Source organism: Impatiens glandulifera, chromosome 1 (assembly GCF_907164915.1).
Source record: "Impatiens glandulifera chromosome 1, dImpGla2.1, whole genome shotgun sequence".
Taxonomy (NCBI): Eukaryota; Viridiplantae; Streptophyta; class Magnoliopsida; order Ericales; family Balsaminaceae; genus Impatiens; species Impatiens glandulifera.
In genome coordinates this window covers 39,544,608-39,688,786 of record NC_061862.1, presented here as the reverse complement: position 1 = coordinate 39,688,786, position 144,179 = coordinate 39,544,608, and the positions used below count along the sequence as shown (strand labels likewise).

The 144,179-nt window shown below is 30.3% G+C and overlaps 11 protein-coding genes across 12 annotated transcripts; 6 read left to right on the top strand and 5 right to left on the bottom strand.

Annotated features, from left to right (window-relative positions):
- Positions 1-33,824: 33,824 nt before the first annotated feature.
- On the bottom strand, positions 33,825-35,717 carry LOC124922347 (probable glucan endo-1,3-beta-glucosidase A6). 2 transcript variants are annotated; one of them, XM_047463082.1, is made up of 3 exons: positions 35,525-35,717; positions 34,130-35,440; positions 33,825-34,055 (listed from the first exon to the last, which is right to left on the bottom strand). In XM_047463082.1, the coding sequence occupies exons 1-3, from the start codon at positions 35,580-35,582 to the stop codon at positions 34,018-34,020; spliced, it is 1,407 nt and encodes a 468-aa protein (XP_047319038.1). In that variant the 5' UTR covers positions 35,583-35,717; the 3' UTR covers positions 33,825-34,017. The 2 variants fall into 2 exon arrangements, with proteins under 2 accessions (XP_047319038.1, XP_047319037.1); XM_047463081.1 differs by having other exon boundaries at positions 34,130-35,443; positions 35,525-35,716.
- Positions 35,718-41,507: 5,790 nt separating this feature from the next.
- On the top strand, positions 41,508-44,751 carry LOC124922345 (aspartic proteinase A1-like). Its single transcript, XM_047463079.1, has 13 exons — positions 41,508-41,795; positions 41,976-42,345; positions 42,444-42,504; positions 42,596-42,690; positions 42,783-42,895; positions 42,991-43,159; positions 43,256-43,295; positions 43,394-43,458; positions 43,546-43,659; positions 43,751-43,972; positions 44,072-44,191; positions 44,272-44,360; positions 44,448-44,751. The coding sequence occupies exons 2-13, from the start codon at positions 41,989-41,991 to the stop codon at positions 44,530-44,532; spliced, it is 1,530 nt and encodes a 509-aa protein (XP_047319035.1). The 5' UTR covers positions 41,508-41,795; positions 41,976-41,988; the 3' UTR covers positions 44,533-44,751.
- A 708-nt stretch (positions 44,752-45,459) lies between these two features.
- Positions 45,460-46,616, top strand: LOC124921964. Its single transcript, XM_047462674.1, has 2 exons — positions 45,460-46,027; positions 46,111-46,616. The coding sequence occupies exons 1-2, from the start codon at positions 45,883-45,885 to the stop codon at positions 46,338-46,340; spliced, it is 375 nt and encodes a 124-aa protein (XP_047318630.1). The 5' UTR covers positions 45,460-45,882; the 3' UTR covers positions 46,341-46,616.
- A 967-nt stretch (positions 46,617-47,583) lies between these two features.
- Positions 47,584-48,678, bottom strand: LOC124920381 (50S ribosomal protein L18, chloroplastic-like). The gene is made up of 3 exons (XM_047460861.1): positions 48,431-48,678; positions 47,968-48,129; positions 47,584-47,873 (listed from the first exon to the last, which is right to left on the bottom strand). Exons 1-3 carry the CDS (start codon positions 48,605-48,607, stop codon positions 47,724-47,726), a joined length of 489 nt encoding a protein of 162 aa, XP_047316817.1. The 5' UTR covers positions 48,608-48,678; the 3' UTR covers positions 47,584-47,723.
- Positions 48,679-51,112: 2,434 nt separating this feature from the next.
- On the bottom strand, positions 51,113-52,551 carry LOC124920590 (rhomboid-like protein 14, mitochondrial). The gene is made up of 2 exons (XM_047461103.1): positions 52,111-52,551; positions 51,113-52,025 (listed from the first exon to the last, which is right to left on the bottom strand). The coding sequence occupies exons 1-2, from the start codon at positions 52,324-52,326 to the stop codon at positions 51,270-51,272; spliced, it is 972 nt and encodes a 323-aa protein (XP_047317059.1). The 5' UTR covers positions 52,327-52,551; the 3' UTR covers positions 51,113-51,269.
- Positions 52,552-74,384: 21,833 nt separating this feature from the next.
- LOC124922343 (leucine-rich repeat receptor-like serine/threonine-protein kinase BAM3) lies at positions 74,385-77,529 on the top strand. The gene has a single exon (XM_047463077.1). It carries the CDS (start codon positions 74,465-74,467, stop codon positions 77,399-77,401), a length of 2,937 nt encoding a protein of 978 aa, XP_047319033.1. The 5' UTR covers positions 74,385-74,464; the 3' UTR covers positions 77,402-77,529.
- Positions 77,530-77,697: 168 nt separating this feature from the next.
- Positions 77,698-82,111, bottom strand: LOC124922342 (DNA replication licensing factor MCM6). Its single transcript, XM_047463076.1, has 18 exons — positions 82,026-82,111; positions 81,804-81,953; positions 81,540-81,665; positions 81,308-81,470; positions 81,025-81,218; positions 80,761-80,953; positions 80,585-80,662; positions 80,261-80,490; positions 80,037-80,151; positions 79,825-79,899; positions 79,590-79,730; positions 79,247-79,450; positions 78,992-79,153; positions 78,854-78,909; positions 78,626-78,756; positions 78,405-78,530; positions 78,156-78,286; positions 77,698-78,066 (listed from the first exon to the last, which is right to left on the bottom strand). The coding sequence occupies exons 1-18, from the start codon at positions 82,100-82,102 to the stop codon at positions 77,920-77,922; spliced, it is 2,499 nt and encodes an 832-aa protein (XP_047319032.1). The 5' UTR covers positions 82,103-82,111; the 3' UTR covers positions 77,698-77,919.
- A 2,079-nt stretch (positions 82,112-84,190) lies between these two features.
- On the top strand, positions 84,191-85,589 carry LOC124922341 (ycf3-interacting protein 1, chloroplastic). Its single transcript, XM_047463075.1, has 5 exons — positions 84,191-84,616; positions 84,693-84,851; positions 84,938-85,018; positions 85,105-85,269; positions 85,351-85,589. Exons 1-5 carry the CDS (start codon positions 84,305-84,307, stop codon positions 85,438-85,440), a joined length of 807 nt encoding a protein of 268 aa, XP_047319031.1. The 5' UTR covers positions 84,191-84,304; the 3' UTR covers positions 85,441-85,589.
- A 225-nt stretch (positions 85,590-85,814) lies between these two features.
- Positions 85,815-86,843, top strand: LOC124925344. Its single transcript, XM_047465326.1, has one exon. The coding sequence runs from the start codon at positions 85,815-85,817 to the stop codon at positions 86,841-86,843; it is 1,029 nt and encodes a 342-aa protein (XP_047321282.1).
- A 301-nt stretch (positions 86,844-87,144) lies between these two features.
- Positions 87,145-90,798, bottom strand: LOC124922340 (probable splicing factor 3A subunit 1). The gene is made up of 4 exons (XM_047463073.1): positions 90,437-90,798; positions 87,862-89,994; positions 87,520-87,772; positions 87,145-87,475 (listed from the first exon to the last, which is right to left on the bottom strand). The coding sequence occupies exons 2-4, from the start codon at positions 89,962-89,964 to the stop codon at positions 87,459-87,461; spliced, it is 2,373 nt and encodes a 790-aa protein (XP_047319029.1). The 5' UTR covers positions 89,965-89,994; positions 90,437-90,798; the 3' UTR covers positions 87,145-87,458.
- A 31,089-nt stretch (positions 90,799-121,887) lies between these two features.
- Positions 121,888-123,550, top strand: LOC124925338 (probable polygalacturonase). The gene is made up of 4 exons (XM_047465313.1): positions 121,888-122,223; positions 122,298-122,418; positions 122,499-122,744; positions 122,847-123,550. The coding sequence occupies exons 1-4, from the start codon at positions 121,888-121,890 to the stop codon at positions 123,548-123,550; spliced, it is 1,407 nt and encodes a 468-aa protein (XP_047321269.1).
- Positions 123,551-144,179: the final 20,629 nt, after the last annotated feature.

The following is a 144,179-nucleotide window of genomic DNA, read 5'->3' as shown; positions in this document are numbered from 1 at the left end:
TAATAGATGATGAGATATATACATGCATACTCAAAATATTTTTCTTCCATGACCACTATTGTAATTGTGATTTAGTGGAGACGGTTGACCGATCGTTGTCGAGGCAACTTAAATTGTTGCAGACATTATAAAAAAATCATTTTAACCTATTCTGATATGTAGAATTGATATGTTTGTAATGTATATCTACTCGTCAAATCTTTGATCTTTCGACAACCATGGCTATTGTAATTGTATAGTGTCTTTACAGAGATTGATGATCAATCTTTGGCGAGGCATCTCAAAGCTGCAACCATTATTGAAAAAATCATCTTCTCTTATTCGGATATGTGGGATTTAAGTGTGTGTATGTCTATCTCTTCCTCTAAGATTCTTACTATTGGATTTGTGTGGTGTGGCAAAAGTTTGAGGTATATCAACTTTCAAAAAATCTTTGATCTTCCGACGATCCTAAATGTTATAGTGATTTGGTGGAGATTGTTGGTCGATCATTGGCTAGGCAACTTAAGTTATTGTAGCCATGATCGAAAAAATTAATCTTTCTTGTTCAGATATGTGAGGTTTAAGTGTGTATACATGTATATATCTTTTCCTTTAAGATTTTTATTGTTAGATTTATGTGTTGTTAATAGATGATGAGATATATGCATACATACTCAAAATATTTTATCTTTCATGACCACTATTGTAATTGTGATTTAGCGGAGACTGTTGGCCGATCGTTGTCGAGGCAAGTTAAATTGTTTCAAACATTATCAAAAAAATTAATTTTAACCTATTCAGATCTGTAGAATTGATGTGTTTGTAATGTATATCTAGTGGTTAAATCTTTGATCTTTCGATAACCATGGCTGTTGTAATTGTATAGTACTTTTGTGGATATTGATGATCAATCATTGGCGAGGCATCTCAAAGTTACAGTCATTATTAAAAAAAAAATCATATTCTCTTATTCGGAGGGATTTAAGTGTGTGTATGTCTATCTCTTACGCTAAGATTCTTATTGTTGGATTTGTATGGTGTGGGAAAAGGTTGAGATATATACCACTTATACAAAATCTTTAATCTTTGGATGGCCCTGACTGTAATTGTAATTTGGCCAATCCTTGGCTAGGCAGCTCAAATTTTTGTAGTCATGCTCGAAAATTTTAATATTTCTTGTTCAGTTATGTGGGATTTAAGTTTGTGTATTTATGTCTTCCTTTAATTTTTATTATTGAATTTTTGTGTTGTTAGTAGAAGATGAGATATATGCATACGTACACAAAATCCTTGATATTCCGATGTAACTGTGTGATTTGAGGAAGACTGTTTCCCGATCCTTGGTGAGGTAACTCAAATTGTTGCAGCCATGATCGAAAAAATCCATCTTATCTTGTTTAGATACGTGGAATTTAAGTGTTTGTAATATGTATATCTCTTCCTCTGAGATTCTGACTGTTGGATTTTTGTGTTGTTGAAATAGGTTGAGATATACATACATACACAAGGTTGAGATTCTAATTGTGATTTATCGGAGACTGTTGGTTGATCCTTGGCTAGGCAACTAAAGTTGTTTCAGCCATGATCGAAAAAATTAATCTTTCTTGTTTAGATCTGTGGAATTTAAGTGATATATATATATATATATATATTAAGTTTTTTATTGTTGGATTTTTGTGTTGTTAATATAGGATGAGATATATTCATACATACCCAAAATATTTTATCTTTTGAGGTCAATACTGTAATTGTGATTTAGCGGAGACGGTTGGTCGATCATTGACAAGGAAACTTAATCTGGTAATTGTTAATGAGACTGTGGAGACTAATGGATTAAAGGATTCAGCTAGTGATAATAATGTTGGTGATATTGACCATGTGGGTAACAGTAATCAGTAATCTGATGTAGCTACGGATACTGAAGCTTCTAGTCTAAAAAATGATGCAGGCTGCTGATAATGTGACTGGTTCGAAAGATTGTCTAAATGGAGTGCTAAGGATGAATTAGAATCCGGTTAATAATAATGGTGGGGGCACAGCTGGTGATGCAGAATGTTACGAACATCAGTAAGGTCAAAGCTACTTAAGTTAATGATGTTATTCTGTTGAAGGTGTTAGAAAAGAAGCAGGATGTTATTGTTGGTGTCATGGCTGCTGGAAAGGTGATGCATTGCAAGAGTAGTGATGTTGTGAGAAAGATGGAGATGTGTGATAACAGTGACCCTGATGCAAAAGATCCAATTACGGAGGACAATTATCCATCATCTAATGGGGAGGTTAAAGCGAGCAAAAGCAGTAATGAATAAATATCTATCACATTTACTCCTGGTGATTCCGAAGTCGAACCCTCATAAAGCAGGCTTCATCTAATGAAACCATTCAATTACATGTGACAAAGTCTAAATGGAAAAAGCTAGTTATAGTGGTCAGTGATGATAAAAATATGAATGACTTTGGGTTTTCAAATGGTCCCAAGACTATCAGGACAAGAAAGAATGACATGAAGAAAAAAAGAAAATGCAGAATTGAGGAAGATACTCGAGAGTGATCCCTTTAAATGCAAGGAAATCAAGAAGATCATTGAGTGTCATAAAGTCACAATTTTGGGAATTCCGGAAACAAAAGTCAAACTTAATAATGTGGATATGAGTGGTTTTCTTTGTTTTGAAAGCAGATGGAAGTTTATACACAATTCAAATAAGAGGACGGATAGAATCTGAGTGGGGTGGAACGAAATCTACACTAGTGATCAAGTCATTATGGTGAAGGTGAATAGTAAAAGAACTCTCGATTGATTTTTATCGTAGTGGTGTATGGCAGCAATTCTCAGTGCACTAGAAAACAGTTATGGGATAATCTTAGGAATCGTGTTGATGATGATAGACCTTGGATAATAATGGGTAATTTTAATACTACGAGATTGCATACGGGGACATTTGGTGAATTGAGACGAGAAACTCTAGGAATCAATTTACCTGGTCTACTACAAAGGGTGCTGAGCAGATAAAAAGAAGTCGGGATTGATAGATGTCTAATTAATGAACCTTAGGGTTTGAAATTTCCAAGAATTCATGCTCATGTTATTTGTCTAGGAATTTTGGATCACTCCGATAAAAGGAGGCACTAACAATTTTTTCTAGTATTTTAGGTCTTTACATCAATGAGGATAAGAGTTTGACTTTCTATGATGGTACGGATGACAGAACAAAGATGATCATTTTTAATATCATGGACATTAAGAAGGGATTTCTTCTAGTTAGGTATCTTGGTGTTTCTCTTTCTTCGAAAGAGTTGCAGGTATCACATTGCAGGTCACTTATTGCGAATGTTAAGAATATTATACATGGCTGGGCTACAAACAACTATCTTATGCGAGTTGTATTGAGTATTGAGCTGGTGAAGAAAGTGATTATGGGAAGCATTGAATCATTGGATTTTAGGCTCAACAAATTATGTTATCAAAAAAGATAATGAGGGACCTTAATCAACTTATGAGGGATTTTATATAGGGCAGTCAAGAAGAGGCGGGAAAAAAGTTAAGTGGAATGATGTATGAAAGCCAAAGGATGAAGGAGGGCTAAGTATCAAGTGTTGTATGGAATGAAATAGAGCTCTAACATATCGTCATTTATGGGCATTTGAACAAAAGCAAGATTCATTATTGGTCTGTTAGGTTCATTCGCATTTCATGAAATCAGAATCCAGCATATGGACATCCAAGATAAAGGAGGATATGTCATGGTCACTAAAGAAGATCTTCAAACTAAAGCAAAGCGCGAAACAATGTATTCTGTTAAGTTTGGTAGTGGTGAAGGTACATCTTTTTGGCAAACTCCTTGATTTGAGAATATGTCCATCATTGATAAACATGAGTTTGCAAGAACCCGGGTTAGAAGAGAATACCTTTCGGCTAGTGTGAAGGATATCAAGGATGATAAATGTAATGAAATTTTGAGGCGAATCTCGTTCATGGTTCGAGAGGACTCACACGTTTGGATGATTGAAGTTAACAACAAGTTCAACTCAAATCTGGCGTGGCAATGCATTCGATCAAGAGGCAATTTGTAGATTAGGCTTAATTCGTATGGTCATTTAAGAGTATCGCCCGACATCAAATTCACCTTGGCTTGTTTATCGTGAAAGGGCATGACGAAAGACAGAATTAGTAAGTATATGACGATCACAAGTACATGTTGTATTCTTTGCTCTAACTTGAGGAATCGAATGCTCATATCTTTGTTGAGTGCCCTTATACTATAGTGATTTGGAAAAAAATTGCTAACAATTTCAAATTCACTCGCTTTCCTAATGGTTGGTGTCCATATCAAAGATCTAACGCTTACAAAGGATAAGAGTAGCACGTTTCATGCTAATATTTTCAAGTGTACTTTGAAACAATTATTTACCAAGTTTAGATGGAAATGAATGTTAGAGTGTGTTAGAGTTTGTGGCCCGAATATTGTTGGGCCAACGAGCAAAATGGACCTGTAGACTTAATGGGTCTGACCCTTTATTGTATTTTAGGGTTAGACAATATATAGAGAATACGGTCGTCTTTTCTCTTATCCAGTTTTACGTTATCTACCAAAATTTGTACAATCTTTGATATAGTAAAACCTTCTCTTCTGTCCGTGATTTTTCACCCGTAAAGGGTTTTCCACGTAATCTTGGTGTTCGTTCTTCTTTTCTCTTTTATCCTCGTTTATTGTGGTTTGATTCTGACAAATTGGTATCAAAGCCAAGTTTGTTTGTTTTATTTTTGGTCATGATCACTATGAAGTACGATATTCCGTTGTTGGATCGTAACACAAGATTTTCGTTATGGCAAGTGAAGATGCGAGCTATTTTGGCACAGATAGATCTGGACGATGCGCTATTTGGCGCTGACAAGATGCCGTCTTCGTGGACTGATGAAAAAAAGCAACGAGTGGATCGTAAGGCTCTATCGCAAATTCATCTGCGTCTATCGAATCAGATCCTTCAAGATTGTTTGAAGGAAAAATCAGTTGTTGCGCTCTGGTTGAGATTGGAGCAATTGTGTATGACGAAAACTTTGACTAACAAACTACACTTGAAGCAACGCCTGTATTCCCAACGTTTGTCTGACGGTACGTCTATAGAAAATCACTTAACTGTTTTTAAAAAAGTATTCTTTGATTTGGAATCTATGGAGGTTAAGTATGATGAAGAAGATTTAGGTCTGATATTATTGTGTTTACTACCTCCTTCATATGCAAATTTTAGAGATATTATTCTCTATAGTCGTGATACTGACTCTAGATGAGGTTTATTATGCATTGTTCTCGAAAGAGAAGATGCATAAACTCGTTGTTGGTTTAGATAACATGGTTGAAGGCCTCGTTGCACGAGGTAGACAACATGAGAGGTATTCTGGTAGTAATAATCGTGGCAGGTCGAAATCCAAGAACAGGGATAAGACGTGTAGGTACTACAAGAAGAAGGGCCATATTGTTGTTGAGTGTTATAAGTTATAGAATAAGAATAAGAGGTTTGGTGAGGATCATAAGAGCAATCAGTCAGAGAAATATGGCGAAGCTGATGTTGCTGAAAAGTACAATGATGGAGAACTCCTCGTTGCGTCAGATATTGATTCGAAACAAAGCGACGAATGGATTCTTGATTCTGGATGCACGTTTCATATGTGTCCTAATCGGGACTGGTTCTCTACATATGAAGTGGTCTCTAGAGGTACCGTTGTGATGGGTAATAATGCATCTTGCAGAATTGATAGTCTTGGTACAATTAGAGTTAAGATGTTTGATGGCACTATTTAAACACTTGGTGATGTAAGGTACGTTCCTTACATGAAGAGAAATCTGATATCATTAAGTACTCTTGATTCTAAAGGGTACAGGTACATCGGTGAAGGTGGAGTTGTGAAGGTCAGCAAGGGGTCTCTTGTTGTGATAAAGGGACTCAGGAAAACTGCAAGTTTATATGTTTTGCAAGGCTCTACGATTACAGGTGATGCTGATGTCGCTAGATCGTCTATGTCTGATTCCGATGCTACAAGATTATGGCACATGCGTCTGGGTCACATGAGAGAGAATGGCATGGTCGAATTGAACAAGAGAGGGCTTCTTGATGTGTAGGGTATTACGAAGATGAAGTTTTGTGAACACTGCGTTTTTGGTAAGTAGAAAAGATTTAGGTTCTCGGCTGGTATTTATAATACGAAGGGGATGCTAGACTACATTCATTCTGATTTGTGGGGGCCTTCTAGAGTATCATCTAAAGGTGGTGCATTTTATATGTTGACTATTATAGATGATTTCTCTAGGAAGGTTTGGACATTCTTTTTGAAACAAAAGAGTGACGTGTTTTCTACCTTTAAAGAGTGGAAGTTCATGATTGAGAAGCAGACAGGGAGGCAAGTGAAACATCTCCGAACTGATAACGGTTTGGAGTTTTGTTCTAATGAGTTTAATACTTTATGTAGAACTGAAGGTATTGTGAGGCATCATACAGTTCGACATAATCCTCAATAGAATGGAGTTGTAGAGATATGAATAGGACTTTGATGGAGAAGGTGTGTTGTATGCGCCTTAATGTTGGGCTACCGATGTCGTTTTGGGATGAGACCGCTGCGTATGCATGTCATCTCGTTAATCGCTCTCCTTCGACAACTATTGATAAGAAAACTCCACAGGAGGTATGGAATGGTTCTCGTGCTAGTTATTCTGATTTAAAAATTTTTGGATGTCCTACATATGCTCATGTGGATAAAGGGAAGTTAGAGCCTCGTTCGGTGAAGTGTGTGTTCATAGGGTTCAAGCAAGGTCTGAAGGGTTATAAGTTGTGGTGTCATGAGACTAGTAAAGTCATCATCAGTAGAGATGTTGTTTTTGATGAGACTAGCATGCTTTAGAGGTCTCCGTCTTCAACTCCCTGAAGGAAATCAACAGAAGTCAAGTATTCAGGTGGAGCATGAGATTGGGTTGAAACCTACACCATAGTAAACTCTAAGGCCTATTCTAGTTTCTATGGATGGTGCTAGTTCCTCAGAAACACCTCCACAACATTTAACTTCTAAAAATAGGCCTCGTAGAGAAATTAGACGCCCTCAAAGATATGTAGAGGTTCATTTAGTTGCGTATACATTAAATGTGGCTGAAGAGATTGATTCATAAGAAGAACCTGCGACGTATTCAGAGGCAGTTACCTGAAAAAACTCTAGTATGTGGATGATCGCTATGCAGGAAGAAATGGAATCGCTTCACAAGAATGCTACATGGGATCTAGTGAAGCTACCAAAGAGCAAGAAGATTGTTCGCTACAAGTGGGTGTATAAGAGAAAGGAAGGTACGCTGGGAGTTGAAGAAGCTAGGTATAAAGCCAGGCTTGTTGCAAAAGGATATAGTCAAACTCCAGGTGTTGATTTTACTGATGTATTTTCTCCAGTTGTGAAGCACAATTCTATTCGGGCTTTACTAGGTATTGTGGCATTCCACGATCTTAAGCTTGAGCAGTTAGATGTAAAAACTGCATTCTTACACAGAGAACTTGAGGAAGACATCTACATGCAGCAACTAGAGGGATTCGTAGCCTTAGGAAAGGAGGACTACGTATGTCAGCTGAAAAAGTCTCTTTATGGTTTGAACTAGTCACTAAGACAGTGGTATAAGAGATTTGATACATTTATGACCACTCGTGATTTCAGGAGAAGCAGTTTCGATAGTTGTGTCTACTTTAAAGTATGTGATGATGGGTCGTTCGTTTACATGTTGTTGTATGTTGACGATATGTTAATTTCTGCCAAAGATCATAGAGAGGTCAAAAAGGTGAAAACACAGTTGAGTAGCGAGTTTGAGATGAAAGATTTAGGTGCAGCAAAGAAGATGCTTGGAATGGAGATTCTTAGAGATCGATCAGCTGGTAAATTGTACATAAGTCAAAAGAGGTACATCGAGAAAGTTCTTAGTAGGTTTAACATGCAAAGTGCCAAGCCGGTAAGTACTCCACTAGCTACTCATTTTAGACTTTCGTCTTCTTTGTCACAACAGTAAGATAGTGATGATGATTATATGTCGCAAGTGCCATACTCTAGTGTCGTTGGCTCCCTTATGTATGCTATGGTTTGTTCACGGCCTAACTTAGCCTATACATTTAGTGTTGTTAGTAGATATATGGCAAACCCTGGTAAGGAACATTGGAAAATAGTTCAGTGGATTCTCAGATACTTATGTGGTTCTACTAATGTTTGTTTATAGTTTGGGAAAAGTAGAGATGGAGTTGTCGGTTACGTCGATTCAGATTACGCTGAAGATCTTGATAAGAGAAGATCGTTGTCTGGTTACATTTTTGTGTTGGTGGTTGTGCTATTAGTTGGAAGGCTATGTTGCATACTACAGTTGCTTTGTCTACTACAGAGGCAGAGTACATGGCGATTACAGAAGTTTGCAAAAAAGCAATTTGGATGAAAGGTTTGTTTGACGAACTTAGTGAAGTTTTGCAGATTTCTACAATCTTTTGTGATAGCCAAAGTACTATTTTCTGACAAAGGATCAGATGTTTCACGAGAGGACTAAGCACATTGATATACGGTATCATTTTGTGCATGATGTGATTGCTCGTGGTAATATTGTTGTGAGCAAGGTGAGAACACACAATAACCCTGCAGATATGATGACCAAGTCACTTCCTATTTCCAAGTTTGAGCATTGCTTGAACTTGGTTGGTCTTCATTGCTGAGTTATGCCCTTAGGGGCTTTGGTGGAAGAGGTTTGATTTTGTGGTTATGCTATCAAAGATTGGAATTCGTTTCAAGGTGGAGATTGTTAGAGTTTGTGGCCCGAATTCTTGTTAGGCCAGCGAGCAAAATAGACCTGTAGACTTAATGGTCTGACCCTTTATTAATTTACATTGTATTTTAGGGTTAGACAATATATAAAGAATACGGTCGTCTTTTCTCTTATCCAGTTTTACGTTGTTCACCAAAATTCGTACAATCTTTGATATAGTGAAATCTTCTCTTCTGCTCGTGGTTTTTCACCCGTAAAGGGTTTTCCACGTAATCTTGGTGTTCGTTCTTCTTTTCGCTTTTATCCTCGTTTATTGTTGTTTGATTCTAACAGAGTGTTTCAAAAACAATGAGGAATGAAGATCAAACATGGAAGGAGATTGTTCTTGATGGTCATGCTCTTATTCACACATGGAGGCGAGTTCCCATAAACTCGGATAATTGGGTGTTAAGTCAAAGATGGGATAAGTCACAAAGTTGTCCATGTTTAAGGCTGGATAATCAATTGTTTGCTTGTTGTTATTACTCATTTGTTGTTGTTTGTTTCTTAAAATTAGAGAGAAAGTGTTATTTGCCCTAATTCATGAACTCTTATATCATTTTCCCTTTCTGGGTTTTAATTAAATGGGTATAAGTTGATATACCTTAATCTTGAATTAGGTATATATATATTGAAATGACATAAATAATAGAAATAGAATGAAGAACGAAGAGAATATAAGATAACACTTGAATTGATAGAAGAGAGATAGAACCCTAATAGGGTGAATACAATGGAGGGAGAATGAAGAAGATAGAGAGAAGTTAATCTTGAGAGAATTCTCGAATAATGTCAAATGTGTTTTCTATAGACCCCCGATCTCTTCTTTATATAGCATCCACCTACCATAATCAATCATCAGCCGAATATTCTGTAGATTATATCCCTTCCTTATATACTCTCTAGCTACCATAATCAATTTCCCATCAATCTCACATTTGTAGCTACTACCTTATTAATAATTATTTATTTTCATATAAATAATTATTTATTCTCAATTAATCAATTATTTCATATTTTGGCTAACTGCCTTATTAATAACTGTTACGTCTACCAGTTAGCTTACTTTAGGGTTAAGAAACCTAACCATAGTAATCCCTCGTAACATTAGCCTCCCCTTCAACATTTGTTCGACCACGAACAACACAATTAAAAAAGAAGCCGACTTATTTCCAACAAAACCAAATTTTGGAAATTCAGGTTCCAACCAAGATTCATTCTCCCATGTAGACAATAAACGAAGGTTTAGCTGACACTCCAAAGTATCTGGTGGCTCTTCAAACCACATAAATTGCCAAAATTGTTTCCATAGAATATCTGGTGGTTCTTCAAACCACACAAATTGTCTCAAAATATTTCTCAAATGTAAGTCATAAGAACAATTACAAAACTCTGCATCCGGTGGTTCTTCAAACCATAATAAGTATTTGCATCTCATCCATGTTTTATGCCATAAAATTTTCTGAAAGAAAGATCCAACATCTTGAGATTTCTCGAACCACAAAATCTTGACGCAATTTGGACTTGGTGCTAAGTATGCTTGAGAAATGGGATCAAACGACAACATCCTATCTTCAAGGCCCAAAACATCTTCAAATATTTCTTTAAATTTTACTTCTCCCAAGTCAACCCGATAATGATAATCTTTTTCAACGTAGGTTGTCTTCGCATTCTCTTTGTCATCGTACACTTGGGAGACTTGCAAATAAATAATCGAAGAACTTGAATTATTGTAGATTTCTTCATCGAGACCGAGATTGTCGTGTTTTATATGACTATGTGAAGTCTCCATTTCCTTTCCATAAAAAATTCGTCAACAGGAGGTGCGTCTTCCACTTTAGAACAATCACCATCAAAAGAGGTTTCGTCTTTGTTTGGAGCTGAATATGTCAATGGGGAAGGAGTCAATTGTGAATGTGTCAATGTTGAATGTGTCGATTGTCCCACGTCTTCTACAGGTTGCTTGTCATCTTTCAGTAATTCATCGGATTCGACTTTCAATTCTTGACGATCGTTTTTCCACTTTTTCCTTGTTATTTCTACATCGGCCTTTTGTTTCTGTCTTTTAATTTCATCAGCGATCCTCCATGATTTTAACAAGTCGGTTATTTGTTGACATTGTTCTGCGATTACCTTCCACGGTTCTAGCTGCACTTTCTTCTGTATATGTCGTGAATCGTCCCTTGCACATGACCCAATATCACATCGCAATAGTTGTTTTAGATCTCTCCACGTCAATCCTCTACTGAGAGTTTTCATGACCACGTGTTCCCTAAACCATCGCAATGCTTTTTCCCTCATGTGACTTGTCGCAAGATGAACCTCGTCTTCTTCAAGTGTGTCATTAACCCGAAAAAATCTTTCTGCCTCATAAATCCAGTCTTCGACATCTTCGACATTTTCTCCAAAGAATTTTGGAAAATTCATTTTGATACTCAGAACACTTTATTCATTCATGCTCTGTATACGTGTTTTCACCATTTTGCCAAGAACGTTGCTCTGATACCAATGATATACCTTAATCTTGAATTAGGTATATATATATATATTGAAATGACATAAATAATAGAAATAGAATGAAGAACGAAGAGAATATAAGATAACACTTGAATTGATAGAAGAGAGATAGAACCCTAATAGGGTGAATACAATGGAGGGAGAATGAAGAAGATAGAGAGAAGTTAATCTTGAGAGAATTCTCGAATAATGTCTAATGTGTTTTCTATAGACCCCCGATCTCTTCTTTATATAGCATCCACCTACCATAATCAATCCTTAGCCGAATATTCTGTAGATTATATTTCTTCCTTATATACTCTCCAGCTGCCATAATCAATTTCCCGTCAATCTCACATTTTTAGCTACTACCTTATTAATAATTATTTATTTCCATATAAATAATTATTTGTTCTCAATTAATCAATTATTTCATATTTTGGTTAACTGCCTTATTAATAACTGTTACGTCTACCCGTCAGCTTACTTTAGGGTTAAGAAACCTAACCATAGTAATCCCTCGTAACAAAGTTATTTCCAAAAAAAACTTAAATTATTGCAAACATGTTCACAAAATTCATCTAAAAATGTTTAGATCTGTAGAATTTAAGTGTTTGTAATATATATTTATTTCTCTAAGATTCTAACTTATGGATTAGTGTGTTGTTGAAAGAGGTTGAGATATACATAAAAAGAAGTACTATGTTAGAAACCTACCGCTCTCATTTTATTTTTTTAATTCCAAATGTAAAATCCAACTCAGTCATCTCTGTACATCACACAGTCCAAATCTGAAATATAACCTCACATGTTATCACCAAGCAAAACAAACACTCTATCCAACATAATCAACTTAAGTGAATCGTGAATCGTGAATCATGAATCATAGCCAAAATCCTCAAATAATACATGTTTTCACCAGGCAAAACAATAACTCTTAAAATCTTCAAATGAAATCTTATATGTTTTCCCCAAGCAAAAATAATCGCTCTATCCATGATAAACTTAAATAATCATGAGTCAAAACTGAAATCCTCAAATCAACTTCCTTTTGTCAGAGACGTGATGCTGCTAATCATTTTAAATACTCCAAATCATGAAACTATTTCAATCCTATTCAAAAATCCATTAAAGCACACACATTCAAATCATGTCCAAAGCTAGAGACATTCAACAAAATTACAACTTTATCAAATCACCTCACAACCACCAATTAGTTTGGCATTTCTCAAAACCAACATCATAGTTCATTCTGCCTATTTCAACATGATTCTTCTTAGATCTAATTCAAAGTAAATGCATTAAACCAAATTCCTTGTAAGCATGAATTCAAATGGAAATAAGACACTTCAAATACCCCAAATCATGAAACTATTTCAATCCTACTAAAAAAAATCATCATTCCTAAGTCATTAAAGCACACATTCAAATCATATTCAAAGCGAGACATTCAACAAAACCACAACTTGATCAAATCACCTCACAAACACCAATTAGTTTGGCATTTTCCAAAACCAACATCATAGATCATTTCATTGCATCGAAGTCTCATTTCATTGCATTATCAACTTCAACTTGTTACAGATCAAACAACTACTGCAAGAATATAAACATTACAATCCTAGACACATGATATCATTAAACATAAGCCATTTTCGAGTTCATAACGCTCAGAACATGAATTGAGGATTGAAGAACCAAGTTACTGGAGGAGAATAGTCATCTGAATGCTCTTTTTTCTCCCCCTTCTCCCTTTGGATCCCCATTTACCACACTAACCTTAAAGTCACTCATATAGAGCTTACATTGTAGTCTTGGATCAGAGTTTGGTTTAGGGTTTTCGTACCATTTGTCTTCTTTCGCTGCAATGTACGGTTGAACTAGGGCTGCAAATGAGCCGAGTCGAGCTCGAACCAGCTTGAGCTCGAACTCGACTCGATTTAGTTTTTATTAGCTCGACTCGAGCTCAAACGAGTTTATAAATTTGAGCTCGAACTCGACTCGACTCGACTATTTATCTATAAGCTCGACTCGACTCGAAAAGTTTGAACTAAAATTAAATTTTCAAACTCGAGCTCAAATTCGAGCTCGAATTCGAGCTCGAGCTCAAACTCAAACGAAAAACTATTTTTAAAATGAAAATATCAATATTTCATACATATTCAACATTTAAAACATGATGTTTCAAAATAAAATATTAAACAATCATAACTATTCAAAATTTTAAAAATGATAGTCCGAAAATATCAAACCGTCATTATTAATCAAAATTCTAAAACATAAAATTCCAAAATCAAAGTACAAAACTACATAATTTTTTTGAACATTCAATATATTAATCTTTTTAAGTCATGTTCTTCAACCATAGCACACACACGTACACCTACCTGCATTCAATAATATAAAATATTTAAGTTTAAAAATAATTAATATAAAAATACATGTTAAAACAAATAACTAAAATTTAACTTATTTATAGCAAGAATTCACTAAATTTTTTATGTATTATAATATATTATTAATCTTGTAAATTCATTTTTTCTCTCAACATATTATATATAATATATATATATTAACATTTTTTTATCTTTTATTATATATAATATATTAATCTTTTTTTATCTATTTCAATATTATATATTATATATTTTTATTATAGATAATATATTAACAATTTTTTATCTCTTTTAATATTATATATAATATACTAATTATTATATCCCTAATATTGTCTAAGCCTTTTTTCTATTATCAATCCAACCCTAATATAAATTAAAAATCATTATATATAATAGTGTTTTTATATATTTATCTTGACGCCTTTAACGCCTTAAACTTATTTTGTTCTTGACGGATGAATATATATAATAGTTTTTTTCTATATTTGTAAATGAGCTATCTATATAAGCATAAGTTTCTCATAATACAAAAAAAAAATAAAGTTATCTAAAAGAAGTAGCAATAGTTATAGTAGAAGTGAAAATAGTAGATTTTAATTTACCTGTAAGCCTCTTGTGAATGAATGAAATAAATAGTCACTAGTAGAAAATAGGGTATTATGGAGGGCAGAATCTCTCGAAGAAAGTCTGAAAGCCTTCGGTGAAGTAGCTCATTAAGAGCGATAAACATCATTTGTAGCTCACGAGCTTTGACCGAGCGGCTCGCGAGTAGCTCACGAGTGGCTTGACTCATTTGCAGCCTTAGCACTAGTAGAAAATAAATCTTCTGTAACGACTACTAGTAACGGTGCTCGAACGCCCTTACTAATATTTTTTATCAGTAACGGTTATATTAAACCGTTACTGTTATGAGTATATCAGTAACGGCCATAGTTGTCAATAGCGCCCGTAGCGCTAGCTATAGCGAATAGCGTAGCGTAGCGCCCCCTTGTAGCTATAAGGCGCTATAGGCTACACACTTTCAAATAGCGCCGCCTTTCTAGCTATAGCGCCAATAGCTATAGCCCCTTATAGCGCGCTTTTTTAAAAAGAAATATATATATATTATTTATTTGACTTTTTCAAATTTCCCAAATTATGTTATTTTATTTCCTTATTTTATTATTTTTTTCCTTATTTTTTTTTATAACTCTTTGTCTTCTCACGGTTATTTTATTTTATTTTATTCTCTTATTTTTTCTTAAGACTTTTCAAATTCATCTCTTTCTCTTCTTTTCTTTCCCAATTCTTCTCTTTCTATTATCTTCTTTCCTATTCTCTAGCCGTTTTATCTTCTACAGCCAAATCTTTCTTATGCAATTTCAAATGAAAAAGATGATCTTGATGAAGAAAAAATGATGACAATGAATTTTAGATTATGTTTTGAACTTTTTGTAGTTTAAGAATTAATGGTTTTTATGTTTTAAACTTTTAATTTTGTGATGTTTTTTATTTTTGATATTTACATGTTTTAGCGCTTTATTTTGAAATAGCCCTCGCTACGCTATTCGCTTTACGCTATAGCCATGAGAAGCTTTGGCGCTATTTAGCGCTATACGCTATTGACAACTATGGTAACGGCTATATAAACCGTTACAGATATGGCTTCATTTACAGTTCTTTTGTTTGATATCAGTAACGGTTTTAGTAGAAAACCGTTACTACTATGACATCTGTAACGGCTTATGAATAACTGTTACAGATATGGCTTTATTTACCGTTCTTTGTGATTGATATCAGTAACGGTTTTCCACTAAAACTGTTACTACTAGGGCATCTGTAACGGTTCTTCATAAGCCGTTACAGATAGTAAGCCGTCTTTTTAACTTCTCTGCTAGTATCTGTAACGGTTTTATGAATAACCGTTACAGATATGACTTTATTTACAATTCTTTGTGATTGATATTAGTAACGGTTTTAGTGAAAAACCGTTACTACTAGGGCATCTGTAACGGTTCTTCATAAACCGTTATAGATAGTAAGTCGTCTTTTTAACTTCTCTGCTAGTATCTGTAACGGTTTATGAAGAACCGTTACAGATAGCCATTAATAACCCGCGCTTCTTTCCTTCTTTCTTTTTTCCTTCTTCCTTTATTTCTTTTCCTTTCTTCCGCGCGCGACCGTTTTCTCCTTCTTCTTCGGCCGATCATCCACCGATCTTCTTCTACCGCCGATCTTCCGCCGATCAGATAAGGTAAGTTCTTCTTCTATTCTCTTCTTCTTCCACTCTTCTCTGTTCCTGCCCTGTCCGCCGCCAACAACGTACTGTCCGATCAATCAGGCCTAGGTAAGTTCTTCATTCTTCATATCATCTTCAATTCTTCAATCAACAAATTTAACTATTTCAATCTATGTGTATAATAGGTCATTTGTTCATATATCATCTTCAATTCTCGGGGGTTTATTCAAGGCAAAACCTGAATAACTGATTCCTTTATTCTTCCAGCTCTCAGTAAGTTCATCTCTTAACCTCTCCATTTCCATTTCTTTCTCGCTAAATGATTTATTATTGTTCCTATCTATGCTCAGCGACATATCTAAGTGATCGAGTTGATTGTTAATGTTTACTAGTGTTTTCTAAAGCCGTGGCTTCTAGGGTTTTTTTGTGAGTATTAAGCTGAAAACAGATATCTTTGCACCTTTCTTCGTGGGTATTTCAGAATTAGGGTTTAGTGATCATTTTGATATCCTCTAATCAATTATCATAGATTTGGATTAAGTTCTCTGAGTGAATTCATGAATTTGAAGATTATTCTTAAGCATGGATAAGTGATCAAATATGTACTTAGCAGTAAAGGATTGATTATAAACAAAGTCTGCTTGAATTCAGCCTATTCCTAGCGCTCCTGTAGTCTGGTCTGTGAGTTGTTTAGGTTACTAGTGTAGGAAATTGACATTTGCACCTTATAAGACATTAAAATGTTGAGTTAAATTCCTGTTTATCATAAGTTCTCATTGTTTGTCGTAAAACATGGCATATATTTAGTAAATAAACATTGTTTTGAAACATTTGTATATGGTTAATCGTATACGCAATAGTAGAGTGTTGATTAATGATTATCGTGGGTTTTTCTTGGAACAAGCTTATTCCGTGTTGAGCACGTCCTTGTTTGGTGTAAGCTGGTGACGTGAACTTCTCTTGATTTATTGTGTGCACGTTTCTTCTTGATAAACTGAAATACTGCTGCTAGTTGAGATTTTTTACAACTCTTTTATTAGAAAAAGAGGACTGTTTATTCTATTTATAGTTTGGCTGAATAGTTAATTTGAAATAGGACTGTGTGCATTATTTCTCAATACTCTTTTTCATTCTATTTTGCAGAAAATTCAATTTTCACTGTTTGCCCTTGTATTTCCTATCGCTGCTTGAAGTTTTCCCTTTCAGATTCAGGTTAGTTCTTATTTACAATCAATGTTATTTGTATGTTAGATTAGTAATATTGAATGGTAAAGTTAGATTGTTATTTGTATGTTAGATTAGTAATATTGAATGCTAAGTAGATTATTGATGTTAGGTTAGTGGATACTTTGTGATAAGATAAAAGATAAAGACTCTTCCAAAATTTTTCTCAAAATTTTTCGGAAAAAAAAAAAAAAAATTCTCCTAAGTCAGTTTCAAAAATCCGGACAAATAAAACAACCGGTCTACGGTTGCAAACTTACATGATTTTGATAATTTTAAATAAAATAATCAAAAAGGGAGAAATTGTTAGATAAAATTAGACCGGTTCAAATAAACCTAACTTAAATAAACTTTCCATGCAGGAACAAGGAACCAGACCGGATAAACAAAAGAACCGGCTAAGAAAACTAGCCGGTCAAGCTACTAAACCGACCAAGAATACTCGGAACATGACCGCACAAAGAAAGGATCGGCCAAAGCTTAAAACCGGAATCATCAAACAGCCGATCAGCCACAAGACAAAGGAATAACCGGAAGAAGTCCGGTTATATCACCCATACCGGAAGCGATCAGGTTAAGTCAAGCGGCCGACCAGTACAAGAAGACAATTCGGGTATCTGTTGAGAATGATACCAAAGAAACAGACTGAACACTTCCATATCCATACAAGTCTGAGGAAAGACTGTAGGCTGCAGAAGACAGTACTACCGGATCTTTCCACTTCGGGATAAGTCAGAAAGAAGATCTTCCAAGTACAGACAACTGTCCAACAGACAGTGCCTACATTAAGTAAAAGACAAACCCGGCAGGTCTGTTTTATACACCGGAAGAACAGACTGATAGGTCTGAGGTTGACCATCAGGTCTGAGGAAACGACCGCAGGTCTGAATCTCTGAAACACTGAATCACTGCACCTATGCTCAGCCAATCAGATTCAAGGCAGTGAAATATGACCGTTGGCGTATTTCACCTATAAAAGGGGCAGTTGAAGAAGAGTAAACGCGGGACAAGTGACACAGTGGGACAAGTGAGAAACGCTAAGAGCATTTATTCTACAAGTGATAAGATTGTGTTATTCTAAGAAAGCTTAAGTGCTAAAGTTAAAGTGTGTTTTACAATTTCGGTGTAAATTGTAAGAGTGTTATCGAGCAGGAAATAAGTCTCGATCGGATTGTACTTGTATTCCTTAGTGAATATCCTTCTCGCGGTTTCGAAAGGAAGGGGTGACGTAGGAGTTTTATCTCCGAACATCCATAAAATATGTCTTGTTATTTACTGTCTGCCGGTTTCATTATCTAACCTATCTGTACCACTATAACCGACTTAACTCTATCCAAGCCGAATTTCCAGATTACCGAAGCCGACCCATCAAATCTCAAACCTCCATTATACAATACCGATCTTGCCTATCATACAAGTGTGCCGCTTCAACCTGAAAGCAAACCTCTTCCGCGCTTGAACCTAGTTCAAGGGTTTGTGACAGGTTGTGTAGTATTGAAACTCCGGTGTTAATCTCTAACCGGATTAACCACCACCCTTCGAGTGAGAACCGCTAACCGGTTCAACCCCCGGTCCTCCAGCGGCAACCTAGATCCTAACACTTTGTATGTTAGGTTAGATAATATTGAATGCTAAGTTAGATTATTTGATGTTAGTATTGCATATTTGGATTATTAGATTAAGTTAGATTATTTGTATGTTATATTATTGCATGTTTGGATTATTAGATTAATTGTATGTTAGATTATTGGATTGATAGATTAAGTTAGATTATTTGTATGTTAGATTATTGCATGTTTGGATTATTAGATTAACAAATGATTTGTAGGTTTGATTATTGATGTAAGGTTGTTGAATTATTAATATGTATGTTAGGTTAGATGGAAATCCCAGACAAAACATGGATGACTATACTTCGTACCGATCCTAAATATAGTGAGGGGGTTGACAAATTCATAGAATTTGCTGAAAGGTCTACGGGTAGATCATCAATTGCATGTCCTTGTGTAAGGTGTGCAAGTCGAGTATATGAGAATAAGAGTGTGGTTAGATCCCATCTTATTGTATACGGAATAAGACAAAATTATGGTTTTTGGTATTTTCACGGTGAAAATAGATCAATTGGACGTCAACTTGTAAATGATGTTACCGAAAATGTGGAGAAAGATGAATCAGATGATGAAATTTAAGATGAACCGATCAATGAACCACCAACTAACGAGACTAATATCATGGAAGACGAACATGTTGAAGTTTGTGAGGATCATCTAATGGAAGATATTATTGTTGAGGATCATCTAATGGAAGATATTATTGCTGATTTGTACCCTAATGTCAACAATGATAATGAACATCCGGGTGAAAATGAGCCTTTCGTTGATGATGCTACGTTTTACAAATTGTTGGACGATTCGAAACTACCTTTGTATGAAGGTTCTCGCATTTCCAAAGTCTCGACTCTTCTTAAACTTCTTCACATAAAGAATGTAGGTCAGTGGACAAACACGTCATTTGATTTATTGTTGAGTTTATTGAAGGAGGAAATACTGCCAATTCATAATCAACTACCGAATTCGTATTATGAGTGCAAGAAATTCATTAAAGACATGGGTCTATCGTACGAAACAATTGACGCATGTAAGAATGATTGCATGCTTTTTCGTAAAGAGGATAAGGATTTACAGCAATGTAAAGTTTGTGGGCTTTCTAGGTGGAATGTCAATAAATCTAATGGTGCAATTCGAACGAAGGTGAATGGTAAGTATATACCCAATAAGTCGCTACGCTATTTTCCATTAAAACCGAGGTTGCAAAAATTATACATGTGTTCCAAAACTGCTCCACGCATGACTTGGCATAAAGAAAACAATCCCGAAGATGATGTGCTGAGGCATCCTGCTAATTCAATGACATGGAAGACCTTTGATAACTTGTACCCAAATTTCTCAACAGAACCTCGAAATGTGCGACTTGGTTTGGCTAGTGATGGTTTTCAACCTTTTGCTAACGGAAAAACATCGTACAGCATTTGGTCAGTTATTCTCATCCCTTACAACGTCTCTCCTACCACATGTGTAGATACAAACAATTTTCTTCTTTCAATGCTCATTCCAGGACCAAAAAGTCCCGGTGATTGTATTGACGTATTTCTTTCAATTGTCTTACTAGAAATCTTTGATGTTGAGACATAATTTGGATGTAATGCATATTGAGAAGAATATATGTGATAGTTTGTTGGGAACTTTAATGAATTTCAAAGAAAAGACCAGGGATGGAATTAAAGCAAGGAAAGATTTGGTCATAATGAACATAAAACATTCCTTACATCCGGTTGAAGTTGATGGTGTTCTTCGGTGTCCGCCGGCCCCCTATGCATTGTCCTCAGAACACAAGAAACGTTTATGCTAGTTTTTGAAAGATATTAAAATGCCAGACGGTTTTTGTTCAAATATTGGGGCGTGTGTAAACATGGAGGAGAAAAAAAATTTCAGGATTGAAGAGTCACGATTGTCACATTCTATTACAATATATCCTTCCACTAGCTACACGTGGCCTACTTCCCGATGATGTATACGATGCTGTGGTGAATTTAGCAAGGTTCTTTCGGTTGCTTTGCCAAAAAAGTTTACAACGCGGACAAATGGAAACATTACATGACGACATTGTCTTGACACTTTGCAAATTGGAGAAGATCTTTCCACCTTCTTTTTTTGATATAATGGTGCACTTGCCAGTTCATTTAGCTTTTAAAGCTTGTCTTGGAGGGCCGGTTCAGTATCGATGGATGTATCCAGTTGAACAATATATGAGCACACTCAAGAAATACCTTAAGAACAGAAACTTTCCAGAAGGTTCAATCAGCAAGAGTTACCTTTTGAATGAGAGTATGAGCATGTGTGCCCGATATTTGGACGATCAAGAGTCAGAAGATGAATCGATAAATACAAGTACAACATTCTCCATATTCATCGCTATGGAAGACTTATCAAATGGCACAGTCTACACATATCAACCGGGTGATCGTGAGCGTGCTCATTGGTACATCTTAAAAAGTTGTCGCGAAGCTGAAGAATATTATAAGTAAGTCCACTAATTACATCTTATATAGGTATGATTTAAGTAATAATTTAATCTATCATTTGCGCAGCGATTTCGTTCAATCATGCCCTCCTAATATTTCCAATGAGGCTCGGGATAAAAAATATGTTAGATATTTCCAAGAAAGAGTAAGTAATCCGTCTCAACAATTTCCTTTTTTAGTATATGACAATTAGTTTAACAATAATTTCTAATTGATAGGTGGAGCAATTAACCGATCAATCCGATAGGACAACGAATCTTAAGATTTTAGGACGTGGGCCTACATTGTATGCAAAGAAATATAACTCGTGCAAAATAAATGGGTACAAGTTTAACACTGAAAAACATGACGAGAGCTTGACCACCCAAAATAGCGGGGTTTTGGTTGTTGGTAATAATGGGGCCGAGACTATTAACTATTATGGAGTGATCAATGAAATCATAGAAGTGATATTCTTTTGTGGAAGACGAGTGATTCTCTTCAAATGCAAATGGTTTGATGTTAATCACAAAGATCGGGGCATTAAAGTTGATAAGTATGGTTATGTTAGTATAAATATCAACAGGATTCTACAGACTCAATTAAATGAACCATTCATAATGGCAAGCCAAACACAACAAGTCTTTTACTCTACAGATATGGCATCAAGGCTTGAATGGAAAATTGTGACACCAATAAATCCCCGTTATTCTAATTAAGGTTGAATTATTTTCTATGAAGGGTTACTTATAAATTTGTCTTATAAACATTACATTCAATATTTGCAGCTATCATGGCACCTAAAAGAATGCAAGGTAAGAGTTTAAGCAGCGCGCTAAACGACCTTGTACAAAGGACCGAGGAGCATTCAAAAGATCCTGTGCAATTGTGTAACTCTATCGGGGAAATTGATTTGGACCTTGATGATGTCATGAATGTTGATAGTGTACCAAACACTAACCCCGATGATGATGATGATGATGATGAGACACAGCCCCCGTCTAAGGAGCAAGATGGAGGTACTTGTGTTTTTGCTTAAGTTAGTTGTTATGATGATCCTATATAATTTTTTGTTTAATTTTAGGATCTATTTCGAGGAGGAGACGGGGCAAGAACAAGAATAAAGCAGTTGGTAGATTGCAAGCGGGGCAAAAGATGACTCTTCAATTTAACCCGGTTGATGGTAAACCAATGTGCGAGAATAGGACAGCTTGGTCGAGGCATATTGGGAGTGTCATTTGAGACTCCAATGCACGACCTCATAGGACTTTGCATTGGTCGGACCTGAGCTCTACACAGCTAGATCACATATGGATGGCTATCACGGTAACTTTTTATATTATTAAGTCCATTATGTATTCAACACAATCTATAATCGTATTTTAATGTTGACTATTTAGGATCATTTCGTGGCTGTGGGGGATGACATCAATAATTATCGAAGACAAAGTTTATTTCAAGCCAACAAATTATGGGATAGATGGAGATGTCATTGGAACACCATGTACATTAAAGCCCGTGAAGGTAACGAGCAAGCGATTAGGGCAAATCCCCCTCCCGAGATCGAAATAAGTGATTGGCATTATCTACTTGATCGTCGCTTTCTCACTCCGGAATTCAAGGTAAATTAAAGTGTTTATAAAGATATCTTACATTAATCATTCATTAAACACAAATGTTTTCTTATTTGCAGAAAACAAGTACTGTGAATGCGCAAAATAGGTCACGTGTTGTGTACAAAAATCATGCGGGCAGCATCTCATTTTCGCAAGTGGAGAAGCAAATGGTTCGTTTTATCATTGAATAACAAAGTTTATAATGTTATTACGTTTTTATTAATTATTAAATTTGTACAGGAGAAGACTACCGGTACGTCGCCTAATTTTGCGGAGTTATTTCTGCACACTCATACAAAGAAACCGACTCTGCAAGATCCAAATCCGGAGGTTCCCCCTATTATTCAAGAAAAAGTGGTAAGTCGTGTTTATTAGTTATATTTCTTTTATTTCTTTTATGTATGTATGTAATCAAATGTAATTTGTGTTTGTAGACTGCCTTGCGAACTGCTATAGAAGAAGACCCGAATAGAAATGAATTGCAGTTGGCTGAGTGCGCATTCGGGTCTCAGGGACATGGGCGAGTTGTGGGTTTGGGCTCCGCTGTCACACCTAGATCTTTTAGACCTGATGCTCGTGGTGGTACTAGCACACCGCGTAGTGACACGCAAAATTTCCGTGAACAAAACCAACTTTTACTTGAGGAGATGCAGAGGATGCGAGATGAGCGTGAAGCTGAGAAGCTTCAGTCACGGAGAGAGCGCGAAGAAGCCTTACTCGAGTGTCAAATGGAGCGTGAGGAAGCACAAAGGCAACGTGAAATGGAGCGCGAAGAATTATTGATGCAGCGTCAAGATGAACGTGAAGAAGCTCGAAGGGAGCGTGATAGAATGCGGGATGAGATGCTTGAGATGAGATCGACGATGAACTTCTTATTATCCAGGATTCCCCGTGATCAACTTCCACCTGCCCCTCCCACTCGAGATGATGCCCCTCCTACTTAGAGATGATGCCCCTTCCACTTGATCGTCGCTTTCCCACTTGAATTCTGGTTAGTTGAAATGTAATTTGAAGTACGTTAATTAATGGTTTTTGTGAATTTGTGATATGATTGTAGTTTTTGGATGGATTATAGTTTGTGGATGGATTGTAGTAGTTTGTGGATGGATTGTAGTTTGTGGATGATTATTGTTTTGAATTAATGATTGTAGTTTTGGGTTTTTGGTTATTGATGATTGTGTGCTTTTTGATTTTGGTTATTGATGATTGTGTGGTTTTTGGTTATTGATGATTGTGGTTTTAAATAGGTAAAAATTTGTAAAAAAAACGATTAGGGTTTAGTAACGGTTAAATAATTTCAAAAACCATTACTATAAACCTAATTGTAACGGTTTAACAAATAAAAAACCGTCACAGAAACAACACAAGCATCTGTAACGGTTTTCGAAAACCGTTACAGATACTACCGCCTTTCAGTAACGGTTTTTAGCCGGCTAAAACTGTTACTGTTGTTCCATTACTATCTGTAACGGTTTTCGAAAACCGTTACAGATGCTTGTGTTGTTTCTGTGACGGTTTTAAGATGGCTAGAACTGTTCTTGTTGTTCCTTAACTATCAGTAACGGTTTTCGAACGCCGTTACTGATACCTGTGAAGTTTCTGTAACGTATTTTTTAGTAACGATTGGTAACGGTTTAATTTGTCGTTACAATTATGTTTCAGTAACGGCGTTCGATACTTTCAGTAACGATTTTCGCCCTTACTAATACCCCTTTTCCACTAGTGTGGGTTGAAGGTCGTGGTCACTAGGAGCCCCTAAATTTATATAATATATTTAAAAAATAGTTTGAAGGATAAAAAAAAGTAAATGTGACTTTCCAATTACTTAATTACTTTTAATCTTCAAATTATTTTATAAAAATAAATAATAAATATTATATAAAAAATTTAATAAATATATAAATATAAAAATTAATAATAAAAGATATATTCAATAATTATATATATATATATATATATATATATATATATGATAATTATTCAACATAATATATAAAAAATAATATTTTAAACTTAAACCGTTATGTTTAACCGAGAAGTTGACGGAATGATCATTAGTGACCTTTTTAAAAGTTGAATAGGAGATTTATTTTAAAAAATAATTTGAGGGCTAAAATTGAGTGATTGAGTAATTAAATAGTTTGCCCTAAAAAAAACTATATAAGAAAAAAGAAAAGATATTTTTAAGGGTTGTATAATCTATATAAATAAATGATTTATTTGGTTTGTTTCAACTCATTCCTTATTAGGATTAATTTAATTGTTATTATCTATTCTTCATATGAAATCAACACTATATATTATATGCAGTCATGTCCATTCCAATTTAAAACCCTTTTTTTATTGGGAATCATGTCTGGCAAATCTTTTTTAAATAAAATTTGTTGATTTAACTTTAGAAAACTTATTCACAAAATTAACACACATTTTGTGTTATTCATGTACGAACAAAATAAACAATTATCATCATCATGGTTTCTTTATCTGCTTAGTTATGAAATGAATCATAATATTAAGGCAACTTAAAATTAGGTGAGACTATTTAATAAATAAAATAATGGCTCTATAAATGTAAGAATATTTGTTATAATGATTTTAGACCTGTTTTATGTAAAAATAAAATTATATATAAAAATATTTTGTTATAAATTATTTAGAAAAATAATATGGGAGAAAATGATTTAATATCATCACATTGAAAAATAATATGAGGATAGAGAGATAATTATTTTTAAGTTTTTTAATCAATATGACTGTGTCACAGTCTAGATTAGTTTAGTTTATTTATTTTTTATTTATATATATATATATATATATATATATATATATATATATATATATATATAAATGTTACTTATTTTTTAAAGTGTCTAGATTGTCTGGTCGAAAATTGTGGTTAATTTGAATATATATGTGAGAGTAAATGGATATTTGTGTCGGATTGTGGGTTGACCCGTTTATAAATTAAAACTGTTAAAAATAAAATTGAAAATGTTATATGTATATGAGTAATGATAGGGGGAGCAAAACTTTTGCAGCAAATGTACAGCGAAATGATGTGGAAGGATGACTAAGGCTATGACTAAGCATAATTCAAATGTTTTATTTATCTCTCATATTTATTAATAATTTATCTCTCCTCATTTCATTAATAATTTATTTTTTAATTAATTATTTTTCCTTTTTTCTAATTTTTTTCCATATTTTATTTTATCTAAAAAAATTCATATTTTATTTTCTTATAAGATATATTATAAATTCAATTAATTAACTCAAAATTTATATATTATATTTTTTTATATTATCGTATTGGATCTCTTAAAAGTGTTTTTTATTTATGTTAATTAAATATTAATAGTTAATAGATTGAGTTATATTTATTTTGAATATAAATAAATATTTAAAATAATAAATATATTATATTTGATAAATATATATTTAAGAGAATAATAAAATAAATATAAAAATACTTAATTTTTTAATTAATTATTTCTCTCATATATATATATATATAATTTATTTATTCATTTATTTTTAAAATGAGTTATATTAGGGAAAATAAGAATTTGTAAAAATTGATCTAACTAAATTATGTATATTAATATTAAAAAATAAATTATTAATGAAATGAAGAGAGAGAAATTATGAATGAAGTGAGGAGAGATAAATTATTAATGAATATGAGAGATAATAAAACATTTGAATTATGCTTAGTCATCAGGTCAGGCCACCTTTCCATATATCACCCTTCCACATAGCTGCATATTTGCTGCAAAAGTTTCGCTCCCCCTATCATTACTCTATATTAAAATAAAAAATAGAACACTATCCTTTCACATTTTATTCACTTCAGTGAAACAATTCATTTTCTCTCCTATCTCATCACATATATTTTTCCAATGAACTTCTCATTTTGTGACCTTACACTTTAACTTTGGTTTATCAAATATCTGATTCATATTTTTTAATATTTAGTATCGTGACCTAACACTTTGGTTAATTAAATATTTGATTTATATTTTTTAACCAATTTCAATTGTTATCGATCTAGTATTCATCGGCAAACCACATCCCAATTACACTTGGTCAAATGGTTGTACTTGTTTTGTTATGTTGCAAGTTCGAAACATACATAACTATTTTAAATTTATGGGCGGTTCAACCCACAATCCGACTCATGTATTCATTACTCTCACATGTATATCCAAATTAACCATATCTCTTGACCCGACAATCCGGACACTTTGAAAATCAAGCATCATTAATTATATATATATATATATATATTAGTTAGTTAAAAAGTTGAACTTATATTATTAAAAATGTCTTGCGTTCATCAAATTTGATGTTGAATTTAAAATATAAAGTCATATTAGCCTAATTGGTTAAAAAGTTGTATTTGTTTTGGTATGTTACAAATTCGAAATATACATAGAGTAATGAGAATATGCAGCGAACTGATGTGGAAGGGTGACTAAGTGGTCTGACCTCATGACTAAGCATAATTCAAATGTTTTATTTATCTCTCTCATATTTATTAATAATCTATCTCTCTCATATTTATTAATAATTTATCTCTCCTCACTTCATTAATAATTTCTCTCTCTTCATTTCATTAATAATTTTTTTTTTAATATTAATATGAATAATTTTAGTTAGATCAATTTTTATAAATTCTTATTTTCCCTATTATAACTCATTTTAAAAATAAATGAATAAATAAATTATATATATATATAGGAGAGAAATAATTAATTAAAAAATTAAGTATTTTTATATTTATTTTATTATTCTCTTAAATATATATTTATCAAATATAATATATTTATTATTTTAAATATTTATTTATATTCAAAATAAATATAACTCAATCTATTAACTATTAATATTTAATTAACATAAATAAAAAAACACTTTTAAGAGATCCAATACGATAATATAAAAAAATATAATATATAAATTTTGAGTTAATTAATTGAATTTAAAATATATCTTATAAGAAAATAAAATATGAATTTTTTTAGATAAAATAAAATATGAAAAAAAATTAGAGAGAAGGAAAAATAATTAGTTAAAAAATAAATTATTAATGAAACGAAAACAACATAGAAATTATTAATGAAATGATGAGAGATAAATTATTAATAAATATGAGAGAGGTAAATAAAACATTTGAATTATACTTAGTCATAGCCTAGTGATCTTTTCATATCATTTCGCTTAACATTTACTGCAAACGTTCTCCTTATTATTACTCTTTAATATATTATTCGTGATTTATTAAATACATATTATTATAATTTTTTTAAAATTTATTTTGTTTATATTTTTATCTGTGTGTATCACACGAGAATTTTCCTAATAAATTAATAGTGTCACTTAAATTAGTTTAGCAAAACATATGTTGCTAATTCTACATTACCATTTTTTAAAATTTTAATTTTGGTAATTATATTTTATTAAGAGTTAATCTAACATGATATAAATTCACGATGGGAAGTGTTTTTCTCACCCCTATGACATCCCCACACCGACTCCACTATTCACTCATCCCTCAAAATTACTTATTTATTCATACTATTTTTATATATTTATTTATTTTATTTATTTTATTTTATTATTAAGTTTTTCTTATCATTAAATATAATTAATTAATTAATTTTTAATATATTTTTTTCTACTTTATTTATTTAATTAAAAATATAAAATATTATTATTGTTTAAAATATATAAAATATTAAAGTGGGTTATAATTTAATAAAATATAAATATTTAATATTTTATTATATTAATTAGATATATATATATATTAAAATATTTATAAAAAAATAGTTGAATGATTTAATTTTTTTATTTATAAATAAAATTATCAAACAAATAAGATAAAGTGTTTAAAATATTATATATTAATAATTAATCAAATTAAATATAATGTTTTATTTAATAATATATAGGGTAATACATTGCATAACAATATTTAACATAAAACATACGAATGAATTCATATTTCTTTAAATAAAAAAATTTTAATCAAAATAATAAAATAAAAATAAATATTTGAAAACCGATATAAAGAATATTAAATAAAAAATAAAAAAATATTAAAAAATAATTAATTAAATTTAATAAATAAAAAATATAATAATTAAATTAAATAAATAAAGTTAATTTAAATAAATAAAGTACATAAATCAGAAATGTAAATATACAAAAGTAGTAAAGATAAATAAATAATTGTGAGATGAGTGGGGAGGGGTGAGAATGTCACATGGAGGAGAGAAGTAATTTGCATTCACTATATTCAAACATAACATTAAAAACAATAAAATAAATTATTTTCACCTTATCTATATATATATATAATGATGCTTAATTTTTAAAGTGTCCGGATTGCCGGGTCGAGAGCTGTGGTTAATTTGGATACTTGGGTCGGATTGTGGGTTTACCCGTTTTTAAATTTTAAACGGTTAAAAATAAAATTAAAAATGCTAGAGGTATGTTTCGAACTTGCAACCTAACAAAACTAGTACAACTCTTTAACCAACTAGGCTACAAAGACTTTATATTTTAAATTCAAACACCAAATTTGATAAATGCGGAACGTTTTAATATTAATATAAGTTCAACTTTTTAACTAACTAATATATAATAATGTTGAGTAAATGGATATTTGGGTCGGATTATGTGTTGATACACTCATAAATTTAAAACGGTTAAAAATAAAATTAAAAATGTTATCCGTAATTTTTTTCACGATTTTTATATTATTACTCGTGCAAATGCACGGGCTAAATGCTAGTTACAGTAATAATATTACTAAACATACTCGTAATACACGGACCAAATTAATTATTTGGGAGAAAAGTAAAAAGGTTCATAATATATATATATATATATATATATATATATATATATATATATAACAAAAAAAAATTAGCACATTAACATGTTGGAAGATTCTAAATTATATTAATAAATTCATATACCGACTTTGGATTTGTGTAATTATGAAATTAGGGGTAATAGTTAATTTAGTAAATTAAATTTTCTATAAAATGTGAGATAACCGCCAAAAGTAAAGTTGAAGAAGCTTACTAAAGAAGCTAATAACTATCATCGAAGGACCGAGAGAGAAACTTGCAGAAATGGAAGAAGCGGTTATTGAAATGCCCTCATTTTATTTGTTCAGTCTTCTCCTCCATGGAATATTCCGATGGCGGTGACGGAAGCACCGGTGTTTCCACCAAGCCATCATGCTCTGTCGCTGGATTCGTCAGGAATGCTATGTCCGGGCGAGGCAGAGAACCGATCGAAAATGAAGTTTCGATATTATCCGGTGAGTTTGAATGAAGATTCTCAGTTTTGACGTCGGTATTTTGAGGTTACTTAGTGTTTAGCACATCATATTTGATTAGTTTGGAGTTGGAAATTTGGAATAGTTGAAATCCGTCTCAGAATCAGATGGTAGTATGTTTATCCGGTGAGTTTGAATGAAGAATCTCAGTTTTGACGACACTATTTTGAGGTTACTTAATTAGAGTTTAGTTAGGGCAACGTGTTTGATTAATTTAGAGTTTAATACTTGAATATGCTAGTTTGTATATCTTCCTATAACTCTGCATTCATGGAATAAAATCCAGATGATTAGTTCGCAACCTTTAATTAATTTCCAAAGTCATAATATGTTTTCTCTTGATTTGTTTGTTTGTTTGTGTAATAATATTCGTGCCTGCATTATAGTGAGATGATGAAAGTGGAGTGGTAACACAATTCTGATTTAGCTACAGGGATACGACTTGACCTAATTTGAAGAATCCCAACAAATTAGTTAGCAATGGAGCAATGTCCATGCTCGGCCTGTTGGATTTTGCATCTTCTTATAATATATCTTTTAACATTGTTCATCTCTGCAAGAAATGATTTATTCTTTGTTGTATGCCCATGTTTGACGAATTTGGATATGGATTTGGTATTTGCTGGTATACTGGTACATATTGAGAATCATCACAAGGAAGAGGTGGATGAATTCCTTAATTACCTGTCTGAAAATTTTATGTTGACATTTAATATAGGTTTTATTAGGAAGGGTGCTATGAATTCCCCAATCGTTATGCCCGATCAAGGCTTCTTTGATTGTTCCTAATTGGACTATCACTTTTTTCCTTTAACATTCTAGCTTCTTTCATTATTAAAAACACAACATGTATTTTCTTGTATTTATTGAGTGATGAATATATTTTTCTTTGATGTGTCTAACATTATTATGTATAAACTTATAAAACCAATAATATCATGATCAGATATGAATGGATTGTTTGGAAACTTCTTAAAGTCTTGGAGAGTTTTCGAGTAGACTCGAGAGTGGGAGGAGGAAGGAGCTTGGAGGGACATGGTAAGGTATTTCTCTTGGTATTTTTTCAATAGTTTATGTATCTATTTGGTCTTTTTATCCTTGCTTGAATTTAACCAAGTTATAAGTCAAACATCAATTTGCACCTTACTGAAAATCCATACATAGAGATTTTCACATAGCAAAAAGGTCAATTTTTTGTTGAAAAATTGGTACAACAAACATATAATCCCTTAATTTTTGTGTGTAATATAATCTCGCATGCGAAAACTTGATAAGTACGGAGAGGACAAAAACTGATTGCACCAGCCGGGAATTGAAGGGTCTGTACCGTGGCAGGGTACTATTCTACCACTAGACCACTGGTGCTTGTATTTATATAATTTAAATGCCCCTAATATATTTGGTATTACTTATTGTTTTTTTTAAATTAGTTTTTAACCAACGAAAAATATAACATGTGTTGATCTGTTGAACAGTTTCTGTCACACCAACTCATTGCTTGAACCCAGTCCTTATTCAAGCTCGCTTGCTTTAAATTAAGAGGCTCAGATGAATTATTTACAATGGATAAAAAATAATATAATCTGCATCTGTACAAGGAGGATTATATTTTGAAGGATGCTCAGTTATAAATGGTGGATTATATTTTGAATGAGTAGTTTTAAATGCCATAATTAGTTAACAATATGATCATTTAGCCATGTGGGTGTATGTTTTCTCTAATTGCTTCTCCTAGTCTGTTTGTCTAGGTTTTGTTCATTCAATGATTCAGTAGCTCCGATCAATCGTGACATTCCGAGTAGTATTTTCATATTTTGGAGTAAAAACCGAGAAGTTTGGAGGTACATAGTAAGGTATTTCTCTTGAACTCCTTGTTTTGTATTTTATTTAGGAGTGTGTTACTTATTGAGGGATAAATTATGACTAAATATATTGATGAAAACTCATAATTCTAGAAGAGTGTTAAAAATTAAAATTGTGATATTTTGAAATTGAGATTAAAAATTTCAAGGACATAACAATATCATTATACTAGCCAAGAATTGAACACTAGTTAGTACCGTGGCAGGGTATTAATAATCTAACACTGGTACTATAATATTTTTGTTAGTATAGTGATAAATATATTCCCACATCGATACATTTAAAGATTAAACTTATGAATATATTAATTAGAACTGATGTTCTAATTTCCGGCCTTTGTAGTGTGGGCCTGTAAACCATATGGGGGCAATAATAATATTGTATGGTTTGGTGTTATCCATTTAGTAGGTATAAATTATACAATAATTTTTTTTATTCAGATTATTATTGTCTTAGGATACATATACTTACTTTATGAGGATCTCTTAACACTGTGCATCTATGCAAGAAGTGATTTATTTATTTGTTATAGGCATGTGTTAAACAGAATGATTTGGTGTTTGCTGGTATTGAGAATCAGATGCGTGGGTGGTGGACATAGAAGACGAGTACCAAAAGTTCAGATGTGATTCTTCATGGTTTCATATTTCTCAGTTCCTTCTTGAGAAAGGTATTTCTTTTCAACTCGGATTTCTGTCTTGTCTTTTATTAAAGAGTGTGTTACTAATGGTAAATTATGACTTAATATATTGATGAATATTCATATATTTTTAGAATGTAATTTTGATGGGTGTTAATGACTACCCTAATTCAAATTAAGAGGCTCAGATGAATTATTTAATCTGGATCATGATAGATTTGAAGAGTTCGCTCCTCCTATCTGAACATTGAGTGCTAGACTTAATTGAGTAGATTTGAGGTTTGTTATACCTCCTACTCAATTAGTCCGTATCAATTGAACAATTATCTGCCGGGTTTGGTAGTGTGGGCCTGTAACCCATATGGGGGGCATTAGGATAATTGGATGGCAACAATTATTTTTTGCAATCAAAAGTCATATAGACCACTAGTGCTATAAGAGTTCCTATAAAAGTATTAGTTGAATTTTTATGGTGACATTTAATATAAGTTTTATTAAGAAGGGTGTTATGAATTTCCACATTAATATGTTAGAATCTTAATCTTATGGATATATTGGATTAGAGTTAGTCATGATCAAGGCCTCTTTGGTGGCCTCTTTGGTTGTAACTAATTGGATTATCATTTTTTCCTTTAATTTTCTAGCTTCTTTCATTATTAAAAACCTATGTAGTTCTTGTCTTTATTGAGAGATGGCTATTTTTTGTTTGATGTGTGTAACATTGTTATTTATAAACTTATAAATCAAGTTTTATCATGATCAGATATAAGAGCAGCACGGAAAACGAGTACCAATCACCAAACATGAATATATTAATTAAGGTTATTGTTTGACAATTATCGGTTGGGCTTGGTAGTGTGAGCCTATAACCCATATGGGGCATTAGGATTATTGGATAGCAACAATTATTTTTTTTTAAATTAGGCATATATATAATGGTGGATTTTATTGATATTATTGATTAGAAGTAAATTCAAAGTTTATGGATTGGATTGATGGTTCTCTATTTCCCCAAATTTTGACTTGAAATTTATATATACATAAATGCACCAATAGTATAATATCTACTGCCAAATGTTATTAGCATATTACATCAAGGTAGGTTCCTTGTTAACAAAAAAAAAAAAAAAGAAGAAGAAATATAAATCTAAATGGAAACTAGTTTAATCAATATTAATAAATATTGAATAAGTTAGGATTGGATTGGATTTCAATAAAGTGTACACAAAAATAACATAACTAAAGGATTGAAAACAAACAATTAACTAGAAAGAGATTGATTCCTATAACATGAAAAATAAAAAGAAAGAGATAAATGAAGTAACAATAAACTCTCTTTTTATCTCCATAGATTCAAAATCAAATCAAAAAGTAACACTGGGAAATTTACACAATCCATAACCTGCATGCAATCAAAATTTACATTAGTAAAAAAGACCCATCAAAATATATAAAAACTTATTTTCAATAACTTACTTGGATCCTTTATAGTCTGTTCAGCAAGACCATTGAAATAGCAAGATCCACCCAGTTTCTTAAACTGTGCCCAATATGCACTGAAAGCATAACTAGCTTGCCGGATAAACGAATCCGGCCGGTAACACACTCCCCGCGGCTTGATCGGATCACAGGTCCCATTTCCCTGCCCGCAAGCGTACGCCATCGCCGCCCCTACTTCCGTTCGGTTCGCCTTTCCACCATTCCTCACCACGCACCATACCTTTCCCTTATAAACCTCATTGTTCGTCGGCGCCGGCAACGGCCCATACTCTGCATCATCTGTCTTACCCGAAAAATCCAGTCCATAAATACTTGACCCATTCGGATACAACACCCCGAAATGCCTCTCCGATCCCTGACCCGGTTTCAAGTTTTCGTTGTACAGAGCAAAAACTAATGCCGGAATGACCGCGCCAGGCATCGCCGGCGTGCCAATCGCCGGTTTGGCCGTAAATTTCTTGACTACATTCCGGTTGTAAGTTGCGGAATTGTAAATATTAGCTCCTATTTGGTCAACGTCACCTCCATTAGGCCAGCCGGTTTCCGCGATAAAGATCCTGATTTTCGGGTAGCCCATTCTTTTCATGGCGAAGTAGACTGCGTCTATCATTTGATCTAGCAGATTGGTGTAAGTTAAACCCGTACCCGGATCCTTAACCGTTATGTTCTTGGCAGATAACAGAGCGTAATCAAGTTTGATGTTAACCGGGTCGGCCGCCCAAGCGAAATACGGGTAAACATCGATTAAGAAGAAGGATTTAGTCTGGTTGAGAAATTGAAGCATGGGTTTAATGATTTGATTCGAGATGTCTGCACGGAATGTTCCATTAGAAGGTGGGTAAGAAGATTCGAGAATGTCCAAGAAAGATGGGGTAGCGACTTTAATCTTACGGAGTCCGAATTTCACAAGCGATTTGCGAATCCGAAACATAGAAGGGACAAGGCTGAGGTGGATTTGTCGGTCAGGGGAAGAAAGGATTTCATTTCCGACGAGAACATATTGGATCTTGGTTGAAGGGTAAAAGGGGACGACGTTGGATCGAATCCAATCGTCTGAAAGTGATTGGTTGGTGGAGATGTTTACAAGTAGCTGATTAGGGACCATGACCAAAACTACGATGTCGGATCCTTTGAGGGCAGTGAGAATGGCTGGATTTGCATCATAGATCTTTACTTGTTTGACTTTAAGGGTTTTCATTAGCTCGATTGAATTTGTGGGTGTGGGTAGGTTGTCTCCTAATTGGCCGTAGCATATACCGACCTTGCCGGTGCCGGCGAGTGCGAAACCTGCTGGTGATTAGAAAAAGGAAAACAAGTTAAAGTAAGATTAATATTTGATGGGGAGGAGAGAAAAAGAGATTTTGGGCTTACTGGAGACGGCGGCGGAAAGTATGATGGAGAGGAGGAGTACGGTGGCCGGAAAGCCCATTATGTTTGTAAAATATGAAACCGGTGATGATGTTGCTATTTGTAGTATATGAACAAATTTGCAGAAAGAAAGAAGAAAGGAAGGAGCTATAAGAAGAAGGTGTTGTTTCAGATGGCAAAATGATGGGACTTTAGAGAGGTATAAGCCGAACAGATGCGCAAAACAGGACAAACCAGTAGGAAATGGTTGACTCAAGCTTGGAGACTTGTTTGAGCCTCGTTTGGTTTTAGATTATACAAATAATTTAAACATTATTTTACTTTCTCCTATTCATCAAATCAATTAATTTATTAATCAAAATACTCAAATATTATATATTTTAAATTATTATTTTTTATTTTATTTATATATAATATCATTTAAGACTTTTTTTTTCTTTTCAAATAAATATTTTAAACTCCTCAAAACTATCATTTTTTCCTCTTTATTTTAATAACCTTAGTCTCGGTTGGTTTTGTTTGGAAACACTTAGGCTTTTAGTGTGTTTTTTTTTAAATATCAAGACAGAAAAATATTAATAATTTTTTTGATAAGTGATGATTTTGAAGAGATAATAAGTATGTTTGGTAAAAAATCTTTAAGAGGTATTGATATATATAAATAAAATAAAATTAATAATTTAAAATAAATAATATTTTAGTAATAAATTAAATGATGTGATTAATAAGAGAGAAATAAAATGATGTTTAATTTGTATATGGTTTTTAAAAAAAAATCATACCTAATAAGGCCTTGTAGCATAAGGGAAATTGAGTTAAATACAAAATTCTAAAGTATATTATATTAAAAAAAAAAAAAAATTAAATATAGAAAAAGACTTTTTACTTTTATTTAAAATATTTCAATTCTGATTTTTATTCTATTAAGAACCATTTTTATCACTTTAGTTACAATGTTTGGAATGACATAAACTGAAATAATAATTCTTAACTTGAATGTTAAGCTCAGAAGGGTTAGAACTAACTTGAATGTTAACCTCGGGGAAGGTTAGGACTCACGTGGTTGATCGCTCATCCTGGTGGTACATAGTGGGGATATTATATTATAGATCATTATTTTATTTTCGAACGAGTTATTTGTAGAAATAAAGTTTTTAAATAAATTTATAATTTCAATGCAAACTCTGTAATTGAGTGTTTCTATATAAAATAGAATGTATAACTTTGTTTGTGAGTTGAATCAAACGGATCTAATTATATATATATCATTTTTTTAACTTTTTCCTCTAAAATAACATATAAAATTATTAAAGAATTTGTACATAATAAACTAAATATTATAAATAAAAAGATAAATTGCACATAATAAACTAAATCAAACTAATCTGCCATTCAATAGGTTTGCACCATGAGAAAGTTAGATGAAATTTTAACCCTAAAAATAAATAAATAAAAAAATATATATTTTTGAATTAAGGAGTAGCTTGACATACTTATAGTCGCTTTAATTCAAATAGCTTCCAATAATAAAAAAAAATATCTATTATATACAAAAATCTAACATTCAGTGATTGGAACCAAATGGATTCTAACCACAATTGTAAAAATATCATTTTCAGTGGTTTTATGCCCTTTTCTACACCCTTTTACCCCTTTTTATCTATTTTCCTCCATAGGAATTTCAAACCTAATAAAATGTGGTTACCTAATCTAAACACACACAACAATATTAATAGATAAACTCAACTTTATAAACTATCAAGGCATTAAGTTGTTTATATTTTATTCTGACATTATTATTATTAATAATCATAATATAGATAGATGGATGGATAACGGTAGATTTTGTAAAATAATGAGTCATTATTAATGACCCTAGTGGGAGACCACTACCACCAGGCCCCAGGGCATTTATTCCATCAATTTCTCTTTAACAGAACCTTTTGGCAAAGTGAAAAGAGAAAAAAAGAAATAAGCAGAGAATCATATCAGATAGACAAACAAACGAGGCAAATTGAAGAGAAAAGAGAACCCATTAAATATAAACAAAGAGAATCAATCATCTTTACTATCTTTTTTTACCTTTGCAGGAAAAGGGCAAAAAACTAGCCGTTTATTTCTTGTAATCTACCATCAACGGTATTATGAAATGTAATATGATATTATTAAGATGACAACTGTAACAAGCCTATTTGGGTAATCATGCTTTTTCATATTCATCTAGATTTAAAAATTCACAATGGTCTAATAAAATATATTTTGTATCATGATTAAGAACAATATTTGGATAGTAATTATGACAAAATAGACTAATACAAATAGGATCACTACTGTCTTCTTTGTTTGGAACGCTTTCTTGAGCTTTTCCCCCTTATTTTCCATTTATCGACTACACCAGCACAGTTTTTTTCTTCAATCTCTCGCACTTTCCGTTTCCTGCCAAAAGAAAACATTGATAAATTTTCTTGAAAACATTTCTTTTTTTTTTTACATCTCGACCAAACCCAAAATCAGATCCATGAAGTATTTCCATATGGGCTGATAATATATTCATTACCTGTAATCACCAAGGGAAGGATCTGAAAGTAGCTCGTCTGCAATTGTTGCTTTTCTTTCCTTCTTCGTAAGTCTGCTTGTAAAGAATTCTGAGGATGACTCTATCACAGTCCCCACCTATATATTGATCATCACACTAATAATCAATACAATGCAATAGTAAAGATTAAACAACAGTTTTGAAATCATTCACTTGCTTGAAAATATTTAGGAAGTGTCTTGGATCTTGTATCCCCCTTCTTGTAGTGCCTCTTTGGATCCATAACACCTCTTAACTGCAACAACAAAGAACCAAAACAAGTGCAATTTAACAATATATTCTTCCAAATGGCCAAACCAACATATAAATCATCCCAAACATATCAATTCAATTGCATGTGCCATAAGTTTGTATCATATCACTTAACAAAATCAAAATGTACTCCACTGACAATAAGAAAACATCAAGCATTCACACATTCATAAAATCGGTGGTTGAAACTGAAAAAAATAAATATATTGCTATCACGAGTCATCTAATGAATTCACTGTATTTCTCATCCGTTTGATTTTTTTAGTTTTGTACAGTCTCTCTTCATATGCCCTGGCTCCTTACACTTGTAACAATGAAACATGTTCTTGCCCTTTGATTTAGATATGAATTTTTTCTGTTGGTTTTGAGCCAACAGAGCTGCAATAATCTCTTCAACTTTGATTGCTTTTTTCCCATATGTGAGAACAGTCACAATGTGCTCATAAGAAGCCGGTAATGAGCACAACAACATAATTGATTTGTCTTCATCATCAATATTCACATCAAATTGCATTAAATCCGTGATAATTTGATTGAAGATGTTCACGTGTTGTGCCAAATCTGAACCCTCCTGCATCTTCAGGCTGAATAGCCTATACTTCAAATACAACTTGTTTTTTAATGATTTGGATAAAAACTCACTTTCTAACTTATCCCATACTTCCATCGGAGTTTTCAGATTCATCACGTGAGGCATGATTTCATCTGCCAAACAAAACCTTATGGTCCCAATTGCTCGTTGCTGCAACTCCTCCCAATCTTCATCGTCCATACCTACTTGCTTTTCTGCTTGTAAGGCTTTCAGCATTCCTTCTTTCGCTAACAAATCCTTTACCCTTGTTTGCCACAACTTAAAATTACCAGTTCCATCAAACTTCACCACTTCGAATCTAACACTAGGAACAGTCATCTCTACGTGCTTTGATGTAAACTAACAAGCGAAAAGAAAATGTGAAGAAAGAACACAATATTTCAACAAGGTATTTTCTTATTGATGTTCATAGTGTTTAAACACTCTAGGGTTGCAAATTTGCAATAAATAGTTTTTTTGTTTGATCAACTAGCAGATAAGTAATATGTCAAATTCTTTAGTCAAGGCACTTATCAACTAACCAATACAAAGGGGGTATCCATATTCCATGCCCATCAAACCCATAATTGGTAATGCTCAGATCATGACATTAGGATGACAACTTGTATATTGATTTGTATTTCAAGCACAATTCAAGAAAACACTAATTTAGACAATAAGACTAGCAATGAACATGTTACTGCAGAAAAAAAATAAGACTTTTGGTTAAGAATAATGCACTAAGCTACTTATAGTTCAACTCAAATATGATAAATAGGAAAAGACAAATATCACACCTTCAGTAGCTGAAGATCCTTCTTCAACTCAGGGGTGATTGTTGGAGCAGGCATGTTAAACCTAAATTTCACAAGAATCACATATTATCATCAAAGAAATATACCCGTAAAACAGTATATATACGGAAAAACTCAAAAAAAAAGTCAAATTAGAAAGATTGATATGTACCAATTTTCGCCAGCAGAGTCTTTGACTTGTTTGCGCATCAAATTGTTTATCTTCTTGGGATTGTTAGGCGGGACAAACAATTCGTCAATAAGTTCGCTACTGGGTTTATCATCTTGAGGTTTATTAAGCTTCCTGTCTGTCGTAGTTGTGGAGAATAATGAAGGTAAATTTGGGTCCCATGATAGGCCAATTATCGGTCTTTTTTCGGACATTCTTGAGGGCGATGAAGATGAAGAAGGATTACTGATGATAGAAAGATAATCCCGATTTCTTCGAAATCAAGAAATTGACACCTTCAGTTTTGAAAGTAACATCTAAACAAATAAAAGAAAACGAATAACAGTATATTTATTATTAGAGGGAAACCCTAATAATCCAGCCCTGCAATTCACCCGGCCCGACCCGATATTTCAGATTTTTAATTTTTGTAGAATGTGTTGAAACTAAAACTAAAACTTTAATAACTCCCACACGAATTGAAATTATTTATTACTAGATTTTTTATAATTTTTATTTTTTAATTAAATAGACTTATTTGATTTTTAATAATAATTAAAAGTTTTAAAATATAAAATAAAATATGCAATAACTTATCAAATTAATAAAAAAAAATACTAATTTAAATTTCAATAATAAAATTATAAAATTAATTAAAAAAATTAATGTAATTATAATATAATAAATATTTATCCATCTATACCATTCAAGTGGATTTGCATAAATAATTTGTAATTAATTAATATATTATTATATTGTTTAAATAATTATATAATTAATTTTAATATTGAGACATTATATTTTATTTTTAGTAATGTATAATTAATTTACAAATTATTTCAATTGAATTATTTAAATTAAGATATTTCAATACATAATAAGATTGAATAATAATTTTTTTTAATTGATATGGTATAAAATAATATAGAATCCAAACTCAAACTAAATATTCTAATTCTCAAAATCAAATCAAACATATGGTATAAAATAATAAAAATATTTAAACATAAAATATGTTATTATAATTGACCTCATGTCTGTTCTCCAGTATTTTGACATAAAATTTTATAATTTTTTTAAATTTACTCAAGAATATATTCAAAAATAATATAAAGATTTTGGTGCAAAAATATATTGTTACAACGTTTCGTGTTCATTAAATTTGACGTTAAATTTAAAATATAAAATGCTATTAGCTAAGTTGGTTAAAAAGTTATTTGTTTTTGTTAGTAAAGAGTTGTATTTGTTTTTGTTAGGTTTCGAGTTCGAAACATTATTATAGTATTTTTTATTTTATTTTTAACCGTTTTAAGTTTATGGACGAGTTAACCCAAAATTCGACCAAAATATTAATTTCCACCAATAATTCAGATATTTTCAAAATTAAGTTTCAAAATTAAGTATAATTATATATATATATATATATATATATATATATATATATATATATATATATATATATATATATATATATATATATATATATATATATATTAATAAGTAGAATACTTAATAATATTTACTTAAATATATTAATTCTCGCCGTTAGGGTTACCAATGAAATAAACAAAGATGGCGGTAAACAGTCGTCAGGAAGAAGACGACGATTTACGAAGCTCTCTCCTTCGATAATCGTCCCTCCTCTTCAACTATATCTCATGGAATCAGACAATAAATTCAAAGTTTACGGATATTTCTACGGCTAGTTTGTCTCACCTGGAAATTTCCTGCTTCTTTCCTATTCATTTTCTCCACTGTTCTTTTCGTTTTCTTGGCATTTCCCGCCATGTTAACACCTTCAAGTGCAGGGGATGTCCGCTTACCAACAACAACAGCCGCGGTTGAGTTCCTCTCGATTCAACAACCGGCTTACATTCTTCCATCCAATCAAGGTATGCATCATTACGTTTCTCGTTCGTTTCCGTCGATTACTTCTTTCAATTAGTTACTAGATATGCTAAGCTTAGTCGTATGAAAAATCAATCGTAAAGTCTCTGTCTTTATTTGTTTCGCTTCAGATTTTGTTGCAAATTCTTCAGGGAATTTTATTTTATTTTTTTGCATGAAATCAGAGAGATCAAGAGGATGGAGATAAAAAGGGTTACACTGCTTGTTGTATTCTTGTCGAATTTGGCTTTCATCTTTGCCAACACTCCATCATCAAACGGGTTGTTAAGAGTGGGATTGAGGAGGGAACATTCTAAACTAAAGACATTAAGTCATGGAAGAATCCCTAGAGGAGACCTTATCTACTCCAAATATATGCCTACAGGTCATAAGAAGGGGAAGTTTTCAAGTGAAGATGTTGTATACTTGAGAAACTTCTGGAATGCAGAATATTATGGCCAAATCGGCATTGGAACGCCTCCACAGTTCTTTTCAGTTATCTTTGACACTGGAAGTTCTAATATCTGGATCCCATCTTCAAAATGCTACTTCTCTGTAAGTTCAATTGAAATTTAGACCTAGAAATTAGAATAAACTCTCTTGTTTTTCCTTCTTCTTGTTTTAGCAACTCTAACATGTTCTTCTGTGTGCAGATTGCTTGTTTTATACATCCAAAATTCAAGTCAAAGCTATCTAGTACATACACAAAGATGGGTAATGTGCTTAACTTACTGTTGAGATGTCTTATCTAATAAGAAATTGTCAATGGCAGATATTCATTTGTTTCTGCAACTTGATGATGTAGGAAAACCTTGTGAAATCCCTTATGGTTCTGGGACAGTATATGGATTCTTTAGCAGAGATTACGCTCAAGTTGGTGATGTCATCATTAAAGACCAAGTTCGTTCTTCAACTCATGCAGAGTGTTTTTTTTAGTTCAACATTAAGATCAAATTTTGGTTTTTATTTGTTTTCTCTTGTCGTATGATCAGGTTTTCACGGAGGCTACAAGCGAAGATTTCTTTCTTTTCATGCTTGCACAGTTTGATGGAGTTCTTGGACTTGGTTTTCAGAACTTTTCTGTTGGAAAAGCTTCGCCTGTTTGGTATGTATGTAGATGTAGTGAATTAGGAAGCTATTATTATTCTTTGTCTTTACTATTTTAGTCTAAAGCAAATCCTTGAATTGGGCTATATATAGGTCTAATATGCTTGAACAAGGTCTAGTAAACGACCCGATATTCTCAATGTGGCTCAACCGAGATCCTAATACAAACGTTGGAGGTGAAATTGTCTTTGGTGGAGTCGATTGGAGGCATTATAGGGGTAATCATACATATGTCCCAGTTCTTCCTGGTGGTCATTGGAAGGTAGTTAAATATTAACACAAAGTTTAGTTAAATTTTGGTTTAATTATATAATATTTCATTTTTTATAATTTTTACAAACCCCTTTACTCGTTCCAGATTGGGGTTACAGACTTCCTTATTAGTGGCGTAACAACAGGTAATTATCTGATGATGATTCAACTAATAATGTTTTCAGTTTTGACTCACTCGACATCTTAAAACTGAATTAAAATTTCACAATTTTAATGTTTCAAGGCCTATGTGTTGACGGATGTGCTGCCATTCTAGACTCTGGGACATCTTTTCTTGCTGGCCCGACAGTATGTGTCTAGCAACCTCAATTTTATTTTTAAACAAATTGTGTGTTTTTTGTATGTTAACTGCAATTGTTGGTATTATGATCACAGTCAGTTGTGACGAAGATCAATCACGCAATTGGGGCTGATGGTGTAGTAAGCTTGGAATGTAAAAGCATTGTTTCCAAGTATGGAGAGTTGATATGGGAGATCTTGACATCTGGCGTACGTATATTTTATGTATTTTTTCTCCAAACAGAGGTAATCGAGAACAAATGGAAGAATAATATCAATACATGATCTTTTTCTTTGGCAGATGCAAACTGAGAACTTATGCGAGAACATAGGAGTTTGTCTGTACAATGAAACCCGTCACTCTATTGAAAATGTTCATTTGAGGATGAGTACTGATAAGGCGAGACATATTCCGAGAACAGACACAACCCTATGTACATTCTGCGAGATGGTAGCTTACTGGTTGGAAATGGAACTAAAGAAGGAGAATGCTAAGGAACTAGCATTCCAATATGTCGGTAAGGTGAGTTATGGGTATATATATATGTATAGTTTTCTGCTAAAACATGTTTTCTTTTTGGAAAATGAAGATTTCATTATAACTAGTGTTGGTTTCTTGTAGCTATGTGAGAAGCTTCCGAATCCTAGGGGGAAATCGTTTGTGGATTGCGATAAGATTGCTACTTTACCTTATATTTCATTTGTAATTGGGAACAAGCCTTTCACTCTGGCTCCAGAGCAGGTTTGTGAATCCTAATTTTGTAACAGCAAATTTCAGTGTGGTTTTATAAGGATGACTTAAAGATGTGTTGTTTTTGTTAGTATGTTATGAGAGTCCAAGGAATGGATAGTGCGGCTTGCATTAGCGGATTTGTGGGTATGGATGTGGTGTGTCCAGAAGGTCCACTCTGGTATTTTTTTTTTTTTTGTAAAGTTTGGGATCGAATATAAAAAAAAATGGGAATAGTTTTAAGGGATTATTTGTGAATAATTTGTAGGGTTCTTGGGAATCTGTTCTTAGGAGCTTATCACACCGTTTTTGACGTTGGAAATCTTCGAGTGGGATTTGCTGTAAGTGCTTGATAAGGCGGCGTATTCTTCCCTAATAGGGAAAGAGTTAACAAAACAAGCCCAAGAGATTGATGCTATTACTTGTAAATCTTCATCTTTCTTGATTTTCTTGATATGTATTCATTTAAGGTTTTGTTGTATTGTATTGTATTATCTTCTACCCTTGTCTTGTGTAAGTGTGTACTTGAATAAAATGAAAAAAAAAATGACCAAAAAGGTTTTGTTTCTCAATGTTTTGGGAATTGTTTATTTGTCTTTCTCAAATGTGTGTGCTTAATTACCAATAATAATTTTGTGTAAATATATTTTATAAAAAAATGTTTAATATAGTTTAAAAAGAAAAGGGAACATTAAATTGAAATCAAGGTGCTGGGTCTGACCCCAACACCCCCACTTCCCACCTGCATATCAATAATGAATCTAAAGTTTTACTTATTAGTTTATAATCACCACAACCCAACCAATTGAATCAATTATGACTGTTGTTTCCTGTCTTTTCTTTTTTATTATTATTATAATAAAAATAATAGCCCACTTGCTGCTTCGATTGGTTCATCAGTTGCTGTTGTTTTATCCAAAATATTACTTATCTCGATTTTCTAAACTTTTAACCTTAATAATGATTGAACTCCCAATCCATATAGGATGCATGCATTTGTATCACATTCACATCTGATGAAATGACCTAAAAAAACAAACAAAACATGATGAATGTTTTTGTTTTGTTTGTTTTGTTTTATTGGTGGGACAAACAAACAGGTCCTTAAGACTAAGTACGAGTACGTTAGTACTGGTGTACATGATGATGAGTCGTGTTAGCATTAATGAATTATAACCATCATCTTGAATTTGGCGGTAAGAATGAAAACTAGTTATAACTGCTGCTGTTCTTTTTGAGAGATAGAGAGAGGAGAGAGAGAGAGGAATCAGAAAATGGCGTCGTGGGTTGAGCCTGCGCGGAGGGAGCGTGGCCATGTGCCATGTTTTCTATTTCAATTGAATATTTCTCACATTTGTTAAACAAGGAAGAAAGGAAGGAAGGAAGGAAGAAGAAACCTTTCTCTCTCTCTCTCTCTCTCTCTCCTCCACATCCACAGAGATAAGATTAAGCTCCCGGCCCATCTAGGCCGCCACATCTCACGGATCTTGCTATATCTTTCTTTCTCTCTCTCTTTCTCTGTAATCGTCAGAAAAGCATGCTACTTTCTGTTTCTATGTCCACTAGTGAATGATTATATATATATAAGAAACAGAGATAGATAGATAGCTGCAGGGGAAAGGAGAGAGATCAATCAAGTATTTGATCATTCTCAAGATCATCTTCATCATCAGCTAGTAGTTACTAACTAGAGAGAGATCATCATGAGTAGTAGTAATTGGGTTAAAACCATCACTTCTCCATTTAGGAAAGCAAAAGCTTGCACCTTTTTCAATCCAAATCCAAATCCCAATTCAACCAACAAGAAGACTCATCATCGCCATCATCATCATCATGTTGCAGATGCAGGTATTATTAATTAGTTATCATATGTATTGATGGTGGTGAATGATAGATGAACACATTAATGAATGAATGAATGAATTAAACAGGAGGAGAAGGAGAATTGGGTGAGGAGAATATGGGGGTAGCTATGGATCTACAGGGAGAAGTAATGGCATGTGGGTATGAAGATGTTCAAGTGATGTGGTCTATTTTGGATAGGAACAAGTCTCATGTCATCAACACTTCCAATACAACCAGCACCAATGTTGTTATGATTTCTCCTTCAACTCCAAATCATCACCATCATCATCATCAAGATTATTCATGGAAGACCTAATTTATATAACTACCAACCAACCAATCAAACCCAGATCAAGAACAACAAACTTCAATGAATATAGGTACAATATATAAATATGTAAGAGAGAGTGTAAGATGGTGGGTGAATCCCCGTGATCACAGAAACAAAACAAAAATACAGATTACGGTGAGATTTTGACTTTCATGTTTACTTTTGTAAGTTTCCCATCTGCAATTATATTTGTCCTTTTTCTTCTTTGGAATATTATTACAACTTGTATAAATAAACTACTTCATTGTTAAATATGTTTGGTTCATAATTGTATGACTATATACATCTTACATTATATAAATCTACCAATAAAATCACATATAGTCATTAACAAATCAACAACTATAATTCAATTGATTTCTTAATAGATTTTCTCATAACATCATCCTCACCAAATTGATCAACTTTTCTTATCACACTTGATACATTAACAATGGAAATTCTTCTCCAAATACTACATTTTTTCTACTATAATTTAAGGGGGTGATAATTTTTCTTATTAAACAATATTGTAAAAATCAAGTAGGTATATCAATAAATTTATTCTTTTATCATAAATCAAATTAATTCAATTATATATTCCAATTTTAGATCAATTTTTATATATTAAAATCCTATAAACCGATTTGATTGCTAAAAATCACTCTTTAGATAACTTTGGGTCCTACCTTTGGCTCATTGGTGTCTCTTTAAGTCGTTTTGGGTCCTCCCTGTTTGGGACTTACCCCTTTAATTATTTATACTTGTATTTCAATCTTGAATTCATAAAAGGGTCTGTCATTTCAATCTTTCCATCCATATTTACTTATAAGACCACCCTATACCAACCACCTGCTCAGAGCCCGCCCATCGGAGATCGAACCATAATTCTGATCCCACAGGCACTCAAAAAATGAGGGCTTACTGCCCCGGAACGAGAAGGCTGTCGGTGGTTTCATAAAGATCCGATGATTTTAAGCAAAAATACAATAAAGAAAGAAAATTGGAAAATCCACACAATATATTCGATACCCTCAAACAAACATCAACAATTCATGCATCTGTCATTTTTTGAAACATGGGTCGTATTGGCATAAACATGATCATTTATGTTTCACTTAGTTCTATTTCCAAAATGATATGTTTCCAACTAAATTTATTGACAGGTTCCGGATCGAAACCCATAAAATGCTTCCAAATGGATTAATACACAATACCTTTTGGAAGTTGACTCTAGGCTCCTCAATTCTTTAAGCAACATTTTGATTATCTTCAAGATCACTCCATCTTCAATTTTACAAACATAAAAGTCGAGAATTCATGTTAACAATAACAACAGCAAAATGTACCATTTGATCATTCAAGTTGATATTAAACAAGAAAGATTTCCTAAAACTCAAGGCCATTTTCTCTGGCAGCAGCCGCAATGGCTTCAATACGTCCATGATAGAGGTATCCACCTCTGTCAAACGCCACTTTAGTAATCCCCTTCTCTAAGCACGCCTTTGCAATAACCTCACCAACTCTTTTTGCCACTTCCTAATCACCACAAACAAATCAAATTCAAACTCTAACATAAAAGTTGTATGCTTTTCTTTTCTTCGATTTGATTCGATTCAATTTCAGGACTTACTATTGTTGGACCAGAAGTAATTTCAAACTCATCAGAAATGGGTTTCTGCACTGTTGAAGCAGAAGCAAGTGTATGCATCTTTGAGTCATCAATAACCTGCACGTAGAGATGTTTATTGGACCTGAACACACACAACCTTGGCCTTTCTGTTGTTCCTTCTACCTGAAGAAACAAACACATTGTTCCTTCATCAATTCAACCATCAAACAACTTCAAATTGGTGGAAAACAAAGATAATTGAACAGCATTGTTCTTGCAAGCAGATAAATCAAACACAAGCCATTATCTACATAATCAGTTACTCAATCTAAATGCTACAATTGTCTTTCCATAGAGATACAAGAAAAACCTAGTTATGCTACCAAGTCTATACACCAATTCAATTCGAGTTGAGTGAAAACCCTAAATTGAATTGTGGGTATTCAATAGTTAATGATAAGAATGAAATATATATAGATAGAACCTTCTTCCTGAGACGAATATGGCGAGCAACTCTGTCTTCTGTACGTGTTCGGGTTTTTGCTTGAACGAGCAGGGGCTTGTAGGAGGAAGGGGTAGCTCGAGGTTTTGCCATGGAAGACATGGATAGTTGTTGCGTATAAGCGCAAGCACTCTGAAGAAATGAGAGTGAAGCAGACATTTTTTCAGTCCCTCTCTAGCTAGCTCTATCTCAATCTCTATCCAACGACGATGGTGAAATGGAGAGACTATGCAACTTCTTATCCTCTTTCTTTTATTTCTAAAAAAAATAAAATAAATAAATAAAAAAATACAAATTTAAATTAATTTGTTTGTTCTTGTAAGCGTTTAAACATTTGTTATGTGTGTAATGGTTTTAATTTTTTTTTATTTTAATTAATAAATTAAATGATTAGAGAGTTAAAAACAAAGATTATAATAGTTAAAAAAATTGAAATAAATATTTGATATGCTTCATTTAACGTAATTTACTTATGAAAGAGTTCTAAACGACAGAATTAAAACAGAGTAAGACTTATCTTGAAAAAGTTTTAAACAACGAGAATTGAAATAGAGTAAGACGAACAAACTAAACGATATTAGAAAAAATTATATCAAATATTGTGAGTGGTAGTTAAAATTATAATCATGTGATGGTAGGTATTTTAAATTCGATAACCTCTCAAGTCTCATCTGCTGCTAAAAAGGGATAAACACGAATTAAAAAAAAATTACTAACGCAATTAGAGGATACAAATAACAAACAACTCATCAACGGACACTTGGTTCAAATAAGGGAATCAGAATAGGAATGGGATTGATAGATGTGTAGAATGGGAATAGGTATGATTGATAGAAGTGTAGTGTTTGGTTATTAGTATTAATCATTCTCAACACCATTGACATTGATAGTGTTTGGATATTTTTATTATTAGAGAGAAATTATTAATATTATTTTGTAATTGAATTAGATTAATATTTTTATTTTTTTTATTATATTTTATTTAATTAAAAATACAAAATATTATTATTTTTATATTATAATTGTTTAAAATATATAAAATATTGAAATGTTCTAATTTAATAAAATATAAACATCTAATATTTTATTATATTAATTATATATATATATATATTTTAAATACATATAAAAAAATAATTGAATGATTCAATTTTTTCAATTATTTTTATTTATAAATAAAAATTATTATTAATAAAGATAAATTTTTTAAAATATTATATATTAATAATTAATCAAATAAAATATAATATTTTATTTAATAATATAAACTATCACACTGCATAATATTTTTAATAAAAAATTTTATTAAAATATTTTATATCTAACTTTTCTAATATTTTTTCAATATTTATTTTATATAAAATTGTTATTTTATTTTTAAGTTTTTATATTTTAATTAATTTATTATAATTTTATTATTAATATATAATATATAATTGATTATATAAAAATAATTTTTTTACGCAAGCCTGGCGCGAAGCGAAGGGATTGGATTTTGGAGTCTTTGTGCGAGCCGTATGCGGTGAGAGTCGCACGTACGGTAACGAGGGGGGTTCGCGTCTATACGTGTAGTGTGGTGGTTGGGCTTACCCACCCTATTTGTTCCATGATCTATGGGTCTACTGGAGCTACCCACTTCGATCAATTAGCTAAGATTTTGACCGGATACGAAATCACTAGTGCTGTTTCGGGGGAGCAGTCAAATAATGAACCAAACCAAATGAAGAATCAACTTTTAAAAGCCATAAAAATGGATAGGAGAAGCTCATCCAAAACTAGAGCGTCAAAAGCCTCATTTCGTTTTGTTCCTGTTCTTCATTTCATTCAAGGGGGACGTTTTTAGCTTACCGCTGGGAACTTTATTCTCTATATGGAGTTGATCAGGATCGCTTGAAAGTTTATTCTCTAGATGGAGTGGATCAAAGGGTTTTTTATCCGGAAATATTTCCCTTATTAGTTATTATAATTATTTTAATTTATTAATTTTATATTATTTAAAATAATTTCTCAATATTATATAAATAATTGAAATAATTTATTTCAATAAATAAATTAAAATAAATTATTATTTTAATTAGAAAAGAACGTCTAATATAATTATAAAAGAAAAATATATATAATATTATAATTATAATTATGAGAGAGAACGTGGAGAGTGGACATCATGGGAGAGAAAATATACAAGGGAATGGGATTCATTCCTCCAAATTTAGAGAGGAATGGATGATTTCTGAGTATCCGAGAATCAAATCAATGTTCTGGAATGAAACTCATCAACCAAACACTTCATTTTATTCTCTTTCCCATTCCTAAGTACAAAACCACGTACCAAGCATCCCCTAAGAGTACTATTCGGAATACAAACATTTGAAAAGAAAAATTCGAAAACAAAATTCATTTTAAACTTCTCTTAAAATATATATATATATATATATATATATTTAAAAAGAGAGGAAAAACCAAATTTTATCAATTTTTTTTTTAAAATTTAGATGAATCTCATTAAGATGTTATTTGCAATGTAATTGTTTAAAGTACTATTTTATTATGAGAACTAATTAGATGTTATCCAAAATACATGATACATATAATTTTACTTTGAAAATCGACCTGTTTTACAAAAGAATAAAAAGAGAGAGTTACATTTAGCAAATAAAAGTGTAATGTAACAATGAATTTCCACCCAAATATATTTCATCTAAAAAACACTTCACATAAAAAAACTTAAACCAAAACAGCTAAAAATTGTTGTGCTAGACATGTATTAGACATGCATAAACATAACCAAGAAAACTGATCAAGAGATTACACACACAAAACCCTATCGATTAAACCTCTCAACTCTTCTCCGACGCAACTCTTCTAAAGCGACGCCATTATTAGCTTCATCCTCCGAAGACCAAAGTGACGACAAACCACCTAAATTCCGACCATTTCCACAAATTTCACATTCATTCAACAATCCCGAATTATCAAACGTACACGCTCCACATCTCCACAATCCACCACCAACAGTTCCCCTTCCCGAAATCCTTTGTCCACTACGAAACCTCCTCATAAACCCTAATCGACTTCTCAAAACTCCTACCACGCGTCTAAACAACGTTGTCAATGGATCAGAACCAGATGACATGTCTTTCAACTTTAAGTAAACAATCCCAGCTAAGATCCCACCAAGATGGCCAAGAAAAGAAGTTCCAGGTACAAACATTTGAATGATAATCAGTTCAGCCCAAGCAGCATAACGAGCAGGTATGATCAATCCATGAACATTAGTGTAATGTCCTGCTCTAGAATTGAGAACAACTTTCATAGCAAAGAGAACACCAGAGAATCCAACAGCATATTCTTGGTAATAAGCTTTATCATAATTAAACAATAACATGGATTTGGCAAGTAATAATGTGATTCCTTGTGATAATCCAAGCAATACAGAAACCATAGAAGCATACTCTAAACTTCCCATTGAATTCTCCAATTGAATACCTTTCCAGAGTAAGGACATCATGTTGTAAACCAGGTGAGGTTCATCTAGATGGTATAAGGCTGATAGGAAAAAACGCTTGAGGTCCTTATTCTGTTGATACCAAAATAGACAGTCGATATAGTTCAAATTCAAACAAAATTGCCTAGAATGAAAGAATGGTTGAAATTAGTAGTACCTTTAATATAAGATGAGGATTGAAACAGACTTGATCGAGTTTAGGAAGAAAAGGGTTTAGGAATTTAGGTCTAAGATAGATTAGAGTGTTGGCGGCGACGAGAGTAGCGGTGATTGGAGGTTTTCGTTCGAGCCTCCAGTACTGATTCAGCGCGTAGAGACCGAGTAAAGGAAGCATACCGCCTGATGCACCAGGTTGTCTTCTTCCTCTCACCATATCGAATCGTGTCGTTCTTCGGGGAGATCAATCAATCAATAATTCGTCTATCAATTTCAATCGAGCAGCAAACAGGAAGCAGATTGATTACAGTTGAGAAGAGATGTTGAAGGAGGAGGAAGAAGAAAGGGATATTCCTATTCTTGGGGGCAAAGAAAAGCATCGCCGGCGGCGACATTCGAGAAACATCTCGTTCATTCCAGGCGGTTCTTCTTCCTCCGTTAGATTTATACTTTTTAGACCGGCTTTGGATAATTTTGGTTGAAAGTCAATTAATATATTAATTATATTTTGATGGAATATTTTAAAATGTTTTGAGTAAACATGCATTTGGGGTCGTTTCTATAATGAATTTTGTTGTTTATTATCAAGATTTTATATATTTTTATTTAAATTAATTAAAATAAAGTATTATTCTTTTGTAATATTTTAGTTCTATATTATTGCTTGACTAATCTATAGATATTAGCCTTTGTTATAACTAAGAAATTTGCAACTTTGCATAATAATTAATTATGAAAACTAATGTAATCTAATTATCAGATAAAAGACGATGTAGTCTATAGTAATTAACTTTTAGTTCACTTATATCCTTGTAATTTTTTAATGAATTTTTGATTAAGTTAGTATGAAACAATTGATAACTGTTTTTTAATTTATAAGTTTGGTTGATAACTCCATGATTTGTGTCTCGTTTTTTTATAGCTTAGCACGTGTTAAGAGACACATGACAATATGTAGAAACTATCGCGATTCGATGTGTTTCAACCTTGATTTGTATGTCAGACATCTTTTAAAATAAAACAAGTAGTTTTTAAAAGATTTTAAAAATACTTGGAGCGGTAAGAAATTAATTATGTAAAAATAATTAATCTTTTGTTCAAATTTTAAATAATTTGGGAGGCTAAATAACAATTTAACTAAATCTGATTAAATTAATTAAAGATTATTAATTTAAAGATTATTTATTTAAAAATCAGAGTCGCCAAAATTTTTTATGAAAATCAATAAAATGATACGTGTACAAACGTATTTATACCAGAGTTTCTGAAAAAAACGTGGTTCGTTGTCTGTTTATGTTTGGAAAAAGGCTTTCGCGCCTATGTCTTTCACGCCCGCCTAAGGACGGTTTTCAAAATTCTTCTAAAATAAACAAAGTCTGGCTTTCATAAATCTAATTATAACATTCCTTATTTTTAATTAGTAGTGCAAGTGTCCTAAATGAGGATATACTTTAAACAATTGTACAAAATTATTTAAAGAAAGAGGTGTGTACCTGTTAGGGTGGGGAAAATTACCGATGTTATAGATATATCGAAAATACCGTACCGCAATATATCGAATTTTAAGGTATACCGATAAAAAGGTAAGTTATGGTATCGATAACAAAATTATTAATACGGTAAATGGATCATGTATGAGATTTTTAAAAAATTGATATATCGAGACATACTGAAATAGCATTTATAAATTAATATAATATATATATATATATAATACTTATAAATAAATAATTAAATAAATTTGATATTAATATATAATTTTTCAATAATATCAAAATATAATTATATTGAAATATTATTCAATGTAATCTCTACATTATCGGTGAAATTAGAAAAAGATTTAACCAAACTTTCAATTTCTTCGAGTAGTAAAATGAAGTGAAATTTGATATTCAATCCTTTCAATTATTGTCAAAGATATTTTTATAATCTCATCATTAATGGTTGTTAGTGAGTCTACTTTCAGTTTGGGTAAAAGGATAGTGAATAATTTTAGGAACAGTTTGAGTTTTAAAATGGTGGAAATATTGGTTTGCATAAATGATTGAATAAAAGGAAAAGAATTGAACTTATGGAAATATTCTACCGATGATGATGAACTTAAATTGTGTAAGAAAATTGATAAAAAAATGAAAAGAGTGATTTTTTTAGTAAATAAATTTAAATTAACTAATATTTATTATTAATATTATTATCTAATCTGAGATGTATTATCAGTTTATAAAATAATTTTGCTTATACAAATATGATTAAAAATCGTTCTGAATTTCACTCTCTCGCCTCCACTTTAGTTTACCTTGAAGACTATAAATATGTTTATTCTTGTTAACTCCAATTATTTCAACTAACTTTAATTTTTAACATTTGTTAGTTTTTATAAATGATGAATTTTAAAACGAATATTTTAAGTTATGATAAATATATATATTTTTTAATTTTGTGTAACGTTTATGTAGTAACTATATTAAATTGATTTTTTTTAAGTTAATATGTTTTCTAGGTATCAAATGTATAATACCGACACCGTACCGAAATTAAGGTATACCGAAATCAATGTAAAGTAAATGTATGAATTTTTTGTAAGCCAAAATTAAGATATATCGAAATCAAGGTAAGGTAAAGATATGGATTTTTTGTATACCGAAATTTTCGGTAAGGTACAAGATATGGATAAAATATTAAGGTATATCGTACCGACACACCCCTAGTACATGTTGCGTCGACGTTCAGATTTAACAAAACCTAAAATTTTCAAAGGAAAATGTCAGAATTTAAAAATAAATTCCAAACGGGTCCTTATCCAAAACATTGGTTTATGAAATATCCCAAAAATATAAAAAATCTTATTGACCTTTCGGAATGATTTGAAAATATAAAAATCATATTTATTATTAATATTATTATCTAATCTGAGATGTATTATCAATTTATAAAACAAATTTGAATATACATATATGATTAAAAATCGTTCTAAATTTCACTTTCTAGTCTCCACTTTATTCTACCTTGAAGACTATACATATATTTATTCTTGTTAACTCCAATTTTTTTAACTAATTTTAATTTTTAACATTTGTTAGTTTTATAAAAGATGTATTTTAAAACGAATATTTTAAGTTATGATAAATATCTTCTTTTTTATTTAATTTTGTGTAACGGTTTATGTAGTAACTATATTAAATTGATTTTTTTAAGTTAATATGTTTTTTAGGTATCAAATGTATAATACCGATATCGTACCGAAATTAAGGTATACCGAAATCAAGGTAAAGTAAATGTATGAATTTTTTGTATGCCAAAATTAAGGTATATCGAAATCAAGGTAAGGTAAAGATATGGATTTTTTGTATACCGAAATTTTCGGTAAGGTATAAGATATGGATAAAACATTAAGGTATAACGTACCGACCCACCCTTAGTACATGTTGCGTCGACGTTCAGATTTAACAAAACCTAAAATTTTCTAAGGAAAATGTCAGAATTTAAAAATAAATTCCAAACGGGTCCTTATCCAAAACATTGGTTTAGAAATATCCCAAAAATATAAAAAATCTTATTGACCTTTCGGAATGATTTGAAAATATAAAAATCATATTTATTATTAATATTATTATCTAATCTGAGATGTATTATCAATTTATAAAACAAATTTGCATATACAAATATGATTAAAAATCGTTCTAAATTTACTCTCTCGTCTCCACTTTATTCTACCTTGAAGACTATACATATATTTATTCTTGTTAACTCCAATTTTTTTAACTAATTTTAATTTTTAACATTTGTTAGTTTTATAAATGATGTATTTTAAAACGAATATTTTAAGTTATGATAAATATCTTCTTTTTTATTTAATGTTGTGTAACGGTTTATGTAGTAACTATATTAAATTGATTTTTTTAAGTTAATATGTTATTTAGGTATCAAATGCATAATACCGATACCGTACCGAAATTAAGGTATACCGAAATCAAGGTAAAGTAAATGTATGAATTTTTTGTATGCCAAAATTAAGGTATATCGAAATCAAGGTAAGGTAAATATATTAATTTTTTGTATACCGGAATTTTCGGTAAGGTATAAGAAATGAATAAAACATTAAGGTATACCGTACCGACCCACCCCTAGTACCTGTTGCGTCGACGTTCAGATATAACAAAACTTAAAAATTTCAATGGAGAATCAGAATTAAAAAAAAAATCCAAACGGGTCTTTATCCAAAACATTGGTTTAAGAAATATCCCAAAAATAAAAAAAAAAATCTTATTGACCTTACGGGATTATTTGAAAATATAAAAATCTTATTTATTATTAATATTATTATCTAATCTAAGATGTATTATTAATTTATAAAACAAATTTGCATATACAAATATGATTAAAAATCGTTCTGAATTTCACTCTCTCGCCTCCACTTTAGTTTACCTTGAAGACTATACATATGTTTATTATTGTAACTCCACTTTTTTAACTAACTTTAATTTTTAACATTTGTTAGTTTTTATAAATAATGTATTTTAAAACGAATATTTTAAGTTATGATAAATATCTTTTTTTTATTTTGTGTAACGTTTATGTAATAAATATATTAAATTTATTTTTGTAAGTTAATATGTTTTTTATGTATCAAATGTATAATACCGATACCGTACCGAAATTAAGGTTTACCGAAATCAAGGTAAGGTAATGTATGAATTTTTTTATGCCAAAATTAAGGTATATCGAAATCAAGGTAAGGTAAATATATGAATTTTTTGTATACCAAAATTTTCGGTAAGGTATAAGATATGGATAAAATATTAAGGTATACCATACCGACCCACCCATAGTACCTATTGCGTCGACGTTCAGATATAACAAAACCTAAAAATTTCAAAGGAGAATGTCAGAATTTAAAAAAAATTCCAAATAGGTCCTTATCCAAAATATTGGTTTAGGAAATATCCCAAAAATATAAAAAATCTTATTGACCTTTCGAGATTATTTGAAAATGGGTTCGGGTTCCAAAATTACAAAAATAATTTTGGATTTTGAAAAGTGAAACCAAACATGCCTTAGGACCAGAGTCATAGGGTATGTGTTCGGTTTGGCTGATCTAGGCTCGGTCGGGCTCGATTAAGACCGGTAGGGTTCAGACCATGGCTCGGTCGTATGGGTCAAGGGACTAGAGAGCTCGGTATTGGGCTCGAGAGGCTCGGTCCCAAACTCTGGTGGCTCGGTCGAAGACTAGGGAGGCTCGGTTCTAGGGTTAGGTAGATATTAGTCCTAGGTCTAGGGTTAAGGTCAAGTTATTGATCTTAGGTCAAGTGAGGGCTTGGTCCTAGGGTTAGGTTTATCGATCATAGGCTAAGTGAGGGCTTGGTCCTAGTCCTCAGTCCTAGGGTTAGGTTTATCGGTCCTAGTTGAAGAACACCGGTCCTACTCCACGGTCCTAGCCGAAGAACACTGGTCTTACTTCCAAGGTCCTGACTGAAGAATACCGGTCCTACTCCATAGTCCTGGCAGAAAAATTATTGGTCATGCTCCACGTCTTGGTAGAGAATACTGGTTCTGACCCACGTTCATAGCTCTGTTTTCTTGGTCCTAGGCAAAAATCTTAGGACTAGTGTTCTTATTTTGGTCCAAAATTTCAGAAATCCATAACTTTTGAATGGGATCATGAAATCACGATTCGTAAGCTACAATAAGTTCATATGATCATAAAGAACAAAAGTCATAACATAAATCACGATTTTAAAGCCCTTGCAATGATCAATTTTAAAACACCATTTATAGGTCAAATTTTACGATTTTAAATTAGGTCATTTCAAGGCCTGATTTTTATTCCATTAGCTTTGAAATGATGAATACAATTGATCTAAACCAAAACAAGAACATCATTAGAACAGTTTTGAAGGTTGAATCAAAGTCCATTTTTTTTCAAAAACTTAATTTGATCAAACATATTCAAAGTGATAAAATAGTTGCTTAGAATTCATCCCAACATGTTAACAAACATTTATATTAACTAATTGGATTAACAAATCCAGATTAAAAGCAAGAACATGAAATTTCAAAATTTCAAAATTCCAAATTTTTAAGTTTTTTTCTCAAATTTTAATTTGATCAAACATGATTACAATTGTTTTGAAATCATTCAAACATGTATAACAACTAATTGAACCAAAAAATTCGAATTAAACTTAAGAACATAAGATTTTAAAAATCCAGTTTTCAAGTTTGATTTTCTAAAATTTTTGATTCATATGAATTTGATCCAATTTCTTTCAACATAAAGCATATATATGATATATAGAATGATTCTCAACAAAGAAATTCCATAATCAACTTTAAGAATAAGATCAAACCGATCAAACAAGAAAATTTGAAAAAAATCAAAATTTTCAATCACAAATTGTGATACAAAAGATATGGATGCATACCAACAGTGGGAGAACACTCATGGGGTGTGTTGGCAGCAATTCAAGAGCCTAGATTGAAGCTTGGGTCGTCGGAACATGTTTTGACAAAAACTAGTTCACTAGAATCTTCAAAGCTTGATTTCAGGTGATGAAATCTGGTGATTGATGGGTTATTGTTTGATGATTTGGTAGTGGAAGGGTAGGGGTATTTATAGTAGGAGAAGGTTGGTTGAGGAGGATTAATTTGAGACAATTTTAACCTCCAGAGAGCTTATCCCTAAAAATCATATCCGAAAGCGAGTAGCCTTATCTACAGCGGGATAAGGCTGGAGGATAAGGGGGAAACATAGACGCTGACGAGGGGGTCACGAGGCCGAATAAATCAAGGGATTTGATCGCCTGTGGAGGAAGCTAGAACTTCTAAAAGGTTCGACGCTGGCGAGGTCGTGATTCTGGTGAGATCGCGATTCCAACGAAGAAGACAAGCCAAACGATGTCGTTTTGTGTAACGGATGCAAAATTCATTCTGGTTTTGTCAACGATCAACCTGGTTGACTAACGGGGTTAGTCTGTCCCATTAGTTGATTCAATGCGGACGCGTGCGCGTGGCTTCACTACATCCGGCTGCTTGGGAGCGCCTGGACTGTTGGATGAGATTTGGGCGCTCATCTGATGGTCCAGAATCCTTCTTTAGAGATTAAACATAATTTCAGCTACACAAGATTATACAATTATATTTTTATTTAAAAGATTATTAAAAATTGGTTTTTAATCTCTTTTAAATCTATTTTTTTACCAAATATTTCGCAAAAAATATTTTTGGAATCATAATAACAATTATGATCATATTTTATTTTTTTTGGAATATTTGGGAATTTTAGGGTATTTTATTTAATTGTCTTAAGTCATAAATTAAACCTAATTTATATTAAATCACAATTAAATATTTTTAACCCATTCCTTGGTCTAATTTGGATAAAATAAATACAATATTTTATCCTCAAATTATTTTTAGAATTTTGAAAATTTTTCTTAATTAAAGTTTAATTATCACAATTATTAATCTTTAATTAGGTTTTACTTTCTTCTTTAAATTATTTTGAATATAAAAATCTAAAATATTATTTTAATATTATTAAACATAATAATATTATTTGAAGGGTAAGTCAAATTTTCATGTTTACAATAATGTATATTAATTTTATTATTTATGTTTTAAATATATAAATATATATATTAATTAATTAAAATATGATAGTGTTTAATTATAATTAAATGATAAAACAAAAATAATTTATTTTTAATATAATTTTCCAAAATATTTGAAATTTAATATTAATTAGTAAAATCTTAATCACAAAAAAATTTAACATCTTGAATGATTTTCATTCTCATTCAATTAATATGTCATCAACATAAATTAATAATAAAATAAAATTGTTTTCTGTTTTCAATATGAAAAGACAATTGTTGTTATATTTAAATAAACGGTTAAAAAATTGAAGATTACATTGTCTTGAAGCTTGTTTTAAACTATAAAGACTTTTAGTGAGACGACAAACTTGATCAGTTGTTAGTTGTTCCTTCAGTGAATGTTTCAGAAGGATGTCTTCTTCAAGATTACCTTGTAGAAATGCGTTGTTTACGTTGAACTGGTGTAAAAAACAGTTGTTCACTGAAGTTAAAGCAATAATAGTCTTACCGTAACAGTTTTGACAACGGGAGAGAAGTTTTCATGCAAATCAATTCCATTCTTTTGGTTGTAACCCTTTGTAAACAACCTCGCTTTGTATTTTTCTATTTTTTCATTCGGATTCAACTTTGTTTTGTAAACTCACCTGCAACCAATATGTTTCTTTCTATTTGGAAGTGAGACTAAATCTCATGTGTTATTATTTTTTAAAGTAGTAAATTCTTCATTCATAGCATATTTTCTATGTTTTATTTTAGACGCTTCTTTAAATGATTGTGTTTCCTTAATAGTAGAAATATTTCATAGAAATTTTAGGTGTTCATCATCTACATAATTTGATACATATGGAAAGGTTTTTGGTGTGTATGATATGCCAACTACAATTGTTTATGGCATTATTTGCGTTGACAATATAACCATTTAACTAGGTATGAGTTTTCTTCTCCCTAGTTCCTTTCCTTTGTTCGATTTATAAATGTGATGTGTTTTGAAACGGATTTGTATGTATTTCCATAGTTTCAGTTTCAGGAATATGTGATGCATCAATGTCATTAATGATAAGATGTGAATCAGAATCTGTAGAAAAAGTTGAATTCGAATCAGAATCAGAAAAATAGACTTCTGAGCTTAGAGAACTTTTTGTCTTATTTGGTATATTATTTTTAGTATGATATGGAAAAATATTTTCATGAAAAATAATGTCCCTTGATACAATTATTGTTTCATTTGAAACATCAAAAACTTTATATCCCTTTTGACATGAAGAATAGACAAGAAAGATACATTTCCTTCCTCTATGTTCAAATTTGTTTTTGTATGGTGTATTATATTTTATATAACAAAGACAACAATTTTCAGACTAAAGTAATCTAGTTTTTGTTTATGTAGAATAAAAAATGGACATTCCCAATTTAAAACATTTGAAGGAGTATTGTTTATTATATATTTAGCTATTAAAATTGAAAAATGTCAAAAATGTAATGGCATTTGTGCCTATAACATTAGTGATCGTGCAACTTGAAAAAGATGTCGATGCTTACGTTCTACCACCTCATTTTGTTGTGGAGTGTAGATGAAATTTTTTTGATGCAAAATACCATGCTTTTTAAAAAAATTGACATGCATGACTTAAAAATTCACTACTATTGTCTATTCGGACAATTTTAACGGAATAATTAAATTGTGTTTTGATCCTGGCATGAAAATTTATGAATGTTTGAATATCTACTGTTTTATTTTTTAATATGTTTGTCCATGCGCATCTACTATAGTCATCCACTATTGTTAACATTAAAGGACAATCAATAAGTGATACTTCTTTATAGGGACCTCAAATATCCAAATGAATAAGTGCAAAACAGTATGTAGTTTTAGATGTACAAATATTAAAAGACAATCTTTGTAATTTAGTCAATGGACAGATATCACAATGAAAATGTTCATCTTTACTAAAATCAGAAACATATTTAAGGGCAGTATCAGAAGGATGCCCAAGCCTTCTATGCATCATTTGAAAATCAATAAAAACTTTATGTACTTTATTCTTGGTAACATATTGGGTATCTAAATTTTCTAATAAATAGATATTTTGAGATAGATGTCCCGTATCTATTATGTTTCCATCTTTAAGGTCCTGTAATAAACATCCAGAAGAGAAAAATTGACACATAATATTGTTATTTTTTGCAAGTTTCGACACTAATATTAGATTGTATGAAAAATCAGGTACATGTAGACCATTAATTAACTTTAATTTGTTAGTAAGTCTAATATTATTCATGTGTTTAACATGTTTTATTGTTTCATCAGGTAAAAATAAAGGAATGTTTGATATTTTCTTAATATATGTCATTAATAACAAATTAGTACATATATGGCAGCTAGCTCCACTATCAATAATTCAAATTGGTTTTTCTTTATGACTATGCACATTTAAACTATATGCACCGGTATAAAAGTAGTCATGTATAGAAGACATACATGCAGAATATGTGTTTTTTCCTTTTTTTTCTAAGAGGCAACTCTTGACAAGATCTTTTAGAGCTATCATGTCCGCATTGCTCCATTTACTCAAATATTCTGGTTGCTCCTCATAGTTTGAGAAAGGTGTATTAACAACATTAGCAAAGTTTTTAACTGATATTAAGTCTCTTTGTCCTTTGAACCAGTTTGGGTATCCAATTATCTTGAAACACCCATCTTGTACATGTCCGCTTGATTTGCAATATTGGCAGAACAAATCTTTGTTGTTGAATTTTGTCTCTTTTCCATTGTTTTGTCCTTTGTCTTTCCCTTTTGAATTACTTCGATTCCTTTGATGTTGATCGGTAGTGTCTCTCATTAGCATAGAAAATTTTTCATTATGCTCTATCATGAGACTTTGAACTTCTCGATATCTTCAATGCTTAACAACATAGAATAAGCTTTGTTAATACTTGGTTCTGGATCCATTAGAAGAATTTTCTATCGAGCATTGTCATAGTATTCATTTAAACCCATTAGAAATTGTGTGAGCTTGTTGGAAACATCAGATTGTAAGATCATCTTTGACATCTTGCTACAACAATTTCCTCTTGGCTCACAATTACAATAGGCAAGTGACTTTAGAATCATTAACTCATCACATGGCTTCTTGATCTCGCTGCAACATTTTTCTAGAGTCAATGAACCTTGTCTCAGATTGCTGATAGTTTTCTGTATCTGAAATGCATGTGGTCCATTATTTTCTTGATAACTTTCTTTGATATCAACCCATAGATCAATAATAGTTGTTGTAGATGAGTAATTACTTTTAATTTCATTTGATACAATATTCAAGATCCAAGATCTTACCAGACAATCATCTTTAAGATCTGTTGGTGTTACACACGAGCCATCAATAAATCCAAATTTGGATTTCGCTTCCAAAGCAAGACAAATCCCACTACTCTATCCGATATAATTTGTGTCATTAAAACAGTTGTACAAATTATTGTATCCGGGTTGTGCGAGTAATGAATAACCATGGGAGCATCATTGTACTCGTGCCTTTTCTTGAAGTCGACGAATCTGTCAAGCCTTTTTTTGCATTCCTCAAATTGTTCTCTTTGTTTGGTGGAGTTGTTTCTTCTTTATCATAAGTTTCTTCGGAACTCGATGAATAACTATGATATGATACCATGAAATCAAATTTAGGGTTTCAAGCTTGAGAGAAAACGAAACAATAGAATTAAAAAAATTATACTTCATTACAGAGGTCATAAACCATTTATATAGGTCAAATTACAAATTTAGTCCTTAATAAACTCATTAGTACAACTAAACTCTTTAGCTTTTAATACATCTAATTAATTCTACATTCTTACAAATATTATTAATGTATTCGTTCTCTACGTCGTCATAATTTGGATGTCAGGAAATCTTTAAATATATTCATTTTCTTTTCTCGTCACCATGAATGTTCTCTTGTAAAATATCATTATCGTCATTTGTCATTGTCATCATAACCGTAATTGTTATCCTCATCTCCATAGTGATAGCCATTGTCACCACCATCATCATCCACACTTTCATGAATGAAATGTTGTCTCACAAAATTGTGTAAACACATAGTTACTACAACAATACGTGTTTGAGTCTACATCGAAAATCCATTACAATTCTCTAAAAATTTTCATTTTCTTTTCCATAATCTAAATGTTAGTTCGAGTGTATCTTGTTGAATGTTTCATGTGGTGAACTTGACATTGAACTTTTTTTTAATTCCTTCATATGATATCGAGCTTGTGCTTGTCTATATGGAACTAAATAAACTCTTTTATTTTTATAATCAGCATCAATAATATATCATTTGTCTGCAAACAATTAATCTTTAAAAATTATAAATGTAATATACAAATGAAACATTACTAAATTAAGTTAGGATAAAGGGGTGGAAAACGATAATTTGGATCACTTAATACAGTCTTTAAAATTCCAACATAATGCGCAGATCTTCCCAATCAACTTAGCCAAACGTGAAACACATATTAAAGTCACATGCCATTTCAATATATTTTGAGTTAGATAACTTTTATGTACAATATATTTGAATATATTTGATGTACAATATATTTTGAGTTAGATAACTTTTATGTACAATATATTTGATGTACAATATATTTGATGTTTCCTTTATGGGTCCATATAATTTGACATGTGTATCGTTTATTGCACATATTCAAATATATACAATAAAAAACATTTAATAGACCTGATTACCAACAAATTATAAGTTTTAATATTATTTTTACAGTATTTGAGTTTCTCTTCTCTTAATTTTGGATGAACGATTGTTTAATCCGCTGGCAAAATTTGGTTGTTAGTTACTAAAACTATTGATCTAAAAAATTGATAAAAATATCTATTGATTGTAGGGCTACAAATGAGTCAAGTTGTCCGTGAGTCACTCGGTTAAAGCTCGACTTGAGTTTAACTTTGATTAAGTTCGAGTCGAGCTCAAGCTCATATAAATACTTACTCGAAAACTTGTCGAGTTTTTTCGAGCCTAATAATAAATAATATATATTTTATTTATTTTCATATTAAAATATAAAATTTAAAATAAATACTTTTTTCTACACAAATATTTGAAATTTTAATTTTATTCAAGTTTTTGGAGTCAAGTCGAGCTTGTAGGCAAGTAGTCGAGTCGAGTTTGAGCTCAAATTTATAAACTCATTAATTCGAGCTCAAATTGGCTTGAGCTCGGCTTGACTCATTTGCAGCCCTAATTGATTGTCTTGGTGCTATAGTTGAACATAGACTGGTTTGAGCAATGTTATTGCTTGTTGTCTTAAAAACATTGTGATTAATTCTTTTGAAAAAAGACCCTCGTTTTGATTAAATAATTCATACTTTGTAATAAGCACATTAACAACGTATTGAAGACATTGACATTCATACTAAACTCAAATAAACACGTTTTTGGGTTAGTTAACATATCTAGTACCAATAAAAATTCTTTTGTATAAGCTCTATGACTAATTCTCTCCAAATAGATATATTATCTCATAGAATTAAGGATGATAATTTGAAACCGCCCCGCAAAAACCGAACCGAATTGCCCCGTTTGGGACGGTTTTTCCCTAAAACCGAACGGGGATGGGGCAAAAATGGTATTTGTGTCTCCCGCCCCAATCTCACCTCGATTTTGCCCCGAACACTATAATCATAATTAAATATATATTAAATCACTAATATATTTATTTATTAATTATATTTTATAAGAGTTATAAATTTATTTCTTTATAATAATATAAAATTTTAATATATTACAATATATATTATATTAAAAAAAATCGTTTATATAATTTTATTGTATAATTTTTTATTTTAAAAAAAATATTTTATTAACGGTGCCACGGGGATTTCCCAAAACCGAACGAGGCGGGAATGGTAAATGTATTCCCCGCCTCGAACCGCTCCATTACCATCCCTACATAAAATGCCCTCTTCTTCTAAAAGAAAATATATATATTAGTTCTTCGGCAAATGTTGTCAGTATAAAATTTATGTCGGTCATTTAATTCCTATAAAATATAGTTTAGTTATAAACATTAATTTAATATTACTACAAAATTATATAAAAAAATAAATGTGTATAACAAATACTTAAATAATAATAAGCATTAAAAGTTAAACAAATTTATCAATACGATTCAAATCTACACAAATTCAAATAGTTAAATAAATAAATAAAAATCATAATATGTCAATGGATTAGTTAAGTCATGATGTGACTTGAATGACGATAGATTAGTTAACTAATGTGTGATTTGCATATAATTTCTCAAGTAATGAAATTATCTTCCTCAAATATCGTCAACACTTCTCTAGTTTGTGGTGAACTTGGAGCAAACACACCATGCATTAATTCTTTTGATCCCTATGGCCATCCTATATATTTGTTGACATTTTCAATGAAGTTTTGAGGTCAACGATGGTTAGGTTTGAAGTGTGACTAGAATGATTAGTATGAGTATGATGATATATACCACATGTTTATGGCCTTATTTGCGTTTTGAGCTTGTCTTCTTTTTCCCACTAGTCCTATTATCGCTTACTATCACTACTATTCATGTACTTTTCTAAATGCATCATTTGGTCATGAGCCGCTTGATTAAATTGACTGCTCTCAGAATCACCCAAATCTTCGGTATCTATGTCCACTCTAATCGTGAACATGCACGTTGTTGTGATGTCACTAAAATGTCTTTCATAAATATCTTTATTTTCGATTCCACACAACTTAAACTTTCAAGTTTGACATTATTTTGTTTAACACAAAATAACAAGTAATAGAAAATTTAATTTCAAATATTTAGGTTGGTGAACGATTTTCGCTGACTACGAGTGTCTAATTTAGTTTTATGAATTGGTAATATATCAAATGTTTTATCAACTAATAATAATATATAAATTAGTAATTCAGTCTTATGAAATGTCAAATTTAGTAAAAGTAAAATAATGCATTAGTCTATAAATATACATAAATAAGTAAACCATGAAATAATATTTGACCTTACACTAGCTACTCTTTCTACCCAGAGTTTAGTTATTGTATTTCGCTGACTATCCCAATCAATGTCACAATGTTTAGAGCTATTTTTCAGAAATATCCAATCCTTCCACACCTTCTTCTCCGTATGCCACTTATTTTTTAGGATTTTGTGGTAATGCTAGTAAAAAATGTGTTTTTAACGGCGAAATTTTACGGCGGTATTTAAAACCGTAGTTAATACCTTGTTTATAACTGTGGTATATAAAACCGTCTTTAAAAGTTTTACATTTAACTACGGTATATAAAACTGCCTTTAAAAGTCTTACATTTAACTGTGGTATATAAAAACCGTAGTTACAAGTCTTATCTTTAACTGCGGTTTTTTATACTGTAGTTAAAGTCTTATCTCTAAGAAGTTAAAATCTTACGTTTATAGTTTATAGATCCACATTTAAAAGTCTTATATTATTATAAATCATAAAAAAATTATTAATAAATTTTAATTTTTATTATTTTAAAAATTAAATGAGATAAGTTTCAAAAGAGAATATTAGATAAGTTAATTAAAATATATATACTTGTAAAATATTATTTTATCAATTCAATAAACATATCTTATATGAATTAACAATGAAAAAAAAACGAAATAATAAAATATTATATTGAGACCATATTTATATAGAGTTTTATATCATACCCACTTGATTTAGTTTATAAATAATTCTAAAAATAATATTAAATCTTATTAATATTTTTCTCTCTCATAATTAATGACTAATTAAATAATAAACTAATTTATTACTCATTACTTTTATAAAATAATATATATATATATATATATTAAGATAAAATATTTATTATTTTTTAACCTTTATAATTTAGTATGCACTATTATATTTTTTTAATTCAAATAAATTTTAAAAATATAGAAAACTAATTTTTTTTATTTACATTATTAAAATATGTTTATTGATGATTTGATTGTGTCAAGTCTAATTTTTTATAATTAATGGAGATAAATTGTTATCAAATATTTATTTAGAATTTTTGTTATATTATTTTTTAATTAATAAAACTTTTAAACCTGCTAGTATATTTATTAATTAAAATGAAATATTAAATATATATATATATATTATATTATATATATATATTATATATATATATATATTATATATATATATATATTATATACAACGAAAAAGAATGGTTTTAAGTTGAAAAAATAAAAGAGGGTAAGGAAAATAAAAAATAGAAGAGGGTAAGGAAAATAAAAAATAGAAGAGAGAAAGTTATTTAATTTTTTCAACAAATTAACACGTCATTCTCTTCCCTAAGTTTCCTCCCAATCCTCTCTCATATGTATATATAAATTATTATTTTTTTTATAAAAGTAAGTTAAAAATAAATATTAATTTAATTTTAAAAAGCTAAATAAGATTATTTATATGCATTATCTTATAAATTTAATTTAAATATAAGTTTAAAGAAGTTACTTTGTCAATAATTATATATAATTATAAATTAAAATATTAACTTATTATATCGATTAAATTTAAATTAAATTTAGTTTCATAATTTTATATACATTTAGTTTATAAATAATACTAAAAATAATATTAAATCTTATTAATATTTTTTTCTTTCACTAATTTAATAGACTAATTCATCACTAATTATTTTATAAAATAAAATTTAAAATAATAAAAAAAATCTAGTTTATAAGTTTATATTTATATATAACAAATGTCTTATAAAAAGTAATTTGTGATGTGAATCACAATTATATAAAGATTTTAAATATTTTTTATTTAAGATTAGTTAATGTAATTATCACAACTAATGATAAATAATTTAATCACATTTACAAATATTATATTTAAATAATTTCAAATAATATAATATATATATATATATATATATATATATTATATTTATTTTAATTGAAGATAAATATTTTATCATTTTAATCAAAATTTATATTTAAATTATGTATTTTATAAAATAATATATAAATATATATTAAGATAAACTATTTATCATTTTTGTATAAACCTTTATATAATTTGATATTCACTATTATCTTTTTAAGTGAAATAAATTCTAAAAATATGAATAAGTAGTCATTTTTATTTCATTTAGATTCTTAAAATATGTTTAATAGAGATTTGATATTGTCAAGATTTATTTTTATTGATTAATGGAGATAAATTGTTATCAATTATTTACTTAGTATTTTATTGTATTATTTTTTTAACTTATATTTTAATTAAATTCTTGAAATAATATAATAAATATATATATATATATATACTAATTAATATTATTAAAACTTTAAACAATAATGAAATTAGTTATAACCACTAATATATTTATTATTATAAAATATATATAGTGATTAATTCAATAATTATATATTATTATAAATTTAAATATTAAACTATTATATCGATAAAAAAATTTAGTTTCATAATTTTATATATATTTAGTTTATAAATAATGCTAAAAATAATATTAAATCTTATTAATATTTAATCACTAATTAAATAATAAATTAAATAATAGACTAATTCATCTCAAATTAATTCATAAAATTAAATTTTAATTAATAACAAAAGTCTAATTTATAACTTTATATTTATATAGATAACAAAAGTAAAACTAGATAATTTGTACAGTTCATCACAATTACATAAATATTTTTAATTTTTTTTATTTAAGATTAATTTTATATTAAATAATTTAATCATATTTACAAATAATATATCTAAATTTCAAATAATATATATATATAATATTCATATATTTTAATGGAAGATAAACTCTCTATCATTTTAGTCAAAATTTATATTTAAATTACTTTTATAAAATTATATATATATATATATATATATATATATATATATTAAAATAAACTATTTATCATTTTTGTGTAAACTTTTATAATTTGATATATATATTATGATAAACTCTTTATCAAATAAATTCTAAAATTATGGAAGACTAGTCATTTTTATCTCATTTATATTCCTAAAATATTTTAATAAAGATTTGATCATTTCAATGACTATTTTCTTATTGATTAATGGAGATAAATTGTCATCAATTATTTATTTAGCATTTTTATTATATTTGTTTTTGAATTTAGTTTAAACTAAAAGGTATTTGAAATTGTAATTTGTTTAATTATTAATAATATTTTTTGTATTTTAATTTATAAATTATAAAATACAATAAAAATATTTTTGGTTTTAATTAATGAAAATTAAAAAAAAAATAAAAACTAATTAAGAAAGTGTGTGAAAGTATTTTTTATTTTATTTTTAATTTATGTTTAGATAAATATTTAGGATTGTTAATAATTTGGTAATCATAAGTAATAATAAAAGCGACGGAAAAATATAAACTTTTTATTACGAGAATATAAATATTTTTTTATAAAAAATTATTGTTTATAAAATTTATAATTATATATTAGTTTTAATTAATATTAGTGTTTATTTTTTATAATATTTGTACTTTATAAAATAAAATAAAATTTGTAATTTTTAAATATGAATAAAAAAAATATAAGAATATAATTAAAAAATGAAATGCATATAATATCTTTGAATTATATAGTATGTAAATTTATAAATATAATTGAGAATTATTGTATTTAATATTATGTTATTTTTAATTATATAAAATAATAAAAATATTAAGGAATTAAGGGTTATTTATTCCACTTCACCCAGTCCTCCATTTTCTTCTCCACGTTTTCATCTTCCTCTTTTTGTGGAGCTTCAACCTACTCTAGTTGATCCAGCACTATCTAAATTCCTATTCTTGCGCATTATCTACATTCCCTATTATCTTTCTAGCGCTTCACCTATTGAAGAAGAGTTTTCATCTTTCTTTTTTTGTGGAGCTTCAACCTACTCTAGTTGATCCAGCACTATCTAAATTCCTATTCTTGCGCATTATCTACATTCCCTATTATCTTTCTAGCACTTCACCTATTGAAGAAGATTTCTGCATTGTAAGTATAGTACTCCCTGGTACATTTGAAGAATATAGTACTTTTGTTTCATCGGCTAGATCCTTCATCTTGTAGATAATGATTATTTGTAAGTTTGTAAAGATGCATTTATTAAGTTGTGTTATGGTGTATTAATAGAAGCATGAAAGAAATTTGGTCATTGGATATAATTAACTTTATTTATGAATGTTAGGTTATCGTCATTAATATAAATTTGAAAAAACTAATGAATGTTCTAAATTCATTTCCTCATTTTTCTCCATGATTTTATTTAAGTGATAGTGATCTCTTTTGGAACAAGGACGTCTTGGACGTTCAATTTAAAACAAGGACAAATAGATGGAACAATAAAATTTCTTTAAGGGAAATTTGCAGCGCCACATTAGCATGTTAGTATGAATTCTCTCTTCCAATTAATTTATCAAATGTAATTTATATTAATTTATTTAATATAGGAAATATTTTACTTAGTTCTTGCTTGTTAAAAGAGAGTAAAAAAGTGTAATTTGTAACTAATTGATAAATTTGTATTTGAATTTTTATAGGTGGGAGAAGGAAGAAAAGGAAGAGGGAGAAGGAAGAAAAGGAAGAGAAGTTGTTTCAAATTTTGGAATTTGATCATTTTTATTGATATAATAATGTTTATTTTGTATGACTTTAAATACTATATAATTATATTTTGTTGTAATTATATTTGGATACAATTATATTTTTAGGTAATATTATAATATAAAAATGAAGTGTTAATTATATAATATTATTTTGAATGATTTTTATTGTTGCCAATTAACTATTAACTACACTTATAACTATCAGCTATTTTTAAACTCTAATTAGTAATTAGTAATTAGTAATTAGAGACAATTATTTGTGGTAAAAATATTGTTAACTTATGAACACTATTAATTGTGGTTATTAAACAGAAGTTAAAGACTATTACTTACGCTAAAAATATCGCATTTATATATAGCCAACTAACTATTAACTACGGTTTTTGTATCGCCTTTATATCGCATTTATATATAGCCAACTAACTATTAACTACGGTTTTTGTATCGCCTTTATAGCCACTATTAACTGCGGTTTTTAAACCGCAGTTAGAAACTATTACTTGCGGTGAAAATCCCGCCTTTATAAGTAAACAATTTACTACGGTTTTAGGAACCGCAGTTAGAGACTATTAACTGCGGTCTTATAACCCGCAGTTAGAGACTATTAACTACAGTTTTATAAACCGCAGTTAAAAGCTAGTATCTGCGATAAATTTACCGCCCTTAATTGTCAAAATCTTTTTAACGGCGGAACTATTAACGGCGGTTGACTACGATAATTTTACCGCCGTAATTGTCTTTTAGCAGCGGTAAATTATACAATAACGGCGGTAAAAACCGCCCTTAAATGTTACTTTTTTACTAGTGCTAGATACCCAAATGAGTCCATAAACCCCCATTATTCACGTTGTTATAACCCATTAGCGAAGAACTCTTATCACTAAAATATTATTTGCCTTCTCCACGTCACATAGTCGTAAAATAACTAGTTCTTTCATTTTTTGATTCACAATCTACAAGAGAGATGGGACATCTTAGATTGAAATTGTTGTTATGTGGTATTTCTAATATAATTCAGATAATCATAATATATTTTATATTATATGGAAATGATGAATGTCTCAAATAAATATTACTCTCTATATATATTTCATTATTGTTGTAATTGTTTTATAAAATAGATTCTAATCTAAATTTCAAATAACCCAAATGAAGGTCAAAAGTTAGATACAGTCTTTAATTATGAACTCTCTAAATTGATCTGGATAAGTTTGGAAGAAAGTGTTTGATTTATCAAATTAGCAGATTGATTAAATTTGATTTTATAATCTTCAAAAATTAAAATGATTAAGCTTGGTGTGGATCTATAAGATCTATTATACTTTTTAAAATTTGTATTGTGTAATTCATTCATTAATTTGCTAAAGAGACTCCTAAGTCCTAAGCACAACAATGGTGAACAACCTGCGAGAAACAAAAGGAGGACGACGGCGCCCCATACAAGAAACTATGAGACTCAAATGAGAAATGTCGACAGCCCATACAAGAACCCTTGATGCGATTTTCATAGAGTTGATGGTGTGATAAGGATTAAGAATAGTTGAATGCTTGGAAGCAGATTAAAGGAGGGAAAGATGAATTACTTTTTAAGTTTTCAATCAAGCTTTTTTAAACCTGTAATCTAATTTATTTATAAAAACAAAATACTCATAAATTTCAAATATTCATAAAAAAGAACTCAAAGAATCTCATGTGTTTCTTTGGATGATTTTTAGTTGAGTACATTTTCTTATTTATAACCAGATAGATTAATCATTGAGAAGACTTGTACAGTAACCCAATCTCTTTTTTTTCTTTCAATACAATTCAAACATAAAATATAAGTTAACAACTTTTAAATTAAAAATCTTAGCTGATTGATATACTTAAAGCTAACAAAAGTGTAAAATAGTAACAATAATAATAATAATATTTAAATTTATGGCTTCAATAATAGTACTAATATTATACTTTTCCTTTTCACTTTTCCTTTTTTCCTTTGTAGTAGTAGTGCTCTGGTCTATTATTAGTAAAGTAGAGGTTGTTTCACCATACATAAGTGCCCACTACTTTATTTTTAAGGTTTATGTTTTACCATCCATATCATGTTGTTCAATATGGACAAAAGTGTGAAATTAATAAATTTGTAATGAAAAAAAAATTAAGTTCAAATAGTTGTTTGAAATTATTATTCAAAATTATCAGTAGGCAATCAAACTGAGTATATAAATCAGGTTTAATAGTTAAGCAATTTTTAAAACCTTATTAATCTCTTTTATTTAAAGAAAATATTACGTTAAACAATTAAAACGATAAAAGAAAATTAAAAATATTTATAAAAAATAATGACGAAAATCGCGCAATGACTAGATGTTTATAAACTTAATAGCGATAAAAATTATACTAGAAAATGTTGGAGAAACAATGCAGAAACTAACAATAACTCTATGTCTCCACAATTCTAAGAATTTAGTGATCATTTTTATGTTTTGAATTGTTTTAAATTTTCTTTATATGTTATTTGAGTAATAGTTACAATAATTGATGATAATTTTGTCATTTTGAATTTTATTGTTTTAATTGAGTTAGTCATATTTTTACAATTTTTGCTAAGGAAAGTCGGGTACAGTAGAGTTCGATATCGATAATTTTTTAAGTAACGTGTTAGTATTGTTTTCTTATTTTTATGTTAAGTGACTTTTATTTTTTCATGTAAATGCTTTATCTTTTACTTAAAAGAATTATTATATTTTTAATATACTTATAGACTATTTAAAAATATATATATTATTTTATTTTATAATGGTAAATATATAATTGAACAATTCTCTATTTTCTCTTTTCCCTCCAAAAAAAAAAAAAGATGAACTTTTTTTTGTAGTAAAAAAATAAAATAAGATTCTTGAACCCACAAAGGAAACAAAGGCAACGAACTTTGGCCACTAAATGTTTTTCATGTTTTTGCAATTGCTTTATACTTTCGCTTTTTCTTTTTACTTTCACTTTTTACTTTTCTTTCACATCCCAAAATAAATACTATAATTCTCACTCTCTATAGAATAAACTGAATCCTTTTGATGAACGGCCATCTCACTTGAAAGTCTTCACCGGAGCTAATTTTCCGGCATTAATGTCTACTTTCTTCATCATCTTCATCTTCATCCTCATATCATCATCTTCTTCAAACTCTCATCATCTCTCTCTCAAAACCCAAGCTTCAATCCTACTTTCTCTCAAACAAGAATTCAAAATTCCCAATTCATCTTTAGAAACCTGGAACAGTTCCAATTCCAACTCCATCTGCTCATCTTGGGTCGGCGTTAAATGCAATCCCAACAACAATTCAATCATCTCCATCGACATCTCCAATCAAAATATCTCAGGCACTCTCTCTCCTATCATCACCTCTTTAACATCTCTCATTAATCTCTCTGTTTCTGGAAATACCCTCTCCGGCGAAATCCCTTTCGGTATTCATAACCTATCATCTCTCAGATTCCTCAACATATCTAATAACAATTTCTCTGGAAGTTTGAATTGGGATTTCTCTCAATTGCCGGAGCTTGAAGTTCTTGATGCCTATAACAATGGGTTCACCGGCATGCTGCCGGTGAACGTCACCCATCTTAAGAATCTCAAGCATCTGGATTTTGGTGGGAATTATTTGTCGGGTTTTATACCTCCGAGTTATGGATGCTTGGCGCCGGGTTTGAATTTTTTGTCTTTAACCGGAAACGATCTTGAAGGATTCATACCTGGCGAGCTTGGGAATCTTACTAACTTGGAGAAGCTTTTTCTGGGTTATTATAATAAGTTCTCCGGTGGGATTCCGACGGAATTGGGAAATCTAACAAATTTGATTCACTTAGACCTCTCTAGCTGTGAACTCAGTGGTTCAGTTCCGGCTGAATTAGGTAATCTGAAGAAGATGGATACTCTGTTTCTACAAATGAATCAGCTCAGTGGGTTTATTCCTCCTCAGTTGGGGAATCTAACAAGCTTGAAATATCTCGACCTTTCAAAAAACGTATTGACAGGGGAAATCCCACCTGAGTTTTCAGGTCTGGAGAAACTCACCTTATTGAACCTGTTCATCAACCAGCTTCACGGCGAGATTCCGGCGGCCATTGCTGAACTTCCAAGGTTAGAAGTGGTTAATATATGGCAGACCAATATAACTGGATCCATCCCTTCAAATCTGGGACACAGTGGTAATCTTAGAGAACTCGACCTTTCTAAAAATAGACTCACCGGAGTAGTGCCGGAATCTCTCTGTTCCGGCAAGAGGTTGAGAATCTTGATCCTGTTTAACAATTTCCTCTTTGGACCTCTGCCGGACGATTTGGGGAATTGCAGAAGTCTTGAAAGAGTTAGGCTGGGGCAGAATTATCTAAGTGGGTCGATACCAAAAGGGTTTCTTTACTTGCCCGAGCTCTCTCTAATGGAGTTGCAAGACAATTACATAACGGGAGGTTTCAACAAAGAAGAAGATCAAATCCCGCCGTCAAAGCTTGGTCTTCTCAATCTTTCGAATAACCGTTTGTCGGGTTCTCTTCCAACTTCAATTGGAAACTTCTCAAGCTTGAAAAATCTTCTTTTGAGTGAAAACCGGTTATCTGGAATCCTTCCATCTGAAATAGGAAGGCTAACGAACATCTTGAAGATAGATATAAGCCGGAATAATTTATCCGGCGGAATCCCACCGGAGATCGGCAACTGCGTCTGTCTAACATATCTAGATTTGAGTCAAAATCATCTTTCTGGTCCGATTCCATCTCAAATAGAGAAAATTCGAATACTGAATTATTTAAACATCTCGTGGAATAATTTGAACCAGAGCCTTCCAAAGGAAATCGGGACGATGAAGAGCTTGGCCTCTGCAGATTTCTCTCATAACAACTTCTCTGGAGAAATACCACAAACAGGGCAATTTTATCTCTTCAATTCCACTTCATATTTAGGCAACCCTTTTCTATGTGGATCATCATCATCATCGTGCAACTTTGATCTGAACGATCACAATTCCAATCCCAATCAGAAACCCAGAATCCTTGCAAAATACAAATTATTATTTGTACTTGGACTCGTACTCTCTTCATTGATCTTCTCCTTCCTGGCAATCTTCAAAGTACAACAAGTAAGGAAGAAGCCAAATCCATGGAAGTTAACCGCTTTTCAAAAACTATCTTTCCGAACAGATGACATCCTCGAATGTCTAAAAGAAGAAAACATAGTTGGAAGAGGAGGAGCAGGAGTTGTTTACCGAGGAACAATGCCAAATGGTGAACAAGTAGCGGTTAAAAAGTTGTTAGGAATCAACAACGACAATGGTTTCTCTGCCGAAATACAAACTCTCGGGAAAATCCGACATAGGAACATTGTACGTTTGCTCGCGTATTGTTCTAACAATGAAACGAATCTACTCGTTTACGAGTACATGGTAAACGGTAGTCTTGGGGAAGCCCTTCACGGGAAAGGCCAAGGAGAGTATTTGAGTTGGGATCTTCGGTTGAAGATAGCAATTGAATCTTCAAAAGGGTTGTGTTATCTCCACGACTATTGCTCGCCAATGATAGTTCATCGAGATGTTAAGTCGAACAACATATTGTTGAACTCTGATTACGAGGCTCATATTGCTGACTTCGGATTGGCCAGGTATCTTCGAGAGGGCGGGAGTGGGACTCACACTTCCGAGTGCATGAGCGCGATCGCGGGCTCATATGGTTACATAGCTCCGGAGTATGCCTACACTTTGAAAGTTGATGAGAAGAGCGATGTTTATAGTTTTGGAGTTGTTCTGTTAGAACTGCTAACGGGGCGAAAGCCGGTTGGGGAGTTTGGAGAAGGGTGGGATATCGTGCAATGGGCGAAGAGGAATAAGGAGGAGGTTGAGAAGGTATTGGATGAGAAGATGGTGAAAAAGAAGGAGGTGGTTGAGGAAGCTAAGCAAGTGTTCTTTGTAGGGTTGTTATGTGTGCAAGAAGAGAGTGTGGAGAGACCAAACATGAGAGAAGTGGTTCAAATGTTGGCACAAGCTAAACAATCCAGTTCATTTCAACTTCAATGATAATATGGATTGATGATAATAGTAACAATTGTGTAGTGTGGGTGAGTTTGGTTATTTGTTTGTTTGATCTCTATTTTTTGTGAAGACAACTATTGTATTGATATGTACTTAATGGGTTTAGGGTTTTTGCCAATGACTAGTCCTTTTTGTTTTTGGATTCAAAAATTTCCAATATATATAATTCCCTTTCTCAATCTAAGATGAAAGAGCATTAAATATTTTGAAGTAACCAAGATTGAGCAAAATGTAATTCACAACTCTAAAAGTAATGGCATTAAAATATCAACACATTTATGACAAAAATCAACATCTTTCATATGAAAATAATAATAATGTCATGAAAAACATCATTCTTGCCTGTCTTTGATTTAAATTAAGCTACTTTAATAAGTATAGTCAAATTCTGAAGACAGACATAGACAATATTAGTTCTTGTCTTTGTGGCTCCACCAAAACAAGAGTATAGAAATTGAAAATTGGAGAGAATAACAAGCATTAAGGATCAAACAAACAAACAATCAATCTACGACATAATTAGGAGCAACAGCTAGAATCCTCTCATTTCTTGATGGAGGCTGTTGCGGCATGACTTGAGCTTCTTCTTCCTCCTGCCTACTACTACCATCATCCACCACTATCAGATGTCCTTCTCTTCTTATCAGACTCTGCATATTAATAATAAATGATTCATTCATTACTGATTTGGACAAATTTGGTTTTCATTCTTCATTTGAGAAATAGTATTTTTGGGTACCTCGATTATCGCCTTGAGTTTAGTAACTTCAGCTGCAGCCTCCTCAGTTGAGCTGTAATTGTTCTTCTCATTTTGCTGAGTCACATACCATTGAATCAAATCTCTCTGTCTCATTCCAGCTAGCCCTCTCCCTGCATATTATATTTCTTGTTACAGTTAGCTTCTGATCACTAAAAATAAAAATTATTTGTTCAAAACTGAGAAAAAAAAAAGATAAAAAAATCTCAGCCCTAGCACTATATGACAGACCTTCCCGTTCTATGCTTTGTTCGTGCTGTCTGAGCCGAGCTACCAGTGCTTGTGTAACCCTTTGGAAATACTCGTCAGTAATCACTAGTTTCTTTCCTTGTTTGCCTGATGGCCCCCCTACATTTTCTGCACGTTCAGATTATATTATGTGGTTAGACAGACTTGGGCATTACATAATAAGTTCCGTGAAAGAAAATTGCTTCTGTTAAATTCTATCGTACCTTCAGTTGCCCCAGTCGCCTTCGATGGACTGCTGGCTGGCTGTGCTTCAGTTTCATCAGACCCACCGCCATCTGTAGCTACATTGTTTACATCTTGGAAATCTGACAAATCAATCTCGGTTGATTCAACACTGCATTTTCAGGAATATCAATCAGAATCAAATAACAGCATGCCCATTAACACATTAGATAAAGACAGTGGCATAGAAAAAGAAGAAGACATCTTGCCTGATTATTGAGGTTTTAAGCAATCTCACAGCAATCTTGACATGCCTTGGCTCAACCTATTAATTAATCCAATAAGCATTCAGTACAATCATCACATGTTTTGTTTGGCAAAAAATGGAATCCAAAATATTGAGGCACCTGAGGTTCATGATAAATCCGAGCCACAGACTCTGAAAGCCTGACTAATGCCTCCAGTTGCCTAACCGTCATGCGATAAGCAACTCTACTTCCAGGAGCTGTATCACCCATACGAAGAGTAACGTAGGAATCCACCAATAATTGTCTGGCATCCTGGCTTAGCTGCAAAGGTTATATAAAATGTATAAATAAACACTTTCCCACCACCAATACATAGTCTTTGTCTGTTTCCAGAAGAAGTAAATAAGAAAAAACCTTTGGCTTTAGAGTTTTTGCATAAGCAATGTAACGCTTCAACTGTGCAGTAGTAAACGCAGGAGAAAGAGCTTCTTCACGCCTTTGGTGTACTCTAACAACATGGTGAGCAATATGATAGTCGGTTTGATCATCTGGATCGTCGATCATTATGTATACCAGATCAAACCTAGAAAGGATTGCCGGTGGCAGAGCCACATTATACTGCACGGAAAAAAAATAGTGATTTAGTAAAAACTAACAGGTTGTAATATAATCAAGATTAAATTTTTGAGACCAGTTTTTTTTCATAAGAGAAGACGTGCACAAAAAGAAATTAGAGGCATTAGCAGCATGTCCATACCTTTAGTGGTTTGGTCTTGTCATAGCGTCCACCAGTGGGATTTGCTGCAGCCAATATTGATGTGCGAGCATTTAGTGTTGCTTGTATTCCTGCCTTAGTTATGCTTATCGTCTGTTGTTCCATTGCTTCGTGGATTGCAACCTTAAGTTGAATGGGGAATGAGTTATTAGAAGCTTGGCTATAAATAGTTATTTCCCAGTTATAAGAAACAATGATGCCATGAAATGGAAAATACCTGATCTCTGATGTCCATCTTGTCAAACTCATCAATGCAACAGATTCCATTGTCAGCAAGCATCAAAGCTCCAGCCTGACAATTTCAAGTCTAAGCATCAAAATCTTGAGAAAAAAACTAGCATTACTCATGCCATTATAAGAACATCAAGAACGTAATCCGTTTCAATAACAACCATCTTCAATGAAGGAATAACAACGAAAGAATGCTACCTCAATACAAAACTCCCCTGTTTCAGGTTCCTTTGCCACAGTTGCAGTCAAACCAGCCGCAGATGAAGATTTACCAGATGTGTAGACAGATCTTGGAACTAAAGTAGCAGTATACCTGCAAAATTGTCCATTTACTTAGTAGTGCATATGCATAAACAATGACAAAAAAGGAACAAGTCTTTTTTTCATGTGTAAGTCTGGGGAGATAAAACCAAATATCTTACTTGAGGAATTGAGATTTTGCACAGCTGGGATCACCTACTATACAGACATTGATATCCCCTCTGAGGTTGATGCCTTCATGGGTAACTTTATGAACACCACCCACCAGCATAAGTAGGATGGCTCGCTTGATATCCTGGTGACCAAATACAGTTGGGGCAATGCTATCAACCAGCTTATTGAAAAAGTCTGGGGTGTTGCGAATTTGTTGTAGTTCATTCATATCCTCTTCCTGCATAATATAAACATAAAGTTTTTATATAACAAAAGGCAAAATACCACTAAAGAAAAAGAAAAGTTGAGAAGGACTGCATAAATGAACAAACCGTGAACTCTATCTTGTCATCTGCATCCGAATCCTTCCTTAGATTTCTGATATCTGTACCTCTTCTTCCATCAGAAATCTGAGTACCATAGTTGCACATAAGTTAAATTGATTGAAAAGACTTCAATTTGTACAATCAAACAGTAGAGAAACAATATGAGAGAATTGGCAATGAACCTGAACAGAATTGGCAATGAAAGCAAGTTTATATGAGAGATCCCTCACTCCCAAAGCTCGAAGACCCCTCACACCTTCACCAGCAGAAGCATTCCTGCGCTGGGAAGAATCTCTACGGCATTCAGCTCTCTCTCCAGGAGAGGCCAAGGCCGCGATATCAGGGATCACAACAACCGAGCCTGTAAAAATAACCCTGCGCCAATAGAAGCTCAGTACACAAACAGATTCAGAATTTCCAACAGAAAAGGATGAGAAGTAGCTCACGTGTCACCAGCTCTTGCTTGTTCAACAATGTCATGGCGAAGAATTACATCCAATGATCTGGGAAGGGAACCAGCTGGAATTTCTTTAGAAGATTCCTGCATCCTAACCCTCTGCCAATCTGCAAACTTGCTCTCTTGCCGAAGCAATAACCAATTTCCCTTGTTGTTGCAAGTTGCATTGGTGCAGATTATTGGCTACAGTCCATTGAGAGAATGAAAGTTCTGTAAATTACAAGGAAAAACAATTGAATAATAACTGTTATAGGACAAGGAAGGTTTCATACCTCAGTGTATTTGAACTGCTGTTCAACATTCTTCATGAGGGCTCCACATCCCAGACACTTGAAAGTCCCATAAAGAAGCTCAGGTCGAACCTCACTTGTCCTAGTGACAACTCCACTCACAGAAACCAATCTTCCAATATCAGCTGTAGCCAATTCCCGCAATCTGAAATATTACCAGAATGAATAAAATTCGGAATATTCATATATGCAGTTTATTAAGAACTTGTTCTACCTTTTCAGCAAAGGGAGGTTAAAAAAAGCTACATTGATGTCCGTGTTGGGGTTATCATCTGTGATAAATGTGGGCTTTAGTTCCATCACAAACCTCTTGCAGGCATTCTTCAAGCATGGCTCGAACCTGGAAACCAGTTTATCAACGAATTCATTTTACAGATAATTAATCAATGAACTCCGTTTCTCTAACTGAAACTTAATACATCATCTGACTCGTTGGATATCAAAAACCCTAGATTAAGAAGTAGCCGGAAAATAGAACCTGATAAACTCGTCAGAAATAGCCATCTGGAGATGACTACTGTGGCGCATAACATGAGAGAAATCGATGAACATGGTGTTTGGTTCATTCGGCTTCAAATCCTCTACTTCTGCTTCGTAAACTGGTTGGAGTGAACCATCAAGCCTAAACCTGAATGAAACCACAAGGATGCTTTAGATTTACGATTTTTTAGATGTGGATGTAGAAATGTAAGACAATAACCTTTTAAGAAATTCATAGAAGATGCTCTCGACGTGAACTGCTTGCTCGTCGACGAAATAGCCTCCGGCATAATCCATTATCAGTCCGCGATTCTCTCCGAGAGAGACGAAGAAGAAAAATGCGTAAGAGAGAGAGAGAGACGAAGAAGAAAAATGGAGGAAAGAATCGTGAAGAGAAGTGATTTTGACGAAGTACAAATGGCGGGAGAAACAACGATTTCCCGCCAGAATAACCATTGTGTTCCGTGTTTAACCCGACCCGACTAATTTAATAAACTTTCCTAACCCGACGATTTTCAATCCAAATTGATCCTTTGGGTTTCATGGAAAGTTAACCGGTCCATCTAAAATCTCAATTCTGTCATATTAACGCTATAAACACAAAATTTATAAAATTATTAATATATTTATTTATTTGTTATATTTTATAAAAATTTTAAGTTTACTTTTTTATAAAAATATAATTTTTTATTATATTATAATATATATCATATTAAAAATTAATTTACATAATTTTATTTTATTTTTAAAAAATATGATATAAACGATTAGAATGGATTAGTACAGTATACATTAATGTTTTATCCATATTTTATAAATTAAAAAAAAATTAAGGTATACAAAAAATTCATATTTTTACCCTACCTTAATTTGGTATACAAAAACTTCATAAATTTATCTGTATATTGAATAATATTTCAGAAATTATATTTCTATAATTAAATTAATATTAAATTTATTTAATTATTTTCTTTTATATATATATTATATGAGTAATGATAGGGAACGCAAATCTGGGACCCAAAGTCCGCAAAAAATAGAATATTCATTTAAAATACGGAATATTTAGAGTTAGAAATTAATTAATAAGAAGAGAGAATATTCGGTAATTAAAAGGGAATATTTTATTTTTGCGGACTTTCTCGGCCCAAGAGCGTTCCCTATCATTACTCATATTATATATATATATATATATATATATATATATATATATATATATATATATATATATATATATATATATATATATATATATATATATATATATATATATATATATTAACTTATAAATACTATTTTGATATTTCGGTATATCTCGATATACGAAAATTTTAAAAATTTCATACATTTACTGTAACAATCATTTCGGTATTGGTATCATATTTTACCTTTTTTTTATACCTTAAAAATCAATATTTAATTATTTTATTTTAAGTATTATATATATATATATATATTATATATATATTAACTTTTAAATACTATTTCGGTATATCTCGATATACCAAAATTTTAAAAATTTCATACCTTTACTGTAATAATAATTTCGGTATTGATATCATACCTTACATTTTTTTTGGTATACCTTAAAAATTGATATTTTGATATATTGCGGTACAGTATTTTCGATATATCTTTAATATCGGTAATTTTCCTACCTCTATAAACTATTCCAGCAAAATTCTCCGAATTGAAATAAAAATGGTATTAAAAGTAAATCATTTTTTTTATAAGATCAAAACTATTTTATAAAGAGCCCGACAAACAAAATAAGGAAAAAACAAAACAATAAATAATAAAATAACATAAGAATTTTAAATGTCAATAAAATTGAAAATTGTCATCTCGTACAAGTCTCTATTTCGGATTGAAACGAACGCGCGTGACATAAACTATTTGAGACATTCATATCTATAATTTTTTCCTTCGAAAACTCTTTTATTTATTACAGTCGTCCACACTTTTATTACTAAAACTCCATTAAATTCATTTGACCCAGAACTAGGTGACTTTTGTTGGTGTATCCCATTAAAATTGAAGGAGGTTATGTAAAAGAGTTAATGTGATCTTGGTAATGTCACAATGAAAAATAATATAATCAATAAATTATTCATTCTTCAAACAAATATTATATCTGATAGCTAGCGAGATAAAATTTGTTTTTTCTACTTTGTTAGATGTAAAGACTTCTCCATTGACAGTTTCCCAACCAAAAAAACGATATTTTTGATGAAAATTTTGATTTCCATTCCTCTTTTCAAGAAAATCGGGATAATTTATTAGAAGTAAAAATACCAAAAGTAAATAATCAAAATAAACTTAACGGGCGGATAATAAACTTTCCCTTCATACACATCGCGGTCGCTACCGCCGCTGCTTTCCCTCTCGTCTCCTTCCTCTTTTTTGCGTTTGGCGTCTTATCGAAAACGCTTTCGCGTTTTCTCGATTTCCAGATAACTTGTTCAATTATACCACTACAATTCATAAGGCCGGGGATTGATGACGACGGTGGCGACTATGATTGTTTTCCAAAGCTTTCGCCCCCATGTCTCACCATCTCCATCTTCCTCTACTTCCACTTCATCTCCGATCAACACACATTTCTCTCTCTCAAAGAATTTAGGTCTTCCTAGGCTGAGAGATCCCACGCACCAGTTCAGGATGAAGAGGAGAATTTCGGAAGTTCCATTCGTAGATACAGAAGACACCGACCTTAGTCTCCCCGGATCTCAAGTAGATGACGATGACGACGATGAGATAGAAACAAACCCTACTCCAGAAGACCTTGAATACATATCCCAAATCAAACGAGTAAAAAACACACCCATTTGCCTGTAAGTAATTTCACTTCTGTCTGCTGCAAATTGACATTTTAATTTGGGCGCAGGTGTTGGAGCTGCTCAGAAAAAACAGGGACATGCTGTTTAGCGAGGTGAAGCTAACAATAACGATTGAGGATCCCAGAGAACTTGAGAGGAGGAGGCTTCTTGGTCTTGATGAATTTGAAGGTCCAACAAGAGATGAATTAGCTTCTACATTAGAATTAGTAAGTTTTTCAAAGGCTGGTTCTACTTGTTTGCATCAAAGGCACAATTTTTAAAGCAGAATCATGAATTTGATTTGTTGGAACAGGTAAATGAAGGGAAAGTCCCAAAAGATAAAATTGCTCTTAAGCTGCTGGCTGAAGAGATGATACAATGGCCTAATCTAGAGGTAAAAACCCAACAAGAAAGGAAGAGGAATCTTGATATCTTGGTTGAATTGCGGTTATGTGTGTAATGTGTTTTCTCATTGAACAGGTGGAAGTGTCAAAGAAGGGTAGAGGAAAATCGCTTTACGCGAAAACCACAGACACCGGAGTTGATCCAAAAGAGGCCGCCAAGAGGCTCAACATTGATTGGGACACTGCTGCCCAGATGGCGGATGATGTCGATGATGATGTTCCTGATGTGCCTGCCGCTTTGGTTTGTTTTCTGCTCGTCGAAAATGAAAATTCTTCGTGATTTTTGTTGATTGTTTTCTGAGAAGTTGCTATTTTTTGGCAGGGATTTGGAGCATTATACTTGGTCTCAGCGTTTCCAATCATAATTGGAGTTGCAGTTGTGTTGATTCTATTCTATAATTCTCTTCAATAATTCTTTTTCTTTTTCTTTTTCTCCTAGTGGATATATGAATATATATCATGGTTAACACGAAAACCATTTGAGTGAGTTCTTGTCTCTCTCTATTCTATATATAGAAGTCAAAATTTCCAATTTTATAATAATAAAAAGGCCTTGTTTGACCTTGGGTTATTTAAAAAACAAGCAGATTATTTGAAAATAACTCAAATCAAATAAGGTCTAAGAGTAATAGAACATGGAGCATCACTACTGTCATGGACTCATGATATAAGAAAACATGTCATCCACAATGTCTTAGTATACCAACTCTTGTTTGTTTTAAAAGGGAAGTCCCATTTCCATTTTTCCCATCATCAACATTTCAGAATTCAGACCAAAGGATGACAATGGTTGTTCAATCATCCAACGTTGGAACTCCAAAATTGCTGTCCAAGAATGGCAGCCTGCAGCAAGAAAGGCAGATTTCAGTTGATCCAATTTCAATTAAAGAATCAGTTTTTAAGAAAAGCCATAATAATCCTTCTTTTCTCCTTCCCCATCTCAAACCGGGTAAGTTCTTGAGCGCCAGCCTTCCTGGCTCCGCAACGTCGTCTCCTAGGTTTTCCAGCCCGATGAAGAAATGGAAGAACCAATCTCCTACCCAACAACCATCCTCAATTGATCCCATAACCGGCCAACAATCATTGGCTCTATCTCGACTCGCCCAACTTCAAGAGATCCACTTACAGAGGAGCAAATCGTGTAGTGAGGGTCGCAACACTTCGTCGTCCATTGACCTCGAAATGTGCACGCGAAAGCTTAAGACCCAATACTTGAAGGAGATAAGTAGCTTCAATAAGAAGAGTCACGATGATGTGCAATCCATCGATCAAGTTAATAGACGGAAAGGAGGCATTGAAGGTGATGGTGAGGGTAAGTACAATGAGAAATTCAAATGCGGGGCGTGTTTGTTTCTTCCTGGTTTTGGAAAGGCGAAGCCAGTTAGGTCACATAGAATCGAAGAGGAATATAACGATGATGACGATAATATTGGGATAACAACGATGAGGAAACCAATGAGCAATGAAAAAAAACAAGTAATGGCGGATAATATGATCTCCAAGAGAGTTTCATTGGAGAAGTTCGAGTGTGCGTCCTGGACAACATCAGTTGTTGTGTTGGACGCCTATGATGACATGGTGGATGGCGATAGCCTCTTCTTCGACCTTCCCATGGAGCTCATACGTAACGATAGTCGCGACAATGAGTCGCCAGTGGCAACTGCTTTTGTATTCGATGGGGATCTGAAAGGGGTACTGAAGAAGGCGGTTGTTGAGGGGTCGGGGATGGATAATAGAAAGTCAGTCGAGTCAGGATCTCGCCACGTTCGTTTCTCAGATGCGTCGCCAACAACTGACTCAAGGCCGCAAGGGTAGTGACGATTTCAATGGCTTATCGAAATCCCAAACCGCATGAAGATTACAAGTGTTTATTTTGTTTTTGGTTCTTGGAGGAGTGTTTATGTGTGGTTTTGGGTGGTTGGTATTATTATTGAGTCAAGTGTGTTTCCATGATGGAATCAACTTAAGAATCCAACATTTTTGTTATGGAATTCCATTTGTTTAATACATGTACTATAAACTTCTTATGAAGAGGTTTCCTTTGAAAACACTTTTGTTTGATTCATATATCACATTGAACGAAAAATTCAAAATGGGGACCAAAGAGATTTTCAAATGAACCATAAATTAAAGACTTTATATTATCCTAATGAAGAAAATGACAGAACCAACATATTACTATAGCAAAACATTGAGCAAAACACAAGGGTGAAGGAGGACATGACTAAGGAGCTAGAATCAATGTCTTTTAAGTACTCGGTAGCTTTAAAAAGGCAAACCATCACCTTAAGTCATACAATAATATTCATCTCCAAATATAATAGGCCTATTGAAGAAAAAGGAACCTGATTAAGAACTCTGCCTGAATAATCAACAATCGCTACTGGAGTATCCTCGAACAAGAAAGAAAAAGTATGGTGCTAGCGTTCTTCATCTCTTCCTTCCACCAAGAAAAAGTATGGTGCTAGCGTTCTTCATCTCTTCCTTCCACCACGTTCTCTCAGTGAAAGAGCCAGTGTTTCTCCTTGAGTAACATTGTAATAAGCAAGTGTTAAATTATCCTTGAGGAAACCAGCCTTTCCACTCAGTTTCTGTTTGTTAGAAGGAAGCTGTATTTCTCCAGCAATCTTCTCTTTCAGGCTACCAACTGTTTCAGACAAGGATTGAACTGTCATTTCCAATACTTGTCCCTTAAGTGTTCCTTCTTCAATATTTGGCATCGAAACAGTAATGCGAACCGGCCCCTGAAACAACAACAAGAAAAAACCATAATCAAGGATGCATGTCATTAAAAATAATATTTATAGGGGAAAGAAGAGAAAGCAACACAAACCGGATGTTGACTAAGAAACACATCCTCCGGAACAAGAGCATAATCATCTAACTTCTGTCTCTTTGGCTCTGGCTCTTCAGGGATCGGAGGAGGAGCATCCTCGGGAGGTGGGGGAGGAGGCGGCATTCCAGGTAAAGGAGGTGGAGGCATCATAGGCATGCCGGGTTGAGGAACCATGAAGTGACGAGCAGCAGCAAGTGGTGTAAACTGTGAACCAGGTGGAGGTGGCACCGGAATACTCGACGGAGGCATCTGAGGTGGTGGTCGATTCATCATCATCTGTTGCTGGCCAGGAAGTAACGCCATTGGAGGAGGAACCCTAACTGACGGAAACATTTGGGGTCTCATTTGATGTGGAGGATATTGAAGTGCATTTGGAGGAGGCCGGGGAAGGTTTAGAGCTAGTCCAACCGGAGGAGGAAGTGGTCTGATCGACGGAACACCTGGTTTAGGTGGTGGAGGAGCGGCAGGACCAGGAAGAGGCCTTCCTTCTGAATCTAAACCATCAAAAGCTTCCAAACCAGTTTGTGACATGGCTTGGGTAGCAGTCCGACCGATGCTGCCCGAATGACCGTCCCAAATAACCTGCTTTGGGGGTTCGTCGTTCTTTTCAATCTCCGCCTTGACCGCATTCGAAACCTCTTCCTCGGTGGTTCCGAAAATATCGGGACGAGTTCTTGCCAGTCCGACGATATTTCTCGAAATCTCATCATCTTGAGCGAGAGTCGTCTCACGAATCTTCGCAAACATTCGCTCCTTTTGCTCCTTGTATTTCGGATCGATGAGGGATATTCTCATGTGTTCGGACATCTCGCTTATCGGAATCAGCTCGCCGGTTATGGGCGATACGACGAACTTCGTCGAATCTCGTTCCGTGTGGATTCTCTCCTCGGGCCTCTTCCAGTTCTTAACGATCCTCATCGGTTGTTCTTGCTCGTCTTGAAACTTAAACTCGCTCCTCTTTTCTTTATTCTCTTCGAGGCTAGCAGCTCTCATTCCTTCTTGAACTAGTTGCACCTCTTCTTCATCCATATCCATTTCGACTTCCTTACCAGGCTCGACAACCTCTTCTTCTTCCATAGCAGATGTCTTGCTCCTCCTAATAACTTCCTCAATCGTCATTGGGACAGGTAGCTCCTCATCTTCGTCGTCAGCAAAATCAATAGTTTCAACAACGACAAAATCATGCCAGTCAATCATCGCCATTTGCATCCGCTCCTGCTCAATTTCATCTTCAGCTTTCTGCCTCGCCTGCTCTTGAGATCGATCCCATTCCAGCCTGTGTAAGCATCGTTCAAGCACCGTAGCCATATCAACAACACTGTTTTTCAACTTCTCCGTAAGCCCTTTAGGGGGCATTAAAACTTTTGAATATGCATCGGCTAGAGCTGTGAAAAACATGAACATGCTATGAGTCGGTTTCAAGAAATGGAACTGTGGGTTATTCATCTCCCTGCTAGTTAGTCCGGTTAGGAAAGCTTTCCCATTACGAGCCACAAACTGAGCTGTAAGCTTAATTATATCGAGTTCCTCCCCTGTAATTCCCTCAGGAAGCCTAACCGTGTACTGCTCAGTCTCTGGGGGCTCTAGAATTTTACGAATTGTTCTGAACTGGGCTGAAGGATCGGGTTTAACAGCTGTGTCATTTCCGTCAGCAACAGAACCAGGAGGGGCCGACTCAGGTTCTAATGAATCAGTAGTAAGGGAAGAAGGCTGTTGTTGGGTAGAAGATTGATTCTGAGCACGGAATTCAGAGAGTCGATGCTGGTAATAACCATGATATGGATCTGATCCATTCAGAAAGTTGAACTTTGCATTTCCAGCATTATTTGCAACAATCCTCTTTTCAAACTCAGGACCATTTTTCGCAACAAATTGAGAAGTTTTGTCAACAATATTTCTAATATCAGGAGGAGGGTGTATGATACCAATAGGGTTAGTGTGAGTTGCAACTGATGCAGGAGTTGAGTTAGTTTTGTCTTCATCAACATCTGGTTTTCCGACATCGTTAAAGTCCTCTATTACTTGAGATAGAGGTAGGGGACCAAGATTCCCATCAGAGGGCGGAGCTGGGAGAGGTAATATAGGTACCACTTCAGGCATCCTTGTCCCTTCAACCAATTGCTAAATGACCTGAGAATAGAGCCAGATAGTGTTAATTAACATATATAATTTGAGCTCACTTGAAATGCCTATCTTTTACTGTTCTAGCTTAATAAAATAGAAAAGAAAAAACCAGCTGAAGCGAAAGAAGGAACAAAATAAGCTAGGGCATAAACTGCAAGTTCTTCTTTCTCTTGAATAAAACAACTATTATATAGCAAATGATCACTCAAAATGAATCATTGTCTGGGGCCTAACTATTTTATTCTCTTCCTCAATCTATCCCTAAATTTCTTGCTGATTCAGATCTAATCCAGTTTGAGTCTCAATCTCAAGTCGGGAAAGGGCAATTGGCATCAAAGCTATATCGGTGCAGTACTGGAATAATAATACCATATTATCATTCTAACATGCTCTATTATTCATCTGCAAACAAACAGTAGCAAACTACGAAAGACATAAAATAAAACACCTCTGGCTTCTCAAATCTGAAACAGGTCGACTAAGAGCTATCAAGATCTGCTCCTATCGAACGACATCCGATAATTGCAAAGGCCTTGTTGGAGCAGTGAAACTGAAAGGATCCTCGCTTGAGTTGAGGTAGACCTAAGACCACGACGTTCACGCTGCCTCCTCAATTTCTTCACTAGGTTCACGACGTTAACTTCACCGGCGCCATCTTTAGCATTAATCGTTGTGTGAGCTGGCCTAGCCGGAGACGAACGAGCTCTTGCCGCAAGCACAAGTCGTCACCGAAGATCAGGTTTCCTTCTCCTATCGCTGTTCGGCAAAAATGGAGGAGCACGGGCATTGCTTGTTGGGCTGGGCTAGGGTTTAAATTAGTTTGGGTTCTATTTTATTTCCACAGCACAAAAATAAAATATAGAAAATAAGGGAGCGGGCTAATGAATAAAATAAAAATAGTAATAGAAAGGGAAATTTTACGAAATTACATATAAGGGAAATTTGACGAGATGACTTTCATAATAGTCTTATTTTAAAAAATAACACTAGTGGTGGAGTAAAGTTTTGTAAAAATAATATTTTGTTCACGGTAAAAAGACCAATATACTCCTGACAAAAATAATTCTTCTTTCTCTTTTTTTCTCTTCATTCTATGACTACGAACGGACGAACCACCTTCCCACTCTCAGCGCAACGAGGCCCCCGACAACGAGCCGTCCAAGCAAACGCCGCCGAGACGCCTACGAAAAATAATTTATTTATTTTTTGTCTGCAAATGCGTTTTTCGTAGACGAAAATTGAATATTCGCAGGCGAAAAATAAAATAAAAATTTCATAGACGAAAATGCAATTGTCGCCTACGAAAAATGCATTTGTCGCTTGCGCTAACAATCAATAAACACAATATGAATAATATTTTCAGCTATAAAAATATGAACAATAATTTCAGTTATAACAATAATATGATCAATATAAACAATATGAACAATGTTTATCTATCGGCGGAATGCTACAGTCGTGGGGATAGTAGACGTTAGGGAGAGGGGAAGCAAACGTCTCGATGTCGTTTGCACGTATCGGCGTTGCTGGGTGATCATTTGCTCGTTGCTTGAAGGTGGCTCGTTTGCTCGTTGCTTGAAGATGGTTAATGGCCGTAAAGAATGAAGGAAGAGAGGGATGGAGGAAGAGAAAGAGGAAAGAAAAGATGAGGGAAGAAAAGTATTTTTAATTGGGGTATAATTGTCTTTTGCCAGGGGCAAAATATTACTTTTGCAAACTTTACTCCCCTGTTGTTTTTGGAAATAAGATTATTTTGAAGATCATTTGTAAAATTCTGCCTAATAATGATATCATTTTGGAAAATGACCCAGACCCGATAAAGTTTGCAAAAGCAACTTTGTAAAAATAACCTAACGCGGCGCGATAATGTTTGCAAAAATAACCTCGCACACCTTTCGCGTCACGCAAGGTTATTTTTGCAAACATTATCAGGTCAATCATTCGTGTCACGTGGGGCATGTGTCGCGTCACGTGAAGGGTATTTTCGTCTTTAGACATGCTGAAAAGATATTTTTACAAACTTTATCATACCCCTGATCATTTTAAAAAAAAGAAAAAGAAGTTAATTATTAGACATAAATTTCCCAATAGAAACTATTAAGCTTGGTCTAAAAAAACATATCATTTAATAAATTTTAAAATATATAGTAGAAATATATCAAATTCTTCATCTAACTATCAGCCATAATGCATTCTTTCCCTCAACTTAATTTGTTTTGTTCTATGGATACACTTTTGTTTTACAATTCTTAATTGTTTCTTAAATATATAATATATCTAACTAACATTCAAAATTAAAATTAACAAATGACATAGTTTTTCTCTATTTCATATTATTTTCTTAATTCCTACTTATAAAACAAACAAAGAAGAAGGGAGGATACCTAAACTCTAAATGTTTGAAGAAGGGAGGATACCTAAACTCTAAATGTTTGTTGCTTAAAAAACAATGTCTATCCATATTCAATAGAATTTGCCACTCATTATTTATGGTGAAAACTAATATATATTATGGTTCATTACTTAAAAAAATATAACAGTGTTATGTTTTTGCACATTTAGACATATATGTCTTGACATATTTAATTTTAATGGTTGAACATAATAATAAAGTTTTTTTTTACTTGTACAAATTAAATAAATTAGGTTTTCCTAATATCAGATATTATACAATACATTTTAATAGTATAAAAGAAATTACATTTAAGTCTTTAAAAATTTAAATTCATAATGTAATTGAGTTTTAAAAACATTAATGTTTAGTGTAAAAAAAATTACACTTGAGTATATAAAACGTTACATTTCAGTTTAAATAACATTATAGTTCAATTTATCCGACATTACATTTTAATGTATCAAACATTACACTTTAGTATATCAAACATCATACTTCAATATATCAAACGTTATATTTTGGTGTAAAAGGAATTATATTTCAGTATATAAGAATTTAAATTTCAGTTTAAAAACAGTTTAGTCGAGTTTTAAAAAACGTTAATGTTTAGTGTAAAATAAATTACACTTCAGTATATAAATATTATACTTCAGTTTAAATGACATTACACTTCAGTGTATCAGACATTACAAGACAGTATATCAGACATTACATTTCAGTATATAAGAATTTAAATTTAAAACACAATTTAGTTGTGTTTTAAAAAAGGTAATGTTTAATTTAAAAGAAATAAACACTCATTTTGTTCCTTCAAATTTATTATTATTTTTTAAAATAATTCCAAGTCTATACAATTATTTGTCTAAAATCATGTACGGGCTAATTAAATGAGAATTAGAAATTATTTTAAAAAACAATATCGTATCAATTGAATCTTAAAATAATTAATTATGGATTATTTTAAAAAATAAAAAAAATAAAAAAAATTCAAATTCAAATGTTACGATTAAATAATTATGGTGAATAATAAAAGAATTATTATTATTAATTAGATAATTTGAAAAAAAATAAAAATATAAAAAATAAAATATATCAAAGAATAAATAAAATAATAACTGAGTTTGATGTATTAATCAATTATTATCTAATATTATTTATTTGGTAAAATATTGAATATTAGAAAAATAAAATTAATAATAAAAGATAAGGATAATTATATTAATTATTAATATTATTGTTTATTGGTAGAAGTTATATTATTTTTAGAATAAGAAATTAAATAAAAATTATTTATTATTATTATTATTAATTTTTATTATCTTATTTTATCGCTAAAAAAACCATTGGATTCCAGGCCTAAACGAATTAGAGAGGTCCATGAAGCCTGCAAGAATTAAATGAGAAGAATGAGTCATTTCCCAATCCTTGCTCATTGGTCCGATTCCTAAGCAAGTGGAGCACCAGGACGACACGACAGTCTTCCAGAAGACTGTCAAGAAGACCACGTCGAAGAAGAATTTGACTCCCGACGCTTATAAAAGAAGAGACGATTGACAAGGAGAAGGGAGACAGACTAATATTTACAACTTTTTTTGAAAAACTCTTTGAGGGACTGAGATTATTTTGAGTGTCGATTAATTGTTAAGACTGATTCTAAGTTCTAACTATCAAGAACGTCTAGTCTGGTAATCACTATAAGCGCCCTTCGATCAATATATTAATTTTATTTCCAACTTACAGTCTTTTGTCTTCATTTTATTTATGTTTTGATTATTAGTTGAGACTATATGAAATTAGTGTCATTTTTTAGTTCAGTTATTTGATTTTGGAATTATCGCCTAATGTGTTCATCTGATTATCTTAAGACATGCAAGGTACAAAGCCTAGTCCTTTGAAATCGGTCGTCGGGTTAGCCATTTTCGGGCTTAGGCTTGGAAACGACAACCCAAGGATATTGATGATGGATTTGGTACTGATCGGGAAGTTAACATCTATTAGTCCTCGTCGATATGAGTTTTTAAAATACCAAAACAAAATCAAACATCACTTCACTCCCCTCTTATCAATCACATCACTAAAATCATTAACCAAAATACTAAAATACCCTATATTTTAAATTATTATATTTTTATTTTATTTATAAATATAATACCCTTTAAATATTTTTATCAAAAAAATAACAATCACCTCTCTTAAAATCATCAACAATCATTATTTTTTTCTCCCTCTAGATTTAAAAAAAAAACAATACGAAGAAGCTCTTAATTGAAATAGTGATGTACTCTGCAATCATTTAACTTGTAGCTTAGTTTATTTTTCATTTTGAACTTGAGAGAGTATTATTGGTGGAACAACATGAAAAGATAAATCGTTCAATTAGTTTCCAGATGTTAAACATGTCAAGAGGTAAAGGCAGAACATCAAAGATCAACAGGATTATTGAATCTTATGCCTATTCCATAATGGAAATGGAAAGACATTTATATGGATTTTGTATTTGGGCTACCAAGAAAAGAAGCGGAAATATTGTGGTATGGGTAATTGTTGACAGGTTAACTAAATCAACTCACTTCTTAGATATTCCAACTGGATTTATGTTGAACAATTTAACACGTGTATATGTTAAAGAAATTGTACGATTACATGGTGTTCCAACATCTATTGTTTCAGATAGAGATAATCGTTTCATCTCTCATTTCTGGAAAAGTCTACATGAATGTTTGGGAACAAAGCTAAATTTCAGTACATCATTTCATCCTCAAATAAATGGACAAACAGAAAGGGTAAATCAGATAATGAAAGACATGCATGGTGCGTGTATCATTGATTTTGGTAGATCGTGGGATGATCACTTACCACTTATTGAGTTTGCTTATAATAATAGTTATCAAGCAAGTAAACAAATGGCTCCATACGAAGCATTGCATAGTCGCAAATATCGATATGCGAATTTATAATTTTTTTCCTCTGCATTATAAAAATTATAAGTATTACAATATTACGAGTAATAAGTGAGCATATTAATTATATTAATTGATCTGAACTACTAATATCCCTACTAAAATAAAATAAATATAAAAGATTAAATAACAAATTTATATATTTAAAATTTTATCTCGTATCATTGCAATGTAAAAATAAGACAAAAAGTTTATGAAATTTAACAATTTTTTACATATTATATAAGTTGCAACCTTCTATTCTTTTACATATCAAACATGATCGTAATGGATCAAACAGATGCCTAACATGATTACAATCATGTTTGGATGCTTTCTAGGCTGAGATTCAACATAATTAACCTAAGAACAACAAACTCGATTTTTGGGTTTTAAAAATTCAAATTTGAGTTTTTGTTATTTAGATCGATTGATCGGTTTTATCTTATCCAGATAGTTTCTAAATGATCCTATGATTATTATTTAACCATAAAATATTATAAACATCAAACATACAAGCTTATGTAATTTGAAATATAAAAATTTCAAATTCAAACTGTAAATATGAATTAGAGGGTGATTGGATCCTTACCAAGGATTGAAGAACACTTATTAAACCTTAAGGAAGCTGCTGGGATGCTTAGATCTAAGTTTTATGGCCTTATCTAAAGTTTTCAAAAAAATCCGAAAGTTTAAAACTTTATTGACGAATTTATAAAAATCCACGATTAAAAGGTGGATAGTGAATCTCTTGCCTTCGGGTCAACTAAGGGGGCTATTTATAGTTGCCCAAGGTTGGTTGATCCATTCAAGTGGATTGAATCATCCAAAATCTATTTATAGAATTTTGACTGTTCTTCATGCAAGTTGGCGGGAATAGGGATGTATAATCCAAATTCTTGTAGGAGAAATGATCACCATCGTAGGGTGATCATTTCAGGCTTTAAATCAACCAAAATGGTTGACTAACGAGAGAGTTTCAAGTTGGCAAAATCAAAACGGATCTTCATCCTTATCTTCGCGGTGTCGCGATGAAGAAGAATACCGGAGGCCAAAACAATGTCGTTTTGTGCGCGTCTAATGTTCGCGAGGTGTTCGGTTAATGATCCTTCAAGGCCTGACATTTCGTCAGCGTTCGAAAGGACGAAGCTAACGTCTACGTTAGCTGATCCCCTATGGCCTAGCGCTGCTTCTTCTACATCGGGCTACGCGTGTAGTTGATGGGCCTTGGATGAAAATTCGATACTCATGACTGCGGTTTCGGCGATAGCCATTCAATAGAATTTCGGTTACACCCGATTACTGATTTAATTTTATTTTAAACCTTAAGAATTTGTTTGAAATTAATTTTTCTTTTACCCTTTTAGCTTTAATTTTGATATTTTAAAATATAAAAAATATTAAAATAAATATGACAATTGTTTTACCAATTTATTTTATTTTATTTTTTTTATATTTTTAGGGTTAAATAAATAATTATTTTTAGATGAAATGGCTACAACAATTCATTCTAAATTATTTATTTTTGTCCATTTCATTTTTCTAAAATTATCTTGAGATAAAATATGTACACAATTTATCCCAAATAATTTTATTTTTTGTTTTGGCCTTAACCCTTAATTAATTTGATTAATTGATACAATAATTAATCTTAATTATTTTTTTTAATTGAGTTTTTGACTATGAGATTAATTGTTTTGATTTTATTTATTTATAAATAAATCAAACTAATTATTTTAATATTATAAATTGAAGTTTAAAATTTAAAAAACTCAATGAATCATCTTCCACGTAAAAAAATATTTATTTTAATCTATATTTAAAAAAAAATATTTTAAATATTAATATATAAAAATAAAAAATTACCTTAGACTATAGTCCACACTCACCCTCTTAGTAGTTTGTCTATGCGTACAACTTTTTCTTTCTGTCTTTAGTAGTACAGTAAAAGTTTGAGTTTCTTAATTTAAGAAATTGTTTTCTATACATTATTTTTTATCCAACTGTAAAAAAAAATAAGTAAGAACAAAGATTTTTTTAGATAAGAACAAAGATTTGCCTGGAGGACGATTGGAAAGAAGACGATATATATATATATATTTATACTAGCCGGTAATGAAGTTTAACACTCTATTTTGTATTAGTAAAGATGTATAGAGAGTGTAGAAATATTAGTGGATAGTTTTTGTAAAATTGTGATATGTCATCACCTATTTTGAACTAATGTATAAAGTCTTAATTTATGACAAAAGCATGATGTAATTAAAGACATTTTGTTGATGGATGAAAGTATTAGTCTATTTTATCAATGTTTAAAGATTTTGTTAGCTTAACATGTTATGTATGGATGACATGCGGTGACTGCACGCCTCATTTGTTTTGGTTCGGGGTGTGATAGATTACTTGTCAATTCTTTGTGAATTGAGGCAAGACAAGGTCAAGTTTTGTTAAGCGGGAGTCCCGAAACTCCTTGCTCGTACCTGTCAGTTGTTATGGATAGGGGCAGAGCCAAGATTTGAAACCTACCCGGGCTAATTTTTTATCAAAAAAATCTACCCGGGCTAGTTTTATAATAATATCAAATAAACAAACAAAATAAAGTAAGTTTACTCTCATTAGTGCCTTTTAGCGACAGAAAATAATCAATTACGATGGTCTGGGGCGGAGCCAGGATGAAAAATTACCAGAGACTGGCTCCAACTTGCATCTCAAATTTAACTTTCTATGCTCCACTTTTTTTTTTCAAAAAAATTTCCACGATTATTAGAAGATGGAGACTCGTCATGCCCTCTCAATGCACACGCTTGAAAAGTGAGTCACCGAGTGCTTTCAATAGTTGTTGTAAGCCGTAATCTGTTATTTTGTTTTTCATCTGAAGACTGTGCATTTAGTGCTTTGTCAATATGACAAGGATATTCATTAGATTATCAAGATATTCAACTGCCCTATTATGTGGTGAAATATTACATCATATATGCATAACAAAAGAGCATCTATCCCCATCATTAACTCGTTTTCAATATTTGAATCCATCTATTGTAAATGTAGGTTTTTGGAGTTGCTTATGTTCAAACAAGAAACATGGGAAACAAAAAGCAGCATCTTTCAAAGAAGAGTATTCTAACCAAATAAATTTCTTAAACCAATGACTTTAGAACGGTCGATTTTGATTTCCAAATTTGGTCGGCGGGTACTCATCCTGAATAGGTTGATATGACCCATCTTGATATAAACTCGTCTAATTTCATCCCTTTGATTAAAAGGATATTTCCATATCAGAATACGTAATGCTGGATCAAGTTTAAGAGAACTTAAATCAACATCAATTCTAGGAGATTTGTTAGATTTTTGAGCAGGGATATCAAATTCTTTATTTAAATACCGAATCAAACCAATGTAACTATTTTAACTTGTTTATTAATATTAATTTATATTTTCTTAAAATTTTTTGAAATAGTTTATAATTAAGAAATATAAAACACTATTATTATTTTAATTTTTATATTTTACCCTTATAAATAATTTGTATTATTAATTATATTTAAATAAATAAAAATAAGGTATAATTATTATATAAATATAATTTTAAAATAAATAATATTATTATAAGATTTACATTATTTTATATATAATTTTTTATACTTTATTTATATAAATAAATCTTATTTATATATTAATTAAAATTTATGTATTATTATAAATATTGTTAATATAAAATAAAATAATTATGAATTAGTTTATAGATAAAATATAATAAATTAAAAGTGAGACTAGGGTTTGATCACCTAACCTCATTTTCACAATTTGGTTACATAGCCAACTAAACTGAAAGTCACATGTTGAAGATATATGGTAAAATGTTTTATTTTAAGATTTTAATTTAGGTGGGGCTGTAGCCCACCCTAGCCCATGCGTGGCTCCGCCCCTGACGATAGTAATGTAATGTCGTTACTGATAAAAACATACAAGATATTTAGGGCTACCCGGGCTACCGCCCGAGCCGACTTGTACCTGGCTCCGCCCCTAGTTGTGGAACATCCAGAGGAGGGCATGCACTTTTTATTTATGTCTTCCTGTAGGAGGTCAAATGAAGAGGGCGACGAATTATGCACCTGAGTTGGCTGTACCTGGTTAGCCTTGTGATCTGATTCACTTGCATATGAACCTAGTTTTTGAGAAGTCCAATCCTTAAGGGAGCTCACTATCCACATCAGGCCATGCTCAAAAACATCATACTGATGGCAGTCTCAGCTTCTTCCAGTCTTGTTCTGCTGGCATGCATATTCAAAACACAGCTTGACCCAACTCTCAAAATGGTCATTTATGTTCATTTTTTAAACTCTTTTAATGTGACTCATTTAATTAATAATTAAATAAATGAAAAATGAAATTAATTAGAAATAACACTTTTATAAAAGATAAATGATTCATTTTGTAAGCGCTTGCCACATTTTTCAAATTTAATTAATTATTTTTATTTTTAAGATTATGAAAAATTCAAAAATCAAAATTTAACATTATTATTATTATTATTATTATTATTAAATAACAAATAAGTATCAAATATGAGAAAAACCAGAAAATATTTTTTGAAATACCTCTGTTCTTAGGTTTCCGTTGGTAGAAGACAGATCCGGCGGCGGCGGCTGCAGGCGGTTTCCGGAGACTGCAGACTTATGGTTTCCGGTTGCAGGTGGTGCGGCGGAGATCTGGAAGAAGAAGGTTTTCGGTGAAGAGAGGGTCGGTGCGTGCCTATTATCAGATCTATTTTATATTTAGGTTAATAAATATATATTATTTTATATTTAGGTTAATAAATATATATATATTAGGTTATAAATATATATAATAAATAGAGAGCGTGGGTGGTGCCAATTATAAAACCTCTTCACATTCACAAGGAAGTCAATCGCTGTGCTGTTCGGCAAAAATGGAGGAACACGGGCATTTCTTGTTGGGCTGGGCTAGGGTTTAAATTAGTTTGGGTTCTATTTTATTTCCACAACACAAAATAAGGGAGCGAGCTAATAAATAAAATAAAAATAGTAAAAGAAAGGGAAATTTTATAAAGGACCCTGATATTATTTTGAAAAATAACTCAAACTAGATAAAGTTGGTAAAAACGATTATTTATATTTAATTGATGGCACGATAATATTTGTAAAAATGACTCAGCATGGCGCGATAATGTTTACAAAAATAACTTTTTGTGATGCGACACACAAGGTAATTTTTATAAGCATTATAGGGCATCTTTTCGCGTCACGTGAAAGAGTATTTTCTAAAGACAAATAAAATAGGAAAAAAGCTCACTTAGACGTATGTACTTGTACAACTAGCTCACTTAGACGTATGTACTAATAAAAGGTCATTTAAACATATGTACTATCAAAAATTGGCTCATTTAGCCTCTTTTAGTAACCATGGTTAACTTTTATTTTTAAATTTATATATTTATTAATTAAATATTAATATATTTTCTCTTTCTTTTCTTTTCATTTATTATTTCATTTATTACTAATAAATGAACTCTCTATTTTTTTTCTTTTTTATAATTTTTTATTATTTTTATATGAATATTTATGATTGATTATTTTAATTTTATTTTATATATATATATATACATGAGCATTCATTATTAATTATTTTAACTCTATATTTCTTTTTCTTTTATATATATATATATTTTTTATATTTACATTAATTATTAATTATTTTAAATTTGTTTATCCCAATAATTGAATATAACAATAAAAATTCTTTCAATAATAAAAATTCTTCAACACAAAAATAAATTAATTAATAATTAAGAATTGGATAATAATAAAAACTCATTCATCAAACACCAAAAGAGTAATAATCAAATATTAGACAAAACAATTAATTTACTAATATAAGTCGTGAATAAAAATTAAATAAAAAATTATTAATTTCATTTTTATTTATATTAAACTAAATAAGAAAAAAACTCTTTTTCATTTTTATTATATTAAATAAAATAAGAAAAAAACCCTTCAAAAAAATATTACGGTAAAACATAAAATTCATAAATAAGTTGTTAAATTTTTTAAAAAAAAATGAGAATTTAAGAAATATGAGAAATAAAAACTAATAAAAAAAGATGAAATATAAAATAAAAATTAATATTAAAATAATAAAAAATTTAAGAATAAAATAAATTACCTACTTTAATTAATGAAAAAGAAAGAGAGAGAAAATATATTAATATTTAATTAATAAATATATAAATTTAAAAATAAAAGTTAACCATGGTTACTAAAAGAGGCTAAATGAGCCAATTTTTGATAGTACATATGTTTAAATGACCTTTTATTAGTACATACGTCTAAATGAGCTAGTTGTACAAGTACATACGTCTAAGTGAGCTTTTTTCCAATAAAATATATATTTTTGTAAACTTTATCAGAGACCTGATAATTTTCCCACCACAATTTTTTATTTTTTTTATTTTTTTATTCTTAGTCATAAATTTCCCAATAATTTTAAAAGTAAATAGTAGAAACATATCAAATTCTTCATCTAACTATCAGCCCTAATACATTCTTTCCCTCAACTTAACTTGTTTTTGTTTTATGGATAATACACTATTTGCTCTACACTCTTGTTTTCAATTCTTAATTGTTTCTTATATATATATATATATATATATATATATATATATATATATATATATATATATATATATATATATATATATATATATATATATATATATATATAACATTCAAAATTAAAATTATCAAATGGCATAGTTTTTCTCTAATTCATATTATTTTCTTAATTCCTACTTATAAAACAAACAAAGAAGGGAGGATACCTAAACTCTAAATGTCTGTTGCTTAAAAAACAATGTGTATCCATTTTCAATGGAATTTGCCGCTCATATATTAGTTAAAAAAATTATAACAGTGTTATGTTATTGCACATTTAAACATTTATGTCTTTGACATATTTAATTTTAATGGTTTAACATAATAATTAGTTTTTTTTTATATACAAGAATTCAATAAATTAAGTTTTCTTAATATCAGACATTAAAATGTAAAAGAAGTTAAATTTAAGTCTTTAAGAATTTAAATTTCAATTTAAAACACAATTTAGTTAAGTTTTAAAAACGTTAATATTTAGTGTAAAAGAAATTACACTTTTTCAGATAAAACGTTACACTTCAATATATCAGATATTACATTTCAAGGTAAAAGAAATTATATTTTAGTATATAAAAATTTAAATTTTAGTTTATAAACAATTTAGTTGAATTTTAAAAGGCGTTAATGTTTAGTGTAAAAAAATTACATTAAGTTTAAATGACATTACACTTCAGTATATCCGACATTAAACTTCAGTATATAAGAATTTAAATTTCAATTTAAAATGAGTTTTAAAAACGTTAATACTTAGTGTAATTACAATTCATTATTTAAATCTTTAAAACATTTGTAGATTTGTCTAAAATCATGTACGGCTAATTGAATGAAAAATAGAAATTATTTTAAATAATAATTTTAATCAATTGAATTCTAAAATGATTAATTGCGGATTATTTCAAAAAATAAAAATTCAAATGTTATAATTAAATAATTAATTAAATAATTATGGTAAATAATGGATTAAATGTATTATTATTTATTAGGTATTTTGAAAAAAGATAAAAAAATAATTGGACAAAATATATCAAAGAATAAATAAAATAATAATTGAGTTTGACAAATTAATTTATTATTATCGATATTATTTATTAGTAAAATATTGGATATTAGAAAAATAAAATAAATAATAAATGGTAAATTAATAATTAAGATATTAATTATTAATATTATTGTTTATTTATAAAAATTATATTATTTATAAATTGAAGAATAAAATAGAAATTATCTATTTTTATTATCTTATTTTACCTAAAAAAATAAAAGCTAGACTATTCATTGGAATTCAGTCCTAAACGAATTAGAGAGGCCCATGAAGCCTGCACCTTTCACTAACTACATGAAGAATTAAATGACAAGAATTAGTCATTTCCCATTCATTGCTCATTTGTTCGATTCCTAAGAAAGTGGAGCACCAGGACGACCCGACAATCTTCTCGAAGCTTGTCGAGAAGACCGCGTCGAAGAAGAATTTGACTCCCCGACGCCTATAAAAGAAGAGACGATTGACAAGGAGAAGGGAGACAGACTGATATTTACAACTTATTTTTGAAAAACTCTTTGAGGGGCTGTGAGGTTTTTATGAGTGTCGATTAATTGTTAAGACTAATTAAACGTCTGATCTGGTAATCACTATAAGCGCCCTTCGGTCAATATATTAATTTTATTTTCAACTTACAGTCTTTTGTCTTCATTTTATTCAAGTTTCGATTATTAGTTGAAACTATCTGAAATTAGTGTCACTTTTTAGTTCAGTTATTTGATTTAGGAATTATCGACCTAATTAGTTCATCTGATTATCTTAGGACAGGCAAGGTACAACCGTACAAAGCATAGTCATTTGAAATCCGTCGTCGGGTTAGCCATTTCCGGGCTTAGGCTTGGAAACCACGACCCAAGGATATTGATGATGGACTTGGTACTGATCGGAAGTTAACCTTTGTTAAACCTTGTTCAGTATGAGTTTTTTAAATAACCCAAACAACATCAAACATCATTTCATTCATCTCTTATGAATCTTCATTCATCTCTTATGAATCAGATCACTCAAATCATTAATTAAAATATTAAAATACTTTTTATTTTAAATTATTATTATTTATTTTATTTATATATATTAATATATTTTTAAGTTTTTTTTATAAAAGATAATTATTATCTCCTCAAAATCATCGAGGATGAACTTGTAACTTAATTTAATTATTTGTCAATTCTTTGTGAATTGAGGCAAGACATGGTCGATTTTTGTTAAGTGGGAGCCCCGAAACTCCTTGCTCGTACATGTCCGTTGTTGTGGAACATCCAGAGGAGTCCCTGCACTTTCTATTTATGTCTTTCCTGTAGGAGGTCAAATGAAGAGGACGACGAATTATGTACCTGAGTTGGCTGTACCTGGTTAGCCTTGTGATCAGTGCCGTTCCTGAGATTTTTTAGGCTTTAGGCGAAAGCACGAAATTGAGGCCCTACGCATAAACTTCACTTGTGTTTCACCGTTGATCTTCAATAACCTTCCAATATCTACAAAGATGCAACATAAATTGTCAACGAAAGTGACTTCTTCTTGCATTTTTAGATGCAAAATCATTGATAATTGTATCGTAATCAATATATTCCAAAAAATCTTTTTCAATACATAAAATAGCAAGTCCATTCAATCTATCTTGAGACACCGAAGATCTTAAATAATTTTTCAATAATTTTAACTTAGAAAAACTTATTTCAGTAGAAGCTACCGTAACAGGCAATGTTAGTAAAATTCGATATACAATAGAGACATTAGGATAGCAATCTATTGACATTACAAAATCAAGAATTTCAGCAGCGGGCATATCCAAACTAGGTAAAGCAACTTGTAGTATTTTTAGTTCAGAAAACAAATCATTCAAATTAACATCACACGTACCTTTATGAGAAAATACATTACAAAATGTGCTACACTTTTCTTTCAATTTGCTTTCATTCAATGCCTTCAACTTTCCAGAATTCATAAGGAACCCAAATAAGTTATTAAACTCATTCAATTGTTCAAACCTATGTTTTAGGGATGCAAGAGACATATCAACCAATACTAAAAAATAGTTGATCCTAAAAGATTCTTTTGGCGATTGTTGTTCAACATTAGAAGTATTATCATCAAAATATTTTCTAGGGATCTTCTTAACACGTTTAGTCGAAAAAAAAGGATCTATGTCCATTTCACATGCAATATCATTTGCAATAATTAAACTAAAGACAAACCCATCTATTCGAAACTTCTCAAAAAATACAATTAAGCTTTCCAATTGATTAATGGCAGAATCAATACACATAGATGATGACTGCATTTTCTTACTAACCATATTTATAGCAAACAAGATTTCATACCAAATAACCATACCAAGTATAAATTCAAAACTTTCAATCATTGATGCCAAACTTTCAGATTCACTCTTTAATTTAGCATCATCACAAATATTATACAATTCAAGAAAAGCTTTCCTTACCTGAGGAGCTTGAAATCTGAGTGCTTTAATGCTTTTAACACGAGTCTCCCATCGAGTGTTAGATAGAGACTTTATAGTCATATTAGGAACATTATCAAGCATAATACCTAATAAAAAAATTAAAGAATAAGAAACTAAAAATCCTTACTAATACCTAGCATATATATAAAAAAAATGGGCCCCTTTTTGATCCTAGGCCTTAGGACGTGGCCTAGGCTGCCTACCCCTCCGGGCCTGGCCTGCTTGTGACCAGATTCACTTGCCTTTGAACTTAGTTTTTGAGAAGCCCAATCCTTTAGGGAGCTCAGAGCATCTCCAATGTACTGCATTGGCATATCCAAACCCATTTTCTCTTCCAACCCAACACCGAATTTAAACCCAAAATGCAAATCCACCATTTTCTTCCTCCAAAAAAACCCAAATATGGGTTTACACTGTTCATGGTGCATAATTGAATTGAAAATTTAAAAAAAAATCTTAAAATTTATTAAAGTTTTGATTTAGATATTTAACTTTTTTATATCATTTATTCTTTGGTTCTTTAATTTTTTATTTAATTAATTTTATATATAATTTTGTATATAATTTTTATATATATATATATTTAATTTGTTGTTTTATCTTATATATTTATATTAATATTTTTTATATATCATAAATTTATAATAATAAATAATATTGGTAAAAAAATTAAAAAATAACCAAATACAATAATTAATTTTTTTTTAAATATTTAAAAATAAAAATTACATTTCTTACTATAATTAAAAATACATCTTTTACAATACTTAAAAATAAAAGTTATATTTACACAATAATTAAAAATACAACATAGATAAAAAAAAAATTAACTAATAATAATCTGGTAATTAGAATCATTTTTTCGTTTCTATTATTTTGTTATGTATATAAATTTTCTTTAATTAGTGTATTTGAAAAAGTATTGAGGTTTAATTGGTAAAGTTAATAAATACATGAGTAGTTATTGAAAATTATAAAATGTTGGTATAAAATGGAATATTCTTATAATATTCTTTTTGAATTTAAAAATAGGTTTTTGAATTGGAGTTAAATTAGTATTGATGTGATATTTACTTATTTTAGGTTTGAAAATATAAATATAGATTGGAGATGGTCTCACTGTTTACTCATGATTAAGACTTAAGAGGCACCCTAAGAGTAATGCAACAATTACATAGGCCCCAGTCCCAAATTTTTAAATTTTAATATATATTATTATTAATTATATATTATATATTATAAGGTATTTATTTTGTATAATATTATATTTTTTTATATTTATTTTCTCTTAATAGGTTAATTTTTCCCTATATATTATATATAATAATATATTTTTTTCTCTCCATATTATATAATAATATATTATTTATTTTTCTCTATATTATATATAATATATTAATTTTTCTCTCTCCGTATTATATCTAATATAATAATATATTAATATATTGTTTTTTTTTTCTCTTTTTATTGTAATTTATAAACGATTTAATTATTTTTTATAGCATTTTTTTTATCCTTAATATTAAGCTTATTTTTCATCTATCTCTGTATCACTAACCCATTATATTATATTGTAACCGTTTTTCCATCTTTAATTTTTTTAATTTTTTTATCATAAATCTAACCATAACTTGAAAATCATTTTAATTTGAAATTATATTTTAATGTTCTTAATTCTTATTCTTATGTTTATCTTTATAATCTTTTCTATTTTTAAAATATTTATTAATTTTTTTTCATTATAAAAACATCATACACAATATATCACAAATATTATTAAAAAAGACTTCAAAATTATTTAAAGCATAAAATTTGTATCACTATAGGTATTTTTTTCCTCTTTTTAAATTAATTATCTAGTTATATATTTAATTTGTCTATTTAATATATTTTTAATAAAATATATTATTATTATTTTAATTTTTGGGACTACTAAATTCTCAACTTCGGGAATAGTTTCCCAAACTAACCTTGTTTGACGTTTATTTTTCCAAACTAACCTAGTTTGTTCATTTATTCCCAAACTAACCTAGTTTACTATTCAACTCAGTTGTTTTTTTTTTTTTTTTTTACATTTCAAATTTATTATATATATATATTTAAATTATTATTTATATAAACTAAATTATTTATATTTTGATATATATTTTAAATTATTATTTTTATAAATTTAATTATTTATATTTTGATATATAATTTAAATTATTTTTTTTATAAATTTAATTATTTATATTTTAATATAAATATTTAATTATTCATTAACTTAAGACATATTTTTTTTACAATCCTTAAGTTAGGAAGACAACACATTAAGAATTGATAAAAATTTTATTGTGAAATTATATCATAAAATGTTGTCAAAATTATTTTAATAAAAGACAACCCAAAAAATATAAATAATAATTTGAATGAAAAGTTGTCAAAATTATTTTAATAAAAGACGACCCAATAAATATAAATAATAATTTGAATAGTAAAAAAAATAAATTTATGGGGATGAAAATCATACTGCAATATATATATATATATATATATATATATATATAATAAATTTGAAATGTAAATATATATATATATATATTAAAATATAAATAATTAAATTTATAAAAAAAATAATTTAAATTATATATCAAAATATAAATAATTTAGTTTATATAAATAATAATTTAAATATATATCTATCTATATATATATATAATAAATTTGAAATGTAAAAAAAAAAATATATATAAATATAAAAATTGAATTTAATAGTAAACTAGGTTAGTTTGAGAATAAATAAACAAATTAAGTTAGTTTGGAAAAGTAATCGTCAAATAAAGTTAATTTGGAAAACTATTCCAACTTCGGCCGGTACATACTTAGAAACATCATTATTATTCTGCTTGTATGCATTCCCAAAACACAGCTTGACCCAACTTCAAAAATGATCATTTATGTTATTTTTTTTTACTCTTTTATTGTGACTCATTTAATTAATAATTAAATAAAAGAAAAATGAAATTAATTAAAAATAGCACTTTTATCAAAGATAAATAGTTCATTTTCTAACGCTAATCTTAGCCACATTTTTCAAATTAATTATTTTTTTTTAAGATTATAAAAAATCCTAAAATCAAAATTTATATATATTATATTATTATTATTATATCCACACCTATTTGATTATAAATTAATATATCGATGGATGCCTATTAATATTCTAATTAGATATGTCTAAATTTTATTTGAAAAAAAATGTCTCACATAATTATTAGACTCATAATTTAAATATTATTTTACAATATATTCATATGATCTTCATGTTTTATTTAGTGATTAATAATTATGAATGATTAACATAATTATTATATCTAAATGATATTTTCTTGCATGTTCATGGTGTATATATATCTTATATAATAATTTATGTTATTTGTGGGTCTTCTTCAACCACCTTTGGCGGTTGATGTTGAACGAAGAGTCGTGGGAATAAGTAAGATGAATTAAGGTTTAGGGAGAGGGAGAGTCATGGTTACTAATGTTGAGTTGGAGAGTTTAGGGTTTTGTAGGGAGGGAGAAGATGGGAAATGAACCGAATGAATGAGTATAAGGCCCATTAAGGATACTATGAACATTTTGTAGGACGAAAATGTCATTTTTATAAACTTTATCAAGCCGTAAGTCATTTTTCTAATTTGACCCATTATTAGGTCATTTGGTCAAATTTCCCAACCCGTGAAACTTAACCAAATTAATATCTCTAAAAAAAAAAGTATAATTCACACTTGCTTAACATAAATTGATATATTCCTATAAATTATTAAATCAAAATAATTTATAATCATCTTAATATAATAAATTTCAAAATCAATAAAATATTATACCAAATAATTTTTAATCATCTTAATATATAATTTATAATCATCTTAATATAATCACTATTGGACTATCCTTAGGAACTTGTTTAATGTCGATTTCTTAGGAAACAAATTGGTTTAAAAAAATAACAGTTTGATATGATTTAAAAAAAAGTTTTTAAAATAAATATTATCTAAATATCTTTAATAATAAAATTATAAAATATTTAAATAAGGAATAATTTAATATTTTGTTTAATGAATATAATGATTCGATGGATGAAAAGAGAGAAAATTTGATATTTGAATTTTTAGATAAAATTCTCAAATAAGAACATGTGCTATTTATGAAAAAGAAAAACTATTACTATCAGTGGATCCAATATCTTGGAGGACCTAGGAAATCGATTTGGAGTGGGCTTAATATAAATATTAAATTATCTATATATAAGAGTTATATATAAGAGTTGTTATAATATAATGTTTAAATAAGTTGGAGCTAACGATCTAAAATAGTATATTTCTCCTAGAAGAGAAGGACGTCAAATGGAGGAATGAGCCATGGACAATAATGCAGAGGTATTTGGATAATACATCCACTCCGTCAAGGACTTACAAGTCTCGGATATTTTACGAGCAAATACTTATTCAAAGTGGGTCATGTGAAATATCACATTTCTCTGGGGCAAACAAAGAAATTTATAATCTGATACCATATTTTTTAGGATCGAATATAAAATTAAAACATACAAAGAAAGTCTGAAGAGGGACAACTTCTGGGTTTAGGATAATAGAAATGCCTATCAACCAATTATAATACTTAACTTCAATTTAAAGTTCCAAAATGTCCAACATGCCTAAAACAGTGGCTCAATAGGACCAAACAGGAACACAAAATTAAAGTACCATTTTATAAAAGGGATCGACATTTCAAATCCATGCCAGATGTCCATTCAAAACTTCTAAGATAAGCTTTAATTTTTTATTAATTACTTTTTTTTTTTATTTTTATTTTTTTTATGAAGGGTAGTTAGCGGTCATGATCAACACCTAATTTTATTAGCCTATTAGGCTTGACATTTAAAGCAAATAATTAAATATGTAGTAAGATTTGGAACGTACCCGGGAATGAAGGTTAAACACACTGTCCTCCAAACTTTTATTGATGATGCTTCAAATTTATTACAACTGGATGATGGTGCTAGAGAGTACAATAGAGAGAGAGAATACAGATTTCAGGGGTTGTTTTCGCCTCCCCTTACAACCCAACATAAACAACTATTTATAGTAAAACATTTAAATAAAAGTTAAAAACTTGAACAGTGATTCCCAGGATTCCCGGGATAAGTTTCTTCCCGCAAATTACGGATCTTGTCTTCTTCTGCTGCAAACAGTACCTCCCAGGATTCCCGGGATAAGTTTTTTCCCGCATCTTTCGGATCTTGTTTCTCTTTAAATTTTGAACTGGCTGGATGATGATGATCCAACGTCTTTTTTTGAAATTTTTTCAACCAAGGTGTCTTTGATTGCTTCGAAAATGTCTTCAATGGCGACATCACTTTGAGCGTCTTGAAGATAATCGGATGCCATAGTTGAATCTGATTTGTTTGATTTATTATCATCTTCAAATTTAGACATAAAGTCTTTCTTCATTTCTTCAATATATGCAGATATCATCTGACTTTTTGATAAGTTCTCTGACCTCATTCGAATTTTTTTGGAGATATAATCAAACGGGGACGGTGCTTCCGCTACTTGTCGTTTTTCTTCATACATACTTATTTGCTGGTGTAGGAGGTCCATTGTCTCCTTCCCGAATCGCTCTTTTGTTTCCTGATCTACTCTCATCATCTTATCCCAAAATTTATAAAATGATGACCTAAACAGACAGGGAATGCCTGTTTTGGTATAACCAAATTCAGGAATCCATCTCCAGATCCATGGAATGGAAAATTCAGTAAAAAAGAAACATGAAGCTATTCCGTCAATATATAAATTAGCTTCTTGTTTTTGCAGAAGCTGGGGAGATACATTGCTCCATTTATCGAATAGGACCTTGATTTCTTCTGGTAAAATCTTTGGGCAGGGACCAAAACGGTAAAACCAGTCTATGAACCAGTGGGGAATATCACCTCTATAGACATTTGCACATACCTTGATGAACCATGAATGTTTATATTTATTATTCTCATAATATAGTGCCTTAGTAAAGGCATCACAATAATCCCAATAATTAAATTTGATTGTTGTCGTTTTATTAAACGATAATTCTCTTTCTTTCATTGGGGATATTCCCCAATCTTCCAACGAAATTGTCTTTTTTATTATTATTTTGCTGAAATTATAAATTTCTTTGTTTGCCCCAGAGAAATGTGATATTTCACATGACCCACTTTGAATAAGTATTTGCTCGTAAATATCCGAGACTTGTAAGTCCTTGACGGAGTGGATGTATTATCCAAATACCTCTGCATTATTGTCCATGGCTCATTCCTCCATTTGACGTCCTTCTCTTCTAGGAGAAATATAATTTCTTTATATTCATTTCTTATAAATCCAATATTATTGGATTCTGATTCTTCATCTCCCAGTATTCTGGCGTACGTTGGATTGTCTTTTTGACTATCCGAACTTTGGGATAGATCTATTGCTATCAGTTTTTGTTTACCATACTGAGATATGATCTCTGGTGCTCTGCCCCGACCTCTTCCTCTGATAGAGGAGGATCCTCTTCCTCTATTAGAGAAAGAATCATAACCCCTTCCGCTCATTCCTGTAAATTTAAAAATTCACGGGTTAAGAAATCAGGGAGATTATTATCTATCCCTTTTTTGTATGATATTTCAAAATCAAATGGGGCTAAATGAGCTTGCCATCTGGCGAACATTTGTTTTGACACATCATGTTTAAAATCTTTCTGGAACATGAATTTAGCTGCGTTGCAATCTGTTCGTATAATAAATTTTTGATTATATAAATCATCTTGGAATTTTAAAACACATTTGACTATCGCCAGAATTTCTTTTGCGACTGTTGCATAATTCTTTTGAGAGTTGTTCCATTTCCCTGAATGGAATCTGACAAGATAGACCTGTTTTGTTTCTGGATCTAATTGAGTTAGAATTCCTCCATATCCTATGTCAGATGCATCAGTCTCAATTACCTTTTCCCAATTCGGGTTACTTATCATTAAACAAGGGAGTACCTTTACTTTATTTTTAATTCTCTTAATAGCCTCTGTATGATGGTTTGACCATGGTTTAGGGTTCTTCTTCAGTCTTTCATATAAGATTGATGTATCTTCTGTTAGATTTTTATAGTATGGAGCCACATAATTTAAGCTGCCTAAAAATCTTTGTAATTGTGTTTTATCAGTGATCACATTAGGGAACTTTTCCGCAAATTCTATGTTTCTATTAATGGAAGTAATATTTCCCTTTTCAATGATATGACCTAAAAACCATATTTTTGTTTTGAAAAGATCCATTTTTGGTTTAGAAATTACTAGTCCATTTTGAGTTATTATTGTTTTGAACATATTTAAATGTTTGAAATGAGTTTCAATTGATTTTGAATAAACTAATATGTCATCAATGTAAACAATTATAAATGTGCTATAAGGATTAAAGATATTATTCATAATTTTTTGAAATTCGGATGGAGCATTTTTTAATCCAAATGGCATTACATTCCATTCATAATGTCCTATAGGGACATTGAATGCTGTTTTATACCTGTCAGATTTTTCAATCTGGATTTGCCAATATCCTGATTTTAAGTCAAACTTTGAAAATATTAAACTATCATACAGTCTATCTAACAGATCCTTTTTATTAGGAATTGGGTGCCTAATCCATTTTAATACTTTGTTTAAGGGTTTATAGTTTATTACTAACCTTGGCACGCCTCTTTCGACTTCTGAATGTTTATTTACGTAGAAAGCCGTACATGACCAAGGTGATTGTGATGCACTTATTAATCCCTTCTGTAGTAGTGTATCTATCTCTTTTTTGCATAATTCTAGATATTCTGAATTCATTTGGCAAGGTCTTGCCTTTGTAGGAATATTCTTTTCATTAAAAGCTTCCTCATATGGTAGTGAAACTATATGTTTCTTTCTATCCCAAAATGCATTAGGATGTTCATTACAAATATCTATTGAGAGTTGGTCTTTTAGCAGAGCTATTTTTTCTTGTAATTTAGGATTTTCTAGTTGTTCATCTATTGTTATTAGACTTATTTCTTGCTTTAGAAAATATATTTGATCTTGTTTTGCTTTGATATTATCATATATACTATGTAACATTTTAGTAAGCGGTTCCACAATAAATTCTAGAAAAATATCATGTTTCTGGAAGGTTCCTGTAATACCTTTATTATTAATCATCTTAATAGGGTAGATTGTGTTTAAAAATGGGGTTCCAAGTATGACCTGATTTGATATATCTTTAGCAAGTATAAAGCTCTGAGGAATGCATTTATTATCAGTACATATATAAGCTTTTGGAAGTTTATATTAGATTTGGAGTTTATCTCCCCCTGCATGCCACAGGGTATGACTTGTTTTATGAAAATACCTAGTAGGGATTAGTCCTTCCTGAATAACATTTAAATCTGCTCCGCTATCAACAAGAGCAGTAAATGATCTTGTATAATGATTATCTATTAGGAGAGATATTTTTATGTGCCATTTTTGGGATTTAACCATTTCTATTGTGGATAAAAAATTTTCTGAGAATATATTTTCTTCAATTTCTACTTTGTTGTCATTATAGTGACTTTTTTCGTTATGGTTATCCTCAAGCTTAGTTATTCTAGACTCTTGTATAATATTCTTCTTTTTTAATATCTTAATTTCTTCCTTTAAATTATTAATTTCTTTGTAAAGATTTGTGAGTGTTGTATTCTCTTCTTTGTTTTGAATCTTGTGTCTGAGTTGATTCATTACTTCACTCATAGTGTAAGATTTATTATGATTATTATAATTGAATCTCTTTTCTTCGGGCTCTTCATCTTTAGAGGATGAAGTTCCTTCTTCAGAATTAAACTGATCTATGATCTGCATTCTTAATTCTGGGTCTTTGATGGCTTTTAGTAATTCAAAAGCATGATTTGATGTTAAAACATTAACTTTCATATCTGAAAATTGAGATATGATTCTATATAATTCTGATTTGTCAATATTTTGATCTAGGTTATTTGTTTCCTTTTTAGGACAACTTAATCCTGATCGGCAAGGCTCACATTCAGAGTCTTCCGAGCTTGATTCCGAAATATTTTCATTATATAGGTCATCTATTTCCGAATCACTAGGTATTGAATCTGAACCAGATTCTTCAGATTCTGAGTTTTGTAAAGTCTGTATTATTAATCTTTTTGTGTCTTCTGGGATTTCAAGATTATTAATTTTTTTCTTTGCCCAACAGAATTTTGAGGTGTGTCCTAATTTTCCACAGTTGTAGCATTTCTTACTATTTTTGAAAATTTTTGACTTGTTTTTAACCTTTTCTTCCCTCCTCTCATTTTTTATGTCCGAGTACTTTCGGAATGGTTTTCTATATTTGTGAAATTTATTATATTTCACCCTTTTCTCTTTTCTATATGTAGGACTATCTATTTCAAATTGTTGGCAAAATTGACCTAATTGTTGTTTTTCATTTTGACTCTGTCTTTTAATTTGTTGGTTTAACCTTATTTCATTACATAAGGCTAGTCCTTCCTGTATACAGGTATCTATTAGTACACCATATGTATAATTTTCATATGGTATCATTGAATGACTCTTTTTGAGATTTCTTCTAACCCTTTCAGCAAATAAGCTAGGGAGGCCATCTATAAATTTGGATTTCCAATGTACATTATTACATTCTGGTAGTTCCATTACTCTACTTAGAAAGGTATCTTTGTACCATCTAAAATCCGAGAGTGTCTTGCACCTCAGGTTTTGTAATAATGTTCTAATTGTATCACTATTATCACTGAACCTTCCCGTGAAGTGTTCAATGATGTTAATTGCTAATGTATAAACTGCATGTTCAGTTAGGCTATTATTTTCTTGTTTTACAGTGTTAAGAATAGAATCTCTATTTTCTTGGGAAAAATAATTATCCCACCAGCCCTTTAATTGTCCAGTGAATCCGGCAACAATCATTGTTGCTATAGTTTTATCACTATTTTTACTATTTTTACAAACTGTTGAGTACATTAGCATCCTATGTACTGTATTATAAATTTGTTTGTTTGAATATCCATCAATATTCCATTCATAGATTTTGTTTCCTGAATAACTAATATCAATTGTATCTGTGTATTCTTCATGTAAAACATCCATTGGTGTTGGTCTATTGTAGTAAAATTTACTTTGTATAGGTTTATCAGCCCATTTATCTATTTTATTAATATGATCTCTATTTTCCTTGTCTAAGGTTTTAATGCTTAGCTTGCTAAATTTTTCTTCAAGAATTTTCTCAAACTCTTGCATTGGCCTTAGTTTGAAATCAGATATGATTGGAGGTGGTTGGAAAGTTGGTAAAGCTTCTTTTTCTTTTGGAATTATTTTTGACGTTCCTGGTTTGATTTCATTTAAAGATTTTATTAATTTTTCAATCTTATTTTCCATGGATTGTAACTGTTCTCCTAGAATATTTAGGAACAGACTTGTGTAGTTTTGTTGTTCAAACATATTATTGATATGCTTGCATGTTATTAGGAGCGTATCATTTTCAATTAAATTTTTGTATGGCGCGAAATTTAATATTTTTTCTCCCTTTTCAATATGGAAAGGTTGTTGGGGTGGATATGTCCCTAGATAGGTTTTTCCTGATTCTAATTTGAAAGTTCTTTCAATTACCGAAATATAATTTTTAACATAGGTGCTTATGAACCAAGAGGTAAAAGGAATTAAAGCATTTTTCGCAGTACAGAACTCATAAAATTCTTTTTCGAATTGTTTTATTTCGTTGGTGTGAAAACTTTCAAAAAACCATTTTCTGAATTGGGTATATCCCGGATTTTTGAATTCATTTGAAATTATTTTTCTGGCTGTAGAGCCAGTATTGAAATCTATTTTGGGTGTAATAATCATTTAAATAGAAAAGTTCATTTCCGACATTGTCGGTTCAGGTTCATTTAGAGTTTGAGTGTTATTTTCCCTAACAATATTTTGTCTGTTGATATATAATCTTTCTGTAATTGGAGTTGAATCTTCTGAAAACGTTGATTCCCTTATTTGAGAGGTGGATGCCCTAGAGGGATACTCAACCTTATAATCTAATGGTGAGATATATGATTTGATAGAGCTATGTCTTTGTATTGGACATAACTTTAGGTTTGTGTCAAATCTTACTTCGACACTTCCTTCCTCAATTTGACAGATATCTAATATATTATTATGATTCTGGATCTGTGGTTTTACAGGTACAGCTTGTTCTATTTTCCAGTTGTCTGGGAACGATATTTCTTCCCATTTAATTGGTCTCCTACTAGTTATGTTTGATTTATCACAATTTGTTTGTATTAAAATTGTCTCATTATTGGGTTTGTCCATTATTCTACAAAGGGGATTTAAAGTGAATAATGGTTTATAATATATTCTATAACAAACACACATTACTTCCGATCCGGGAGCATAATTATATCCATGTGTTTTAACATTTAATGTTAGGGAGTCAGTTATATTAGCGTCAGATAAAGATAATTGTAAGTTTGGAAAAACGTTAAAATAAACTGGTCCTTGAGCTAAACTGGACTGTATTATTCCCATTAGGGATTGTTTCCAATTTAGGTTTCTTCCATCTCTTAGGGCTGCCATAAAGCTCTCTGGTAAACCTTCTAAGGTTAAAGGTTTAAATGCCACCTGCACTAGTCCTATATGTAGAAATTTATAGGATCGTTTATAATATGCTATATCCATATCTGATAGTAGTTTTATGACCATATCACTATTATCTAGTGAAACTGACTCTTCAGTAGTTTTTACTACTTGTTTTAAACCCATTTTTTCAAATGTTCCTAATTGATATATCAATCTAGGTTCAATTTTTGGAATTGTCCACTTATTTAGGAGATCTAAATCCTTAGGAATATCATATTCCTCTTTTTTTGTATTCTTAATGTTTTTATTTCTTGAAATGATGTTCATTAGATTCATGATTAGTAAGGTGTGTTGCTCATTTTGCATAACTACATATATATATATATATATATATATATATATATATATATATATATATATATATATATATATATATATATATATATATATATATATATATATATATATATATAACATCCTTAGTTAAATCTCGTTTAACATATATCGTCAAGTAGTCGACAATAAAATCATTCTCCATTTTATTGCAAAGTTTCGTCTTCACCTTCTGATCGTATTCTCGATCAATTGTTTGATACAACACAACAAATGTAAAAACCTTCAAATTTTACATCATATATAATGTGGAAACAATTTTATCGTTTAATATTGTTCTTTATCAGAAAAGAAAATTAAAAAAATTCACTATATTGATTTTGAATTTTAGAGATCATGGGAGGATTTTCACTAGTTTTACAATTTCTTTTAAAAATTGAAGATATTAAAAATTTTCATTTATTTGTAATGATTGATGTTTCATTTTTTATTTATCTATACATAATTTATCATAAAATATTATTTTGATAAATAATTGAATATTTAACTCTCAAACTATGTTTATATTAATTTTAAGATAAACTCAACTATTCAAATTAAATGAGTATTTTATCGAATAATTAGAATGTAAAACTTAAAAAAACTAAAGAGAAATAAAAGTAAATATTTTCATCAAACAATAGTTAGAGTGTGATGAAAATTTTAAAAACAACTAAGTAATACTAACATAAATGGTCAAAGTTGCATATTAATCAAGCATGCATAAAATTAATTATAATTTGTAGAAGAAGATTATAGGTCTTTGAAAATTAGTATGAAATGTAAATAATTAGTGAAATGAAAATGAGTGAAATAAAATAATATTGATGAAAATAATTAATGAAATAATAATTAGTAAAATAAAATATTTGTTTGGTTGGGAATGAATTGGTGAAATTTGTTTTGTTGGAAATAATGTAAACTATGGAAATAGTTTATGAAACAATTATAGAAGAATCAAAGTATAAGAATTAAAATTAAAAAAAAGTTGTTTGGTTGGAAATTATATATATAGAAATATAGATATATACCCCAATGTAATTTTTTATGTGGGGGTGGACTTAAGCTCACACGTACATACGTCAATGTAGTGTCCTATGTTGTTGTGTCTTCTGCACAAGGAGCAACCTTTTAAAATGCACAATCCAATGGTCTAAGATCTTACCATGCAAAAATTATGTTTTTTTTTTTTTTTAAAATATTATACATTTCAAATTAAAAATAAGATCACCCATGAGATTGTGACTAATTTCATCACTTCATTTTCCTACAAAGATTCTTAAAATCACGTTGTTTTTTTCCCTTTTTTATTTCTATTCTTAGGTACTTACGCCTCTACTTGAACATGATTATTGTTCTCCTAACTTTAATCTGACAATACATGTTACATTAGTTATAGTTTTGCAGATAATTCATTAATTATTCTAAGTAATATATATATATATATATATATATATATATATATATATATATATATATATATATATATATATATATATATATATATATATATTTTACGTGAAATTCATCTAGTAAAAGTATTTCTTCCTATTAGAATAAATTTTCTTTTTGAAAAACATAAAACCCTTTTAGTAATCCAATAAAGAAGAGTTGCTCCAAATTTCAACCTCATACATTACATTGTAATATTTTAAGAATCTCTTTGTCATATTTTGACATTGTTTTCAACTTTAACTTGAAAAAGAAAGCAAAAACACTGTTGATTTTCAACAATTACTTATCTAATTTTTCTTTAGGCTAGCTCTCATGGATGTCCCAAAAAATTGAGAAAAAAAGAACACTTGGTGATGTTTCATTTTTATTTGTGAAAGATTAAGATTTTGGGACAAATTAGTAAAATGATTAAAATTTTTTTAACCTTAAGACTTAACACAACATGATACAAAATTTCAAATATCTAAAAAGTGAAGTAATAATATTTTTCTGAAGGTCAAAATTATTAAAACAGATACCTAAAGAACGTTATGGGTTATGGGTTATGGGACATAGTGCTTTTAGTGTTTTTTGTCATGTCTCATAATCAAGCACCGAATTCATAAAAAAATCTCTAATTAAGATGTGCATACACTTCAATTATTTTCCTAATTAAAAACAAAATAGGTGGTGACTCTCTAGTCGTGAGGTTATTCTTAATAAAAAAAATTAAAAATACTTATGTCAACCTCCCATTAAAATCTAAATCTGAGATTCGACAGAAATGTTAGTTATGGGTTGACTATAAAGTCTATGTTTTCATCGTTTTATTTTTCGATATCATTAAAGGAATAAATTCCCCATGTAAAATTAAATAAAATAACAGTTTAAATAGTGTCTAGATCAAAGTTGAACGATTTTTATCGTGTATAAAATTACACTTTAGTATCTCAGACATTACACTCCAGTTTATCAGATATTACACTTCAGTAGACATTATACTTCAATTTAAATGACATTACACTTTAGTATATAAGATATTACACTTCAATGTATCAGATATTACACTTTAGATTAATAAACATAATATTTTAGGTTAACTCATCCCTTCAACAATAAAAGAGCATTCAACACCAAAAATATAAATCCAACAACACCAAAAAAGTAAAAATCAATAATTTTGTTTATATTATTATAAACCTGAATAAAAAATTTAAATAAAAAGACTATTAATTTTATTTTTTATATTAAAAAAAATAAAAAAAAAACTTCACAAAAATATTAAAAAGAAAAAGAAATAAAAGAAGATAAATTAATTAATTATTAAATAAAAAATAAAAGAGAGAAATTGATTAATTAATTAATAAAAATGAAAAATAAAGAAAAAAAAATGAATATTTAATTAATAAAAATAATTAAAAAAAAAAATTGTATTTATTAAAAGAGAATAAATAAACTATTTTTTTATAATACATACGTTTAAAAGTTTATACGTTTATATATATTAATATATGTTAGTTCAGTGCTATTAGTGCATGTATCCATTAAAAAAATGTGAGAGGTATAAAGAGGCGATGCTTCACTTTTGTGTATATGTGTCACTTAATGAGTGAGATACAAGTACTACCTGTAGACTGTAGTGGTAACATCGAATTAGCCATTAATATATATAATAATAAGAGTAATGACATGAAGAAGCAAATGTGTAGTAAAGTGATGTGAAAGGGTGACTAGGTCTAATGACTAAACATAATTTCAAATATTTATTTATCTCTCCTATTAATTAATAATTTCTCTCTATTCTCTTTATTAATAATTTTTTATTTTATCTTTTCAATCTTCATTAATAATTTATTTATATTATTAATTTGTAAATATATGTTTATTATTACAAATTTAGAATAATAAAAGGGACAATAATAAATTAAATAAATAAATAAAAAATATATATTTTCAAATATATACTATATTTAATAAATATATATTTAAGATATATTTGATAAATAATATATTTATGAGATAATATATATATATTTGTGTTAATAATTTATTTATTTATTTATTTTTAAAATAAATTATAATAGAGAAAATAAGAATTTGTCAATAGCTCAAATCATACGTACTAATATTTAAAATAAATATAACTCAAACTATCAACTATTAAGAGTTAACTCAATCTCATAATATACGTAGATAATATATAACATTTTGAGTTAATTAATTGAATTTAAATATATTTTATAAGAAAAAAAATATGAGAAAAAAATTAAAGAGAGAAAAAGGGAGAAATAAATAATTAAAAAATAATAATAATTTTGTATTTAATTTTTTATTCTCTTAAATATATATATTTATTAAATATAATATATATTTGAAAATATATATTTTTTATTTTTTTATTTGATTTATTATTTTTCTTATTAATATTTGAAATAAATTATTAATAAAAATTAAAGAGATAAAAAATAAATTATTAATAAATAAAAGAAGAATAAATAAACATTTAAAATTATGTTCAGTGATCAGACTTAGTCCCCTTTCACATCATTTCGTTATACATTCCCCTGCAAATCACATCATTTTGTTACACATCCTCTTCAAATCTTTTAAGCTAATTATCTCCTTTCATTTATTAATATATATTATCATTTCAACTCATAAATCAAACAACCTTTGTAACATTTCTCAACTATTTTATTAAAAAGATTACAAGATAGGTAAACTTTTACCAATGAAAAAAAAAGTAATATATTAAATTAATTAATATCATACCTATATAATAATAACCTCCTTATCCCATTCATTTCTAACATATTATCGTATCAACTCATCATAGTATAAATTAAACAACCTGGTAACATTTCTCAAATATTATTTCATCAAAGTTTTGATCAACCATTGTAATTGGATCTAATCATCTTCTTATTCTCTAGGTCATGGCCAGAATCTTACCCATTTTGTTGATGCTAATATTGATCGGAAACTCGAGTGTGATCGAATCCAGAAATTCGGTTAAGGCAGGATCAGATACTTACCAAGGGCTGAATTGTCGTAAGCATAGTGCGATTTTAACTGAGTTTGGCGGTAAAGGTGACGGAGTGACTTTGAACACGAAAGCCTTTCAAAGTGCCATCGACAAGCTAAAGACTTTAGCTAATGATGGCGGGGCACAATTAGTTGTCCCACCAGGAAAGTGGCTAACTGGAAGCTTCAACCTCGTGAGCCACTTTACACTATACATCCACAAGGATGCAGTTATTCTTGGATCTCCGGTAATTATTATAATAAATCGCGAATTAATTTAATAAATATGTATCAATTTAACTTCATTGTAAATCTGTGCTAGAATGAGTCCGATTGGCCTTTGATTGATCCTTTACCTTCTTATGGGAGAGGAAGGGATTCCAATGGACCTAGGTTTAGAAGTCTTATCTTCGGGACAAACCTTACCGACGTTGTCGTAACTGGTTAGTTAATTAATTACATTCGACTTAACAATGTGTACAATGATGATGATTAATTTTAATAGACATTTTCAATTAAATAGGTGGGAATGGGACAATTGATGGCCAAGGAGCAACGTGGTGGTCAAAATTCAAGGCCGGTAGTCTAAAGAACACGAGGCCTTACCTAATAGAGATTTTGAATTCGGACCAGATTCAAATTTCTAACCTTGTTCTCGTTAATTCTCCTTCGTGGAATGTCCATCCTGTTTATTGTAGCAACGTGATCATCGAACGGTTAACGATTCGTGCCCCCGTCACTTCTCCCAACACAGACGGGATTAACCCTGGTTAGTAGATCCTGTCGTTAAAATGAATATCCTTTAGTGACGTTAAATAAATACCGTCGTTAAAAATGTTTGTTAATGATTTGTTTTCCATTTATTATTCAGATTCATGCTCCAATGTTCGTATAGTGGATAACTTTATTGTCTCCGGCGACGATTGTATATCTGTGAAAAGTGGTTGGGACCAATACGGTATCAAATACAACAAGCCGTCGGAACATATTGTAATTCGAAGACTGACTTGCATTTCCCCGGACAGCGCAGCCATAGCACTTGGAAGCGAGATGTCAGGAGGTATCCAAGACATTCGGGTTGAAGAAACCGTGGCCATTAATACACAATCCGCAATCAGAATTAAAACTGGCATTGGAAGGGGTGGATTTGTGAAGGACATATTTGTTAAGGGAATGAACCTTAATACTATGAAATACGTGTTTTGGATGACAGGAAATTACGGGTCTCATCCTGATAATGGATTTGACCCCAAGTCTATACCAGTAATAAAGGGAGTCAATTATAGGGATGTCGTGGCGGTGAACGTAAATCAGACTGCGAACCTTGCCGGAATAGATGGGGATGTGTTTAGCAACATTTGTTTATCGAATGTGAAGGTCGGGTTATCTCAGACACCGAACAAGATTCAATGGAATTGTACAAATATTCAAGGGGTGAGTAGCGATGTAACGCCTCCGCCGTGTGAATTGTTAAGTGGGAAGGGACCAACCGGTTGCGATTTTCCAGCCAAGGCGTTACCAATTGATGGTGTGAAGTTGCAAACATGTAATGTTGCTCTTCCACTCTTATTGTGAGAGTTTTGTTTTTACTTCTATTGTCATATGAATAAGAGGGTAATAAATGAATGTTAATCCATAATAATCTTTAATATTTACTTTTGGAATGTTATTTTAACATTTTTAAATATTTTTCTTTAATCGGTTTAGATAATAGTCTCATACTATCAATTTACCCTATTCTATTATTCATCTTCAAACGAACAGTAAAATAACAATGGATTGAATAATCGAAAAGTACATATATCTCTATTTGGCAAAAATTAGCTTGGGTTCAGTTGACTGATTAAAAAAAACATAGTTATTTAAATAACTAATATTGATTTAGGAATTATCGATTGTTTTTTTTTTAAATAATTTGAGTTATTAAAAAGTAATATTTAAAATAATTTTGAGTCAGTGATTTACATGGTATTAATATATAATAATATAATAAAAAAATATTTTGATTGATAAACGAGAGAATGAAACAATATTTTGTTGCGTAGATAATACATAGTTTGCTCATAGATTTTATTTATTTATTACATTGTTTCTTATAGTATTTAGTATCTAATATTGTTTAATTCATTTTTTTTATATTTTAAATAAACTCAACGAAAGATTCAAAGAAAGTAAGTCCAAGAACTAATATTGATTTAAGACTTATCGATTGTTTTTTTAAAATAATTTGAGTTATTAAAAAGTAATATTTAAAATAATTTTGAGTCAGTGATTTACATGGTATTAATATATAATAATATAATAAAAAATATATTTTGATTGATAAACGAGATAATGAAATAATATCTATTTTTATTTATACATATGTATAAAAGTCCAATTTAAATAGTAGAAAATATCAAAATTTTCCTCAACTATAAGCCCTAATGCATTTTTTTCACTCAATTTAACTTATTTTGTTGTGGATAATACATAGTTTGCTCATAGATTTTATTTATTTATTACATTGTTTCTTATAGTACTTAGTATTTAATATTGCTTAATCCATTTTTTTTATATTTTAGATAAACTCAACGAAAGATTCAAAGAAAGTAAGTCCACGAATCAACGTGGCATGACATGTGAGTAAGTGAAAGAAAATTTTCAAAATGTCCCAAAACGCTTATTTCAGGTCTTGAAACGGCTTCATAATGTCCCGGAACGGTCATTTCGGGTCCCGAAACGGTCATTTTGAATCCTAAAACGGTAATTTCAGGTCCCGAAACGGCCATTTCAGGACAATTTTTTTTCTTCCCGAAATGAGTGGTTTCGGGACGTGCGGACAACCTGGCAGGTTATGTTGGATTCGTGGACCTACTTTCGTTGAATCTTTCGTTGAGTTTATCATTCCTCTTTAGATAATGACATGATTTTTTCTAATTCATATTATTTTAAGCAAAATCCACATTATTATTTTTAATTCCAATTTTACAAAATAATTTAGATGACCTAAACTCGACATCACTCTAATGTTTGTATTTTTTTTCTATTCTAAACAAAAAGGGGATGTTTGTAGTTGCTTGCCGTAAAGCCCATATACAATAACTCTAAATTTAAAAACAAAATTGAATAGAAATCTTAAACCCTTAACCCTTGAGGATCCATATTCCATGAAATCTGCCCGTCATCACTTTTTGGTGAAAACTAGTATCATGGTTAAGTATTTCTTCTGGAAATATATTGGCGAGTATTCCATTGTACATTTAAGTATATATGTTTGACATATTTAATGAAGATGGTTTAATACGATTCTACTCCAATAATTTTTTTTAATGTACCTAATGATTTTTGTTTGGAAAATTTGTGAAATTTGGAATATGGTTCATGTATGGATAATGCATACTTTCATATATTAAAGTTTGTTGACAATAGATGGTCATTAATAAATATGCACCAAGCTCAAGGCTCATTGTTACAAGTTCATGATCGCGGATTCAACTTTTTGAGATCTGTTTTTATAAAATAAATGTGGCAAAAGGAGGAACCAAGATATCGATATGCAAATTTAGATTTTTTTTTTCTCTGCATTATAAAAATTATAGGTACTATAATATTATAAGTAATAAGTGAGCATATTAATTATATTAATTATCCGAACTACGAATACCCCTACTAAAATAAAAATAAAAGATTTGAATAAAAAAATTATATATTTAAAATTTCATCTCGTATTATTGAAAATATAGAAATAAGACAAGAAAATTTATGAAATTTAACAAATTTTTACATATTATATAAGTTGCAACCTTCTGTTCTTTTTATATATCAAACATGATCGGGATAGATCAAACATGATCCAAACAGATGTCTAACATGACAATCATGTTGGGATGCTTTTTAGGCTGAGATTCAACATAGTTAACCCAAGAACATCAAACCCGATTTTTGAATTTTAAAAATTCAAATTCAAATTTGAGTTTTTGTTATTTAGATCGATTGCTTTCTTATCCAGATAGTTTCTAAATGATCCTATGATAATTATTTAACCATAAAACATCATAAACATCAAACATACAAACTTATGTAATTTGAAACATAAAAAATATTTAAATTGTAAATATGAATTAGAGGGTGATTGGATCATTACCAAGAATTGGAGAACACTCCTTAGATCTTAAAGAGGCTGCTGGGATACTCAGATCTAAGTTTTAAGGCCTTATCCAAAGTTTTCAAACAATCCGAAAGCTTGAAGCTTTAATGACGGATATCTGGAAATCAATGATTAAAATGTGGATTGTGAATCTCTTGCCTTCAGATCAACTCAGGGGGGCTATTTATAGTTGCCCAAGGTTGGTTGATCCATCCAAGTGGACTGAATCAACCAAAAATCATTTATGGTATTTTAACTGTTCTTCATGCAAGTTGGCCGGAATAGGGATGAATCATCCTTATTCTTATTGGAGAAATAATCTCCATCGTAGGGTGATCACTTCAGGCTTTAAAACAGCCGAAATGGTTGACTAATGAGAGAGTTCTAAGTTGGCCAAATCAAAACGAATCTTCATCCTTATCTTCGCGGTGTCGCTATGAAGAAGAATACCGGAGGCCAAAAGCCCCAAACAATGTCGTTTTGTGCGCATCCAGTGTTCGTGAGGCGTTCTGTTAGCGATCCGTCTAGGCTTGACATTTTTTCAGTGTTCGGATGGACGAAGCTAACGTAGAACGTTTGCGTTAGCTGATCCCCTACGACCTGGGAGCGCGCTGCTTTTCGCTACATCGGGCTATGCGTGTAGTTGATGGGCGTTGGATGAAAATTCGATGCTCATGGCTGTTGTTTCGGCGGTAGCCATTCAATAGAATTTCAGTTACACCCGATTACTGATTTAATTTTATTTTAAAACCTTAAGAATTGGTTTGAAATTTATTTTTCTTTCACCCTTTTAACTTTAATTTTGATCTTTGAAATACACAAAATATTAAAATAAATATGACAAATATTTTACCAATTTATTTTATTTTATTTTTATATATTTTTAGGGATAAATAAATAATTATTTTTAGATGAAATGGTTACAACAATTCATTCTAAATTATTTATTTTTATCCATTTAATTTTTCTAAAATTATCTTGAGATAAAATAGGTACAACATTTATCCCAAATAATTTTATTATTTGTTTTGGCCTTAACCCTTAATTAATTTGATTAATTGACACAATAATTAATCCTAATTATATTTTTAATGTAGTTTTTGATCATGAGGTTAATTGTTTTGATTTTTTAAATTTACAAATAAATCAAACTAATTATTTTAATATTATAAATTGAAAGGTAAATTCTTAGTACTTAGACACATACTTCTCTACGTAGAGAACTCAATGATTCATCTTCCACGTAAAAAAGTATTTATCTTAATATATATTTAAAAAAGTATTTTAAATATTAATATATATAAATAAAAAATTACCCTAGACTATAGCCCACTCCTACTTGCCGACAAACGCACCACCAAATTCTGCTCCAATTGGCCGACAAACGCAACTGTATAATGGGAATTCACGCTCTCTAAGAAAACGCATATATGTAGTATGACGGTTCATTACACCATTTTGGCCATTTTTCAAAAATAGCTCTTAGACTTATTTTTTTTTAATAACTTTTAATTTCTATACATATAAATTAATTCTTCAACTTATATTTTTTACTTGTAAGATAGAAAATTATAATATTTTTGAAATTTATAATTAAATTATTAAATTTATTATACTTAAAATTTTATTAAATTTATTTTATATTTTATAATTTATTTTATATTTTACATTATATTTGATAACTTAAATTTTATAAATTATAAATTTCTAATTATAAATGATACAAATAAACATAGAAAATACATTAAAAAAAATAATTATCGTTACATAATAAATAGTTAAAAGTATAACATAAATAATACAATAATTAAAATTGCTCACAAATAATAAAAATGAACTATAGATAATAATTAATAATTTGGTAATATTACATTGTTTATCTTATGTGTACGTGTACCAAGTATTTTTTTATTAATAATGTTTGTTTTAATATAATATATTTGTGTATTTAAATGTATTATTGAATTATTTTGTTTTTTTATGAATTATTGTTATATATTTAATTTTATTTTAATATTATTAAATGACTGAAAAAAAGATTGGGGTTAAATATGTAAAGTTGATAAATATATATAATATTAATAAGGTTAAAAAGTTTGTGTAAAAAATTAATATTCTAAGAATATTCTTTTGGGTTTGGAAATGAATTTTTAGGTTGGAGATGAATTATTGTTTGATGTGACGTTTACTGCATTTTGGGTTTGAAAATAGATTTGTGGGTTGAAGATGGTCTTAGTAGCTTGTCGTTGCGTACAACTTTATTTTCCATTTCTTTCCGTCTTTAGTAGTACAATATATGTTTGAGTTTCTTAATTTGGTTCATAATTTATGACAATTCTTACAAATATATTTTTTAATCATATCCTCATAATTTTTCAATATTTATCAAATTGATCTATAAAATAATTTTCATTTTAAAATAAATGTAAATAAGACAACGACAAAATATTTACAAAAATAAATGATGTATCGTATAAAGATTTAAGCTAAAACTTATGTATAAGATCTTCATATAAAATATATAAGGTTAGAAAGAAAAATAATGAGAAAAAATTGATAGAGTTGAGGATATAATGTTTGTTCATAATATTCAGAATAACCCTAAACCTATCCAAATTAAAGCCTTTAAATACTAAGTAAACCCTAGTAAAAGTCTCAACCATAGTTAGGAACTTAACTGATAAGTCAAGACAAACAAATAGGCCTGAATATGAGAAGATGACAAATTCTTTAATCAAATAAAACAAAGAAAACCATTCTTCATTCAACTGAAAAACAATAGGAATCAAATTTGGTGTTTTACACAAATCTAAGTACAACTCCGCCATAGCACATACGTCTGCCCTTCGCATGACGACTGTGCCGCTTCGCGTAACGCGATGGGCTTTCGTGTAACGCGATGAGCCTTCGCGTGACGACCGTGCCGATTCACGTGACTATTGTGCCGCTTCGCGTGACCACACAAATCTTCCTTGAAAGGGAACCGATTTAGAGCATCATTTGCAAATATCATCATTGAAAAGATGAACAATAAGAACAACCTAATGGTTTAGGGTTTGAAGATGAACATAATGGAAATAAGAACATAAATCGATACGTATGATGAACAATAAGATGATCACCTGATATTAGAAGGGGTTTTGGTAGTCGATCTGTATATGTGTTCGTGTATATATGTTTGTTTAGGGTTCTGTCGCCGTCGCGCGAGAGAGAGAACACGGAGTATAGAAAAAAGAGAGAAAGAAAAATAACGAAATGAAAAAATTTGAATATTTATATAAAGAACTTTTCCCTTCACGAAACGCGATGGACCTTCGCGTTTCGCAAATGAGGTATTTTCAAAAAAATATAAAGTGGTCACCAGCGTAATTAAAATTAGGTAATGACCACGGATTCAAATAAGACAATCTTTAGGGTCATTTCGTTAAATTTCCCCCTACAGGATCACTCCCATTTATTAAAATTATATGTAAGAGTTTAACAACAGTTCTTAGACTTCTACTAGAGTTACAAAAGAGACTAAGAGAATGATTACCTTTTAGATATTTCAATACCCTTAAAAATGTCTACCAGTATAATGTATTTGGTTAATATATATATACTTACTAAGATGCTGAACAAAAATGTAATATATAGTCTTGTAAACTTAAGATAAATAAGTCACTTATGAGTCTTTTGATATTTTTCTGGATCCTTAAACAATTCATGACCAGATTCTTCCATTTAAGACATTTCATTATTTGAGTTTTTTAGTATCGAATTTGTTCTTTTCCTACCTCCCTTAGTACTGTCTCACAAATAATGTCAATAATATATTTACGATGATTAACACAAATTCCCTATTTAGCTCTACTTATTTCAAGTTTAAGGATATTTTTGATCTTTAAAGTCTTTAATTGAAAATTGATCATCTAGAAACCTTTTAATATTTGAAATTTTTATTAAATCATTTACAGTAATAATCATGTCATCAATATACACAACTAAAACATAAATTTTATCATTTTTATGTTGAATAAACAAACAATTAATTATCTGGTGGTTGTTTAAAACCATAAGAAATCAACATATCGGTAAATTCAACTTTCCATTGTCTAGAAAATTGTTTTAGTCTATAAAATCTTTTGTATTTTTAGAATTAGAATAGTATAGGGTACTGTCATATATATTTTCGTTAAGGTACCATGAAGAAATACATTATTGAAATCAACTTGATGCAAATACCAATTATTAGAGTGACTAAAGCTAAAATCAACCTAATGGTAACAATTTTCGCAACATGGCAAAAACTATCGGTACAATCAAATCCTTCTCTTTTGAGTATATTCTTTTACCACATGCCTTGGTTTTAATTTACAAACTGAATCATTAGGATTGATTTTAGTTTTAAAAATTCATCTATCATCCTATATCATTTTCTCCTTTAGGAAGATCAACCATTTCCCATATTTTATTATTTTCTAATGTTTTAATTTCATGTTTCTTTGTTGTATTCAAAATTTCCAATCATCATTCTGTTAATAATCTTGTCTTTAAATTACAGAAAATATAAAATAGAATGATGTTACAAATAAATTAAATAAACTAGAATATACAAATAACAAAATCATGAATTTCATAAGTTGATTCGAGATATGTGCTTAACACATTTTCCTTAAAATAATTCCACCGTCTTCCATTGTGCTAGAGCTTATCGCAAATGACTGTCTCATAGGGTACAATGAATCTAGTAGTGATTTAGCACTAGAAACACTACGTAGTGAACTTCACAATGTACTTGAATCGATCACCAATTTTCAACGAAAATACGACAAGTCAAAAGCTTGAAGAACACTCACAAAATAAGGAGAGAGCTTTTAAAATTCTAGAGGAAATAACTCTTAGAATTCTAGAGTGAAAAATGATAAGATGATATGATATTGTACATAAGATGGTGTAGGATGAAATGTCTATTTATATTGTTAAAATAATAAACTATTAATTAAAATCATCAATTGACTAACGGTTGACATTACTTGCCTCTTCATTTGCCTCAATATTTCTTCTTAATTAAGAGTAATTACTTGCTAAAATTAATTAAAACATTGATTTTGTAATACTCACATTACAGTTTTTTAAATTTTTAATAATAATATTAAATTATCAAAACAATTAATAATAATAAAATCATGTAAGTTACACTAGAAATTAACAACATTTTGTTATTTGGTCATCATGGCATTTTAAATCAATTAACTTAAATTAATTAATTCAAATTATACACTTAATCAAATTTCACCATTTAATTCACATTTTAATTTTATTTGATTTTATTACTCATATTCTATTTTTCATTCATTAATGAAACTAGCATTTAGCCCGTGCATTTGCACGATTAATAATATAAAAAACCGTGAAAAAAAATTACGGATAACATTTTTATTTTTATTTTTAATCGTTTTATATTTATGAGTGGGTCAACCCACAATCCGACCCAAGTATCCATTTACTCAAAATCAATATATATATATATATATATATATATATATTAGTTAGTTAAAAAATTGAATTTATATTAATGTTAAAACGTCCCGCGTTCATCAAATTTGGTGTTGAATTTATAATATAAAGTCTTAGTAACCTAGTTGGTAAAAGGTTGTACTTGTTTTTGTTAGGTTGCAAGTTCGAAACATACCTCTAGCATTTTTTATTTTATTTTTAACCGATTTAAATTTAAAGGCGGGTCAACCCACAACCCGACCCAAGTATCCAAATTAACAGCTCTCGACCCGGCAATCCGGACACTTTAAAAATTAGGCATCATTATATATATATATATATTAGTTAGTTAAAAAGTTGAACTTATATTAATATTAAAACGTCCCGCGTTTATTAAATTTGGTGTTGAATTTAAAATATAAAGTTTTTGTAGCCTAGTTCGTTAAAGAGTTGTACTTGTTTTGTTAGGTTGCAAGTTCGAAACATACCTCTAGCATTTTTAATTTTATTTTTAACCGTTTTAAATTTAAAGGCGGGTCAACCCACAATCCGACCCAAGTATCCAAATTAACCACAACTCTCGACCTGACAATCCGGACACTTTAAAAATTAAGCATCATTATATATATATATATATATATTAGTTAGTTAAAAATTTGAACTTATATTAATATTAAAACGTCCCGCGTTTATCAAATTTGGTATTGAATTTAAAATATAAAGTCTTTGTAGCCTAGTTGGTTAAAGAGTTGTACTTGTATTGTTAGGTTGCAAGTTCAAAACATACTTTTAGCATTTTTAATTTTATTTTTAACCGTTTTAAATTTAAAGGCGGGTCAACCCACAATCCGACCCAAGTATCCAAATTAACCACATCTCTCGACCCGACAATCCGAACACTTTAAAAATTAAGCATCATTATATATATATATATATTTATAGAATTAGTTTAAAAATTAAAACACATTCAAAATTAATCTTAGTAATATTCATAAAGAATAATTCCTATTTTTTTTAGGAACATAATGACATTTACTAATTTTATAATGTAGTCTTTTGTCCAAACTGATTTTCTTTTAATTATATGTCACTTTTTCTTAGATTTTCTTGAATCATATCATTAAAATTTATTAATATTTTTTCACTCACATCTAAACTAGAAATGTTTGGTTGTTGTTTGTTTTGTGTCAAATTATTTTCTTGATTTTTTTTTTTGTTTATAAAATATTTTGATCTAAACAATATGTGTCAATAATATCACAAAAAATCATTTTTCATTTCAGCAGAATCTCTTTTATTTGATGTTTTTTCAACAAATCGGAAAATACTTTTATAAAATTTTACATATCTTGATATAATTTATTTTATGTTTTTCAAGATCATATAGTTTATATGCTTTTTTTTTTTTTTATTCATCTAATACCAAATTTAGTTTTGTTTGATTTGTTATTGAAACTATAACTAAGATAACAAAATGTCTTTATTTCTTGCAACTTTGGATTTTAAATTTTTAAAATTTCGTATGAATTTTTCCAACTTATTATTTTGAGTTTACAATCTATTAATAATATATGTAGCCATAAAAATTGAAAATGTCCAAAATTTTATTGGCAGGAGGGATTGAAACATTAAAGACCTTACAACTTGTAACAAATATCTATGTTTCTTTCAACAACTTCATTTTGTTGTGGAGTATAGACACATGATATTTAATATAATTTTTTTTAATTTATTTTTTTTGTTACACTTCAAATTAACAACTTATGTACCATTATTTATTGGAATTGTTTTGATATTAACATTAGGTTGAGTTTTAACTATTTCAAAAAACTCAATAAGTTTATAAAAAAATAATTTCTTTATTTTCAACTAGCAATGTCTAAGTGCTCTTACTAAAATCATCAACTATAGTTATAGTAAGCATAAAAAGACAACTAATAAAAAATTTTTCCTTATATAAACCTAAACATCAAATATGAATCAATTCAAAACTCGTTTCACTAATTGAAAATGGTAGTCTATTCATTTTAGATTTGTTACATACCTCACAATTTCTATTTTTTGAATTATATTTTGGATAAATATGTTTTAATACACAATCTGAAGGATGCCCAAATTTAACCTGAAAAATATCATTTTTAACAACACTTATACAAATTGAAACATTCATCTTATTCAAGTCGACTTCGTTCTTATTACATTCAAATGAATTTCTAGTAACTAAAACATATAGTGAGTTTGATATGAAACATATAGCTTAAATATTATTAGTATGATGGTCCTATGTGAAGATTCAAGAAAACATTTTATTTTGTTTGATTTTAAAAGTTTTGAAATAGAAACAATATTATAGTCAAATTCTTGAATAAGAAAAACATTTTCAAGAATAAGTTTATTTGTCAATTTCATGTAAAATTGACATAAACTTTGATTTTGTTAGGAAGAAACAAACAAACTGATTCAATTAATGTTTTAATCTCAAACATATTATGTTTTTCAAAACACACAGGATTACTAACCCCAATGTCAATAATCTATAACTGTTTTTTGAGTGTTAAAAAATTATATTTATTTGATTTAAAATAATTATAAAATTTACAAATTACATTAGAATAAAACTGTGTAACATTTATGTAATTGATGATTTAGCATAGGAAAAACTATTCATTTTCTGCAGCATAACACTCAACATATTAATTGCTTTTTTGAGAATATTCTTGCTGATAAATATTTTTCTTCTCATCATCACAGTAACTAAATGGAGTGGACGCCATATTAATTTGATTCTTCATTTTCTTCCCTTCTTTAATATTTTTTCACCACTCAGGATACCCTATAATTTGAAGCAACCCTCTCGTAGATGTCTAGTTCCTCGACAATGCAAATTTGTTTTAGAGTTTCCCCTTTAGTGGTTTTGTTTTCTATCTTGATCTTACTACGATAAATTCTTCCACCAGTATTGATTGTCATTGCATTATGTTCAATAATCTCTTCCCCAACATGACTAATTTCCCTTTAATTATGAACCGAGAGAATAAATGCATATGCTTTACAAACATCTAGTGCAGATTTAGACACAAGAATATGGCGTCTTACAAAATCGCAAGTCATTTAAACCCGTCAAGAATTGACTCATTCTCCTCTTAACATCAACTTTTTACACTTGGTCTAAAAATTCTATAATATTTGTAAACTCTAATCTTGCAATCGCATCTTGGTAATGAGTTTAATTCTCTAAATACATCCTACAATTGGTTCATCTTGGAATAATAAGGTTCCACAATATTTGGTCTATGTTTCATTAAACAATTTTACTTTTGAAATTGGAAAGAAAACTCTTCATTATTGACATGATATCGTTTCTTAATTCATTGTCATAAATCAATTATAGTCTTAGAATGATCAAAATTTTATTTCACTTCTACAGATAATGAATTCAATATTCAAAACCTAACAAAAACCTAACAAGTGAATATTCTTTAATCCATCGAACTTGTTCAGCAATATTTTCTGGATAAGAAATCGATCAGTCTATAAATCCCTACTTAGATTTTAAGTGCAATACAAAAACTTCTACTCCAACTCATATAATTGTTTTTAATAAAAAAATATTGTAATTATTGGCATACCAGGATTATCATGTGCTAAAACGTGGAGTGGATAATTTGAAAGTTGTGCCATTATTTCTTGAGTTTTAATCGACAATTTCGCTTCGATCTTCTCCAATTTTTCTTTACCTATTGATTTTGGTGTAACTTCAATTTCTTCAGTTCTTTCACTACTTCCTTCATATTTAACTAACTTTGATACCATCTAAATATTTAAGCTAAAACTTCTGTATGAAATCTTCTTGATAAAAGATATCGGTTTTGCAAGAGAGAAGCAAGAGAATGAGAAATCTAATACACAAAAGTGATAACTCCTACGGGTCATCTCCGTTTATGAAAATGAGCTGTAAAAGTTTAGCAATAGTCTTTAAACATCTGCTAGAGATATAAAAATATATCAAACTTATAAATATGTTAATTATATCAAATTACCACAAATTTAACCATCTTAGTTTTGCAGTTAAATTATAGATAAATTATTTCAAGTCGATACAAACTCGATATAGAGGCATTCTCATGTTTAAAACTTGATACATGTACATTCACATTATACCTAATTTATTTTTAACATAACACCATAATTTTGCAATATTTGTTAAAAGTGGATCTAAAATTATTTTGTCATTTTAAAATAAATGTTGATGAGACTACATAATATAACTCTTGTCACTTGAATTATCTTAATACATTAAGATAATGTTTGATATTTAGTACTATGATGTATAACATTATTGGTATAATAGAAACTATACCAATAATTTTGGTTAGTTTTTTACTGCTTATTCCATATATAATTTATATCTCATATAGTCTCCCTAAACACAATACTTTTCTTATACCACTTTATTCTTAATTCTTATTATATTCTTATTAATATTAATATTATTATATAATATAATATATTAAATAAATTTTATATTAATAATATTATTATATATAATAATTTTAATAATATATTTAAAAAAAAAATAGTCCAATATTATAAATTTATAATTAAAAAAATATTTATTATTATAATGATAATTCTATTAATTACTATTATTATTATATTATATTTTAATTATATTATAAATAATATTGTTTTTATTTTATACTTATTTTATTATAATTATTAATAATATTTAAATTAAATAAATATATTAGAATCGGGATCAACAATAGAGACGAGTCTGACTATGTTAAACGCTTACACACTTCGTTTAATATTATCTCTGTTAGAAGTTAATATTCATTTCTATTCTTCACAAGTCGTCACAAAGTCTTGAACCGAGTTCAAGTGCGAAAATATTTGTTTAGACTTGAAGCAGAAGATAAATGGGATTGAAAGGAAGTAACACAAGAGACAAGAGATTTATGGATGTTCGGAGTAGAAACTTCTATGTCACCCCTTCTTCTCAACTTTGAGAAGGATATTCACAAGAAGATTTGGTTTGAATACAACACTTGTACAAACCCAGTCGGACAACTAGGACTTAAACACTGACTGTTTCCGAACTCCTAGCACATAACACTCTATTGAGCATAAATAGATTCTGTCAACTTACAATACTGAGAACTTACACAGAATAAACAATATGTAATACAATTTTAACACTCTAGCGAATTTGAAGGATTTTAGAAATTTTAGAGCTGTAGAGAGTGATGATGAACGATGTTTCAAAATATTGTGAAAGCAGTTGATTGTTCAAAAACTAGTTAAGCAAATTGTCCTTTATCTTCTTCTTAAATATGCATTCTGCAACGGACATGTAACAGACATATTTGCTTCAGTGGATGCCTGTCCTAATTTGATTGGCTGAGTTCCATATTGACACATCAAAGAGGATCTTCTTTGATCTTGTCTGTACTTGGATGATAGTAAGCCAAAATGTTCATTAATAGGATTACGAGGTACGAGGAACGTACAACTCAAAGGGTTTGACTTGTCTTGGTTCATAACAGTCTTTTGTTAGTCTAATTTTGCTGCCGTGTCAGACTTCCCATAACGAGTGCTTAATCAGGAAATGAGATTGATCAGGTATAAGAAAGCGCTTAATCAAAGTGCCGAACTTGGAAGTTACTAGAAGCGTCTTGTGTAGAGCTGAAATGGTAAAATGTCAGGAACGCTTATTGTAAAGCCGAATTGATAAAATACCTGATACGTTTATCTAAAAACCGATTTGGATAAACTACCGGTGCGCCTCTTGATAAAATACCGACTTGATATAAAACCGGAAGCTTATAAACTACTGAACGCGCTTTTGTAAAATACCGATTTTATATAAAACCGGAAGCCTAAAATACTGAACGCGCTCCTTGTATAGGCTCAGATTTATTAAAAGCATAAACTATATAATTGGAGCGTGAAAATGAGTATCTATAATGACATTTGAGAAGACCTAAAAATATACTCATATTGCCCTTAACCGTAAATTATACTCATTTGAGAAGACCTAAAGAACTACATGCCCATTATAATCAGATTTCGACGAATAATTAAAAGCATCGAAACTTTATATCATTTTATTTTTATTAAATTAAAACAAAATAATAATTAAAATTAAGACCAAAAACATAATTAAATAATTAAATGAGATCAATAATTGTAATAATTAAATCCCAATCAATTAAAGTATTGACAAAAAAATTGGGATAAATATTGTACTCATTTTATCACAAATTAATTTTAAGAAAATAAAAGGGAATTAAAATAAATAATTTAGGATAAATGATGTATCCATTTTATCCCAAATAAATTATTTATTAAACCCAAAAATATAAAAATAAATAAATAAAAATGGGCAAAACAAATGTCATATTTATTAAAAATATTTTGTAGGTTGAAAATGGGGCAAAAAGGGATTGAAAAAAAATTAATTTCAAACAAGCACCAATGCTAGAAAATGGTCAGAATATGCTATAGCCAAAATTAGAAGAAATCAGTGCAACAGACCTCATAACCATCGGATGAGCGTTGAATTATCATCCAACCCCCAACGGCCAATCGCGTAGCCCACTACAAGGGAAGCAGGACGCTTCCGCGCAGCAGCATATTAGTAAATGGGCACCTCAACACCGCTCACTCGAACGCAACGAAACAACCAAGCGCAGACGGAATTCCCAAGCGTCTGCGCTTTGGCCCACAACGACGTCGTTTCACCTGGTTTTTCTTCTTCCTCGCGACGAAGAACCAGATAAGAAAAGGCTTCCATATTTGATTTTTCAAAGACGGAACTTTGTCGTTTCTCCACCGTTTGACTCCGTTCAAAATGTGAAATGATCACCCTACTCCGGTGATCATTTTCCCTACATTTGAGGCAACATCATTGCCTATACGAGTAATTGGTTGGAGATCAAACATAAGACTATAATGGTCTTTTGACTAAATCAAGCCCACTTGGTCGAACCGACCTTGGGAGGCTATAAATAACCTCCCTTTGGCAAATCGATGGCAAGAGATCCACTCTCAACTTCTCAATCAAGCCCATATAGGAATCCTCCATTGAAGATTTTCAAGCTTTTCTAAAATTTTGAAAATTTTATGTAAAGCTATACGACTTTAATCTATGCATTTAGGAAGCTTCTAAATTATTTAAGGAGTGTTCTCTTACTCAAAGTAAACTTTCAATCATACTGTATTTCAAATTACAAGTTTAAATTGAATTTTTTACATTACAGTTCAATCAATTTTATATATTGCTTGATTGTCCGATTTCTTGATTGAAAAACAATCCTAGGATCATTATAAGCTTTCTACCAAAACAAAACATATCCAATCGACTTAAATCGGAAATATTCATATTTGATTTTGAAGTTTTTCAAAATTGGGTTTCTGGTTTCAATTGTTACTCAAGAAAATTACCCAGAAAGCTTTCCAACATGTTTCTAAGGATGTTAGGAACATATTTAAACCAATTCTAAGTCATTCCGATCATGGATGGTCAAAAACTAAGTTTTTTAATAAAAATAAAAATTTGAGTTATTGAATTAGTTAAAACGAATAGTCAATGTTCATGTTATGATTTCATTCTCATATGAAGCATAAGGAAGTTATTGGTAAGCTACTTACGCTTCATGAAACCTTAAAACCCAAAAACATGTTTTTTTATATTATAGCGGTTTGAGCTGAGTAGGATATCATCTCGTTCGAATGATACATCATGATGGTGTTATAAATGATCCATGGGACCAGGCGAAGCTCCCCATTCTCATAGAACAACGGATCAAGGTCCCAATCGAAAACATCAAACTTGCAGTTTGATGTTCTTGGCAACCGACCGAGGTTCTAACCCAAGTTTGATTTCCGATCGAGGAAACTTAGCACAGGTTTAACCCAAACCTAACCTAGGGTCATCCTAGGACCAAGGAAAAAACGACACCTCCCCTGAACTCGATCGAGGAAATTTAGCTTAGGCTTAACCTAGGTTTAGCCCGCGTCTAGCCTAGTATTAGTCTAGGACCAAAAGTTCCTTGAGCCCCGACTAAGGAATTTTGTACCCGGTCGAGAGCTTTTGCATCCGATCGAGAGCCTCTCACACCTCGACCGAATGTCTCCCACACCGCGACCAAGGACTCCCACACCTTGACCGAGGGATCTTGACCCAAGATCGAGGGTTTTTACCTAAAACCGAGGGAAATCGCACCCAAGACTGAGAGGGCCAATCTTAGGGCCTGTTTGGTTTAAATTTTATAAGTTCAAAATTATTTTTATAATTTTGGAACTTCAAATCATTTTTTAAAAATATGAAAAATAGAAAATAATTTCAACATATTTTTACAATATTTTCTTAAAAAATATTTTTATAATAATTTCATAAAATATATTTTGATAAGGGCATGTTCGGGATTTATTTTTAGATCCTAATATCTTAAAACTTGCATTTTTTAGGTACTTTTTTCATTAGTCGTCGACATCAGTCTCAGGTATCAGTATTTAAATATTGTTTGTACAATTTTAAATACAAGAAAAACATATGCATTCTAGGATTTGAAGAATAATTGGTTAAATAAAACATAATAAAACAAATTTTCAAAAGCCAACACTTTATAAATTAAATATCGTTTTAACAAATATAGAGGATATAGCGTGAGCCACTTCCCGAGTATCACCAAATATCGAACCCAAAAGAGATTCTGGTCAAATATACGTTTGTAAACGTATAACTTTATTGATTTTAAAAATCAATTGGCGACTCTTATCAAATAAATAATATTTTTAATTAATTATTTTTAATTAATTTAAAAAAAAATTAATTAATTTAAATTAATTTAAAAAAACAGGTTTCTTTAATCAAATTTTAATTTAGTTATTTTAAATCTAAAAGATTATTTCAAATTTGATCAAAATTAATTATTATTATAATTAATTTTTAAAATGTCATAATATATTTTTATAAATCTTTGAAAATAATATTTTATTAAAAAAGATTTCTGACAAACAAACCGAGTTTGAAATTCTCGAACCTTACATTTATTCCCGGACAAAGATTTTCCAGGGTTAAAAGATTTCAATAAATTTATGGATAAAAAATTATTATCGAAACATTTTGTAATAATATATTCCACCTTAAATAATTTTTGTGACGAAATATAATAGTTGTCGTAAAATAAGTAAAATAAGTCGTAAATTTCCTCACTCATTTCTTACCTTCTTATCCATCATTTATTAATATTACAAAACTAGTGTGTTTTTGATGTGTTATCCTAATCCTTTTATTGTATTAATATTAGAGTAAACTAGAATAATGTCTTTGTGTTGTAAGAATTAATAAAATTCACATTTGTAAAGTTGAGAAAGACAATACTCGTATCTTTGTTGTCGCCATCATCATTATCATTTTCATCGTCTTAATAATCTTTTTCGTCAACAATATTTATGGTCTGAACATGAGGGGCTTCAATGGTTGAGACAATTTAGTGGTCGTCTTACTCCTCTCATTCAACGTTGTTTTTGTTATTCATCAAAAAAGAGAAACATGATAACAAATTTGATAAGGAGACATTCATTTAACTTTTTCTCATTAGTTCACTGATTTTACCCTCATTTCTCGGTTAACCAAAATATCATTTCTTACATAATAGATATCTCATATTGCTAATCTCGTAACCTCAATTTTGTACCCAACTATCTCAACAACACCAACATCTTTTAATTTCAATTTTGACAAACCAACAATCTCATCATATCACTAAGCTCTTTACCTTAACTTCTTCGATAGACCAACAATATCATTCATATATTTAACCACCAATATTTGTTGTTTTCCAATTAGTCTCTCATATTACTAATCTCTCATCTGATCCCTTGGCAAACAAATAAAAAATTTCTTATCATTGACAAACCAATGTTACCAGCCTATTCTCCATCAGTAAACCAACCACAAATCTTAGTCACACTTTCATACCTCTTATCCCTCGGCAAATCAACCACCAAACTCAATCACACTTTCACACGACTCTTATCCCTCGATAATCCACATCTCAATCACACAATTTCACAAGTCTCTTGTTCTTGCAAACCAATGTTATTGGCCACTTATCCCTCTTAACAAAGCAACCAGAAAATTTCAATCGACCTCTTATCCATCAGCAAACCACATCTCAATCCCAATGTTACCGGTCTCTTATCTATTGGAAATTCAGTCACCCATCTTAACATGCCTCTAATCTTGTGACATCACGATCCTTTGTTACCGACCTCTAATCCTTCGGCAAACCACACACAAATCTCAATCACACTTTCATTGTTTCACAAGTCTCTTATCCTTTTAGCAAACAAATATTATCGACATCTCTTATCACTTAGTATACCAATCATCAATCTCAATCGACATCTCTAAATTGCGTGACCTTATGATGCTTTATTATCAACCTATTATCCCTCAGCAAACTAACCATCAACTTCAATCATCTCAATCTCAATGTTAACAGTCTCATATTCATCGGTAATCCAACCACCAATCTCAATCGACCTCTTATCCATCAGCAAACCACATCTCAATCTCAATGTTACCAGTCTCTTATCTATTGGCAATCCAACCACCCATCTCAACATGCCTCTAATCTTGTGACCTCATGATCCTTTGTTACCGACCTCTAATCCCTCGACAAACTAACCACAAATCTCAATCACACTTTCATTGTTTCACAAGTCTCTTATCCTTTTAGAAAATAAATATTATCGGCATCTCTTATCACTTAGTAAAACAATCATTAATCTCAATCGACATCTCCAAATCGTGTGACCTCACGATCCTTTATTATCAACTTCATATCCCTCGGCAAACCAACCATCAACTTCAATCATCTCAATCCCAATGTTACCGGTCTCATATCCATCGGCAATTCAACCACCAATCTCAAGCGACCTCACAATCCAATGTTACTAGTCTATTATCCCGCGTCAAATCAACCACTTCTCATCATTTATTATCGACCTCTTATTCACACATATAATTTACGTAAATTTGCATTTGCAAAGATTCAAACTCTTGTCTCGAGTGTGGACCTCTTATCCACAAATATAATTTACTTAAATTTGTATTTGTAAGAGTTCAAACTCTTGTCTCGAGTGTGAAAGATGATCACTTTAAACATCAGACCATTTATGATTTGTATATATTTTATAATTAATAAAATTTCGAAATTTTGATTTTTTTAATAAAATTCACAAATAACATTAGATCCTTTTTATTAATAAGCTATTACTATATTTTCAATATAAAAAATATTATTTTTTATTTTTTTATTAAATATAAAATATAAAATGTAGTTCCAAAAAAAAATGTAGATAAATAATTAAACAGATTAATTTATTTTTAACTATTTTTTTCAATATAAAAATTATTAGTTACCTGTGAAATATAAATGGTAGACATATATTCAAAAGTAATCATTTATTTTTATTTAAATATATTATAAATTAAGTTTTAAATAGAGTGTTATAATTATATATAATATATATAATTTAAAAAAATGGTAGATATATAATATAAAAATAATTAATACAAATAGAATTAGTGATATATATATATATATATATATATATATATATATATATATTCAAAAAATATATATTATATTAATATAATAAATTAATTTTTTATTCTTAAATTTGATTAATTCTTAAATAGTTAATGTTTCATTTATTAATTAAAGATAGAAATAAAAAAGAAATAAAAATATTTATATAATTTTAAAAATGATGTAGAATTATTGATATATATATATATATATATATATAATATATATATATATATATATATTAATGAACCCTTATTAATCTAATATAATTACGTTAATTTTTTATTTTTTAAATTTATTAAATTGTTAATGTTGATTACAAATATCATTTATTAATTAGAGAGAAAAATGAAAGAAGGAATATAAAAAGTCTTACCCGTTTTCTTATTCAAACTTATCCACGGTTTGACCCATACGAGTTGTACCTATTTACTATCACGCTAAGATTCAAATTAACCACGTGTATCGACCCGACAATCTTATAACTAATAAAATTAGGAAGATTCTTTTGCAATGCACACGAATATAAATATAAATAATAATATAATAATATGTATTTAATGTTTTAAATTCTTAATAAATCACAAATAATATATTAAAATAAAAAATAAAACACTCTGATTCTATATTTTATTCACTTCGGTAAAACAACTTATCTTCTCACATAACATATCTCATCATATATATATATATATATTCCGAATGAATCTCTCATCTTGTGACCTTACACTTACTTTGGTCAATCAAATATTTGATTCATATTTTTTAATATTTAGCATCATGACTACACACTTTGGTCAAACAAATATTTAATTCATATTTTTTAGCCACTTTCAATTGATATTGACATATTATCCTTCGGTAAACCACATCTCATTCACATTGGTTAAAGGGTTGTACTTGTTTTATTATGTTGCACGTTCGAAACATACATATAACATTTTTATTTTTAACCGTTTTAAGTTTATGGGCGGGTCAACCCATAATC

Bases quoted from the DNA above. Each gene is read 5' to 3' on its own strand.
- LOC124922341 (XM_047463075.1), top strand. From the start codon at position 84,305: ATGACGACGGTGGCGACTATGATTGTTTTCCAAAGCTTTCGCCCCCAT. The intron at 84,852-84,937 runs GTAAGTTTTTCA...TTGTTGGAACAG, and splicing joins TAGCTTCTACATTAGAATTA to GTAAATGAAGGGAAAGTCCC. The intron at 85,270-85,350 runs GTTTGTTTTCTG...ATTTTTTGGCAG, and splicing joins CTGATGTGCCTGCCGCTTTG to GGATTTGGAGCATTATACTT.
- LOC124925344 (XM_047465326.1), top strand. From the start codon at position 85,815: ATGGTTGTTCAATCATCCAACGTTGGAACTCCAAAATTGCTGTCCAAG.
- LOC124922345 (XM_047463079.1), top strand. From the start codon at position 41,989: ATGGAGATAAAAAGGGTTACACTGCTTGTTGTATTCTTGTCGAATTTG. The intron at 42,896-42,990 runs GTATGTATGTAG...GGCTATATATAG, and splicing joins GGAAAAGCTTCGCCTGTTTG to GTCTAATATGCTTGAACAAG. The intron at 43,160-43,255 runs GTAGTTAAATAT...TACTCGTTCCAG, and splicing joins TTCCTGGTGGTCATTGGAAG to ATTGGGGTTACAGACTTCCT.
- LOC124922342 (XM_047463076.1), bottom strand. From the start codon at position 82,102: ATGGATTATGCCGGAGGCTATTTCGTCGACGAGCAAGCAGTTCACGTC. The intron at 80,491-80,584 runs GTTTGTTCATTT...TATATTATGCAG, and splicing joins ATGACAAGATAGAGTTCACG to GAAGAGGATATGAATGAACT. The intron at 78,531-78,625 runs GTACGATAGAAT...CTGAACGTGCAG, and splicing joins GGCGACTGGGGCAACTGAAG to AAAATGTAGGGGGGCCATCA.
- LOC124922343 (XM_047463077.1), top strand. From the start codon at position 74,465: ATGTCTACTTTCTTCATCATCTTCATCTTCATCCTCATATCATCATCT.
- LOC124925338 (XM_047465313.1), top strand. From the start codon at position 121,888: ATGGCCAGAATCTTACCCATTTTGTTGATGCTAATATTGATCGGAAAC. The intron at 122,419-122,498 runs GTTAGTTAATTA...TCAATTAAATAG, and splicing joins TACCGACGTTGTCGTAACTG to GTGGGAATGGGACAATTGAT. The intron at 122,745-122,846 runs GTTAGTAGATCC...TTTATTATTCAG, and splicing joins CACAGACGGGATTAACCCTG to ATTCATGCTCCAATGTTCGT.
- LOC124920590 (XM_047461103.1), bottom strand. From the start codon at position 52,326: ATGGTGAGAGGAAGAAGACAACCTGGTGCATCAGGCGGTATGCTTCCT. The intron at 52,026-52,110 runs GTACTACTAATT...TGGTATCAACAG, and splicing joins ATCCTCATCTTATATTAAAG to AATAAGGACCTCAAGCGTTT.
- LOC124920381 (XM_047460861.1), bottom strand. From the start codon at position 48,607: ATGTCTGCTTCACTCTCATTTCTTCAGAGTGCTTGCGCTTATACGCAA. The intron at 48,130-48,430 runs GTTCTATCTATA...TTGTTTCTTCAG, and splicing joins ATATTCGTCTCAGGAAGAAG to GTAGAAGGAACAACAGAAAG. The intron at 47,874-47,967 runs GTAAGTCCTGAA...TGTGGTGATTAG, and splicing joins TTACTTCTGGTCCAACAATA to GAAGTGGCAAAAAGAGTTGG.
- LOC124922340 (XM_047463073.1), bottom strand. From the start codon at position 89,964: ATGCCTGAAGTGGTACCTATATTACCTCTCCCAGCTCCGCCCTCTGAT. The intron at 87,773-87,861 runs GTTTGTGTTGCT...TTGTTGTTTCAG, and splicing joins TGTTTCTTAGTCAACATCCG to GGGCCGGTTCGCATTACTGT.
- LOC124922347 (XM_047463081.1), bottom strand. From the start codon at position 35,582: ATGGGCTTTCCGGCCACCGTACTCCTCCTCTCCATCATACTTTCCGCC. The intron at 35,444-35,524 runs GTAAGCCCAAAA...TCTAATCACCAG, and splicing joins ACTTTCCGCCGCCGTCTCCA to CAGGTTTCGCACTCGCCGGC. The intron at 34,056-34,129 runs GTAAGTTATTGA...GATTGCATGCAG, and splicing joins ACAGACTATAAAGGATCCAA to GTTATGGATTGTGTAAATTT.
- LOC124921964 (XM_047462674.1), top strand. From the start codon at position 45,883: ATGAGTAGTAGTAATTGGGTTAAAACCATCACTTCTCCATTTAGGAAA. The intron at 46,028-46,110 runs GTATTATTAATT...TGAATTAAACAG, and splicing joins TCATCATGTTGCAGATGCAG to GAGGAGAAGGAGAATTGGGT.